The 144,179-nt window shown below is 40.5% G+C and overlaps 7 protein-coding genes across 9 annotated transcripts; 3 read left to right on the top strand and 4 right to left on the bottom strand.

The window, feature by feature from the left end:
• Nucleotides 1-11,360: 11,360 nt before the first annotated feature.
• On the bottom strand, nucleotides 11,361-20,086 carry stxbp6l (syntaxin binding protein 6 (amisyn), like). Of its 2 annotated transcripts, none has more exons than XM_072656830.1 (7): nucleotides 19,996-20,086; nucleotides 18,654-18,827; nucleotides 17,712-17,842; nucleotides 17,357-17,624; nucleotides 16,748-16,855; nucleotides 14,318-14,576; nucleotides 11,361-13,189 (listed from the first exon to the last, which is right to left on the bottom strand). In XM_072656830.1, the coding sequence occupies exons 2-7, from the start codon at nucleotides 18,808-18,810 to the stop codon at nucleotides 13,180-13,182; spliced, it is 933 nt and encodes a 310-aa protein (XP_072512931.1). In that variant the 5' UTR covers nucleotides 18,811-18,827; nucleotides 19,996-20,086; the 3' UTR covers nucleotides 11,361-13,179. The 2 variants fall into 2 exon arrangements, with proteins under 2 accessions (XP_072512931.1, XP_072512939.1); XM_072656838.1 differs by having other exon boundaries at nucleotides 14,318-14,411.
• Nucleotides 20,087-20,301: 215 nt separating this feature from the next.
• Nucleotides 20,302-36,477, bottom strand: ddhd1b (DDHD domain containing 1b). The gene is made up of 14 exons (XM_072688142.1): nucleotides 35,995-36,477; nucleotides 32,674-33,148; nucleotides 32,358-32,534; nucleotides 32,093-32,221; nucleotides 31,359-31,506; nucleotides 30,086-30,195; nucleotides 29,868-29,974; nucleotides 27,817-28,073; nucleotides 27,486-27,561; nucleotides 26,594-26,743; nucleotides 26,324-26,388; nucleotides 25,906-26,084; nucleotides 25,390-25,641; nucleotides 20,302-24,623 (listed from the first exon to the last, which is right to left on the bottom strand). The coding sequence occupies exons 1-14, from the start codon at nucleotides 36,163-36,165 to the stop codon at nucleotides 24,442-24,444; spliced, it is 2,478 nt and encodes an 825-aa protein (XP_072544243.1). The 5' UTR covers nucleotides 36,166-36,477; the 3' UTR covers nucleotides 20,302-24,441.
• On the top strand, nucleotides 36,229-42,904 carry cgrrf1 (cell growth regulator with ring finger domain 1). 2 transcript variants are annotated; one of them, XM_072688162.1, is made up of 6 exons: nucleotides 36,229-36,780; nucleotides 38,112-38,248; nucleotides 38,927-39,104; nucleotides 39,693-39,840; nucleotides 39,983-40,090; nucleotides 40,419-40,561. In XM_072688162.1, the coding sequence occupies exons 1-6, from the start codon at nucleotides 36,677-36,679 to the stop codon at nucleotides 40,461-40,463; spliced, it is 720 nt and encodes a 239-aa protein (XP_072544263.1). In that variant the 5' UTR covers nucleotides 36,229-36,676; the 3' UTR covers nucleotides 40,464-40,561. The 2 variants fall into 2 exon arrangements, with proteins under 2 accessions (XP_072544263.1, XP_072544253.1); XM_072688152.1 differs by having other exon boundaries at nucleotides 36,511-36,780; nucleotides 40,393-42,904.
• Nucleotides 42,905-43,508: 604 nt separating this feature from the next.
• On the bottom strand, nucleotides 43,509-50,597 carry psmc6 (proteasome 26S subunit, ATPase 6). Its single transcript, XM_072688216.1, has 14 exons — nucleotides 50,445-50,597; nucleotides 49,710-49,789; nucleotides 49,163-49,202; nucleotides 49,023-49,075; nucleotides 48,014-48,081; nucleotides 47,114-47,228; nucleotides 46,948-47,035; nucleotides 46,230-46,291; nucleotides 46,011-46,134; nucleotides 45,709-45,770; nucleotides 45,182-45,302; nucleotides 44,478-44,558; nucleotides 44,322-44,393; nucleotides 43,509-43,695 (listed from the first exon to the last, which is right to left on the bottom strand). Exons 1-14 carry the CDS (start codon nucleotides 50,527-50,529, stop codon nucleotides 43,577-43,579), a joined length of 1,170 nt encoding a protein of 389 aa, XP_072544317.1. The 5' UTR covers nucleotides 50,530-50,597; the 3' UTR covers nucleotides 43,509-43,576.
• A 21,888-nt stretch (nucleotides 50,598-72,485) lies between these two features.
• Nucleotides 72,486-77,831, bottom strand: ptger2b (prostaglandin E receptor 2b (subtype EP2)). Its single transcript, XM_072656819.1, has 2 exons — nucleotides 76,939-77,831; nucleotides 72,486-74,931 (listed from the first exon to the last, which is right to left on the bottom strand). The coding sequence occupies exons 1-2, from the start codon at nucleotides 77,713-77,715 to the stop codon at nucleotides 74,692-74,694; spliced, it is 1,017 nt and encodes a 338-aa protein (XP_072512920.1). The 5' UTR covers nucleotides 77,716-77,831; the 3' UTR covers nucleotides 72,486-74,691.
• Nucleotides 77,832-80,051: 2,220 nt separating this feature from the next.
• Nucleotides 80,052-100,201, top strand: nid2b (nidogen 2b (osteonidogen)). Its single transcript, XM_072656804.1, has 18 exons — nucleotides 80,052-80,246; nucleotides 81,228-81,521; nucleotides 82,652-82,875; nucleotides 83,609-83,970; nucleotides 84,333-84,578; nucleotides 85,072-85,281; nucleotides 87,215-87,442; nucleotides 88,278-88,424; nucleotides 88,540-88,668; nucleotides 90,391-90,513; nucleotides 90,924-91,169; nucleotides 94,623-94,847; nucleotides 95,196-95,362; nucleotides 95,619-95,748; nucleotides 97,618-97,789; nucleotides 98,673-98,830; nucleotides 99,157-99,280; nucleotides 100,093-100,201. The coding sequence occupies exons 1-18, from the start codon at nucleotides 80,052-80,054 to the stop codon at nucleotides 100,199-100,201; spliced, it is 3,489 nt and encodes a 1,162-aa protein (XP_072512905.1).
• Nucleotides 100,202-114,330: 14,129 nt separating this feature from the next.
• Nucleotides 114,331-121,040, top strand: zfp36l1b (zinc finger protein 36, C3H type-like 1b). Its single transcript, XM_072688130.1, has 2 exons — nucleotides 114,331-114,491; nucleotides 117,061-121,040. The coding sequence occupies exons 1-2, from the start codon at nucleotides 114,441-114,443 to the stop codon at nucleotides 118,036-118,038; spliced, it is 1,029 nt and encodes a 342-aa protein (XP_072544231.1). The 5' UTR covers nucleotides 114,331-114,440; the 3' UTR covers nucleotides 118,039-121,040.
• The last annotated feature ends 23,139 nt before the right edge of the window (nucleotides 121,041-144,179 follow it).

Here is a 144,179-nt window from a genome sequence, read left to right as displayed (position 1 = left end):
CATGATTGTTTCCCAGAAATTTCCAGAAGAAGCATTCCAAAATGTGGGGTTATGCAAGAAATCAGTCAATAAAGTCGTACATTTGTTCATTTAGTGGCAAAAGTTTATTTTCTTAGCCTGCTCAAAAATGATAGCAAATAAAGTCTTATGGCTGTAACATGAATAAACCTAATAAAAATGAAATTAAATGTCAAGACACAGTTTTTACATGTAATCAATCTGTCAGAATGTCAAAAACAGAGAAGAGAAAAATTGGCTTTGGGAAAACAGAAGAGTTTCTGTAAGAGCTAATGTTAAGTAGACACTGGAGGTTATGTGGACAGTGTAGTGAGCACACCACACTGCGCTTCTTGAGCTAAACTGAAGCAGATAAATCTGGAGTATTTGCTGTTTCTGCACTAGCTTGTGCAGATCTGCGCAGTATCATTTTCAAACAGTGATCAAAGCTTTGCCTCTGCTTACATGACACAAGTCACCGCAACGGGTACATGCAGTGTGTGTACACTCTTTTTGTCCCTTCCCTGATGGTAATTCCACACAATACAGAGTACATGTTGATCAGTTTCTGTAAGTCACGACTTGGTGAACAGAGAGGGAGAGAGAGATGGTGTCAGTGTGAAAGCTGCAGGATTAGAACATCCTCTAATGATTTAAGGGGTAATCGGGATTAGGCCCCTAATGCCATTGTCTCATGTGTGACTGCGTGTGGAGAATGAGCCTCAGCCCTGAGCTTCAGTCCAGGTTAGGGTTGCCACCCGTCCCATAAAATACTGAATCATCTTTTATTTGGCACTTACATGTTGCATCCTGTATTGAACCAATTTTGATTGATTGAATGATTACAAGACAAATTGTAAAATGGGCATAGCTTATTTTAGTACACTATAGTGGTTTGATTGATTGTTTAGGTTGATCATTTATGTTGAGTTTTTAAAGTCGAATGAATGGTCATTTATTTAATATGCAGTAGTATAAGCCTATATAAATATTATATATGGCCATTTAAAGAACAAATCATACTAATGGAATAATAGTTAATAAATACATACATTAGTTAAGAGAAAACATTTATTCTTTTATATATATATATATATATATATATACATTTCTTAGATAAAAAATGTTTGTAGTCGGGCCCGTGGTGGTCATGGCCCAGAGGAGCCATGGTGGGCGTCCCTTATTTTCATTTCTGATAGGTGCCAACCCTAGTCCAGGTCAACACAAAACACACCCTTACATTCGCTCAGAGGAAAGAGGCAGTGGTGTTTGCTGGATCAGGCGACAGGGAAGATTAATGCAGCAGCACACAGGTGATCTATCAGCAAATACACACACATGCTTATCTACACACACACATGTGGCCCACCCTCTTCAGCCTGATGGATGGTCCCTGGTTCCCAAACGTTCAGTTTGAACGATCCAACCGTCATCTACATTCACAGAAGCACCCAGTGTGAACATCAATGCAGAAGGAACATGCTGTTTTCTGTAGACCACAAGCTTCTGGAAAAAGTGCCTGCAGCTGATTAACCCATTTAACCTCAAGAGGAAATCCATCAAATCCATACAATCCATACAAATGGATAAGATGTAAACAAGGTCATAGAATAGGATCGAAATAGAGCCGTTGGGTGTGAAACTACCCAGTCAGAATTGTTTACAGTAGTGGTGAATGGAGTTTACAGTCTCTGAAAGCTCCCTCACTCAAAGGTAGTACACCAAATGGTTTTGAATAGACAATCTGATGCCAGAGACACTGTTACCATAGTGTTGAGAAGGTTTTGGGTTGAAAACAAGTTTTTAATATCACGCATCATTAAAATGCGAAGTTGGATGGTACATGTGTTTTGTTTCTTGCTTCATGATCTTGTGGTATTATTGGTTTATTTGCATCTGTAAATGATATGTTGATTTTAACAGACATTGCCCCTGCTCCTCACACCCAAAATGGTGATATTTCCATGATTGTTTTCCAGAGATTACCAAAAGAAGCATTCCAAAATGTGGGGTTATATGAGAAATCAAGTTATCATATAATATATGTGTACATCACCTGTCAACCAGTAGAGTTCTATCGGGCAATAGAAATCTTATGTTGCAACAAGCAAGAGTACCTTCTAAAGCCTGCTCAGAAATGATAGCAAATAAAGTCTTAAGGCTGTAACATGAATAAATGTGAAATGTCCAGACACAGTTTTTACATGTAAACAGTCTGTCAGAATGTCCTCAGTCGGTGACGTCAGTTCAGATACCTTCATTCTGCAAAATGAGAGGAGGCTGCGTCCCAATAACTGAAGGAAACCTCTTCACTGTCTGCTCTCCTTGTTGAAGACTTATTGAGTTTAAATAAAATTCCAACATCAGTGAGGTTTTGCGTTTTTTCTGCAGAGGAGGGGAGATTGAATGGCAGAAATGGTGGAAACACTTGGGGTCCTATGGAAAGAGGTTAAAGCCCCATCTCTCCGTGCCCCCTCAACTCCCTGTCCTTGTTTCCATACTGCGATGGTCATGCGGTGTGACACATGCCACCATGTCCCGCTGACACAAGACTTTACAGGCTGCGGTGTGACAGTGACAGGACGTCCCTCCATGCCCCGGAACATCAGCCCTGACGGCTCACAATACAGATCTGCTGACAGCATAATGTGTCCACTGCAGTTACCCATCATGCAACAGGCAGGGGAGTCCATCAGCAGTGGGATTTCAGTAAGTGTGTAAAGACGCGTACGGTTAAATATGATTGGAAGACAAAAGGGGTTTTTTTTGGAACTTTTTTGGAAAGCTTTTGATATCCACTGGATGTGTTTGGAGACTAAATATGCTGCGCAGCAGCAGGCAAAGCGTGCTGGTTTTTTGTCAGTGTGAGGCGACTACCTGGAAAAGCGCAGAGATTTGAATTTGGAAGGGTCTAAAATTATCAGAGGTAACTCAGGCTGTCATTTTCTCAAAGGATGACGAAGAAAACCACAGACATTGTTGATCCAGACAGGAATGAACTCACAGAGCCCCTGTGAAAAAGAGAATCATCCCAGTGTGAAATGAATCCCATCTGAATATGACATTAAAACATACAAGTCTTCATCATTCCCCATTTTTCTGCACCCAGTGTTTATTAGCAACGTTAGCCTAGAATCTGGCGTTAAAAGCTAATGAAGCATATACCAAAAAGCAAACGTCTAGTCGACTGCATCTGTGGTCAGACCTCAAATATGTACATTTGATTCTTCACTGACCTGTACCTTCATTTGGTGCTGCAGCTGTGCTCATACGCACATCTGGACATGAGTCTGTACAGTTGTGAGCTGACCTTATGTGGAGGACAGTGAGGAGAGATCCTGCCCTTCACTCACTCCCCTTAAAACACTCTGCTCTAGTTTCATATCCCTCCCTCCACTCAGCACATTATGTGTGTGTGTGTGTGTGTGTGTGTGTGTGTGTGTGTGTGTGTCTGAAACAGAGTGCTTTACTCTGGTTTAGCTTTTTAATCATCTCAGGTTGGGCAATGTAGGATGGATTATGGGATTTGGTGTCTCTTGTGCCGCTGTCTGCAGGTGAAGTAGGCCAGCGCTTAGAGAGACACAGCACAGACCCCACAACCACCTCAGCCTTGTGTGAACTCTCTTACCCACAATCCACTGCCGCACAGGGTACAGTAGTTAAGAGGAACACTGTACACACACACGTACACACACACACACACACACACACACACACAATAATCTCTCCTTTTATCTCTCTTCTGTACACAATGCTTTATTACAGACAGCCTCAATCCAGGGCAGATTATTTTTACAGTGGGATTAAATTCAGCTGTGCCAGGAGGACATTCATATCTATTTCACATTATTCTCATTCTCAGCTCTCTCTCTCGCTCTCTCTCTCTCTCTCTCTCTCTCTCTCTCTGCGTATGTGTATGTCTGTGTCTGCTTAGAAAAAGTCCTAACTCTTTAGTAAAACCACAAATTCACATTCATATCATGTGTGTTATACATACAGGACATATTACCTTTATTATTATTATTGTTATTATTACACACATGTAATACATATGGGACATGGCACCTGGTTCTAATTTTGGGCATTTTAAGTAATAATGAATGTCCTAGCTTTATTCTTTACAAATAAATAACACTTCCTTCATTTCATCTGACAAAAGATGTTTTGAAAGAATGATGTTTAGTTTAGTTATATTACCATTTCACTGAAAATCAAATTTTCTTATACTTCAATATGTAAAAAAAGACAAATGTTTTAATGGGGTGTCCTTATTTTTCACATGACTCTATATAATGTGGAGCTTATATTATTATAACATAGGTACTTACACATACATGAAAAATGAGAATGCTTGGCACAAACCAAACACTGCGTTCCAACATAGGAAACTCATCCCTCTTAGGGCAGCTTGCCATAACTGATGGACCCAGGAGTTCTGTACTGTACCAGCAAATGGAGACTGTCAGAGGTTCTGTCTGTAAACTGAAGCTTAACTATTGGATCATGCAGCAAGACAGTGACCCTAAACACACACCTGTGTCTACAAAGTACATACATTGAAGCCACACCTCGATGTGGACGGTCACATGAACATTGCATTTGTGTCCCAATACTCACACTAACACACCAAAACGTGTATGTAATAGTGCATCAGCATGCATTTCACAACTTGTCATTTGTGTAGAAATGTCTGCTGTTATATAGCAGTCAAAACGGAAATGCTGAGAAGAGCCAAATTGCACTACAGCTGGTAATACAGGCACTGTATAAATACACTTAGTGGCTCCTCCTCATGCTTTCTAGGGAAGTTCTCCTTTGGAGTCTCGGTTCCTTTAGTGGTTCTTCCTTGTGTTTGTAGGATGGTTACTGTTGTGTTACCAAAATAAATCTCTAAAAGAAAATATTTTCTGCCAGGGATTGGTCAGGGGACACCTTAGCATCCTTTACTTACTTCTGTTCTACTGTTCTGGAAGTATCAATAAAACTGCTTTTAAAAAGGTGCTGCAAAAACATTGTATTATTATTATGATGATGATGATGATGATTAATTATTACCATGCCTGGCTGGGTGGAAGAGTGAATTATCCATGGATCTGTGTAATCTGTCTTTGTGCTAAATCCCACTTTCTGGAATAGAAACTGTACCAGAGAACACACCTGATGTCAGTCTGATTGAATAAGTCTTTAATTAGGGTGATAATATATATATATATATATATATATATATATATATATATATATATATATATATATATATATATATATATATATATTTTAAAAAAAAAGAGGGCACTGAGGACACACAGTCGTCTGCAGTGCTAAGGATGTTTTAGTCGGGGGGATTTAAGTGGGCCTAAGTTGTAGAACTGCTGCAATGTGTGAAAACACTGAAGAAAACACTTCTTCAAATCTTTTATTTTAACTCATGTGTCTAAGAAGTAAAATTCTTAAAGTAAAACAAATTCTTATTTCTCTTTTACATTTTTTCATGTAACATTTTTAAAAGATTTTTCAACCAGTTGTGGTGCAGAGAATGTGGGACTTAAACACATGTTTATAGCTGTAGAAAGCTTTAGGTTACTCCTCAGCATTTTCCTCTGTGTCCTTTCCTACATCACGCCTAAACTCTGAGACAAGCGTAAAGAGGTCAGTCCTACATGAAACAAATTACTCATCGCAACCAAGAGGACACATCACACAACACAGACTTACAGCTGCCAATCAAATACAGCAACACGGTCCAACACAGCAGCTCTTCAGTTAGCAGATATGATCTGACCTGGCTAATGTGAACAGGACTCACCAGTAGTCACACAGCTGACCCTTTCTCTGATAATGGCAGAAAGGGGCAGGCCTGACATCAACAACTCAACACTGGTCACTTCATTAAAACCACCTCCTTGGTTTCACACTCATTGTCCACTTTATCAGCTCCTGATATAGGAGCACTTTGAAGTTCTATGATTACAAACTGTAGTCCTTCTGTTTCTCTGCAGACTGTATTAGCCTCCTTTCATGCTGTTCTCCAATGGTCAGGACCCCTCAGTAAAAACTCCAGCAGCACACACACTAACACACCACCACCATGTCAGTTGCATCCACTGTCCTTAAAGGCTGTTCGGAAGACCGATAAAGCTGCTGGAGAAGAGATGTGCTCAAGGCTCAAAAAGAAAAAAAAAGGTCCAACCCATCTACTGTCACCCTCCGTAATCAACTAGATGACCTCTAGATGTTGTTGGAGTATGGCTACACTGCTAGGGCTGAGGAATGATGTCCTGGGACTGAAGAACAGCTAAAGGAGTTGAATGAGGAAGAGTGAGTTGCCTCCTTTCAGCTCTTCCAGGAGGTCATGTCTAATGGTACTGCAGGGTTTCAGGCTGTGATGGAGGCACACCCCAGCTTGGACCCTTCCAAAGCCTTTCTAGTATTTGACACGTCCAAGGTGACTGGTCTAAGGACGACTAGGGTTCAGGACTATGTTCAAGCCATGCTTGCTCTTAGAATGGCTCTGTTACTTTTTCCTGGGCACACCTGTGGAGTGGTGGTCTGACAGGGAGGACAGAATGCATACTGTTGTCCCATTTAGCCTCTTTGTACCTTCATCTCTCTTCTGTTGTTTTACATCACAGCATGATGCGTACACAGGGCAGATGGACACTGAATTAAAAACAACATTGAGATGATGCTCACTGCTAGTCAGCAGGGGCTGAGGGTTCAACACTCGCTCTGATGTCTGCTGTCTGTGAGGAGGTTGGTGAGTTCTCTGTGTAGAATTGACCCTAGGTGTGAGTGAAGGGGTGAATGTGGTACTCTGGACTGACATCTTGTCTAGTGTTTCCAGGTAGGTTCTGGACCCACAGCAACTGTAACTGGGATGAAACCAATAAGAAGAGATAGACGAGTGGATGGATGTTTCAAACCAACTGTATTTACAGTATTTATTGTCAGTTTGTGTTGGAGTTATGGTTTGACTGTTCACACTCAGAAATAATAATAAAAAAAGAAACATGAAACATTTTCTGAAAACACACATCATCAGAAAGCAGTAGATTGCCCTCCTGAATCACTGCAGAAAGCCCAAAAATAACCTGCAGTTTCCATCTGGGTTTATGATGATGGTGTGTTGTTATGAGGGCTGTTGTAGAACTCTTAACAGTGATATTTCTGCATCTCCACAGTTCTTTTGTCATATTACAGGCCTTTAACCCCTTATGGCCTGTCCATGACCTCATCTCTCTCTCTCTCTGTCACACACTCTCTCTCACACACACACACACACACACACACACACACACACACACACACACACACACACACACACACACACACAAAACACATTTAACTGTGGCTTCATAAATCAACATCTGCAGGGTTAGGGAAATGATCTTGAAAGGAGCTTAATACAGATGGGTCGTTATTTACCTAAGCTGTCCTTTGCCTGACAAACAAATGCACACACACATGCAGATATACACACACACAAACACACACACACACACACACACAGACCCTGAAGTGCTCACCCAGGGAAACAATTTTAGAACCAGACCAGACAGTGTCAGAAGCTGGACATGTAGCATCAGTGATTGGCCTGAGTGACAGAGAGAGAGCGGGATGGAGGAGAGCGAGCGAGCGAGAGAGCGAGCGAGAGAGGTGTGTGACCCAGACAGTGGTCTCAGGGGGGCTCAAGGATGAGGTGACCAGAGGTTTGATTAAGGCAAAATGAGTGCCATATGGGTGTGTGTGTGTGTGTGTGTGTGTGTGTGTGTGTGTGTGTGTGTGTGTGTGTGTGTGTGTGTGTGTGTGTGTGTGTGTGTGTGAGAGAGAGAGAGAGAGAGAGAGAGAGAGAGAGAGAGAGAGAGAGAGAGAGAGAGAGAGAGAGAGAGAGATACTTTTAAACTACTGGAAATTAATGATATTAGAGCTTCATACTGGATTTTAATGATATTAGAGCTTCATTCTGGATATTAATGATATTAGAGCTTCATTCTGGATATTAATGTTATTAGAGCTTCATTCTGGATATTAATGTTATTAAAGCTTCATTTGTTATTTGTTATCTTAGGGATAGTGTTTATTCTAAACTGTCACTTTAAGGTAACAGATGAATCCTAAAAACCTGAAACACCTCCAGCTAAATTCAGCGCAGCCTCTGTCAACCTGTCAGGATTAAACCATCTCTGTGGAGGACCATCACCGAGCTACAGTGATGGGGACCTGAATGGGCCAACATACACACACACACACACACACACACACACACACACACACACACACATTCACACACACACACTCCTGTCCCACTTCTCTGGTTTCCAAGCATCTGGCCTTAATCCCCCACTCCCCCGCTCTCCTGTATTTGCTCCTGCAATACAAATTGGATTTTTTCACTCATATTCGTATCAGAACATAATGTTGGTCTGAAACAGAGAGAGAGAGAGAGAGAGAGAGAGAGATCCTTCTGTGTTGACCCATGATGGAACCATTCTATACAGTCATTGCCAAAAAACATTTAATGTATATATTCTTTTGCTCAGAAGATAAAAGCATATGGTAACTATCTAGCTGCATTGGCTTTGTCAGACCAACCAACGAGCTCAAACTATGATGTTATATTTTTCACAGTAAGAATCTTAGACTTCTCATATTTAAATAGATGTTTGGTTAAATGTTTATATAAACTTTTATGGTAAAAGCAAGGACACGCAGTGACGCTGATGAGAAGCACCAAAATATGTTGAGTACTAACATCAGCTTGTGGAGAATCTTCACCCTGAGTTACAAGCCAGGTCAATGAGGTGCTTCTCATATATAATAAAAAGAAAAAAGAAAAAAAAAAGACCTAGCAGTACCATGATGGCCCACTAAGGGGCAGTCCACAGATTGAAAACCACTGTGTTACACATACACCAATCAGCCATAACATTATTACCACTTGTCTTATGTTGAGTAGGTCCCCCTTGTGCCACCACAGTAGAGCTGACCATTCTAGACCTGAAGGTGTCCTGTAGTATCTGGCTCCAAGACATTAACAACAGATGCTTTACGTCCTGTAAGTTGTGAGGTGGGACCTTCATAGATCACTTCAAAGCCTGAAGTGCCCATGATCCAGTCTGCAGTTCACCGGTTGTTCTTTCTTCAAGCACTTTTGGTCGGTACTGAACACAACACAAACACAAAAAACACAAAACCTGTCTGATGTATTGGAGATGTTCTGACCCAGTCGTCTAGCCATCAGTTTGGTCTTTGATAAAGTGGTGCAGATTCTTTTGCTTGTCCATTTGTCCTGCTTTTAACAACATATCACCTTTAGGAACTGACTGTTCACTTGCAGCCTTTATATATCCACCTCTTATTAGATGTCAGTGGTACTAATGTTATGGCTGATCAGCAGATACCCTTAAATAAAAAATATTTGTTTAAGGTTTCTTCAATAAAAGCAATAGTTCATCATATAACCATGACAATAAAAAAATCTGGTTATTTGCCTGGTTAAAGGGTTCTTCTGATTAGTGAAAAAACCTTCTGTATAGCCATATTAATAAATGGTTCTATATACGCTCTTGAAAAATGATTCCTTCTCAGAGGTCAGGAAGGGGTCAGCAGGATGATGTTAAACCTGAAGGATTTACACTCTTTAATCGCTGCCGAAACTCTGCCCATCTGGCGGTCAGAGGGCATCTCTGCTGTCAATAATACTGTCCACAGAGCTTAGGAGCAATACTAAATCACGCTGATCGATTACTGGAAAGCCTTTCTGCTTCATAGATCATACAATAATCATCTATCAGATTACGCTGCATGCAGTAATTAATCCCCACTTGGTCACTGCAGAGAGGGTGTGAGGGTCAGCTGCTGCAGCACCTGATTAAGACCTTTTCCCAATAAACCGCTGCCTAGTAGATCTGGGATTTAATTAAGGCGTTATAGTCACTGCATCAGGTAGGTACCTACAATGCCATGAAAAAGTATTTGCCCCTTCTTGATGATCCTTCATTCTCCTGTTGAAGCAGTTACTAATAACCCAAGACATCCAGTGACTGGTGCTCAGTCATTCACGTCACTGTAATGCCGCAGCATCTCAGGACTTTGACTAGGCCACATGAAAACCCTTCTGCTGTTTGAGGCTAACTTGCGCTTGTGCTTCAAATTGATATCTTGCTAAAAATCCTGATTGTGCTTGAGCTTCAAATCAGAAACAGATGACCAGACATTCCCTGCAGGATTCTCTGGTAGAGAGCAGACTTCATTGTTCCATTAAACAGCCGTTAAAGTCACTCAAGCCCTGAAGCCTCTATATACAATCACATAACCAGCCCTGTGCTTGGCAGTTGGTATGATGATATTATTGAGGAATGCTATGTTAGCCTATCTTAACAGCTCACTTCCATCTAATCAGTTTACAAGACATTATTCCAACAGCTTTAAGGAGTCCATCAAGGTGTTTTTGGTGTATTTGAGATGAGGCTTAATGTCTGTCCTGGTTAGCAGTGGTCACAATCCTATCCTCATCCTGTGAATACTATTTCTGCCCAGTTTATTTCTAATGCTCTCACATGGCTACTTTGGATTGGTTGGTTGAAACAGCTCTTGTTTAAATTCATAACAGTTTAGTCAGATGAACAGAAGAATATTCAAGTTTTACAGGCAGAGACAATGGCTTGGAGAGACAGGATAGAGTAAAGTGTAAGAAAATAAAGATGCTACAAATAGTTCTTTGATGCCACAGAATAACCACTTTTGGTTGCATAAAGAAGCATTTTGTCCTTTAAATTGATAAAGAACCTTTACGTCAAGGTACGCATACACATCTCTATGAAAAACATGGTTCCTTATGGAACCACGGATGGTTCTACTGTGGAATCACTCAAAGAAGCAATTGCAGCACATTCATTTTTAAGAGTGTACAGTAAGGAAGCGATTCTTTGGAGATCTCTCACTCTCTCTTAGTCCCTATCTACCAGGATTCATTCTCAGGTTGTTTTCGCCTAATTTACCATGTACAGTATGTGGTAGAGCCTCATTACACTGTTCACTCAACTATATCATGTTACTGCGCTTATTATTTTGTACCATGAATAAATTCACACATAGCTAGGCTCGCATCAGGCTCCCGTTCAGCAGTGGTGAGTACTTACTGATGGTGGTCTGAAAAGGGACAGACAACAGCATATTAAGTAGGGGGTCCTAATGTTTTGCCTCAGTGGATGTAAATGGGTGGAACAGACTCCCAACCCTGGTGGCCGCAGTGTGGCAGCGCAGTGGGAGCCCTGGGTACTGAAATGTTACCTTGCATGTTTTAGTCCTGACAAATTCACAAACACAGCCTTTAAAAGAAAAGATGTCACACATAGGTTTCTCTTTACATTTACTTACGTACAGAGGAGTGTTAACAGTCAGACAGGTGTGTTTACCTGAGACACGGACAAAGACAACAACCATTACAGCACAATTCAGTTATTACAGTTACACACAAAACAACAACACAGTACTTCCGCTTCTTAACACACACTCTGAGTCTTTTACACCTGACGACATTCATTAGTGTTTGGAGCGTTAATAGATGACCCCGGACCAGTTTAAAGTACATATAGTTATTAATGCCTAAGGCACACGCATCATCAAAAATCATTTGGCACATACATACTGATAAAGACTAAGTCAGAATACGAACAGCTTGATCTGGTATATACGCTGCCTGCCAAAAGTTTGCGGACATTGACTTTTTAGGTTTATTTAAAAGGAATTCAATATCCCAGTATATATTTTTGACTAAACACAATTAAAGTATGCTAAGCTGCTAAGTAAGGCATGTGGTATTATTTAGCCTTGCTTTATATGGTAATTTATTGGAGGAAATGTTAAAAAAATATATGTTGAAAATCTAGGCGTCCACAAACGTTTGATGAACTTTCAATAGACTTTTAATACAGGTCAGCTCTAGAACACAGTCCAGCACACATTATAAAGTGATATTAGTTGGTAACTGGTGTTCACTAGGGCTCCAAATCAGCAGCACCTGTAGCTGAACACAATCTAAAGTCACTGGTTTCAAAGTGAAACATCTACTAATTAATTTTTTGTTAATTTTTGCCCTCTACATTTTTTTTTTCCTGTTTTTGTTTGTTCTTAGTGGATTCATAATTTAAAGGAGGTTATCTTTAGTTGTTTTTTCTTTTGTATTTTAACAATCTGCTTTTTTCATATTCTTGTAAATACAAAAAGGTGCTCTATAAATAAAATCCATTAACATTATTATTATTATTATTATTATTGCTATTACTAAACTCATTAACCCTCTTCTACCTCTCCTCAATGCTGGAACTGGAACCCAGCGGCCTGTTGAATCATGCTACATAGCGAAATAAACTAAAACTATACAAACATACTTTCATTTTTTTTTTTTTTTAAGTGCAAATTCAGCATTCAGCAATGCCTGTTGTCCTGATAAAATAAAAGAAACTGACACTAATCAAAATAAAAAGCCCAAACAGGTCATCCTCAGGAGGAAAAGCCAGCAGCAGCCTCCAGCCACCATTCAAACTGTATCTGAACATAGCAGTTATGCAGCAAATATTACACAAGTCAGACTAAAATCATGTCCAGTGACATCCTTGGGATCCTTCCATTCTTTAAAAGCAGATTACACAGAGCTAGCTTCTTTAAACCCAAGCCAAAACAATTCAAACACTTAAGGCTAAACTAACCTTTATTAGTCAGACAAAGTATTGGGACACCTGCTCATTCATTGCTTCTTCTGCAATCAAGGGTATGAGAAAGTCATTTTTCCTGCTGTGACTGGAGTCTCCTCCTCCCTTACAGGCTAAACTAACCTTCCCTTGCAAAGCAATGCTGACCCCTAGTGCCAGAAAGGCCAACACACAGTGACACCATCCAGGGTTGATATTCCCAAAAGCCTCTTAAGCACAAATGGTGGAACAAGCATCACACAAAACACTCTCTCTAGCAGTTAAGATGATCCTAATACCACAAAGCTTTTGGGATACTGGACCCAGAGAACTGAAGAGACATTCAGAGACACAAGCAGTACATGAGTCCAGTCCAGTCCTGTCGAGGGCAGTGTGTTAGATAGATCCCAGAGGAGAGGGTGGAGCCTCAAAAATGGCATACAGGTCAAAGAAAAGGAGATTAGAAGTGTGCTGGACAGGGCATCTGATCCATTTAAGGCAAACTAGGGGCAGAGAAGAAGACACAGAATGCAACACAAAGTCGAACAATATAATTCAGCCAAACGTTCAGACATGCCTACTCAAAAAGATTCCATATTAATTTTAAGATTATTCTTTATAGCCATTGTACATCAGTATAAAAGCATTTAGGCTAAATGAGTGGGGCTAAACTGCTGAAGGCTGAACAGCTAGGGGTAAAATGCAGTAAGACGAGTGAGTGGTGGTAAACTGCTGTAGGATGAGTAGGTGGGGCTAAACTGCTGTAGGCTAAATAAGTGGGGCTAAACTGCTGTAGGCTGAAAGAGTGGGGGTAAACTCATGCAGTCTGAATGGGTGGAACTAAACTGCTCTAGGCTGAATGGGTGTGGCGAAACTACTTTGGGCAAACTGGATTGGGCTAAACTGCCTTAGACATACTGGGTGGGGTTAAACTGTCATAGGGTTGACTAGGTGGGGCTACACTCATGTAGTCTGAATGGGTGGAGCTAAACTGCTCTAGGCTGAATGGGTGTGGCTAAACTACTGCAGGTTAACTGGATGGGGCTAAACTGCTTTAGACATACTGGGCAGGGTTAAACTGTCCTGGGGTTGACTAGGTGGAGCTAAATTTATGTAGTCTGAATGGGTGGAGCTAAACTGCTCTAGGCTGAATGGGTGTGGCTAAACTTCTGCAGGTTAACTGGATGTGACTAAACTGCTTTAGACAAATTGGGGTTAAATTGTCAGCGTTAAATATGTGGGGCTAAACTTATGTAGTCTGAATGGGTGGAGCTAAACAGTTGCAGAGCTTGCTGTAAAGCTAAATTGCTGAATATTTATCACATACATAAAGCGTTGCACAAACACGCTGAATTCAAAACAAGGTGTTTTTACAGATTAGATTCTATATGGACTTTATATGTTAACAGTGTTTACATACGTTCTTATTTAAAAGAACCTGTTTAACATCATATACATTATTGATTTGGAATTAAATCAAATATAAAAAAATCAACTAAATTTATATTGGTGGAAAAAGCAAATTTGCAAGCGTACACCCAGGCGGGCGGGACAATTTTTTGAGATTGTAGTCAACAATAATAAATATTTAGCAAATTTCTATTTCTACTGTGTTGTATTTATACACTTACCTTCTTGGTTTTGCAACTTGTTTGGCAATCCTGAAGTCTCCACGGTCTGTCAGCACCTGACTGGCCCTTCGAACTACGCTACCCACACTCCTTTCTGGTGGAGGAGAGGAGAAAGGCCTGGACATTTTAGTAGTGGGGGCCTTAGCGGTGGAGGCTTTAGCGGTGGAGGCTTTAACAGTGGAGGCTTTAGCGGTGGAGGCTTTAGCGGTGGAGGCTTTAGCAGCGGGAGCTTTACCAGTGGAGGCTTTAGCAGTGGGGGCTGAAATGACAGAAAGATTCAAACTATCAGTCACTTTAGAATTATTTATAATTAAGTGATCAGTAAGAGGTAGCACAAGCTTGGGGTTTCTAATAAAATGCCCACTTATATAATTTCATTCACTGGTCACTTTATTAGAACCCCCGCCTTTATAGTTCTACTCACTGTCCCCACACTACTGATAGCTCACTGTATATCGCCATTCACTGTTCATTCAGGAGATTAATTAATGTTGCGGAGGTGCGTGTAAGACTTGTCACTGTGTTTTTCTTCAGCCTGGCACCTCTCCCATCCATTACACTTCAAGAGGCCGGCGTGAAGCCCCGTGCCAGTTAACACCCCCACCCCCCACCCCAACACACACACTCACGACTGGCTTTGTGTCCTCGCTCACCCTCCAGAACAAAGTATCCTCTGAACTGTGGTAATGGAGCCTTTCTCCATCAGAGCGCTGTCAGAGAGATCTAAACAGCCAGCCACCGCCGAGGAACAGCTCTTCGCTCACATAGACTTCGTCACCCCCCTCACCCCAATCCTTACTTTATGTGGAACCAATCACTTCCACATAAAGCACGGTACTCCTGGGGACCCACTGCTCTGAACAGCTATTCTCTCAACTCAACACACCTGATTTTACCACTCGCCTAAAGCAAAAGGTTCATTCACACTTCATAAAAAGAAGAAGAACTGCAAGCGGCAATATGCAGGGCCCAAACACAAATAAGCCCTGTAAGGTCTGTTTCAGAACTTTCCACACTGTCCACCATAGGGGCTGCGGTCAGAAACCAGACAGTGATGAAGCTGTTCTGTTCAGTGCTTTCTACAGTCTCTCTATAGAACATAGTGAGGAGAGGGAGGCGGGGTGAGCTTTCCTCTTTCTCCGCAGGCAGTAGAGATACTGCTGTGCTTTCTTGTCAATGAAGCTGAAATAGAAGGACCAGATGAGTTTTTTCTGCAATGGATCTGTTGTAGACATTAAGAACACCAAGTTCCTTGGTGTTCTTAATGTCTACAACAGATCCATTGACGTCACCGGGGAGTGGTCACCACATACTCTCCTGAAGTCAATTGTCATCTGTTTATTTTTTTTAAGGTTGCTGTTCATTGTTCCTTGTTCCTGCTAATAAGACAAACCATGGTCTTGTAATAAAAAAAACAACGATTTAAACTGTACTTTGCACCACATGAGTGGTGAGTCAGCAGAGTGAACAATGGTGGACTAAGCACACAGCCCTGGGGGGCACCATTGCCCAGCGTGAGGGTGCTGGAACCCTGACTTAGGTCTCCCAGTCCGCAAATCCAGGATCCATTTACAAAGACATACGTTCAGGCCCAGTAGGGTCAGTTTTCAGATTCTATGTTGTCAGATGACACTGTTGAAGGATCAACTGAAGTCTATGAACAGCATTCTGATGTAAGTGTCTATATTGTCCAGATGGGAGTGGGCAAGAAGGAGCGTAGTGAATATAGCATAGTCAGATGAACAGTTTTGATTATATCAAACTGCAGAGGGTCCAGTGAAGAGGGCTGCTGAATCATCCTGCCTTATGATATGCCTCTTAAAGCAGTTCATAGTAAGTGTAAGTGCAACAGGATAATGGTCACTAAGGCAGGACACTATAAACTTCTTAGGCACAGAGAGGATGTTGGTGGTCTTGATACATGTTCGGATGACTGTGCTTATCAGAGAGATGTTAAAGATGTCAGTGAGAACATCTGTCAGCTGGTCAGCACATTCTTATTACTAGACAAGTATCTTGTCCAGTCCGGTGGCCTTTTGTGGGTTGAGTCCTCTGCACAACAGCAGATCAGCACATCAGCTGTGGTCAGGCAGAGTACCTGGTTGTTGGGACCGGAAGCCAGTCTCACAGTACTAAAATTAAAGTCAGGCTTTGCCTACTGACTTAAATAATGAGGGGTTGGTCCAGATTTGAATTAGCGTTTTATGTTGGTATTAATGTGCAAAGTTATTTAAAACCATTAAGCTAAACACTAAGGCACGTGCCTAAAAACTGTAGGGAAATCAATGTGACATGTGGCCTACAGTGCCTTAGTGCTTTTTTTCCTAATCCAGTTCTCAGAGCTTGTTCAGAGCTTCTTGGCTCAGGTGTGCTCGGATTAGGGAAACTAAAATAAAACAATAAACAAGCAAAGCAAATGCTCTGGCTTACCTCTTAGGCCAGCGATTTGAAGCTGGCTTTGACTTGCAATCATTGTGTTCTTCATTCGGTTCAGGAAAATCTTACAGCGGTAGATGACCATGTTTACAGAACAGGCATCTATAACAGTAAACAAACAAACAAGGCTAGTAGAGAACAATTAGGCAAGTGGTTTTATGGTAACTGTAAAGTTTACATTATACAAATAAACAAATACGTGTGTGTTAGCTTAACAATTTCCAGGGCTCTCCTGAAGGAAGGCCAGTACTGCCAGTTCCCATCCAACACCAAAAATTAAGTTTTGTTTGTTTGTTTGTTCTTTTTAGCAGAGATTCTATCTAGAATTGAGACTCAACAAACCATATTGTATGCTTAAATGGCTCCTAAATGACTCTCCACATGGTAAAATGACTTTTGTTATATAAAAGACAATCTACAGTAAATAGATCTTTGCAGAGATTGATTGTAAAAACGGTTCTACATACCACCACAAAAGGGTGTGAAATAAGCCATTTTCAGTAGTATTGAAAATCGCTTTTTCTAAAAATAGCAAAAATCTGATGCCTGAAGTGTGCCTATTTTTTGTCAAACTGTCTATAAGAAGTTTTATGAAGACCGTACCTCCCATTAGTTTGGACTGGCAGTTGACGAACTCTGTTGGTCGTGGAGCTGGAACCTTTTTCCGTTCCACTGGTCCTGGAACAGCTGGCTGGTCCCCTGAGGTTGCAGGGCCTTTCTGATCCCCAGCAGCCCCGAGCCCAAGCCTTCCCTCCCAGTAGTTCTGGCAGGCATGGTAGAGAATCTGCACAAACATGCACTTCTCTGCAGCCGAGCCAGCTACCCACTGGTCATAGTTGTGGTCAAACCCCAGATCAAACTCTGGAGTGTCCTGAAAACAATCACAATGATTAGTCAAATCAAGAATGGAACACATGCAGTAATAAAGAAATAAAGTTAGGAGTGTGGCTAGAGAAACCTTGTTGGGGTTAATGCCGTCTACCCGACGGAGCTGCGACACAGACCACTGGGAACGCTTGGCAAAGCGTGGAGAGCCAGGATACTGCTTCACCTTTGTGATGAAGACTTGAGCAGGTCGCTTATTTGTAACTGCAGGGTTTAGAAGAATTTAGAAGAATATCAGAAAGTCCTGCAGGAACGTAAATCTTTGTGAAGAAACAATGATGGTGTCCACCAGGTATTAGAAAGTTCTATAGGTAAGAGTCTACACAGAACCACAGCATCCCTGCAGGAGTCTAACATGTTCTGCAGGATTCTCCAAAATCACACCAGCCATAAATATACCTTGCATCATGTGGATTTTCTTGAATAAGACTCCTGCAGAAACAGTGTAAAGGATGTTTCTGTAGGGAAATAGAATTTTCACTGTTCTGTTCTCTTCCAGGAATCTAAGTCCTACAGGTCTTCACTAGACCCTCCAAGAATGTGGTATTGGCCTAGAAAGTTTCGAAGAATCTCCCACCAGAATCTCCACATTATAAGGGTTTACATCCAGAGTGATTTTTAAAGGAATGTTTAAATCCTGCTGGAATCCTGCAGATGTATCTGGGTTCTGCAATTTCTTCATCAGGGTGAAATTTTGGATTATGACTGAATGTCTTTGACAGTTGCCCAGCAGAATTCTGGATTCCGGCAGAATTGTCCTGGGTTCAAAGCTGGGTTTCCTGAAAACATAAAGCTAAAAGGCATAAAAATGATTCCTTAAGTGGTGGAGGGAGCGTCACCTCTAATCGCTAATCGACTTTCCCTTCTCACATCCACCAGTTTCTCTACCATTGATCAATTTGCCTCCGCTTGTTAGAAAAATCTGGCTACAAATCATGTAATCTGTGCATGGCTGCAGTTTGGGGCGAGGGGGAAAACGAGGTAGAATTTTACTACAAGAGGAGCAGTGGCTTACCTGACAAGCAGAGGAAGGTAACATAGTCTCTCTTCCTTCCAGCTGTAAGGAAGGGCAGCCTCCTCTTCTTCCTCTTGTTCACCTCGATTGCTACCAGTAACTTCTCGTCTTGCGGGGCAAAGATTTCCCTGCTGATGGCGGACTGGATGTTCATCATCAGTGTGCCAAGGGCCTCTGCAAAAGCACATTTCGTGATAGTTTTAATATACATGACACCTGAGAGAACACCTTAGATCTCAGAAAAAATTTTAAGCCAAAAATTAAGATATTGTGCATGTGGCACAATAGAACTTAACACAAACTGCCTTGAACATTGAAAACATGTAGCAGTATATATTTTATTACATGATTCAAATGAAGGGCTGTGGTTCTTACAAATCGCAAGTGGTACAAATAGATGTATGCTTTTAAATAAGATATTTTGTTAGTCTAAGTCCTGGTTCTAGAGATCTACCGCACTACAGAATTTGGCTACAATACTAATCTAACACACCTGATCCAGGTAATAACTCTAAACAATTGCATGTTATCCTCATGACAATTTTGTAGAGTGTCTTACAGGGCCCACTTTTATTTTCAATGCTATTACTGTATTATCACATTATTAAAGGCCATGGACAAAATGCAAGCGTTCATTTCCTTGTGCGAGGTTTACTTTTTGAGCCCAAACTAAGTTTTGCCTTTTTAAATATAACATAATACACAGCAATAACACACTGCTGGTCACATTTTACTATGCAGAAAGAGGGCAAAACAATAGCTCAGACACAGAAACACTAAGCAAAATCAAAACAAAAAAATTAAATCTGAAACACCCATTTCAAGGAATTAAAATACTTTAAATACTTTTTAAGTACTTACCAATAAGTATTTATTGTACATTTTTGAAAAGTAGTTCTATTTTTGGGTCCCCTAATGGTCATTTTTTTTAGGATTTAGGGCTTTAGGTTTAAGAGCGTGCAAAAACAATATCAGCAGAACAATGAGGGAGAGAGAGAGCAGCTGTGAAATGGACAGACCAACCATTGTGTCCACATCCGTCATGCAAGCCAAATTAACATTATCCACAGTCTAATAAAAATGACCAGATAACAAAAGACAAAGTTATTAATCAACACTTTGTCTATTAATGCACAGCAGTATTGAGCTTCTCCTTCACTGGGGTATTCCGGCAAGAAGTAAAACTGGGTAAAAAAAAAAAATCAGAACAAGGTGAAGTTAGAAAATTCTGATTAGAATTCCAGTCTCCAAACTGACCCACAGTTAGCAGGACTCTCATGTTAGTGTATTAGAGTCACTTATTCACACATAGACAGCCCCACACACGCAAAAAATCTTTTACCTGGCAGCTCTTTCTGATCTCCTGCTTCTTCCTAGAGCTGCAGCTTTCTTAAAGCTTCTCACAGGAGCCCCCTCCCACCCCCCAGCTACCCCTGTGTCGTGTGATTGGGTGAGTGCACAGTAGGCAGCTGTAATCACGTGCTGAATGTGTGTGACGTCACCAGTGTTCAGAGATCTGCATTCAAATGAAACAAATCAACAAAATGTTTTGGGTTCATTGATCTTTTATTGTTGTAGACAATTTACAGACTGCTACAAAAGTCCAGGAATGAATTTATGGTTAAACAGGAACAAATGAGGCACACCCTCCGGGAGATCAGAGCAACTTTATTGTAAAACAAAGTTTACAGCAGCACAGCATCACACATTTAATCAGATGGACACATAAACAGGGGCTAATGAAGAGCCAACAGTGGGATGCAGCAGAGGGGTTTCACAACTGCCCTCTTAAAGGGACAGTAGACAACCATTGGTTGAGGGTATAAATGCCTTCTTTTTAGGGCAGCAGATTCCCTGTAGTTTGGTACTACAAATGCCCTTGCAGTTGTGTTTATAACTCGGACGTAATTCCCTCTGGTTGAGAAAGTAAATGCCCTCCAGTTGTGATAGTAAGTGCCATCTAGTGGGGCAGTAAATGTCCTATATTTGGGGCATTTAAATGTTCTCTGGTTGGAACAGCAAATTCACATCCGCACAGAGCAGTGAATACCCTCATGTTGGGGTGGTAAATGCCCTCTGGTGGAAGCAGTAAATGGCATCCGTTTTGGAATATAAATGGACCTTTGTTTGGGGCCATAAATTCCCTCCAGTTGGGGCTGTAATTTCTCCTGGTGTGGCAGTAAATGCCCTCTGATTGGTGCTGCCAGTGCTTCTGCTTGGCACTGTAAATGATCTCTGGCTGAGGCAATAAATGCCATCCAGTTGGGGCTGTAAATGCCCTCTAGTTGAGCCAGCACATGCCATCAGATGGGGTCTGTAAATTCCTAAAGCCGAGGACGAGGCTGCACATGCCCTCTGGTTGGCACAGTAAACTCCTTCTATTTGGCGCAGTAATTACCTTCTGGTTGGCACTGCAATGCCCTGCCAACAGGGCAGAAAATACCCTTTCAATGGGGCAGTAAATGACCTCCAAATGTGGCAGTAAAATGCCCTCTGGTTAAGCCAGTACATGACGCTGGTTAGGTCTGTAAATTCCAAAAGCTGTAGATGGGGCTGTAAGTGCCTTCATATTGGCACAGTAAATGCCATGTATTTGGCACAGTAAATATCCTCTCACTGGCACTGTAATTTCCTTATAATAGGACAGAAGAGCAGTAGATGCCCTTTGGCTGGAGCAATAAATACCCTCCAGTTTGTACAGTAAAATGAAGCGTGCTTGTGGGAAGTAAATGCCCTCTGGTTGGCACAGTAATATCCTGCAGGCAGAAAATACCCTTGGGTTGGTGCAGTAAACATCCTCAGTTTAGGGCAGTAAATTCCCTCCACTTAGAGCTAAAATGCCCTCTGGTTTGGTGCTGTAAATGCCCTTCTGCTTGGCTTAGTAAACATTCTTTAAATTGGTAAATAAATGCCCTTGGGTTGGGGCAATACATGTCCTCTGCTGCTCCCCCTGCCTGCTCGGATGGATGGTGGCACTGGCCACACTGTTGGCACATCCACGGCCGGTAATGTCTGAAAGGACTGAAAGTGAGGGGAGCTTATCTCTTCTGAGTGTAAAGGCATAGGGGTGATTTTCAAGGATTATTATCTATAAGGAGAAAAAAATTATAATCAGAACACACAACCACAAAAGCTCAGAATTGGCTGGATTTAGTGTCAGCAAACACGAGAGAGTCTTTTTAGCAGAGATTCATCCAGTGCTAAAAAAAAAAAGCTCCAGTCATTTAAATCCTAGTTATACTTAAACACATTTAAACACAAGGTGTATATGATAATAATAATAATAATAATAATAATAATAATAATAATCAACTTTGATGAACATTTCTGGGTTTTTTTATTATTATTATTATTATTATTATTATTGATAATAATATTGAAAAACAATCTTAAAATGGATCAAAACACACCGACATGTCAAGCCCAGAAACATCAGATAGTCTGAACATGTGTTAAGGGTGGGTGATATGGCAAAACTCTAACAGTGCTGTACTTGACATTAATAAAACAATTCTCAAATATGTTACTAAGCAAAACAGGAGGGCTCCATTAAAAAAAGGCTGGAGCAGAAAGAGTATATTTAATTAAATATATTTTAAAATAAATAAACTGAATAAATTAGTAAACATTACTTGTTACTATGCAGTTTATGCTGTTACTTTACACTGTTGTTTTACAGGCCTTTTATAATAATAATAAAAAAAAAAATAATAATAATAATAATAATAATAATAAATCTGCCCTTTTAGGATCCATGTTGTTGTTCTACAAGTACTGACCATGCCCATTATATATTCAGAAAAGCAAACTGTGACAAAATATATGATAATGATGATAACAAACTGTCATATTTCCCACCCATAATGTTGTACAATTGTGTAAATATGAATATTGCCAGTACAGGCTATATTATCAATGGCATCTGTGCTTCAGCACTTTGGGGATTCCAGGCATGGTTAAAGAGAGTATCACTCTAGTTACATAAACTGAAATCTCAAAATTTGGCAAATTTTAAATTAATTTTGAATTCCAAATGGTAAACTCTGACTAAGCTTTAGCCACTTCTACATATTTGACTGAGCAATGTAAACATGGAAAGGACCAGATCCAGCCTTTACAGATCAAGGTCCATTTTCTACTATTTCTCCATATTAATGTAGTAAACATGAACTGTGAATATCAAATAACATGTTTTGGCAGACAGTGTGTTTCATAATGCTGTAACAGTGAAAGGGAGGGGGGGCAAGAAGAGTAAACAAGGCATGATCGAGTGACCACCACTAAGGGGCTGCAATCAGAGGTGCATTTCCACTGTAAAATCGTCTAGTGCTTCTTAAAGAACAGTCAGGACCATTGGCCAGAGACCGGACTTCAGAGTGACAGAGGCAATTCAAAGTGTTCACCAATGGACAAGGCAAAGGGAAGTGGACAGTGTCTCTCTCTGCACAGTGAACTGGGTCTATTTATCTATACAACCACTGTAAGTGCATGTTTATTGTGTGTACACATGTGTATGTGTGTATGGTGCATGGGTGTGTACATACACTGCCTGTCAAAAGTCTGGAGACAACAAAGCTTTCCAAACCTTTTGTGCTCTCTTTCTCAGTTCAAAATAATGTACCATTAACCTTTCCTATCATCTTTCCTACTGTATGAGGGGTTCAACCACATTTACTCCTCTCTCTCCTATACTATGTAGTGGGATATTTACCATTTGTATGATGTTAACCATTTAATTTTTTCTACTGTTTAGTGAGTAATAATTACCAAATTAACCATATATTTTCTAATGTATAGGGAGTGTCCATTCAGGGAGTGTTTTAACTGATTAAACTATGTCAGAGTAGTGTGCGAGTTGCCTGTCCATGTTGGTGTCTGTTAAATGGATCAGCATGTGGATGTGGAGCTTTCTGTATGTCACCACGCTTTTATCGCTGTATAACAGAGGCTACTACTGCCTTTATTGTTCGATGCACTGAGACAGTTTTGGAACTATTTGGAACTAAGTGATAAAACTATATCAATTTGGAAACTACGGGTATTGATCCGTTTCATCAGAAGAACAACAAAAGGTCCATGAAATATATTCCTATGCAAGTTTTGGCCTAAGGGCTGGCCTGAACAGCATTTTTTAAGGCTGTAAACACTTGTTAGTAGTCCTGAATGAGTACCTGAATACTCATTCTCCGAAACCACTCCTAAAACAATAATATTTACAGTTCAGAATGAACTAAAAATTGAAATGTACCCAACAACAGTGTTTAGCATTGAGGGAGCAAATTATGGTAGAGGGGTCCACACCGCTGATTTTTGAGCATTTAATAATTTACAGAGCTCCAAACTGGTGATTTCATATTATCTAATAATTTAAAAAGCTCCCAAATGGACGATTTCTTGAATTTAATGAATTTATAATGTATTGGCTATAATATGATTAATTATATATATATTTTTACATCAATACACTTTATACATTTCCATTTATTAACAATGTGTTCCATGTAAATCCATTGTTGCTAAAATGCACTGTTGTTTAGGCAAAACAAACAAACAAACAAAAACCTTCTGTACACTAAATACAGAGCATTTATAGAGAGTATTTAAATGATTCAGGCCAGCCCTAGTTGACTAGTCTAAAGGGGTCATTTGTGACTCAAAATTAATGACAAGCAATGAATTTGCAGCTTTGTTAGATAACACCAAAGGCCCTTTTATCCTCTTTGTTGTGAGGTCAGTATACCTCTGACAAGCAGTGTGCATGCACATGTGTATGTGTGTGTAGTGTGTGTTACGAATCCGGGTTATCCTCTGTGCTCTCGCTGGGGGTGTTGGGCCCGTACATAAACGTGAGCAGGAACAGGGCAACATCATGGGAACACCAGTAAGCTGTGTGTGACGTCACTGCTGACCAGTAGCGGCTCTCCACCAGCCCCTCCCTCAGTTCAAAGTCAATACGCCTGTCCAGCTCAACTGAAACGGCAAACACAGGACACACTTTCTAATGATGTTCTAATCATTTGCAGCTGATGTTGGTGTTTTAAGTAGCAATACTTGTGGGGGTGTCCTAACTTTTGCCTACCAAGAATTTGTATGATATTTTTAAGACATTTCTTCAGCTGTATGTCTCTCAGTACTGTTCAAATGAAATCACACACACACCCACACCCACACACACACACCCCCCCCCACACACACACACACACACACACACACACACACACACACACACACACACAAAGCAGCTGTATGGTATCAAAATAAGGCCAAAAGTTTTAAAAGGCATCTAATTCAAGGTGACTGATACACTACAGTACTATGTCCCAAACACTGACTAGACCTCTCTCCAGTGAGTCTTGCATCTGTCTGTAAGCTTTAGTAGAGTTAAATCTACTACATCTACTACAATCTAGTACATTTGTTCTTTCATTTTTAAGCATTCCCATGTTTGTGCATTCCTGGGTTTGTGAATGAAAGCACTGACTTAAACAAAACTAAACAGAGGATGCTGTGGGGTGTTGACCTACTAACACCAAACAAGCTGGCTATCATGGACTGTTGTTGGCAGCTTGCAGTAGCTCTGTCCCTCACATTCCAGAGATTACTGTAATATTCATGGTTCAAAATGGAAGTTAAACAAATGTTTGATTTCTTGGTTACAGAGTCAGGTTTTTTGGCCTTATTATGAAGCCCTACAGCTGCAGCTTTATAGCTTCATACAGTGAAGAGTGGAACTCACAGGTGGAGTTGTCCATAATAGTGGAGGTTGACTGAGACATGCTCCCAGCATCTCCTTCTCGTTTGTCCTCTGCCTTCTCCTCCATCTTTTCCTCTGCTTCAGCAGCCCCGCCCTCCTCTGGAATGGCCTCTGTCTCAATTATCCCGCCCTCTGAGTCTGACGGCTCCTCCTCAGCTCCGCCCACCTGCCCGCTCGAACGGGAAAAGCGGGAGAAAAGGATTCCGCCGATGCCCTTACCAATACTTGCAGCTCCTAGGAACACACACACACACACACACACACACACACACACACACACACACACACAGGGTTCATTCCTCCATTTATAAGTGCTATTTGAAGTACAGTTGTGATTCTTGTGGTGCACCTGACTCTGAGTCAAGACAATTAGTCAGTCTCTGGGTGAGAGTGAGTCCGAGTCAAGTTGTGAGTCTCTGAGTAAGAAGGAGTCAGAGTCGAGTTGTGAATCTCTGGGTTAGAGTAAGCCAGAGTTGACTTGTGGTCATCTCTGATTACCCATGATGCTGGCCTTTCCTAGGCTGGTGATGGACTCTCCGTAGTGTCTGCGGTATTGCGGGGGCGACGTGCAGGGGCTTGGGAGACTCTCACTGTCCGACACTGACGCACTCTCCTTCAATGGGTTCAGCAGTGTGGGCCGGATCTGATCATATGGGGTTGGACTGCTGGTATTGTACCTTGAGTGTACACACACACACACACACGCGCACACACACACACACACACGCACACACACGCACACACACGCACACACACGCACACACACACACGCACACACACGCACACACACGCACACACACGCACACACACAATTTAGTGGTGTGAAGTAACCCTTAAAAGTTCCCACCTTTTACTTTTCCACATTTTGTGACTCTGTTTGCTCTCAAAAAACATGAGAAACTAATAGAACACTTACCAGTGTATCTGAACTGGTGAAATGTTACTGTAGTGCTTAAGGACAAGGGGCTCCAGTCTGTAAGCCTGCAGAAAAACAGAAAAAAAAAATATGAAATGTAGCACAAATAATGGAAGCCTATACCCCACCAGTCAGCACTTTAGCTTTGAGACTAATGTAGCTAACAAGTAACAGAAGCTTATACCAACTTGGTTTATGGAAAACTATCACTTTAAAATCATGAAATTTCATCAGAGTCTATTCAGTCCTAGACTTTTTGGTCCAGCTCACCACAGGATCAGTAGGGTGGAAGATGTTGAAGAGCCGCTGGCAGATGGACCGAGGAAGGATATGGTCCTGGGTTCCATTGGCACCGGGTCGGATGCCTCGCAAGGCCAAGAACACAGCCAGAGGTGAACCCATGCAGAAGAAGTTCTCCACCTAGAGGCACAACTCAAACATGACATACAGAAAAAACACAACAACTTCACAAATAATATATAGAGGGTTTATTACGATCAGCCATAACAATAATACCACCTTCTTGTGTCTACTCTTTGTCCATTATATGAGCTCCACTTACCATATATGAACACTCTGTAGTTCTGTAATTACAAACTGTAGTCCATCTGTTTCTCTGCATACTCTATTAGCCTCCCTTCATTCTGTTCTTCAATGTCAGGACCACCACAGAACAGTTAATATTTAGATGGTGGGTCATTCTCAGCATTGCAGTTACACTGAAATGGTGGTGGTGTGTGTCAGTATGTGGTGTGCTGGAGTGGAGTATGACGGACACAAACTATGCAGTACCAGATGAGCTTCTGTCTCTGACATTACATCTACAAGGTGGACCAACTAGGCAGGAGTAGACAGTGAGTGGATACAGTGTTTAAAAACTCCAGCAGCACTGCTGTGTCTGATCCACTCGTGATCCAGCGCAACACACACTAACACGCCGGATGTCAGCCTCCACCCAAATACTACCTGTTCTGCAGTGGTCCTGTGGGGTCCTAAGCATTGAAGAACATGGTAAAAGAAGGCTAACTGAGTATGCAGAGAAACAACTGGACAACGGTCTGTAATTAACGGTCTAATAATTAAAAATGGACAATGAGTATAGAAACAAAGAGGTGGGGTCCTGACCATCTAAAATCAGAAGAAAAAGCTATGGCCATCATACCTTAAATTTCAAGGGTGGGGATGTTCTTGAGGATGAGGTCTTTAGGCCTTGAAACTGATCTTCCAAATCCCTCAATCTGACAATTAAAAACAGCAGAATGTGTCATATAAGGAGCCACACCCACCTGGCTCTTTGATCTTACACTCCACCTAGAATTATATTGAAGACCATGACCAACCAAGTTAGAACACAATAGGGAGTGTGCTCTCATGAATAAGATCACACCGGTGATGGGTGTCTGTTACAGTCACAATATTCCGTTTGTAATATTCTGATGCTTCTGTCTGCTTCTGTTGTCTTGTGTGTATTTTCGTGTTTTGCGAATGTGTACCTCATGCGTGTGCGGTGAAGCTCTTCCAACAGCTGTTGCTCCTCGCATCCCCGGCGCCGCTGCTCCGTTTCCATGGCGTCGGGGGTTTCCTGATGATGAAAGCGGACGGGGTCCCACCCAGTCATGATGTCGAAAGTGATGACGCAGCCCAGGGAGTGGGACACGATGGACACTTTCCCCTTCTCCTCAAACTCAGGGTTCCGCGAGCAAAACAGTGTATAGAGCCGGTTCAGCTCTTTGGTCAGCCCACGAGTGATCTGTAGAAACACAGCGTGGGACTGTGTGAGGGTGTGTAAGACAGCATCAGCACAAAGAGGGGGAAATCTCTAGGCTCATCACAATTAGATTTCGATTCAGGGTGACAAGATTAGGTTTTACAATCCTGGGTCTTGATTTATTTCTACAGCCTTGATTAGGATTTACTCCTACATTTCACATTAAAGGAGCAGTTTGTTGAAAAATCAAATGAGCATGATCAATCATTGACTCCAAAACGCAGTCAAAACGCAAGACATGTTTGATATCTGGTGTGTCGGGAGCTGCTAGGCTGTTGTTGCTTACGGAAACTGGTCTTACGCGGTCACCAATTTCATCTCAGTAAACTGAAGATTTACTGAGAGAAAAAAGCTGTAAATCTCAAAGCATTCTTTTTTTTTTTTACTAAACAGCCCATAGACCTTACATAGGTACACATTAAAGCTAAAACTTGACATACATCATCATCCATATTACGTCCTACTTTCTAACTAACGGAAGTCACATCGAGCTCTAAACCACACCAAACACATGAAGATCTGGATGCATTTTGAGAGATGGGCTGATGGAGATGAGATTTGATGACAGCCTAAGCCTAAGTGTTCCGATGAATAGGTAACACTATAATAATATGCATTATGCATAATCATTCTGCTTTCCTTCCAGAAAATGCACTTTTCTAGCCGTTACTATTGTTTTTAAATGTGTTTAAACATGAATTTTATAATATTATAACTTTATAATAATTATATATATTCAAATTTTATAATATTATAATATGTCCTGAAAGAAATATATAAAAAATATATATGCTTTTAACTTAAAAGTAAGTTGTATGAGCTCTGGTCAATGAGCCCTACAGGCCACTAACAGCAAACAGTAGTTTTAAATGTGTTCAAAAGAACATAAGTTGATTAAATAACTATTAAAACATGAAATGATAATATATGTACTATATACTAAATATTGTCAACATTTCCCCTTTTTTCTCCTGATTTGGTACTGCCAATTAACCCACCCTTTCGTAACTGCCCCTTACACTAGCAATGCTCCCAACACTAGAAGGATAAGGACTTAACACGTCTTCTCTGATTTATGTGAAGTGATTCATCACCACCTCTTTTCAAACTTGAAGCAAGGCGACAGCTTCCCAGCTTGGACGTCTTGGATGGTGGAATACGTTTTGTTCAGTGATCAATCACGTTCACTTGATTTTTCACCGATGTGTTCCTTTAACAGGTACTGTCAGCTGAATTTAAAAAGTAGCCTAAACTCTGTGAAAGAATACCATTAGAGAACACTAGTTTCCTGCAGCACCCAGATAGTCGCCTGTAGCACTATAAAAGTTATTGTAATCTGGGGCATTTTGACAGGTGCGTGTAATCCAGGATAGGGTTTTGAGCTTGACTGCTGCTATGGAAAACCTTTTCTCAACACTGGATATGCCACTAACAAGGATAAGAAACGGCACATAAGCAAATCCGTGTCGAGACACAGGGAAGGGGATCAGGGGTAAGTATAGCTTGCAAATCCTGTTGACAGAAAGGTGCTGACAGAAGCATAAAATCACCCATAGGGCTGAAGCACACCCATTCCTAACTTTGCATGCACAACACAGCTGACCCCCATTTCCTCAGAAATTAATGTGACACATCCAAGAGCTGCAATACCAACATAAACATGTCCAAGCTATGTCCAACGCAGCCAATTGTGAAAGTACATTTAGGCAGTATAGCTAAAAGACAGAGACAAAACCATACGTAAAAGGTAATGGAGAAACCATGAGTGTGTCTGACCTCGTCCCGGTACAGCGGGCTGGTGTAGTACATGATGTCCATGGCGCTGCTGTTCAGCATGTCCCTCAGCCCGCGCACTTTATCTGGCGTGATGGAGTCCACAGTGTCTGCAGCAGCAAAAACACACAACTCAACACACATCTAACCCAGCACACATACTCTAGTGCAATTAAACTGCTTGTACATTTTGTGATTGGGGTGAGGTGGGTTGTGCACACCTCCATCCAGACTGAGTTTAGATCTCCACTCCACAGGCAGGAACTCCACATGCTCTGTAGTTCTGTCTGAGAAATGCTTCTCCTCCATCTTTCTCGCAGCATCACGCATCCTACACACACACACACACACACACACACACACACACACACACACAGAGTTGTGTGTACAAAGTTTGCTATTGTTTGTGGAGCATTGTGTAATGTATGTGTAATTATGTACATTGATAGTCACCTTCTTGTGAATGGCAATAGAGTTACAGAAACAGTATAATTATCATTATTATTATTATACACATAGTATTATTATTATTATTATTATTATTATAACAACGAGTTCATTACCAGCAGCTATTTGACTGGGGGGAGTTGACAGAAAGGCTACAGTTACTCACATAACCACTCTGTACTAATGTGGTGAGCAGAAAAGCAGCTCAGAATGCACAACATGTTCAATCTCGAAAAGCAGAAAACTGTCAGTTGCCACTTCTGTCAGCCAAGAACAGAAAGCTGAGGTTGCAGTGGGTACACACTTAACACAACTGGACAGTTAGAGACTTGAAAAACGCAGGTCTGAAGAAACTGAATTTCTGCTGAGGTAGTTTGTAGGGTCAACATTTAGCACCAACAGCATGAATCCATGAACCCAACCTGCCTTGTGTCAACAGTCCAGGCTTGTGGAGGTGGTGTAATGGTGTTGGTAATGTTTTCTTGGCACACCTTGGGCCCATTAATAGCAACCAATCATTATTTGAATGCCACAGCCTGTTTGAGTATTGTTGCTGTTGCTGTCCATCCCTTCACAGTCATCTTACAATGGCTACTTCGGGCATGATGGTACACTATGTCGCACAGCAAAAAGCGCCTCAATCTGGTTTTATGAACGGCAATGGGTTCAATGTTTTTTCAGTGGTCTTTCCCAGTCATAGTACATTAATCCAATCTAACACCTTTTGGATGTGGTAGAACAGGAGATTCCCAGCATGAAAATGCTTCTGAAAAATCTGCAGCAATTACATGACGCAAACATGTCAACATGGACCTGAATCTCCAAAAATGTTTACAACACCTTATGGAATCCATGCTATAGAGAGCAAAAGGAGTCCCTACACAGTATTAGTGTGATGTTCCTAATGAAGTGTGTAAGTACGAGCATATAAATATTTTATATATAAAAAAAGGAATATGAACCCTGACCAAGAAGAAGTGGATAAGAAAGTGGATGGATGGTTGGAATGATGGGTGGTTTTCAGCTGCATTTCAGCTGCAAGCTTACATGCTGGTGTTCCTGATGATCCGGCCTTGATCCATCTTCTGACCAATCCCGTGCACCACAAACACAATGTGTGTGGCTGCAGGGGGTGTGTCCTCGGGGGCCGCCTCCTCAACATAACCTCGATGTAGACGGGTCCCACTGCTGGAGGCTACACACACACACACAGACACACATACACAAACACACATTGATCTCTCTTTAGCCATTAGAATTATACAGACGGTTTCTGTTACATGCCTTTAATAACACCCTGTATTAAACCTCGTTTCCATAAGTTAACACAGTTCTCTGAGGTCTTACCGAAATGTCTGTGACATGCTTTGGTCAAAACACTTTAAGGATCCAGCACCAAAAGAATCCTTCCCACCCTGTTTAACCAGCCCTGTTCTGTTCAGAATGGCCGGCCTGAGAGCCTACTCCTTTAAATGCTACTGAGCCACTGCTGGTCTCACCCCTCCCTCAGTCCCACTCACACTCTCTTCATGAATGTGCACAAGCACTGAAAAAGTTTAAGAGTTTATTTTATATTATGTCAAATTTAAGGCTGGTAATGTTACGGTGTGGTGACGGTACACGGTACACGCTGCCTGCTTACAGGTAAATGTCAATGAGATCTGTTTTGACTGGCTGTTTTGACCTGCATTCAGAAAGCAGTCTAGGCTTAAACACTCCTTATAACCAAACTAAACTGACATCATTTGAGAACATCTGAAACACTGTAAAAATGCACCAACCTTTGGAGAAGCCGAGTTTCTGAGTGACGGTGCGGGCGATTTTGGAGGTGGTGGCATCGCTGTACAGGTAAACCTCATCCACACTGTGCCAGTCCACATGACTGCGGCTCAACTTCAGACTGTGGATAGCTGAGAGGGAGAAAATAGGCAAGGGTGAAAGACAAGAACAGTTTATTTGTTAATAAGTCCAGGCAGGACTGTGGTGTGTGAAAGGCAGGATGTCCCGCCCCTCCCACGATGACCCTGACCCAGGGCTCCCGCTCACCGTCTTTGCTGTCCACCGCCTGGGTCACTGCCTCAGTTTCAAATGTGTCCTTCATCTGGTGACCACGGAAACGAGACAGGTGTTCCAGTTCTATCAGGTCACTGTCCTCCTCCTCCAGCGGCAGCCACGTTCCGTCAGTGAACCACTGACCGCGCATCACTGGGATACGCTCCTGCTCTGTGACACGAAAGGGTCGAAAGTGAGAGTGCCCGTGTGAACAGGCGTTTTTTAATGACCATAATATGAATGTTATTGTAAACTGGAACACAAAGTGTGCTGATGTGTAATAAAGTCGTTCTTTTAACAAAACACTTACGGTTCCAGTAGACTGGGTAACATTCCTTCTCTTTGACATCCACCTCGTACAGCCCACCTCGGACACACACCGCCTCCACACTGATGCTTATTGAGTCCACGTCTATCTCCTCAGCCGGACCTGCCACTTCTTTGCTGACCGAAGCCTCCATCTGCCCCTTCTGACCCTCAGCTCCTTCAGATTCACCCCCTAAACTGCCCAGCTCATCCCACTCATCCTGCTCGCTGCCTTTACCTGGGTTGAGCTCACACAGTTTGCGGTAGGCAAGCTCAATCTGCAGAGAGTCGTGCCCCACAAACGGCTTCCAGGTGCGTTTGTCCTCCTTATAGAACCAGCGCACCTCCTCTGGCCCCAGCTCCGTCACCACCTCCCCCCGGTGCCGGGAGCTACCAGCCCGGCTGCGTCTTGTGCCATAGCCCACGACGTCCAGGTAATCTGAGCCTGGTTCTGAGCCTTGGTAACCTGGGTCACTGTCCTGGGGTGTAAAATATTATAGTACATCATCAAAAAATATTTAAACAATATATATTTTACCCTAATGAGACATTCAGCATCAACACAAAAGAGACTGTAACACACCCCAGTTTATATCACAATATCCACATTTAGAGTGTTATGAATATTCAACCCTAATGAGAGATAGTAACTCACCTCAGTTTATATCACAATACCTACATTTAGAGTGTTATTAATATTCAACCCTAATGAGAGACTGTAACTCACACCTCAGTTTATATCACAATACCTACATTTAGAGTGTTATTAATATTCAACCCTAATGAAAGACTGTAACACACCTCAATTTATATCACAATACTTACATTTAGAGTGTTATTAATATTCAACCCTAATGAGAGACTGTAACTCACACCTCAGTCTATATCACAATACCGACATTTAGAGTGTTATTAATATTCAACCCTAATGAGAGATAGTAACTCACCTCAGTTTATATCACAATACCTACATTTAGAGTGTTATTAATATTCAACCCTAATGAGAGACTGTAACACACACCTCAGTTTATATCACAATACCTACATTTAGAGTGTTATTAATATTCAACCCTAATGAGAGATAGTAACTCACACTTCAGTTTATATCACAATACCTACATTTAGAGTGTTATTAATATTCAACCCTAATGAGAGACTGTAACACACACCTCAGTTAATATCACAATACCTACATTTAGAGTGTTATTAATATTCAACCCTAATGAGAGACTGTAACTCACACCTCAGTTAATATCACAGTACCTACATTTAGAGTGTTATTAATATTCAACCCTAATGAAAGACTGTAACACACCTCAATTTATATCACAATACTTACATTTAGAGTGTTATTAATATTCAACCCTAATGAGAGACTGTAACTCACACCTCAGTCTATATCACAATACCAACATTTAGAGTGTTATTAATATTCAACCCTAATGAGAGATAGTAACTCACCTCAGTTAATATCACAATATCTACATTTAGTGTTATTAATATTCAACCCTAATGAGAGACTGTAACTCCACCTCAGTTTATATCACAATACCTATATTTAGAGTGTTATTAATATTCAACCCTAATGAGAGACTGTAACACACACCCCAGTTTATATCACAATATCTACATTTAGAATGTTATTAATATTCAACCCTAATGAGAGACTGTAACTCACACCTCAGTTTCTATCACAATACCGACATTTAGAGTGTTATTAATATTAACCCTAATGAGAGACTGTAACTCACACCTCAGTTTATATCAAAATACCGACATTTAGAGTCTTATTAATATTAAACCCTAATGAGAGACTGTAACTCACACCTCATTTTATATCACAATACCTGCATTTAGAGTGTTATTCATATTCAACCCTAATGAGAGACTGTAACTCACACCTCAGTTTATATCAAAATACCGACATTTAGAGTCTTATTAATATTAAACCCTAATGAGAGACTGTAACTCACACCTCATTTTATATCACAATACCTACATTTAGAGTGTTATTAATATTCAACCATAATGAGAGACTGTAACACACACCTCAGTTTATATCACAATACCTACATTTAGAGTGTTATTAATATTCAACCCTAATGAAAGACTGTAACACACATCTCAGTTTATATCACAATACCTACATTTAGAGTGTTATTAATATTAAACCCTAATGAGAGACTGTAACTCACACCTCAGTTTATATCACAATACCTACATTTAGAGTCTTATTAATATTCAACCCTAATGAGAGACTGTAACACACCTCAGTTTATATCACAATATCTACATTTAGAGTGTTATTAATATTAACCCTAATGAGAGATAGTAACTCACACCTCAGTTTGTATCACAATACCTACATTTAGAGTGTTATTAATATTCAACCCTAATGAAAGACTGTAACACACACCTCAGTTTATATCACAATACCTACATTTAGAGTGTCATTTGTAAAATATGGATGCAGAATATGGGCCTATAATTTATAAGATCAGTCTACAGTAGTTAAGCATTTTATTTTAATTTATAAATTATGTTATAATATGATGATAATAGTATTTGCTGCAAAACTGTAGTTTATATTCTTTTTTTATGTAATTAATTATTTATTATTTGCATTCCAACAGTACAGTGACATCGCATCCCATCCTTGGGTTTCAAAATTTTCTCAAATTCTCTGCATTTTTAACTAATTAAGATGTAAACTAAAGTCATTCAGAGGCGGTTCGGTGTGAAACGCTGCTCTAGAGAAACTCTAGAGTCAGAATTGTTCACAGTGCTGGCGAATAGTTTAATAGCTCTAAAGCTCTCTCACAGAACGTTATTACACCAATCAGTCAGTCAATCAATCAATCAATCAATAAAAAAAACACAGACTCAGGGCTGAGATACCGGTCAAGGGTTTTGGCCTTATACATAGTCCTCAAAAGAAAAGGTTACTGTTCAGGTTTTGTCATTATCTTACCATATTCAATATTACAGACAAAATTCAGAAGATGCTTGACGGGTCACTGATGGTTTTCGATAGTAAATAAAATAGCTATCTTTAAGGCTCCTGATTCCTCCAATTTCCACCATAAAGAATTTGGGTTTTTTTCCTGCAGCGAACCATATTTTCACACAAAACCCAACTCTGAATGTGTTCATCTTAAACACTGAATTATGCAGAGCAAATTCCAAAAATAATGCCCAAATAGTGTTAGCAAACTATTTCCTCCCCGGTGTTGTTCTGGCACTGGGAACTGTGCCACTACACTTGGTATCGTGACAACCCTAATCGTGATGCTGGGACCGAAGGTACTGGGTTGCCCAGTCTTACCTGGTAGCCCGTGTTGGAGCTCTGGAAATCTGGATTGGAGCCCTGGTAGTCCTGGTATGACTCCCCCATGAGGCCCAGCAGCAGTCCGTCCTGAAGCCCCACATGGTTCCCCCACCCTGCCCTGCCCTCCTCAGCCTCCTCCTGCACACACGGCTCCTTAAACCCACTCATCCCTGCCTGTGTGTGTGTGTGTGTTCCAGGTTAAAGCAGCAGTGGTGATGTAGGTGTGTTGGTGAATGTCAGCGTGGATCCTCTTCACCCACCCAGTCCGAGCTGCATCTGCTCCATCCGCACCAACACCACCGCCAACAGCCCACCCAGCACTGCGGCACACCAGCACTAAACACGCGCTTTTATGAGCTAGCTACCTGCTCATGTTCCGCATCCTACATGTGAGCTGCAGTCCGCCATGCTACTGAAGACCCTTCCCCACCGGAGCCTTCCTCGAGCTTCCTCATCAGCAGCAGCTTTACGGCTGAATCGCGTTTTTAGGGCTTTCTGAAGTCTGACCGCGCGGGCCGCCGTAGCTGCGGTAAGCGGAAGTGTGAGTGTTGGGACGGGTTTGTTGTGACAGCACCGAGTTTATCATTTTTTATTTTTATTCTGCTTTAAAAACTCTGTAAACTTTCACAATTTTAACCTCCACATCCATCTCCGACTGAAGAGTGTGTTCAGCGCGGGCATGGCCGCTGAGTTTCTGGTGAAACTGTATGAATATTCTCCCGTTTTCTACATCAGTGTGATTTCAGTCTGCTTCATCATCACTGCAGCGGCGGTGCTGGGCTGGTAAGACTAGTATTATTATTATTATTATTATTATTATTATTATTATTATATAATAAATAAAGTGAAACACCACAGTGCTGGGCTGGTAAGACTAGTATTATTATTATTATTATTATTATATAATAAATAAAGTGAAACACTACAGTGCTGGGCTGGTAAGACTAGTATTATTATCATTATTATCATTATATAATAAATAAACAATAAATAAAGTGAAACACTACAGTGCTGGGCTGGTAAGACTAGTATTATTATCATTATTATCATTATATAATAAATAAACAATAAATAAAGTGAAACACCACAGTGCTGGACTGGTAAGACTAGTATTATTATTATTATTATTATTATATAAATAAAGTGAAACACTACAGTGCTGGGCTGGTAAGACTAGTATTATTATTATTATTATTATTATTATATAATAAATAAAGTGAAACACCACAGTGCTGGGCTGGTAAGACTATTATTATTATTATTATTATTATTATTATTATATAATAAATAAACAATAAATAAAGTGAAACACCACAGTGCTGGACTGGTAAGACTATTATTAATTATAATATAATAATTAGTAAAGGTAATGAAACCACAGTGCTGGGCGGGTGAGACTCTTGTTATGTAAATAATAATAACAAACTCTACAGAACTGGACGAGTAAGACTTATTAATTATGATATAATAAATAGTAAAAAAAAAAAAAAAAAAAAGGAAAAGTACAGTGCTGGGCTTGTAAGACATATATGTATAAAAAATAATAATAAAGTAAAACACTACAGTACTGGACTGGTAGGATTATTATTATATAATAAATAATTATAATGAAATAAAGTGCAGGGTTGTTAAGACTATTATTATTATTATTATTATACAAAAAAATAAAACACTGCAGTACTGGACGGGTATGTCTGTTATTTAATAAAAAATAAATAATAATGAAATAAAATAAACACTACAGTGCAGGGTGTTTAAGACCATTATTATTATTATTATTATTATTATTATTATTATTATACAACTAAAAAATAAAAAATAAAACACTACAGTACTGGACGGGTATGTCTGTTATATAATAAAAAGTAAATCATAATAAAGTAAAACACTACAGAACAGGGTTAGTAAGACTATTATTATTATTATTATTATTTTATAAATAACAATAAATAAATACAACACTACAGTGCAAGATTGTTGAGATTGTTATTATGTAAATAAGAAATAATAAGTAAGTAAATAATTTTTTTTTTAAAAAGCTACAGCACTGCAATAGCGGTTTCCTGTGTACAAACTGAACTAAGGTGTTGTGGCTCCATGTGCTCCATCTCCAGGTTCGGCTTTGATGTACCGGTGATCCTGCGTAGCTCTGATGAAGCTGAGTCGTTCTCCCCCGTCCCAGAGAAGAGGATGGGTCAGGTCACCAACCCCTTCTCTCTGGAGATGGGCACAGCAGCGGGTACAGTAGTGGGTAAGACAACATGAGTGTATCAATAAACATGTTATTTTTTTAATCACAACCCCTAGTGCTTTCAGATAAACTGAACAGTGATCAATCAGATAATATGTACAGGTCTCAGACTACAGAGGCCTAAAACAAATTGCTGGGTCTTGGGAAGACATGTTCAAATGTTTGTGGACACCCCTTCTAATGAATGCATTCAGCTACTTTAAGTTGCACAGCTTGTCTACTCCCTTTAGTGTAGAATAGTACAATAGAATAGGACTCTCGGGAGCAGATAACAGGCCTAGAGGTGGCATTGAGCTGTGAAGGAGTGGAACTGTGTTCTCTGGAATGATGGTGCTCCATCCAATACTTTGTGAATGAGGTGGGGTGGTGATCATCCAGCATCTGGACCTCACTAATGCTCTTGTCACTGAATGCAATGAAATCCTCCCTGGACAGTGGAGACAGTTACTCCAACAAAAGCAGGATAAACTCTTAATGTCCTTGATTACGGAAGAAACAGTGGATGAGCAAGTGTCCCAATACTTTTGTCTATATTGTATGTAGTACAGTAATCAATGATGTCGCCCACAGTCCTGGTTACAACACTTGAACTGCCATGCACTGTATTGCAGCCCACTCTGTAAAACATAAAGTTTGACCATAAGAGGGTTCAGATGTCTTGTGTGTTGTGTGTTTCAGACGGGGTGAGTCTGCGGCCGTACTGTCTGGAGGAGTGTGTACTGAGCTGTTATTGGGGCTGTGGAGTTAATGCTCTTCAGGCTGCACTGCAGAAACACCAACACGGCACCATTCTCTCCACACCACAGTTGTTCCAGCAGGCCCTGCAGCTTCACTACCTCCACTGCCAGACCTTCCAGTATCCACTCAGTCTTTAAGAACCTGTGTCATGGAAAAATTAACTTTTATTTTAACACAAATACAAGTCAATCCTGCAGTCCATACAGCTCATTCAGCCTGCCGCAGAAAGACAGTTTTGAAAACCAATACAAATACTTAATTATTATCGGTGGGTATTATTAGAGTGGGTGTGTTTATATTTTGCACACAAACTATGGGACTGTAAATCTTTTAACATGGTGGTGTAACCATACTCCTTGCTTTTACTACCACTGTTGCAAAAAAATAACTACTGCCCAAACACACACATACACAGAAACAGCTTACTCAGTGCCGTGTCTCATAGATTGCAGAAATGTAACTCACACTACACATTCCTATCATCTTTTCACACATTGTATTCACTCAAAGTTGTAAGTTAAAACTGTAAGGTAGTTTAAGATCTGTCCAGAAGAGTGAGCTGCTGCTGCGCACTTACTTCTCAACCCCAAACTCTAGTTGCTCTTGCTTTAAGACACGTAATGGCCTCGGTTTATGCTAGACTGTAAATGAACATTAACCAGTAAACGAAGAACCCAATGCAGTTGTAGCTTAACTCTTACCCCAGGTTACAGAAGGAGGAGCGAGAGGAGCGTTTCACAGAGCTGCCATCAGATTTTGGAGTGACGGATTTCGGGTCGCTCCCACGGGATCGATACCCATTAGTGGCTGTTCTGACCCTGGCTAACTCTGAGCACAGAAACACCTACAAAATCGTGAGTACACCCATACATACACTTAGAGTATATATTTATATATTAGTGTGTGTGTGTACAACATTCATTCTGAATATTAATGTTCTTAAAACAATCAGTTGATAATAGATACATTCCATTTCTCTCTTCTCTGGTTTTGCAGGTTGCTAGTGTAACAGTGCTCCACGTCCCTGATGATAAATACAGGCTGTCTGCGAGGGTTCTGTTTCAGTATCTGCTCACTGCTCAGGGGAACATGTACGATTTAAAGGTGCCCTGCTTTAATCAGTTTAATCACACATGACCTGCAGCCCCTTGTGTCCCTACAGATTTCCCATAAGACTGTAACCAATGATCTACTGTTAAAGTGATAGTATAGTGAAGTATTTCACTATATGTAGTCAGTTGCACATGTTTAGCTATACGACTCGAAAAATTTCTACTACTAGGTAGCTGGTCTTGAACAATCGACTACATTCGGGCTAAGGTGAAGAGTTTGTGGATCAACTATTTCTTTAATTCAGTGCAATCTAGTAAATATGGCTGAACTTAGTCTGCTGTTTTCCTCTATAGCCTCTTTTCATGTCTGCGGATAGCAGCGAGCAGCCTGGATCCTCCGCCTCAGACATCCCACCCCAGTCTAATGGACCAGAGGAGGAGGGAGGGGAGCCAGAGGAGGAGGAAGATGATGGGCCAGGTGCTGCAGGCAGGGACTGTGTTGTGTGTCAGAACGCACCCGTTAACAGAGTGCTGTTACCATGCAGGCACGCGTGCGTGTGCGATGGATGTGTGGCACATTTTCAGCACTGCCCAATGTGCCGAGCTTTTGTTGTAGAGTCTTTCGCTCTGGCCAGTCAAACATTAGCCGAGGGTCTCGCGGAGGACTGAATTATGTCACATGATCTCATGAACAGAGGTAAAGTAATAGGGGGATACGTCTTCTTCAGCCGCATCCATATCTGCTGCACCTGATCCGTATAACAAACGCTGCCTCGTACTGTATTGAAAAATCTAGAAAATACAGTGGGTCAGACTTATGAAGCACACTAGCAGATTTACTGTCCGAGGAACATGTACAGTCAGTCAGAAACGAGAATTACCGGTATGTGACCATTTCTGTGAAATCTTGCACTACCGCTCCATCCCCTCATTTGCCTGTTCCACCAGCGGTTCATTACACCATCCGTCACACACTCCGCTGATTAACCCTCATATTTAAAGGCTTGGATTGAGCATCATGGTGAGCATCGCAGCTGCAGTTGAAAAGAACTTGAAGGATTTCAAAGCATTAATACAGAATTCACTATCTAGTACTTCACACCACTGGCTTCCAGCGGCTTCCAGCAGATCAACCAATCAGATTAAATGAAGATATAGACTGAGGAGAGATTGTTCTGCTGCTCTGTCAGGACTGAAAAGAAGAATTGAAGTCTGAAGCTCAGCGTAAACATGCAGTTTAATGTGAAATACTGGGATTCTCTGTATATCTGGATGCTTTTACTTTCACTTTTTATCTTCGTGTCAAAATATCAATCCACTGATGTTGTTTGTTTAGAATTTTATGTTGTTAGTTAGTTGCTGTATTTTACCAAACAGTGTTTCTGCTTCTTTCATTAGAAACTGTGATTCTGATTTTGAGACTTTCGGCCCATTTTGACACTTCAGTGTTGAGTGTTGGTTGTTAATATGCATAGCATTATTAATATGTTCATTTCGAAGAGTTATTGAGATAAAAATCCAACGTGGCAGAGCACCAGTTTAGTAGAGTTCAATAAATCCGGCCTTTAAACTTAACACACAAGAGAAGTCAATAGAAAGTTAGTGTGAATTATTAAAAGAATACTTAAGTGTTTTCCAACTTACCATGCACCATGTAGTCATTTATGATGGACAACAATTTCCTGCTACTTAGAATAGAATAGCAGAATACCCATTAACCTGTAACACACTTCTAATAGAAATGAGCAGCCGCTCTGACGTTAAAAAAAAAAAAAAAAAAAAATTCTAATCAGTACAGCGTTTCACTACAATTACACAGTCTGAATTTGAGAATTAACAGTAAAAGTAATGTTAACATTCCAATATTTAAGGGTAAGACTGGTGTTTATTGACTAGATTCAGATAGTCAAATTTTTTAATTGTATAACCTAGCATTTCTAGCAGGTGCAAACTGTATTTAGTGCTGCTTTAAGGAGCTATTAACACAATTATAACTCATTTATATAGAAACATATGTAAATTATTTTTTGACACTTTGAACTATAAAAGTCGGACGTAAATTTAGCTGAATATAAAGTAGCTTCTATTCAGTCAAAATAGCTCCAATTGCAACGTGGGTTGTAAACAACGTAACTTTGCCAGGTTTACTGTGTTCAGTGTGTTTTTGTGTTTAGTGATGACTTTGTACTCATCACTGGTGACCTCAAAGCATCTAACATGCCTGAAATACAGTTATGATGGGCAATGATTTCTCTGTACTTAAAAGGAAGAGCAGAGCACCTGCCCATTGACCTCTGTAATGAGTGTGTTATGAGTTGATGAGTTTTCTGTGATTGTTCGTAAATACAGGGAATTATTGTCCACTATAATTGAATTTGAAAACGGGTTGCTCTGAAATGTTGGATGTTGAAATGATGGTGTGTGGTTCTCAGCATTTTGATTTAGAATCAGCAAATGAACAGGTTATAAAGCCCTTGAGTATTATTTCAAAGGAGATGAATTTGCCCTTTAACATGGTTGAAGAGCACTTTGTAGCACCCTGAGAGGTCAGCAGTGCTACAAGACTTTCAGACTGAAAAATATGAAGACAACATAGATTTGTTTTTTGTTTTGTATTTATTGTTTTAATTTTTAGCAAGAAGAATATGTATGGCTTGTTTTGTGTATTACTACGATTTTCTTGCTGAGACGAAACGCGGCAAGTCAGAAATGAATTTAGAGTCATCAGTGTTTAAATCCAAGGCCACTGGGAAGGCATCAAACTAGTACCTTTCACAGAAACAAGCAAATGAAACTTGGTTCTGTCTACTGTACAAGATTGTAAATTCCCCATTCCATTAAACAATACAAATGGATCAAATTAAAACTTGTGACCCGAGTTCTGAACTTTTCATTAGCATACTTCATTTATAAGAAGGCTAAGCCTCTGCTAAACAGCCCATATTCTACATTTTCCTTTCTAATTTCCCGCCCGAGACATACAAACATAATTAATTTTTCCAATCGCCGGCCTGTATGCAGCTGAATCACTTCTCATAAATTCCGTTTCAAAGGGAAAGGCTAAACTGACGTAGGCCGAATAGGGGGATATGTAAAGAGTTGGTATTTGGGCCAACAAAGATAATGACTTCAAAACAAGTAAAAGTTTTCACGGGATGGATCACCAGTAATTAAACGCTACTGCATTGAACACTTACTCAGTATGAAACTTTAATGATGTATAACAAGGCAGGAAGGTACAATGCTTATTTATAATAGTGATATAAATTGTTCTAAGTAGTAGTATCATTTTGTAGGCCTATGTACTCTGACAACAGTTGATGTATTGGACTACACGCGCTTCCCTTCAGCTGAGCTTGCCAGATGGTAACGCTAATCAAGACAGTAATAATCAGAGAAGCTGCTGGTCAACAGTTCGCCCAAAAAAAAAAAAAAAAAAAAAAAAAAAAAAAAAAAAAAAAAAATCTGCAACTAAGAGTGACAAAAAGTACTGTATGGTCTCCATAACATCCACCTGATGTAATCTCACATCAGTATTTTATACAGGCTTATAGTCCAGTTTGGATTCCAGCTTCTTCGAATCTGCCACTTTCCGCACAGCCTTCATAAAATCCTCCTGAGTTACGTAGTCATGGTCAGCACGAATGGCAAACATACCTGTAGACAAACAGAACACACACACACATCAAACTCTGAACCCAATTACATTACATTGTTTACAGACAATTGCAGAAATTCAAAATTCAGATTATAGGTTGGCTTCTAAACATACACCAGCAGATTTACCATGATCTTAAGAGAAAAATAGTACCTTTCCCTCATTTGCACACATTCTTCACCACACACAAAATCAAGACCATATGGACAAACCAGATGGTAAAAATATACCAGCGAAAAGTTAAAATGGCTTTTAATGAAATAAATGTAATATGGTGTACATTTGTGAAAGTTTATGTAACACTTTTCTGGTGCTATTTTAACAACATATGAAATTTAGCTTCACTGGTGGTTTTGGACAGACAGAGGGGGGAGGGGGAAAAAGTTTTTTATATATATATATATATATATATATATATATATATATATATATATATATATATATATATATATATATATATATATATATATATGGCTATCCTCAACTTTGTAAAGAAATCTGAGTGCTGCAGAAATTTTGGAATTCCCCCATTATGTTGGCTTGTGGCAAATTGAATAACACAATATCTTTAAAACTTCACAGCTTGTGTTGATGTTTTAGTGTGGTGTGTTTGACAGTTCCATACCAGCCTCAGTGCAGACGTTTCGCAAGTCAGCTCCGTTGAAACCGTCTGAGAGCTTGACGATGGCTTCATAATCTGAGGCAACAGCAGATGAGATCAGTTAGTAGGGGGTGGGTTGAGGCAGAGCTAAAAGAGAAGCCTCTTTTAGCTAAGACTCACCTATGTCTCCATGCTTAGTGATGGGTCCAGAGTGGATCTTTAGGATGTCTAAACGAGCCTGTTCATTGGGCAGCTCGATGTCTGTCAAATGGAGACAAAAAAACAACAACATTTAAACATTTACATTTACGGCATTTAGCAGACGCTCTTATCCAGAACGACTTACAAAGTGCTTAGCTATTTACCCAAGAAAAGCCTTAGCTAGTTAGAATAGACTAATAATTCAAAGATACCTCTAAGCTTAGACATTGCTAAACACAATACAATAAGGCGACCATAGAACTATTCGTCCAAGTACTCTCTGAAGAGGTGGGTCTTCAGTTTGCGTTTGAAGACAGCGAGCGACTCGGCCGTTCGGACACCCAGGGGAAGCTCGTTCCACCACTTTGGTGCCAGGACTCGGCTGGCGGACAGTACGGGCTGGTGGACAGACACTTTGATAATGTAGCTCCAGATTTTGCTTAACTGTCTGCATAAGGTCCATCAATACATGTTTAATAAACAAACTTTTTTTTTTTTTAACTAATTTTAAAGTGTCTTAAGTGTTTTGGATGTGTTTACAGAGATGAAATTCGTGACTGATCAGCTGGCTAATGTGAGCTGGGAGGTGAAACAGTATGGAAAGGTATATCTGTAGAGGCGGCGTATATCTGTAGTTCTGTCTTAGAAGAAGGAGAAGAAAAGTTAGGATTAAAGAGACTTACGGATCTTCCTGTCCAGTCTGCCGGGCCTCAGCAGGGCTGGGTCAAGTGTGTCAGGGCGATTGGTGGCCATGATCATTTTCACTCTATGCAGGGTGTCAAAGCCATCCATCTGGTTCAGCAGCTTAATAAAACAGAAAACAACTCATTTGCAAATAAAATGGGTGACAAGCATGCATGCCCATACAGGTGCACCTTTATATGAGCATTTTCAGAGGGGAAAGACAGACAAATGTAATCCAGTGTGCGTGGAGAATACTGGAATGCCATATCGGTTTCATATAATGGAAAAATTACTTTTCTGATTTTGGCAGTCAATCAGAGCATAGCACATTTATGTAAACAGAAACTATAACAGTATAACAAACAGTCTGTTTAATTCTTCAGGGTGAAAGAGAGGGCGGCGTAAAAATTAATTATGACCCTACAACTGTTTATGGGGTTGGCCCTCAGAGCTGTAATTACACTAATCTGAAGGAACCTTGTTTAAGACATGAATTAAGACATAAAGACAACTGAATACAGCATACCTCCATAAGTGTCCTCTGGATCTCTCTATCTGCCGAAGTTCCCTCAGAAAAGCGGCGACCACCTTAACAAAACAAAAAATAAGCTAAAATGTCAATTTCTCAGACTCTGGTAGAGCTGGGTGATATACCTTCAATACTGCTGTGCCTGTATTGGAATCACACTGTGATACTGATTTACAGCTTTAGTAACACTGAAACATAAGGAGCTTTCTATTCATGATAATTTTATAATGGCATTTTAAGGCAAAATATCTATACATATATACATTGGGGAATGATTAGTAGATGAAATGTTACATTACCAATGGCGTCAATCTCATCCATAAAAATAATGCAAGGCTGGTGGTCCCGAGCGTAGTTGAACATTTCTCTGATCAGCCTGGCACTCTCACCAATGTACTTATCAACAATAGAGCTGGACACCACCTGCAGAAACATAATCACTCATTGATCTTCCAGCTGAACAGAATAGTTTCCTAAAAGAACCCAACAGGAAACGTGAGGAAATCATGCTCAGCTACCTTTAGGAAATTGCAGTCCAGTTGACTGGCCACAGCTCGGGCTAAAAGGGTCTTTCCAGTGCCTGTTCAATAACAGAGACTCATTATACACCAATTCAGTCACCTAAAATGGTTTATCATTATGCTGTGTTGTTTTATGTTTATTATCAGTAAGCCAATAAAAAAATAAGTACACTTAAATCTCATTTTATCAACAAGACAAAATCTGTAATATTAATACAGATTTCAAAGATTTGATGTTTAAAATAATCGAAATAACATTTTGTAATAAAGTAACATCACTATTGTATTTTATTTGTATTTTATTGGACTGATTTGATCACAGACAAACAGAGCATCCACAGTATGACTGGCACAGGCTGGAGAAGCCTAATTAGTCACCAATTTTCTACTGGAAGTTTGTGTTCCACCTTAATATTACAACTATGAACCCTAAGCTCCAAATAGTTTTAGATGTATTAAACATTAACAGAATCTAGATATCTTCATGAATTTGGCCCATTTGCTCCAAAATAAAAAAAAAACAAAACAAAAAAAAACCTACTAAACCACCGTTTTGGAATTTGTCCAACAGGCTATACAAAAAACTGTCAACTCAGATGACTGGTTAGAAATTGTTAGATTGGAGTGTCATTGAGGTCAAAATACAAGAATTCTGCTGATATTATCTGCACTATTAATATGAAACAATTATATTTGATTAGCATAAGAAAGGCACCTGGAGGCCCATAGAGCAGACAGCCTTTAGGGGGGATGATGCCCACACGCTGGAAGAGTTCAGGGTTGGTCAGCGGTAGTTCGATCACCTGAAAGACAAACACAAAGTCACTCACTCCTTCAGATCTTCACAGCAACTCAGCTTTACACACGGCAAACAAACCCACCTCTCTGAGCTCACGGATCTGCTCAGACAGCCCACCAATCTCTGAATATGACACGCTGCCTGGATCTTCATGGGACATGTTGTACACCAGTGGGTCGACCTCACGTGGCAAATATCTGGAAACGAGTGGAACAAAATAAGTCAATGGAGCGCCTCCTAAATATCAATCCATCCATTGGTCAACATTGGCTGGAGACTCCAAACATATCTGTGCTCACTGTGGCCAAAAATGTTATCAGGCTACAGAACTTCCAAAAGGCATCAGGTTTGTTTTTGACGCTCTTTGGAAAATTTTGGTAAGGATACAGAAATGGTGTTCTTCTGATGAGTCATCCAAGAAGGTATTGTACAGTGAAATTGGACGGTTTTGATTTGACTTTCTAGTGATCCGACAAGCAGTTCTCTCTGAACGTTTTCTAGACCTCTACTTGACCTCCACTGTTCCTGTCAACTTCTATTTCTTAATTACATTACAAACTGAGGAAAAACAGCTACCTGAAAACACTTTGCTATCTGTAGAATGCCCAAACATTTGCATGCCACTGTATTTAGGGCAAATAACAGAGGTGACCTCTCCTCAAATAGCTGCAAAGATAAAGATCACTTAAAATTGATTCTTAGATTCTTTTACTGATTTTTACACATTTTCATGGCTGCTTCACTATACCTCAGTGATCCGATTATGAGGTATGCTCCCTCAAGATCCTTCAGATTAGTCGTGAGGAACATGCTGACTTATCTGTTTCATCTGGTTTTTAATTCATCAGATTTTACAGTTTGTATTGCTCTGCTTTACTGCTACTAGATTTACTACTACTACACTGGTGTTTAGATTTTTGTGTTGCCAAATCACTTTAAAGGAGCGCTTTAAAGGAGTGTTTAAGCCATGTGACCTGCTCACCTCATGATGGTGAGTGTGGTCATGTCCAGAGCCACTCTGGTTCCAGGCTTCAGCTTAGTTTTGTCCAGCTGCAAAGAAAAAAAGAGGGGAATGAATTCATTCATTTTTTTGGAACAAATAAAATATGTACAAAAATAATGGCACATAAGCTTTCATTTTTATTTCATGAGTTACAACCAGTAAATAAATAGAAATTGTGTCTAAAATGTGCACAACAAAATATTATTTATATACGCTTCATGTACAGATTTGTTTCCACTTTTGTTCGTTTTGTTTACTTTGTTTTACAACTCCGTCAGACATAGTTTAACCTCTTAAACTTCACAGAATCCCTGATGTTTTTTCCCCCTATTTCTTTCCAAAAATTAATCTCTTTTTTTATACGAAACATCCAAAGGAAAAAAGCTTTTAGGAATTCTTATTTGTTATTTTATGACCTTACGATCTAAATTACACACAGTTATACTACAGAAGTACAGGAGACTTTGTCATTCGCATCACATGTGGTACATGGGGTGGAACGAAAACATGGGGTGATCTAAAGGTTCCAGTAACACCCAAAGAGCAATATTGAATACATAAAATAATAAAAAGGGTAGACATAAATAAGAAAAGTAGAGAAATTAAAAACGATAGCAGCAATATGACCACAATATAAATCATAAACCATTTTTTGTGCTACACTGAAGCATTTTATAACAAAGCAATTCATATTTGGCAGTAATGCCATACATCTACTGTATAAACTCCTGAAGATGCAAACTGAGTTGGAGATTACAGAAAATTACTCTGGAGTATAAGAGGTCAAAGCTATACCTTTTCGCACAAAGGTCTCAGGACATGTACCTAATCCATATAGCACCAGCGATGTTCTCTGGCAACTAAGAAATTTTAATCTCACAGCTGATATAACATTTATGCCAGGTAGAATCTGTACTAAGATTTTACCAGTAAACGTCAACATGTGCGCATTGAGATGACGACTCGAAGCGAAAAAAATGACGCTTACCTGTCTACGGCAGCCAACCACATAGCGAGGGCCATTGGTAGCCTTCACAATAACTGCAAAGACAAATAAAATCTAATGAGCAGTTTGAAAATAACAATCTACAGAACTAGTCAATATCCTGAAGAAGCTAAAACACTTACACTTTTCCTCAGTTAGCTGTTTTAGCACCTCACCAACAATCTACAATGAACAAAACACACAGGCCATTAAATATTCTCAGTATATGTTATGCAGTCAGCACATTTTAGAGGATACATCCTTTATCTGAAACGTAGCCACTATTTATTAACAATTCACTCCCTCTAATGGGTTAAATACTACAAGTATTGTAGTGTTGATGAAAACACTTTGAATACTGTAAATATGAGTTCTGTAAATGCTACCTATACTCAGAAATCGTAGCTAAACATAATGTACATTAGAAAAAAACAATATAAATTCATGTAAATAATGTGATTGTAAATTCCTGTACACACTGTAAAGGTCATATAGCTAATCAACAAAAGTCCTCCAAGTGCTGTAAATAAGATTCCTAGTTAAATAAAAATAATATATACAGTAAAGAAATATGTTGAAAATATATAGTGCATACCTTAGGTGGTTTAAATCCGATAAATAATCAGCATTGTGAAAATACTGTAAATGATCACGTTCATGTAAATAACGTTAGCTCATCCGTCCTCCTACCTGACCAACACTCTGCAGAGCCTTCAGGTCATTCTCAGACTTCTCATACTGCTTGGTGAGCTCTTTCAGCTGCTCCCTCACTGTAAAACAATGTTTACGATACAAATTGTTTCAATAATTAGACATTTACACTGAGGGGGAAAAAATATATATCCTACAGAGAGTCACTACACTGCCAGTGTAGCCGGTAGCTAGCTTAGCTATTAGCTTGCAACCTAGCGCTAACTTAGCCTGCTAGACCAAGTGAACCTACGAACCTGAGGATGTAGCTAGCTTGACAAACCTAGCTAAATTAATCTACCTAGTAATATTCATATTCATATTTTGAATATTTCGAGAATTTTATCATAAACTTGAGCTGCTGAGAAGATACTTTAGGGACTGTTTGTTAGTTAAACGTTGTAAACTAGCAATCAGGGTTTTTTTTTTCCCCACCCGTATTCCGACAGGTCCCACCCCTCGCGTCCTGGGATTGGTGAGCGGCTTGTGATGTTGACCTACCAACCAATCCTAACGCAGGACGTATGTTCTCACTAGCCAATCCCGAACACGACGAGTACGGGACTGGCCAGAATACGGGTGTTCTGATAGGCTAAAGCTAAGGCTAACGCTAGCGCTACATACTCCTGCATGACAAAGCGACTTGAGCGTGGCTGCCAATTCAAACGATACGAGGTCCAAACGACAGATTTAAAGATTAAGCTACGAAACAAATACATCCGATTTATTACTTACACTCCTTCAAACGTCCATCGATCTCTTTATGCTCAAGTAATTTCTTTCTGTAGTCCTGTAGTCCTTTCTCCCTGCTGTCAGCCATGATCTCCCTGCTTTACTACAACCGCCGCCGCTGCCGCCGCTGCTCTATTAGTGAAGTTTCGTTCACGACCGAATCGGTTCATTGAGTCGGCTCCTTCACGTTAACGCTGAGAACCGACTCGCATATATGAGGTGCATTTCGAGAGAAATTGGCATGTACTGTGTTCATTGTGGTGTTATGTAATATGCCGTTGTGCAGCACTGTGTCCTCCAGTTTGACAGAATTCACTCTTTTGTATAATGATTTGGTTCATTAGTGGTCTTTCTCTATTATACCCAGCATGCACTGCGCCTTCCCATGATAGAGAAATCCACTGAAGTCGGATGTTTTAAATGTCAGTGGTTTTATGTGTAGGCAATTTATTAAACCAAGGCAATTTATTAAATCATCTGAAGGCTTTAATGTTTCCTATGACAAATCATAGGTTTATTTATCACTATTTACACTTTACTATACAGCCTGTACATATGTACTTCTGGACACTATTGACACTTTACTTAAATAAAATATATGAACATGTTTATTCATTCAGTACTGTCATTTATCTGCTCTGTATTCACTATTGTCATTTATTTCCTCTTGCACGTTTTTAATTCTTAATTCTTAATATTTATATTAATTATATAATTTTTTTTATTTACTTATTTTTATTATTTATCTTTATTATTCTTAATTATTGAGTTGTATTACTGTGCTGTATTGTGTAATTGCTTTTGGCTGCTAAATTTCTATGGGGATCAATAAAGTATCTATCTATCTATCTATCTATCTATCTATCTATCTATCTATCTATCTCTCTATCTGTCTGTCTGTCTGCTGTCTATCTATTTATCCATCCACTCACTCACCCACCCACCCACTCACTCATCCATCCATCTATCCATCTATCTATGTAGTATGGTTAAATGGCTCTTCTCTATCATGGTGAAACGAATGTTCTTAAATGGTTCTTTAGGTTCTTTAAATAACCATTTAAAATGGTTTTCTATAGTACCAAAATGTTCTGCTATTATTACAAGTAAAAAAAATTTTGGGGGGTAAAGTATATATATTTTATAGAAATATATAGAATATATAGTATATAGAAAAAACCCACTCTTATAGATATCATCAGAAGGTGTTTTTTTTTTTTTCTAGTCAATAAAGCAGCACATCTTTATCCAGAGGTCCTGCTGCACCACAGCACATGCTGGTTTATGTTGGTCAGGTTAACCAGCATGTCAGCATTCAGAACATGGCATGCTGGATTTTGCTGATTTTCTTTCTAGCATTGTTTAATATTAGCTTGCATGTGGGCAGTGCTAAATCTATACTAATGATAATGCTATTTTCTAATTAGATAAAACCGATTAGTTCTAACTGAAGTGGTTTGCCTGGTTTGAGTGTTTACACTAGTAAGTGGCTTGGACCTATCCAGATACTTAAGATGCATGAAGTTACCAGGTAAAGATGGAAAATTAATCAGCATTAAAGTGCAAGTCCAAAACATTGCCAATATAATGTATAGTTTTATTTTTTGCATGAGAATATTATGAAAACAAAACCAATGAGCATCATTGGTTTTGTTTCCATTTAGGTCTCCCACCAACGTCCCATTTCACTCAGATGAGATGAGAAATCACTGCTTTTATAAATATAATGTATAAGTATTGAGGTTTCACCATTTAGACTGAATTTATTTGAAAAGTTATTATTTGGAACAAAATGCTTTATTTTATTTTATTATTATTTTTTTTAAATTTATTTATTTATTTGCAGTTGTAAGAAGCTGCTGGGTGATGGTCTTCTTCTGCTAGAGGGGAACTGAACAGACTCCGTTGCGTCTCAGCTGTGCAGGTTAAGGTACGACTGAACTGGAAGAGACAAACGTAAAAGAGATTAGAGGCTTTTTTCTAATCTCCCTAAAACACCACCTCTAAACTCAACCACTACTTCACTACAATTCCCACAATTCCCTGGGACATACCTTCTAGTTTCTGCAGCTTTCTCCTTTCTTCCACGTTTTCCTGGAGCTTCTCCATCAGCTCCAAGAACTCCAGGAGGGTTTCCCTCGGCCAGATCATGCGCTGAACTTCCTGCTCATCAATGCCCTGCATTTTTTCAGTCACAAACGCATCCCAGTTTACTTCCTCTCTCGCACTCAGAGCTACAGAAAGAGGAAACGGGAACAAATTAGAACCTCAAACCAATACAGAGCAAGTCTGAGTAGCATGTAGGAGATAACAAGGTGCCTCAAACACTTGTTAAGATTAAAGGCTGTTAACGTGAGGCATACAGACCAACTGTGGGGTCATCTGTGGAAAAGTATGGCATGGGCTGACCACTCACCTGTTCAGTTCCCCTTGCTTCTGCTTTATCTGTTGGACCTCTTTGGTGAGCTCCTTCCTCGTGTGTTCAAAGCTGCTCACTGTGGACAAACAGCACATTGTGGAGCGTTATTTTTCATCAAATGTAAAAAACTACTGGAACTCCTCTGCTGCTGCTCTGTGGTCTATGCACTTCAGTACTTCAGTGTTTTCAGCAGTTTACAGTGTTTCCTAGCACTACTTACCCACATCAGCCATCAACACCATCTTCACCATGAACCCAGCCAATACCACCCAGAGGACGATGAAGATGTTCACTGCAGTGCTGTGCAGGTCTGGAACCCTCCAGGTGTCTTTTAGAAGGTCGTGCCAGTTGTCTCCAGTGAACAGGATAAACAGGGTGCAGACGGAATTGCTGAGGTCTCTGTATCAAAAGTGAGGAGTGTTAGTTATCAGCAGACCTGTCAGACTATGTTGTAGCAAAAGCCTCAGAATTAAAGAAAGACTCTAGAATAGACTGAGGCAGAGAGAGAGGGGGGGGGGGTAGATGTTCATGTATTAGAAACGTCCACTGTTTATTTCTAGGCTTGTTTTCGGTGTTCTTTTGAGTTATTTTCAGTTATAGATATAGATGTTTTTCATTTTGTGTTCCTGGACTGGTGGGTGTAGAATGTCATTTTCACTAAACAATAACAAGGATAAAATCAGTGTGATCTATATTTCTGCAAGCTCTGTCTGTGTTTTCATGGGCTGAACTTTTACTTCCAGCATTATTTAATGAAGAAATCAGACATTTACATTTCTGTTTTATTTTTGTATGTGAGGTTACATAAGACATTTGTAGCTTGTATTTCCATCTCTGAAATAAAATGCTTTTGTCTTGCGACACCAGTGTGGAATAATATTAAGCTCTGCAGAATGAGCTAAAATAGGCTGAAGAGTCAGTGAACTCTGACAGGTGACAGCAGAGGGCGCTAAAATAATCATTTATTTGCTAAGCACACAACCTACTGAATCAAGGCAGGAAAAAGGTCATGGCAAGTAGAAGACGAGACAAGAGAAAGGTGGGTGGGCAAAGTTCAAAGAAAACAAAATGCAAACTTACAAGATACTGGAGCCACAAAATGTGAAAATCTTACAAAACTGTTTGACTGCAGTGCCACTACCAGCAGCATTAACGCAGTCCCTCATGAAGATGAGGCACACACAGAGGATAAGGTGGTGCTGGTAAGTAGCCAGGTAGAATCATGTAGGCCTTTTTCTCACTATAATTAGCTTCTATCAACTGGCCTACCGCCTGATGAAACTTCACATATCTCTTGGTTTTCTAAAATGAATGAAGACATGAGGCACAATAATAATAATCCTTTTGTAAAATGATACAGGTATTTGAGATATTCAGGTAAATTCATATGAGAAGAAAAGTGTCATTAAAAGTGCATTAAAAAATATGAACCTGTTATGAATCTACATGGAGTTCATGGAGTGTATGAAATGCTGCTATAGGCAATATCTGACATTTTCATTTTTTATGTTATCAAAAGCCAGAGGGGTATAAAGCCCCCAGCATTGAGTTGCGGAGAAGTGGAACTGTGTTCTCTGTCAGATAATGGTGATTGATGGGGAAAAGACACACTCAGTATGCAAATAGCTGGTGCCAGGAGCCAGTGGGACAGTTTGTATTGCACACACAAACCCACTGTATATTATTGAAGCAGCATGGCTGACTTAGTTACTGCACTTGTTGAGAAACATTAATATGGGAGAAATGAGTAAGCCCAACATGAGTGCAGTTTATTTATTCATTTGTTTGTGTGTCGTTTGTGAGCTTGCATGGGCCAATTACTGTCCATTTACTAATGGCTACGGAATAAAATTAATTATTATAAATTAATTCAGCTCAAAGATCTGTAAAATGATCACAAATGTTCTCATAAATCAAAACAGTAGTGTGATGTGTAACATTCAGTTACATGTACAACAGTTTTATGTACAACAGACATCATTTATTTGGGTTAAAACAACTTTTGGGATACTGTATACTTTCAAGGCATTCCAAGTGGCTTTAAGTGAATTACAGTAGAAGTTGTCTTTAATACAAAGTCTATTTCATCATAAGTATTTAAGAAATATATTCATTTAATTAAACTAATGTTCAAAAGTATACTTCATAGCAATACATTTATAAATATACTATATTATAGTGTTTTCTTAAAGTGTGATCAAAATTTACTTGCAAGCTTTTGATGAAAGCATAATATTAATGTATCAATATGTACATATGTTTGCTAGTATTTACAACACATAGGTCTCAGCATATTTTTTATAAATACAATTAAGTGCATTTTTCTTGCAGGCGCCCTCACTGATTCACTGTTGTTCAGGCTCACTGAAATCACACCTAAAGCTGTGTCCATTCAGAGTATGCTATTTCAACCACAGGGAGGCAGCAGATCCAGAAAAGACTCAGCCCTGGTCGAATACGGCACTGCAGTGTTCAGTGTGTTCTCTTTTGGTTAAACCTTGTGATCAAACACCTGATGACTCAGCGTGTGTGTGTGTGCATGTGTGTGTTTAAATTATGTTCATAACATCTCCAATGAACTGTACAAGAAGGCAGGGGCTCATACAAAGGTTCTTTAAAACATGAGAGTGTGACTGATTAATTATTTAAACTGATTTGGTAGTGAGGGAAAATATCACACCCTGCACCTCTAAAGAGATCAGACGGGTTATTATGAAATGGATAGACTTTCCATTACAAGGTTTTTCTGCATGATGGTGTTTCAGCTGATGTAAGTCGTGTTTAATAATAAGATTACAGATGTGGTGTTTATGTTTGTGTGTGTGTGTGTGTGTGTGTGTGTGTGTGTGTGTGTGTGTGTGTGTGTGTGTGTGTAATTGATAACCTCAGAAAGGACAGGCTGACAGAACAAGGAAAAATACAGCTCAACAATTAAATATCTCTGGAGATCAATCCTGCAATGGTGTTTGAGGAATTTCGACCCATTTCTCCTTACAAAACGTCTTCAGCTTAATGATGCTACTGTGCTTCCTTACACAGACGGGTGTCTGTGTAAGGAAGCACAGTAGCATCATTAAGCTGAGTGTCCTTACACAACATTTCTGTTGGGTTAAGACTGTTGGACTTTTACCTGTCCATTCCAAAATAACACTTCTTCTTCTTGAACTATTGATTTGTAGGCCTGCATGTGTATTTAGGGTCGCTGTATGACCGCCAGCGACAAACTATTATGCTACCACACCCATGCTTAGCAGTTGGGATGATATTCTTATGTTGGAATGCAGTGTTTCATTGGTTTTTGCCGAACATAATGCTTCTCAGTTAAGCCAAAAAGTTATATTTTGAGACTTTGATTTAATAGTGGAGTCCCAACTTTATGTTTTTTGAACATGGGAGGGCTGCTTAACTGACACCTGATTGCTGCCCCCTGACCTGATTCAGTTAGCTTCATGTATGAACTTCCCCTTTAACACTCCCACCAGTGGGTATTCTGTTTTTACTTCTTTTGTCTTTCTTTGTTCCTGTTTCACACCGTAAACTCTGTGGAATCCTGCTGTTCAAGTCATCACTTACAGCAGGCTCTCTGTCTGCTGAGCAAACAGCTCAGTACACAGTTACATGCTGTATTGCTGCCAAACTCTGCCCTTGTTGTGTTTGAGAAGAGAACTGTGAGTGTACAGCTCTTTAAAATTTGCATTGCCCTTCATATCATTGTTGTTACACCAAAGGACCTGTTAAAAACCATGTCATTCACAGGACCCAGAGACATGCTGAGGGGAAATGTATGCTGGACTACACTAAACTACACTACACTAAATGGAACTAAGCATAACTAAACTGTACCCAACTTAACTTCACAAGAATTGACTGAACTAAACTATACTAAACAGAACTGAATTAAACTGAACAGAAATAACTGAACTAAATTGAACCCAATAAACTTGTCTTATTGTGTGAATTGAACAGAACAGAACTGAAATTGACTAGTTTGAACTGAACTGAACTAAACTAACTGCAACTCAACTGGATTGGACTTGACTCAACTAACTGAACTAGTTAAAATGAACTAAACAAACTGAACGAAACTGAACCGAACTTTTGTAAATGTTATTAAACTGCCAGCAATGCCTGTCTATAGCTGTCTATGGCTGTCTATAGCTGTTTGACATTCATATAAAAATCACATTTGCATGACTCACATTCAAATGAAGCAGAGTTTAAGAAAGAGGAAACATTTCAAATGTTCTACAAGTCAATCACTTCTTCTAGAGGAGAGAAAATTTCCAGACTTTCCACCCTGGATATCTCTTCCTGTGTGATCCAGTCTGACCTGTTCTCTTTAATTCTACTGTAATTCATGCACTTATTGGATTTCAAGCTAAATTTGCTGGTGATGATGAATGCATTGTATAACAGAATGACTAATTGACTGCAGAGATTTATTGCACTCTTGTGTCTTGTGTTGAGGCTGGTCAAGGCTTTTAGAAAAGCACTGAAGAGATTTTCTTTATTACTAACCGCACTCATCCTCAGCTGCATCATATCCCCAGAGAGGACCATCAGACCTGCCTTCTTTTTTATGCCTGGAAATTATTGTCCTGCTCATGTATTTCTAATGAAGGGTCCAGAGTCACAAACACTAAGTGTCATTAGCTGGAAAAGACAGGGATGTGTGGGGTGTGTGTGTGTGTGTGTATGTGTGTGGGGGGGAGGGAGTTAATGTAATATGCATTAATGTGATATGCATTTTGGGGTTTAGTTAATGCTTTAACTATAAAGCTTAATAAAGTATTATTATATGTTCTACTGAATATTTATTTATATCATCTGTTTTTCTCAAAGCTGTTATTGTCTCAAACATGAAACATCTCTCACATGTTTATATTCAATAAAAAGGTATTGATTCATTTTCATTGTTCATTAAACATGTAATTGAACAAAAATGCACATTACATTGAAGCACTTTCATATTGTGTCTTTATGGTCTTTGTCTCTTTTTTTTTTTTTATAAATTTTTTTAATCAGATTTAAAAGCCTTGTGCCTCTCAAGAAAAAAATATTACCTGTTTCTCCAGTGCCACTGCACAATCATCACAGGCCTGTTACACCAGTGACACTGTGCACAATCAACACAGGCCTGTTACTTTAGTGACACTGTGAATAATCAATACAGGCCTGTTACACCAGTGACACTGTGCACACTCAACACAGGCCTGTGACACTGTGCACACTCAACACAGGCCTGTGACACTGTGCACAATCAACACAGGCCTGTTACACCAGTGACACTGTGCACACTCAACACAGGCCTGTGACACTGTGCACAATCAACACAGGCCTGTTACTCCAGTGACACTGTGCATAAACAACACTGTACAAACTGACCTGTTCTTCTCAATTCTACTGTAATTCATGGTTATTGGATTTCAGGCTGCTTACTGGTGATGATGAATGCATTGTATAACAGAATGACTACTTGACTGCAGACATTTATTGGACTTCACCAAAACTGTGCTGTATTCTCCTGTGTCTTGTGTTGAGGCTGTTTCTTAGAAAAGTACTGAAGGGATTTTTTCCCCTTTATTACCAACCGCACTCATCCTCAGCTGCATCATATCCCCAGAGATGACATCGGATCTGCCTTTTTTTATGCCTGTAAATTATTGTCCTGCTCATGTTTTTCTAATGAAGGGTCCAGAGTCACAAACACTAAGTGTCATTATCTCAAAAAGAAAAAAAAACAAAACACTAACACTACACAGGACCAACACAGAATAGTCACACCAGTTACACTGTGTAGCACTGGTACAGAACTGTTACACCAGTGACACTGCGCACAATCAACATATAATTTTATAATGATGCTTGAGTATTTCACAAACTTCATCATACTAGACTGAACACTGAAAAATGACTACAGCATGTAACCACATGAACAGGGCATAGACTTACATTTAGGGCATTTAGCAGACGCTCTTATCCAGAGCAACTTACAAAAGTTACAATTATAAGAATAAAAGACAATTACAAGACTAAAACACATTAACTGTCAGAAAACTGTCCTGCAGCTATGGTACTCGCTATTCACCACATGTGGACAAACAGCTTTTTAAAGTGCTTTTAATCAAAATATTCAGGATTACACACAGCTGCTTTATCATCACTACATCTTTACACACAGCCGCTTTATCATCACTACATCTTTACACACAGCCGCTTTATCATCACTACATCTTTACACACAGCTGCTTTATCATCACTACATCTTTACACACAGCCGCTTTATCATCACTACATCTTTACACACAGCCGCTTTATCATCACTACATCTTTAGAGATAGCTGTTTCATCAATAAAACTTTACACACAGCTGCTTTATCATCACTAAAACTTTACACACAGCTGCATTATCATCAAAAAACATTTACACACAGCTGCTTTATCATCACTAAAACTTTACACACAGCTGCTTTATCATCACTAAACCTTTACACACAGCTGCTTTATTGTCACTAAACCTTTACACACAGCTGCTTTATTGTCACTAAACCTTTACACATAGCTGCTTTATCATTAAACCTTTACACACAGCTGCATTATCATCAATAAACATTTACACACAGCTGCTTTATCATCACTAAACCTTCACACAGCTTCTTTATCATCTCTAAACCTTTACACATAGCTGCTTTATCATCACTAAACCTTTACACACAGTCACTTTATCATCACTAAACCTTTACACACAGCTGCTTTATCATCACTAAACCTTTACACACAGCTGCTTTATCATCACTAAACCTTCACACAGCTGCTTTATCATCTCTGAACCTTTACACACAGCTGCTTTATCATCTCTGAACCTTTACACACAGCTGCTTTATCATCACTAAAACTTTACACAGCTGCTTTATCATCACTAAACCTTCACACAGCTGCTTTATCATCTCTGAACCTTTAGACACAGCTGCTTTATCGTCACTAAACCTTTACACACATCTGTTTATTACTAAAAGATTAATTAATGTTACATTAATAAAAGCAGAAGAAAAACAGCATACCTTTTGAAGCTGTCAGCAGTACTTAATTAGTTTCTTCATCTCTGAGATGCATTTCTTAAATCAATAATCCCATTCTCAGTGTTCTCAGTGCAATTCCTGCTACAGCATAAGATGCATTTCTCCCAACTGAATCATCTGTATAAAAGACCTTTTAACATTTAACTACATTCATCAATCAACACAAAGTCATTCAATCAATACAGCAGTGTGACCAAATGAAGAGGATTACTTGATTATTGTGAAAATACTAATGTAATAGAAATGGACTTACTAAATATGGTTGCTGGCCAAAACACACACAAATATAAAGACAAATCGTCTTGCAATAGTAATGAAACCAAAAAGATTTTTTTGTGGAGAGAAAATCAGCTGTATAAATCTCTCTTTCAGTCCACAACACTCTATCAACCTCACACTTGATGTCCTGCCTTCTAAGAGAGAGAGGGATAACCCCTACTTGTATGCCCCAGACACTCTCTGCAGTCCTCAGCTGTGTATAACCAGCGTTTGTAGCCATAAGTAACAACATCCGATTCTGGAGCTGGAGATCATACACCTTCCACCTTAATGCTGAGCTAATGAGTAAATTTTAGATGCTGTTTAAAACAATCACTACAAGTTTACATTTTAGATTTTTGTTTTTATTTTTAAACCTTTTGAATGGCTTGATTTTAATGTAGAGTCTTTTTTAACATGACAGACAAGACAAAGAGAAGCAGACAGACACATAGGGCTCTATTTTAGCAATCTTTAGGCGAGCCATCAACCATGCTCCACGCAGCTTGATTTAGGGCGTGCAAGTGTGTCTTTGCTATTGTAGCGAAAGTATGCCTTGCATGACAACAGGCATAATGCATGTACTAAGTCTCTTAATCATGGGTGTTTTTGGGCATAACGTGCAATGAACCAATCAGCGTGTCACTTGCCATTCTCTTTATAAGCCAGGTGCAGTCTGACCAGGTGCTGGCAGACTGCTATTTTAATGGCACATCGTGCACGGTCTGGGAAGGTTTGTTGAAGCAGTGGAGCGTCTCACCTCTAGAATAATGTTATTTTATTTTGTATTCTGTTTATTGTTCATGTAAAAGTTTGCATAGCTGCCAACTGGCACGCGCTATGGGTTGACACCTCACTGCCAAGATAGCAATGAACGCCTGACTGTTGATGTCTGCCTAGGTTGTTTTCAGTTAGTGGCGCCCCTGGATTTTTCCCTTAGCAAGAAAGCAATACGCTAGAAAGTTACCTGAACACACAAGCACCGTTGCTATTTTAATCATGCTGGCGGATGGCGTGAATAGACCGCTGGCGAGGTGTAAGATAGCAATGAGCATCACGACGCACGTAGATCTATCTACAATAAACCACAATAGCTTACCTCCTCATTCAGTCTGCATCATCTAGCTTTAAACATACTTAAACATGAAATATAGCCTATTATGCAAATACTCTATTAATATTTGTTTATTTATTAGTATATATACTCTACAATATTAGGCCCTACATCTGCTGCTGTTGTCAACTGTTGTTGACTTAACACTACAACATCACTGAGTAATCTCCTTGAGCAATCTCGGGCATCTGACCCTACATTGTGTAAAAATTCTTAAAATAAAACAACCCTGAGTGGATTTTTTGAGGTAAAGTGGAGTGCAAGGCAATAACAAGGCCTTAAATATGTCATTTGGTTCAGTTTTAGCCATGTTGTACCTTTTGGTTTAATGCCGCATAGCTGGATTAAGTTATTTTCCCACAGAGGTCACTCGGTTGGACTTTTCCCAGTGAGGAGATTACAGGTTGCTCAATGGAGCAGGAAGTCAGGTTCAACAGACATGTGTGGTAATGCTAAATGAAGCCTGAACACACTAAACTAGCCCCTATAGAGTTCTTTTCAAATGGACAGGTTTGAATCTGCATTTCAAGTTGGTAGAAAGTCATGCAGACAGATAGACAGCAAAATAGACAGGAGGACAGAAAGACAGACATTCAGTCTACAATAGTTTAGCTCCTCATTCAGTCTACAATAGTTTAGCTCCTCATTCAGTCTACAGTAGTTTATCTTCTCATTCAGTCTACAGCAGGTTATCTTCTCATTCAGTCTACAGTAGTTTAGCTCCTCATTCAGTCTACAGTAGTTTAGCTCCTCATTCAGTCTACAGCAGTCTATCTCCTCATTCAGTCTACAGTAGCTTAGCTCCTCATTCAGTCTACAGTAGTTTAGCTCCTCATTCAGTCTACAGCAGTCTATCTCCTCATTCAGTCTACAGTAGCTTAGCTCCTCATTCAGTCTACAGTAGTTTAGCTCCTCCTTCAGACCACAATAGCTTACCTCCTCATTCAGTCTGCATCATCTACTAAATACTGACAACATTTAACATAATAAATTTTTATATCATTAACAATATTTTATAGAAGGCTGTTTTCATTCTGACATTAAAGATTTGAAAAAAAAAAACATTATATTGACCATGATTCCATTTATAAAAGCAATAACAAATCGAAGGAGGTGGTTACTTTTTATAGTAACTGTAGAATAAGGCACAATGCAGGGCAGCCAATCAGAACAAAGATAGTTTACATATAGCAGTAATAAAGGCAGTGTATTTAGTTCTAAGGAGTAAAGAAAGGTGGGTGTAAAAATGAATTACGACTGTTTGGTTCATATCCCACACAAATGTTTTAAATGGAGCTTGTGTGTGTGTGTGTGTGTATGTGTGTGTGGGAGGGGGTGTAAATACGAGAAAAATGTTAGCTATGAGCTATTTAAAGAAAAATAGTAGATTAAATAGAAGGAACAGCTGCTTTTGTTTGTTACAGAACGAATAACTTGGGAGATATTTGGTGAGTAACCAGCAGGAGGTCAGTAAGAGTGGACTGGTTTACTACTGTAAGCTCGGGGTCAGCTTACTACTGTAAGTGACGAAATGTGACGTTGTGTTGATGTCAAGGAAGGCTGGCCATGGCGATTCAACCAGTGACGTGTGTGTGTGAATCATGGGGAAACGTCGCCTAAGACGCCCGACAGGGCTGTGTTAATTTGGCTCCATTTCCAATCAGCCCCTCTTCACTCACAGTAAGCAGTTTATACAGCCTCTGCTCTACAGGCCTGCCTGCACTGTGTGTGTGTGACCTTTCTGTCATTAATTATCCCCCAGCAGTCTGGGAACAGCAGCACAGACAGAGAGGGGAACCAGCTGGGCTTCATACACACACAAACACAAAGAGCCTGCACTCTCTCTAAACCTCTCTGAGATAAAGTTGCCCACTCTAATAACACTCATGCACTCATGCACTATAGTCCCCAGCGGCTCATGCAGGTGGCTCTCAGCCAGTACTGGTTAAAGTGATAGTCCAGCCAAAAATCAGACCCCCCAGCTACTGGCTACGCAGCAGGGAGGTGCACATACACACACACACACACACACACACACCGTCAGCATGTACCTGAAGGGTGTAAAATGTAGTCATTTAACTAACAGCAAAGTCTCGCCCAGGGAGAAGTTATGGGTTAGGTGTCTTGCTCAAGAGCACTTCAGTCATGTCCTGACAGGTTAGAGGATCCAGTAACAAGACCACTGCTCTAACCTTAATAAAAGTGAATTACACTCCCAAACTGTAGGGGGAGCCCAAACAGAATTAATCAGAATCAGAATTAAGAATGCGATACAATTTGAACGATTTCTATTCTGAACGTCCAACTGAATTGACAACTTTTACCTCTTACTGCAAGAAAAATAAAAACCTCTAAATGGACTGAATGTTCATATACGTGATTCTGACAGTGGCTTGATTAAAACCCAATGAGCTGACTACCTAGTTCTGTATGTAAAATATGTAATACAACACAGTCACAAAAAAGTCAAAAGAGAATTTCATGAACAATCTTCTGCATGTCCCAACCCTCTCTGTGTAGTATAAATATTATCACTGTTAGGTACCTGATGCTATAAACATAAACAGCCCAATAAGACAATGATGACGTAACAAAGCTGTAGCCTTGTTTTAGATACTAACACAAAAGCAAACAGGAAACCAGTAGCATGTAGATATACTCTGTACCATCAGAGACAGACATCAGGCTTTATTTATAAACCCTCTCATCACTCTCTGCTCTTTTTGTGAAAAAAACAAACAAAAAAAACTTAAATATATCCACTCAACCACATATGCCAACACCATGTATGTTTAAAAAGCATCCAGTTAGGCATGGAGTAAAACTTGAGTAAAGCCGGCTTGCTGGCTCTGCATGGTGTTTGAGCTCTCAGCTGTTTGAACAATCAGCACTAACAGTCACCAGCCTGCTGAATACAAACAGCACCACTCAGCACTTTCTCTCTTTTTCTCTTTCTCACTCACACTCTCTATCTCGCTATCTATCTATCTATCTATCTATCTACAGCTCTCTATCTATCTACAGCTCTATCTATCTATCTATCTATCTATCTATCTATCTATCTATCTATCTACAGCTCTCTATCTATCTATATATCTATCTATCTATCTATCTATCTACAGCTCTCTATCTATCTATCTATCTATCTATCTATCTATCTATCTATTCATTGAGAACAACCATAAAAACCTCATAGTTCTAGTGGATGCAGTATGTGAACCCTTGAATTAATTATCTCAAAAAAGCTTATTGGAGTCAGGTGTTAGGATACCTGGAGTCTTCTTAGGAAATTTAGTTTGGAGGTGTGGACTAGAGCTACTTTAACTGATATAAAACACTTCAACTTTTTGAGTTTGCTCTGCACCAGGAGGATATGCGTATGTGAGCCATTTCTCTCCAAAAAGAGCTTTCAGAGGATCTACGATCAAAAATTGTTGAATTATATAAAACTGGAAAGGGTTACAAAGTGCTTTTAAGGGCTTTAGAAATTCACCAGTCTACAGAGAGGCAAACAATCTACAAGTGGAATTAATTTGGGACTGTAGCTACTCTGCCAAGAAGTGGGCACCCAGTCAAAATGACCCCAAGAGCACAGTGGAGACGCATCAGTGAGATAAAAAAACAACCTCGTGACAGTGAAAGATTTGAAGGCATCATTGGTACAGGCTAACATCTGTGTTCATGAGTCTACAGTCTGCAGTAAAATATCTGGATGTCTATGGCAGGACACCACGAAGGAAGCTGCTGTTTACTTAAAAGAACATTGCTGCATGCCTGAAGTTTGCGAAAGAGCACACTGACACTCCACAATGGCAAAATGTTTTGTGAACAGATGAAACTAAAATTTAACTATTTGGAAAGAGCATGCAGCGTTACATCTGTCAGTCGTTTATAGCTTGCTAAAACCCCAGTCATGTGGCATCTGTGATGTCCTGGGCCAAATTCATTCTAATCCTGGGGTGGTCATAATATTCTGATATGATTGTGGCAGTGGGAGAAGGCTGGTAGCATCGCGGAAACTGCTAACTTTGTGGGAATATTATTATTCTAAAGCCAACGTGGTGAAGGTGTACAGGAGAAGGGCTCTCTCACACATTGAGTGCCAGAGTGGAATGACAACTTTGCTGGATCAGAGCAATCGTTTCGTCATGTGGACCAATTACCTTCTACAATGAACACCTTCTGTCACCTAATACAGTCTGTGGCACTACATCTTGCTTGTGCAATTTCTAGTGATGTTTCAGATAAGCGTGGGGGTAAATGGGATGTGTTGGAGCAGGTCACGCAGTAATGCAGTGCCTTACTCTTGGAGGATTCCGGGAACTCTGAATGAGGGAAAGGTGGTTTTGAGAGCACAGTTCAGACAAGATGTGTAGGGCAGGACTCAACTTGCCTGCATAACTTCATACTTATATCACACAGTCTTTTTAGTCAATTCTAATGAAAGAACTGAAACTATAAAATATTAGAGCTAGTTTTATTGATTTTAAGTCTTCAAGGTAGAAAATATCGTATTTATGAGATCAGCACACAGAAGCTGTCGTATTTACTAGTGGGGAAAACACTCTGATGAAGATCATATTCAAAGCATTAGAACACGGCTGCTTAAATAATATAACATCTGTCTCACATTTATTCCCAGTTACTGAGCTTGTGTTTTTGCGGCCGTGTTCTGACACAAGAAAAGACAAACAAACCTCGAGGAACACATCAACAAATCCTTTCCTACAAACATCGGTAGGAGCCTCACTCACACAGACATCAGTTTCAAGCCCCACTGACACGAATGCTCCATGCAAATGCCTTAAAACCTCTTTACCCAAAACACACTGCCATCTAAATGCCTCTAAAGATCTTTATCCAACCCAAGCTGCCACCAAAAATACCTCAAAACAGCTCTACCAACACAAACTGCCACTCAAATGCCTTTTTTCACCTCTATCAACACAAACTGGCATCCAAATGCACCTACATTTCTCTACCCAACTCATGTTGCCACCTAAATACCTCTAAACATTACTACCCTGCTCACACTGCCACCCAAATGCCCCTAAAGTCCAGAGCACCCTGACCGGACAAATATGAGCAAACACGAACCGAACAAACACAAATGTTGGGATGGACTCCCACGGCTGTTTGTGTTTGTTCGTGTTTGTCTGGAAATGTTTGGTCAAAATTAACATGCCGGATTTGTGTTTGCTCGTGTTTGACGATGTTCCAGCAGTTGGTCATGACTTCCAACAGAGTTTTCCCACATGCTGCCGCACTTCCACTGAAACTCAGCTCATGCTTTTCTGATTTAGCTGTGTCTTAGGTCTGTGTCGTATTAAACACTGAATGTGGAACCATGAAAGATCTAAGCGAGGGCTAGTTTGGAAGAGGAACGCGGTCATTTAAAGGCCACAAATATGGAAACTAATTTCAATTTTAAAGGAAAGCAGTGAAACCTTAAAGAGTGGAAAGGACATGACTAATATTAAAGTTAAGGAGAATGTGACCCAGTAAAGGATAAAGTCATATTAAAAGCAGAACCCTGAGGGAGATGAGCTCGTGATTTGAGGTTTGAAGGAGCTGGGGACGCAGACCTTGTGGCAAAAATTCCATCAGAGCAAAAATATTTCGGGAAACTGTCCAAATCAGTGAGTTTCAGGACCTAACGAACTAAGCTGGTTTTCCCATGCAGCTGCAGAGAGATGCACAAACAGTAACGGCTGTGTTTGCTGTGTTCGCAAACACTCAGCTCTTCAAAATTCACCAGTTAAGCTGTTTACCGAATTTGTGTTTCCTTTTAGAATTGTTATTGCGGAAGAGAATTTGCCGAACGACATGTTTGCCTTCGGTTGACTTTTTATAGCAACAAGCAAGAGAAAGCAAAGAGAGTGTGTTGTCTAAAAGAGCACAATGTGATTGTGCAGTTAAGCAGCAGGACATTTAATGAACGCTTTGGGAAAGTTTATATCATGTTTATATCATGAGTGTATATATTATATAGAGTTCAGAGCCCAAACCCCGTACATCACCGGATTGTCAGTTGTGTATCTTTTCTATGGCCGTTTCCCACTGCACTTCAGATCCACTTAGTATTAGTGTTTATAGCAGGCTTTAAATAACAAGCACTTCATCTATTAATGTCTCATAATACATTAACATTATTTGTAGCTATTTAACGTGCAATGGATCAACGTGCAATCCAGAAGTGGAACAACTTTGCTGTGGTGTTCATGAGAAAACCAGTAGCTTTATCATTGCATACCATGCATGCAATGAGCTGCAGTAGGCCTGTGTTGACTGGAATAATGAGTACAACTCTAAAGTATTTCTGCGAATCATAACTTTTGTAGAAACACAACTAAAGCAGCAGCTCGCGCTTCCTATTTGCCTTTTCAATTCTACCTTACATGGCGCAGCTGTTACATTTTGGTGCCTGAAGCCGAAGCCGAAGTCACACTAGACATCTGCAGTTCGCGTCACATTGCAAAATGGGCGTGATCATGGCTGGACCATAAGCCTGAAAAAAAAAAAAACTCCATTCTGGTGCAGTTAGCATGCTAACCTTGCCAACAATACACAGTGACAACACAAATCCGATGATGATCAGACACCCTCAGTTGTCGTGTAGAAAGTGTAGACATGCCCTGGTGGGCAGCAGTGGGGTGATTATTGGGTGGAGCTGCACTTAACTTAACACTAACTAGCTGATTTAGAAATTGGCAGGCTGGCTAACGCATCCTCCGTTAACAGTAAAATGACAGTAAATGGGTAAAGACAATAATACAGTGGCTGGCTGAGTTTGTCTGCAGTTATTGAGAAAGGAAGGGTCATGTGTAGACATTGCTAACATTAGCATTTTCTTCATTTTAGGTCTATAGAACCACTTATTCAGAGGCCAACAGTGCTATTAGTCATAGCGAAAATGATTAGCTCTGGAAGTTGCAGATGTGAAAATGAGCATTGTGGTGATGACTAAAATGTTCATGACTGAAAGGGAAATGAGGAGAAAGTCCCGCTGATCTACTGCAGTAGAAAAAGATAAAGAGTTAGCATCTGAAAGCACTCAGGAGAGAACAAATGTTACTGAAGTATATGAAGCGGAGGAAATGGAAGTAGTTACTACACACCATTGTGTATGTGTGTGTGTGTTAACAGTGTGAGAAGTGCTGACGTCAGACACAGTCACACACTAGTTGCCTTGAAATATCAGCATTGCAACACACACATACGCAAACACAGCTGCTTCTGTCCCATCTGTCTCACACACTAAGAACACAATCCACAGGGACCAGCACGGAGAGGAACCGCACTCTACAGCTAAACCCAACGGCACACTGTTTGTTGTTTTAGTACACTTCACAACGTTGATATGCTAAGTTAAACTTCGTTACTGTTCAGCTACAGATCCAAAATCAATCACCTCAATAAAATAGCTAGTTGCTACGTTTTTCTGTTGTTGTTTTTTTGGTGAACTGACAAACTACATTTATACCCAATGGAGATCATCTCTAGATGTAGTTTATTTACTGCTTATAGATGTTTATTCTCTGACAATAACAGCCAAACTTCATTCATCATGATAATTCTCATTATAATGGCATGTTACATAGAACCGCTGGTGAAATAAACAACTGTGCTGTTCCCCAAAGGCACTGATATTATCTGACAGTTTCCCATTTTACAAGGTAACCATTTTACAGTTTAGTCATTTTACATTTTTATGTCAAATCTTTTTCTTTTCATATAATCATTTTAGTCGTAACTTGTTACAGTTTTACCATCTTTTGGTTTTACTGTTTTAATTTTATTTTTCTTAAAATTCTACCATTTTACACTTTTGCCTTTTTACAGCTTTACCATCTTCCAGTCTAACACTTTTACAATTTTGCCTTTTTACAGCTTTACCATCTTCCAGTCTAACCATTTTACACTTTGCCTTTTTACAACTTTACCATCTTCCAGTCTAACCATTTTACAGTTTTGTCTTTTTACAACTTTACCATCTTCCAGTCTAACCATTTTACAGTTTTGTCTTTTTACAACTTTACCATCTTCCAGTCTAACCATTTTACACTTTTGCCTTTTTACAGCTTTACCATCTTCCAGTCTAACCATTTTATGCTTTTGCCTTTTTTTAAGTTTTGCCTTTTTACAACTTTACCATCTTCCAGTCTAACACTTTTACAGTTTTGTCTTTTTACAACTTTACCATCTTCCAGTCTAACCATTTTACACTTTTGAACTTTTATAATTTTCCAATTTTCCAGTTTTACCATTTTACATCAGCCTTTGTGCTGTGATGATTCTGGGCCGCCCCCATGGTGCCACAGTGACGGGGATGTTGGAGACTCTAATAAGCAGACTGATTGAGTTGTGTTTTTTGGACCCATTGTGGCTGACCACCGTCTCTCTGTCTACACATGAAGAGCCGTCCTGAGCAGTGGCCTCAAGGGGTGCAGTGGCTGGTGAGACAGAATAGAGATGTCCTACTCTTCTGCCTTATAAGGAGCTTTTGACTTTCCTCAAATGCCCAATTCAAGTTAAGAAGATAAAATAAACAGATAAAGAGGGGCTGCACCAGTCAGCCCCACAAAACACTCCTGTTTGAACAAAAAGACTTATTCACATGTGAACCAAATCAAACAGTTAAAATAACTTCTGTTTGACAGTCATGCTGGTGTCTGTTTGTTGTGGTTTGTGGCTCGTTTTCTAATGAAAAATATTGGAGAATATTTTCAAACAAAACCTTTTGTTGAACAGCCCTGATCAGACACAGTGTACTACTCCAGAAGTCCAAACGCGCCTGTGGCACTCTGCTGGAATTTATTCATATAAACGTTGACTCTTAAGTTCATCCCGCTTAAGTGCGAGAAGATTGAAGGAACATTTTTGCAGGATCGCTGCTCCTTGTAAACTGTGAGTGTTTTTGTGGATGCCAAGCTAAATGGGCAAAGTACATGTGGTCTCTAATTCAACCAAGATGTTATAAATGCGGTACATTAGCACTGGGAGAGGACCAGCTGGAGCAGTTCATCATTTAGCAAAAAACTAACAAAGGCATCTTCCTGTACCATGAAAGGTCAAGGAGAAACTTCTCTTCTTAATCCTCATAGTGCAATAAATATGCATGTGCATATTTAATAGATGATACTATGTCCAACAAATGTCTAGAATTCAGAGACTCCACACTAGGTGGTTTATAATTAATGCTAAAAATGGCAGTGAGATGCAGTAATCAGGTGGATGCTGCTTTGTAAATTGTAGCTAAGCCAATACTTTCCTGTCTGTCTTCTACGATTTATGGAAAAGGGATGTCTTCCCATCAGAATATAAAGTATTTATTGTTGCTCTAGTGTGAGGAGTGCTGCTCTCTGTTGCTCTGGTCGCTTGCGCACTTTTGTGATGACGTTGTACAGAAACCCGTCTATTGAAGTGAAGAAATAATAATTTTTCCACCTATCTAACAATTATACCACAGAATTGCCTGCAGCGTCTGCAAGTTACAACATCAGTAAACCCATGAGAATGTCATGTGATAACAGCATGGCTAGGATAGTAGTGTGAGCAATTGGATGCGAATGAACAGATATGGGTGTGGATGGTAATAAATGGATCTGGGAGATACGGATGGGTACGGATCGTATAAATGACTATGAGTATGGATGGGTCGAGGTACAGATGAGTAGACATGGGTAGGGGTATGATTGGTTATAAAGATGGATGGGTATGAATGGATGGAATGGGTATAAATGGATCCGGATGGAAGCTTTGGGTATAGATGGGATGAAAGGATACATTTATGGATAATATGGGTATGGGTATGAATGAGTAGAAGCATGGACAGTACTGTTTGTATGTGTATGGATGGGTATGGCTAAGTATAAGTACAGGGATGAATGGGAATGGGTGGTATGAATGGTTACGGATGTCTGGTGGTGCGGATAGGTATGGATGGGATCCTGGTGATGGGTAGGGTATAGATAGGTATGGGTATGTATTGGTGCGGACAAATATGGATGGGTATGGTTATGAAGGGGTAGGGTATGGATGAACGGCTGGCACTGACGGGATAGTTGGTTAGGGATAGTATGGATTGGTATGAATATGGATGTCATGTATTGGTATGATTATGGATAGGTATAGATGATATGGATAAGTGTGGATGATGATGGGCATTGGTGGATATGGATATATGGGGCATATATTCATATGGTAAGAATGGGTAGGAATAAAGTGAACTTAAATTAAATGAAATCTCAACCTTCAGTAGCATCTCTTTGTGCTGTTTAAAACAAATGTTATCTGTACAGCATCAACGCCTTTAACAGAGTACTTCACTGACATTATATAATGCTTAGGACGGAGAGACAAATAGTTTCCACTCCATCAGCTGGAGTGCATGCTAATGCTTCACTGACATTAACAGTGCTTAAGAAGCAAAGGTGCAGGAATAGTTTCCACCTTAACACAGATTTGACCAACTACAGGTTATAACAGTGCACTGAACTGAGGTGATTCTTATATATTTTACACAAAGACTATTCTGATGTAGAAACTGTATTGACTGTATAGACAGCTTAATGAGACAACAGTGCTGTGCAAAAACACTGATAACTGAATGAAATTCAGTTCCAAAGCTAATAAGAGATCCCAATCTGGCAGCTTGTGCAGAATGTAGAATGAAACTGGATTAGAAAGAAAGATCTGATTGTTCATTTATTAGAGGATTGCTGAACATGAACAATCAGTCATTACTGTGCTCTTTTATGATGTTTGGTTTAATATTAACCACATGCTATACTGACAACTGCTTACAGCTGGAATCAAAATGATTCATTATTTGTATTATCTGTATATGAAGAGGTGTTCAGTTTGTCCATGGTGTGTGACAGTTGTGGTTAACCTTGTCTCTGAAGCTCTAAGGAGTTAACTAAATGGAACCATGTAGACAGTAAAGCATTTCTGAGTGAATAGAAATGTCATCTTAAAAAGACAAAGCCATCGTTCATTCAGAAACATAAACTTTACATTCATCAGTGCAATTTTGAAAGGATTTGCCAGTCCTCATTACATGTTGCTAATGTGTAAACAAATCACATTCAACTCAGAACAATCTTGGAATGCAGTTCATTCAAATTTAATCAGAAGACAGTCAATCCGACTGTAATAAATAAAGACTAAATACAAAATGCTTTAGATTTGTACAAATATATATAAAAAAAACATACTATATATAGCTGTTATTTTGTCCATCTGCAACAAAAAGCAACATGTTTGGACGGTCAGTCAGGATTCCCAGTCCCTATAGGGCACCACAACAAAAACAAACATACTTACAGGTGGCTAACGCTCGCTGATGTGCTTTGAGCACACTGAAGATTCAAGGTAAACAATCAAGAGGGTGTTTTATTTCTAAATTCTGATCAAAACTCTGGAAGCTTTAATGGAATATGGCTTTACTTGTGTTGCTTTATGGTTAGATATTGTATCTATCTAAGATATTGTTAGATACCAGTTGCACAGTATATTCAGCAGTACTGAGAGTACAGTTATGTATAGACGTATGCTGGCAGTCATGCCATGCAAGTGTGCGAGGTGAGAAAAAGAGACAAGGAGAGGTTATAGTTAGAGTGCAGTGTGGAAAATGAGGGGCAGGCAGACGTAATTTACCGGTCAGTGATATGAGGAGGTCATACACATAACAGCCTGACAAAACTCAGAAAAGCAGTTGTGGTGTGTTTTGTAATGCAAGTCATACGTTTTTCCAGTGTTTAGCGCTCTGTGCCACTCACACCTGCAAGCTGTTTTCCACCCAGAAGTGCTGTGAAGCCCTTTGTTTACAAATAAATGAATTCGGTAATATATTGTGTGTGTGTATATATATATATATATATATATATATATATATATATATATATATATTATATATTAAATTAGCTGGATTAGTTTCACCTGGGTTGTGTCTGAGAGTAGTGTGATTTTATTTCTATTTCTATATGAATTTGTTTTTTAGTCTGTCAGTAATAATTTGAGTAAATTTACTCCAGTATGAATTTGCAGTATCATTAAATTTTACAGGCCAGTATAAAGTTTTTGGTAGTCTGAAAGTTATTATTGTGGTGTGATTATTCCAGAATGAATCTGCAGTGTGTGTGTGGTTTGTACAGACAGGTATGAATCTTCAATGCATAAGAGTAATGTGTAATGACCCTTCATTAACATTAAGCTTTAATGATGGGTTTTGCAACTGCATGTAATAGTTAAACCTAATTTTGACAGATATGGTGAATATATACATAGTGAGCATAGTGGTTTTGGCCAGAGCAAAATAGGCTTTTGTCTTTCTTAAAAGATTAAGAGAACCACTATTGGGATAGTGGAATATGATGTTTCTGATCAGACAGAGAACCAACGCTTCTAAATTGCATATGTGGGTCTATTGTGTTATCCACTGTACTATCTGTGAGTTATCTGAGAGTTGTTTATGATATAATATGGTAAAAGAACAGAATGTCTTTTCCCTAATAGCTAATTGAATGTCTATTCCAATAGCAAACCGATAATTTAAAATCCAAGGCCAATCAGAACCCAGCAAATTATACCAACTCCTATGCAAAAAAAACTAATCCAGCTCTAATGTTGCTCTTAATCACAACAAAATATCCCCAGTGTCCACAACTGTAAACATCTAAAATGGAAAACCTGAAGGTGGTCTTTGTAGGTGGTCCTTTAGACAGTCCTGCAGGTGGTCCTCTAGAATGTCCTGAGAAGGTCCTGAAAGTAGTCCTGCAAGTGGTTCTGTAGGTGGTCTTTTAGGTGTTTTTGCAGATGGTCAGATAGACAGACCTCAAGATGGTCCTGAAGGAGGTCTTATAGACAACCTTGTAGATGTGAACTGTCCTGCTGAATGGCTTGTAGACAGTCCTTAGATAGGCGTGCAGGTGGACTTGTGAAGAGTGTTGTAGGTGGTTTTGCAGACGGTGTTGTAGAAAGTTCTGTAGATGGTCCTACTGACAGTCCCATAGAGGATTCTGCAGGTAGACTGGTAGACGGTCCTGCAGAGGGTCCTGTAGACAGTTATGCAGACAGACTTTTAGACAGTCTTGTAGATGGTACTCTGGAGGGTCCTGTAGCTGTCTGATAGACAGTCTTGTACACAGTACTGCAGACAGTCCTGTAGACAATCCTGCAGGGGGTCTTTTGGACAATCCTGTAGACAATCTTGCAAGTGGTCTCGTAGGCAGTCCTTTAGATGATGCTGCATACAGTCTCGCAGATGATCCTGCAAAAGCTCTAGCAGGCGATCTTTCAGAAGGTCCCACTGACAGTCTTGCAGATGCCTCATGGTGCTTTATAGCAGGCAGGTCCTATTCCACAGTGGTTGAGCTTTCATTTCTGCAGCTCTATAGGTGGGCTAGACGGCCAGAAATCTGACTGTGAGTGTGTGTTCGGGACCTTTTCATGGGTGGGCTGGGACCTGGAGACTTTACACACCATTTCCCAGAGCAGGCGGGGTACCGGTGGGCTGAGGATAATAAAGACCCAGGGATCAATGATGGGGTTCATGGACAGCAACAGCAGAGCTTTGAGGTCCATCGCGCGGTCATTTGAGTTCATATACACACGGATCTGTGGGGAGAAAGAGAGAGGGAGAGATAATGGTAGCACTCAGACATGAAGATGCAGATTGATTATACTTGATTATAATTGATGCAGTCTTATAGAAGCAAATAACAAGATCGGCATGATCAGTCAAAACCAGAGCATCCAGCACTCAGCTCATTCAAATCCAAAGCTTTTAGAGAACGCCAGTGGTGAATGCATCAGTGCAATGTTACACCACTAACAAACACTCAAAACCGGACCCCAACCTACTGTGGGCTGCTGTGGACAGTGCCGTTAGGATGTAAGTATGGAGATTAAACAGAGACCTTAATTTACACCAAGTTGAAACACTAAGAAAGTGATCAGATATATTAGCCAGTAATTCAGCTCTCTAAGGTGAAACTCTGTACACTGTACACCTCACCCTACACTGTACCGGGCCCTATAAAATACACCCAGTTAAGGCAGATGATATTTCACCACTTTTAAGTGAAACTTGGAGTTCTTTGACGTCTTTATGATTTGATATCAATATTCATCACACTGCACCCATACGGTGCCGTATAAGCACACTCAAACAGCCAATAATTCAGGAGTATTTTTAGATGTGAAACAGCAGTAACTGTGGATGTAAAGCGGGCACTGTGCTGAAAGTGTTCAAACAAGCCGTAATTCACGAGGCATAAAGATACGCATCATATCACACCTCTTAATACGTGCTCAGTCTAGACAATAATTCAGCGCTCTACAGCGAAGCCCGGACAGGACGCCGACATGAACATACACATCCCACCACGGTGATGTCACACAGCGACGTGTTCAAATGAAACAGTCATTCAGCCTCTCTAAAGTGAAACTCAAATTGAGCAACTGTCAGTTTGCTGTGTCCTACAGTTCTTATCCGTAACAGCAATACATGGATGATAGTTAAATGATAGGCCTGAAAAAAGATTAGCAATGTTAGCCTAGCATCTCCAAAAGTAAATGAAAGAAACACGGGGATCAGGGATCTGTCATGCTCACATGCTTTTCAGGGAGTCATCTGAGATTCCGCTATAGTGTAAACACTTATGCTATGAAATAGTCATCTCTGTAGGTGGCTACAGTGGAGGTTCTAGACCATTTCACCTTGGGGGGCCAGTGTAGGGCCAGTGGTTATGTTGTATGAGGGGCTGATTGCTTTCTAGCCTATGGTGCTGGAAAATTAGCCTAACAGAGGGATTTCGCTATGAGGTTTGCATGTAATTGGTAGTTGAATCCGCAGAGAGCAGGAGTTGATTAGAACAGACCAGATAAGATCAGATAAGGACATGAGTGGCTGAAGTACAACAGAAAGTGATCAGGAGAGCAGGTGAAAAAGACTCGTTACAATTTGTGAAACTGATTTTGGCGCTCTAAAGAACCTGAAGAACCATGTAAGCAGACAAAGAACAATTTAAGAGAACTGCTAAGAAGCATTTGAGATGTTAAACCACTAGAAAAGGCTTAAAACCTAACTGTGCTAAAGATTTCTTAAAGTGGAACCCTGAAAAGTTAATTTTGGTTGTGTAGAACCATTGTTAAGGAACCATCTACAAGAGGTTCTCCTTGTGTGGGAGGAACAATTTAAGCAGGTAAAAAAAACATCTAAGCAATCAAATGGTGCTTTGGGTTGTCATATGTCTATGCAGAACCAGTGGTCTTACTTAAGTACCCTTGAAGAACCCAGAAAAGTAATTTTTTAGTTCTGTATAGGACCATTGTTAAGGAACCATCTACAAGAGGTTCTCCTTGTGTATGCAGACCTACCTAACTACAGGTAAAGAACTCTTTAAGAATCCCTAAGGTCCTTTGCGTTTGTTGTGGTTCTATGCAGAACCAGTGGCTTTGCTGAAGAACCTTTTATGTTACCTAAAGAGCCTTCAAATTTAAAGCAGTATTGTGCAGTGGGGACAGTGAGGACATTCCCCTTGACAGACAGGGTCATTAAAGGGCTAAGGTGGACAGAGAGTGTTGAGGAGAGCAGGGGATAAAGTGAGAATGGACCCTCACCACCAGAGGAAGAGAGCAGATGACGAAGGCGATGGTCATGAAGCCCAGCAGCACCAGGTGCTCCACCTCCTCGGTGATGGACAGAGACCGCTGCCCCCTGGCCCTCCTGAAGGAGCTCCGGTTAGCCTTGCTTCGGCGGTGCATGAGCAGCAGGTGGTAGCTGACCGAGGCGTAGCACAGCACTGTGAACGCGATCATGGCCAGCAGGCACGAGGCGTACACGCTCTTATAGGCTATGTGACCCGGCTCATCCGTGCTTAGATCGATGAAGCACCACGTGCCCGGACAGTACTGCACGTACCTGCCGAAACCCACGTCCAGCAAGGGCGCAGAGCAGAAGAGCGCGCAAAGCAGGTAGACCACGGGCAGGAGCACGTAGCCGCAGCGCACGCTCACGCGCCTGTCGTACAGGAACGGGTGGCCGATGGCGAGCCAGCGCTCCACGGCCATGCCCAGCAGCAGGGCCAGCGTGACCAGGCTGAAGAAGGTCATGGAGAAGCCGAAGTGCGCGCACACCGCGCGCGTGTCGCTCAGACCCAGTAGGGAGCGGTTCTGGGAGTACGCCGTGATGACCAGCGGGCTGACCGAGAAGGTGCCGAGCAGGTCCGTGATGACCAGCGCGGTCACCAGCACCTGGAAGAGCGTGGCGCTCTTCTTCCTGCGCTGAATTTCCAGCAACACCAGCGCGACTATGTTCCCCAGCACGCCCGCCGAGAACATGACCGCCGAGGTGGTGGGGGAGCCGGGCAGCACCGTGGTGAGGTTGCCGCAATTCATCGTCCACAGGGCTCGCGCTCTGAACAATCTTCGGACAGCTCTTCCTCCGCGGGAAGAAATGAGGCATCACTGCTGCGTGCGAGGCTCCATACTGCCGGACGGCGCGCGCTGGAGTTTCTCCGTCACTCAGCCAACCCGAAGTAGCAGGAGTGGAGTGAGTGGGTGGGGGCGGGGCCTCGGCTCAGGCGGGGCAAGGGCGGGGCCTGTGTTTGGAAGTGTATGGGGGCGTGGCCTGTGTTTGAGAGGGCATGTCTGTGTTTTGTAGGGCGGGGCTAACTGCTCTGGAGTTTCTGGGTGGGTCACTAGTTTCAGTTGAAGTTCTGGTCTAATATCACTAATGCTATTAAATACTATAACATATTATTATAACATTGTTAGTTTCTTGATTAAAAATGACATATTTGCAAGTCAGTTATTCCTAGTCTTGTTTTTGTTTTGTTTGAGAAATAATAAAGTAATAAAGATAATTATAGGAACTGAATTCAATCATTTTATATGACTCTTTCTTAACCTAAGGAAAAAAAAATCAGCTTAGCTCTGGACCAGCATAGCCTCCCCCCTCCTTTTACTGCGCCCCTGCCAGGGTAGCACCTGTAACACCTCCACTATAGTGTTACAGGGATTCTTAATGACTCCATGGGACCTCTACTAAAGAACCCTTAAAGAACCCCTTTAAAAGTGCAGAACCATGACAACTCATAGACCTGTTTCAATGCTCAAAAGGTTGTTTCCTTATGATCAAAATCAATGGTTCTTCAAAGAACCTTCAAAGAACCTTTTGAAAAACAAGTTCTGTATAACATCAAAAATATAACATCCATTAGGGTGAGTTAAAGTTAAAGAATTCTGTTTTAATACTATGTAGAACCCTATTTGTATTTGTTTAGATAGAATAGACACCTTTAAAGTGGGTTCTTCGATGGTCATTTATTAAAGGCAATGGTTTTCAAACTATGACAACTCAAAGAACCTCTTGAAGGCCTAAATGGATGTTTGTTTTTCCAATTGAATGTTATCCGATTATAAGGTTCAACTATTGTTACAAGTCAGTTAACTACTTCTCAGTGCTATATAGAACCATTGTTGTTCACATTGTACTAAAATGGCATTTTGACTTTTAACAGAAGTGGAACCCTTTTTGGTGCAATGTATGACCTTTGTTGAGCAGGATATCTAAAGAACCATCTACACCAGTTGTTCTCCAGCATAGAAAAGTACCATTGAGCCAGACAAGTAACAGTTTAAACATCCATGATTGTATATAGACCCAGCCAGCATGCTCATGTGGGGATCACATGGGTGGAACAGGGAACAGCTAGGATGGGTTCCAGATGGGCACAGGCTCTGAATCGGTTTGTACTACTTTGTTACTGGGACCCAGTAAAGATTCCTAAATGGGCCCCATCGTCACAGCCCACGTTAATCTCACATGGGTTCCATCTAGGCCCCATATGCAATGTATATCCCAGATTGGGCCCATGCTCAACTCCTCCTGGTCCCATCAACGATCCTGGTGGGCATCTATATGTCATTGAACCCGAAGACAGAACTTTCTGGTTCTCAAATGGGCTACCCATACCGGTCAAACATGGATGTCTTAGCTGGGGAATGATTGGTTTTGCCAAAGAACATTGAAAGAACCCGTCCTTACTCGCTCCCATTCAGTTCAGTTCAGTCTATTTCAACTTGTCCAATACAGGGTTATACTATTAAACCAATACAGGGTTGTACTGGTTTAATAGTAATAATAGTTTTGACTGAGTGTTTTCGTACAGTATTCGGAAACACTATGTGACTATGAAAAAAACAATAATGCAAAGGCTGTAGAAAAGGTAAAGAGACAGCATAGACAGTAAGTTTCTGTATGTTTGAATGTGTGAAGTTTTTGTAAATGGCTCTATGAAGGAGCCACAACTTCTTGTTTGTGCAAATAAAAAAAAACTAAAGGAACCCTTTCATTGTTTTACAGAAGTGTACAAGCCTTTTTCTTTGGACTCTGGTATGCACACGTTTTTTTTATGAAGGGTGACAGAGTTCAGTTATGGAGGCTATTCCCAGTGTGATCCAGAGGAAATGCACGCATTAGGCTTTTGGTGCTGTTCCAAATGAATTTAATGAATTTAGGTTTAAGTTATGTCTGTCTGTTCCAGGCTGAAGTCTAAAGTAGCAGTCGCTCCGCATTCTGCGCTATCCAAACACTCCCTCAGAAATTTTGGTATTTTTATGGCCTGTGGTCAGGCCATCCTCTCAATCTAAATTAGCACTTTGTCTCTCTCTCATCTCATGAGCTCCATTGACAGTGCAGGCAGTTTCACAAAGAGCTACAGACTCACACAATGAAGACCTGCAGAGTCTTAGCTTTTGTTTTTATGAATTTCTATGCGATAACTGCCGATCCGAATGACAAATTCTTCCCTTTCGGAACATCTGAAGGAGACACAGCTCTACAGAGGGGTGACGATGAAGTGTCTGAGCCGCTGAAGCTCAGGAAGCCTCTGCAGTTCTACGACACACAGTTCAACGTTGTTTATGTAAGTGATCGTCGGTTGTATGGTAGGGTTTGTTATATTGTGTAATTAGACAAAGCTTGAAGCGAATAGTGCATAAACTAGTTTAGTATTTTCCCTGATGTCTTTAGCTGTGCTTTGTAGTTATATTAGTACTGTTAGCTGAGGTTCTCTGGGGAGTTTATTGTTTGTACTCTGTAGCAGGTTCATTTCCTGCCACACTATATGTAGGTGGTAACCTGGCACTTTTATTTAACTGTACAGACAGGTCTGTTTCTGCACTACTCCTCCTCAATTTCCTACTGCTATCTTATTTTCTGCTCATTTAAATACTAGCAGATTCACTATTCTGGGGAGAGTGAGAGTGGTGGAAAACAAATCTAACCTGTCCCAGAATAGTCAATCACAGGCTAACCAACCATATGTAAGCCAATTACTGGCTAACCAACCATAAGCTGACAAACAATTCATAGGGTAATCAATCAATCACAAGCTAAGTAATCACATGCAAACTTAACACACACTAACTAATCCCATGCTAACTAATTGCCTAAAGCGAACTAATCACAAGCTAATTGATCACAGGCTAATGACTCATAAGGAAACTAACCACAGGTAGATTAATCACAGCTAAACTAACCACAAGGAACAAATCCCATGCTCACTAGTCACATGCTAAGTAATCACCGGTTAACTACTCGCAAGGAAATGAACCACATGTAAATGAATCACATGTGAACTCATCACAAGCTAATTAAGAACATGCTAACTAATCACAGACCACCCAACAGCCGTCTGGTACATGTGGAATTTGTGGAGTTGGTTTTCTGTATCAACAATTTTGTTAACCATTTTTTATTTTGTTCAAAAAGTACTACATTTTAGGAATATTTGCATTTTGTGACGACAGCTCACAGCAAGCATAGCACTGCTCAATCTGACCATTCCAGACATTTGGATTAGACTGGGTTAGGTTAAGGTTAAACTGTCTCCCTCATTCTTCAGGTGGGCACCAACGGACTTCTGTCCTCTCAGCCTCCTCCTAAAGAAGATCAATATTTGAGCAGCGGTTTCCCTCTGAGCTTCCCGGCTATTGCGCCGTTTCTGGTGGATGTTGACACCAATGTGGGAAGAGGAGCTGTGTACTACCGCTCGGACAACTCCTTCAGCTCGCTGACTCGGGCAGCTCAGGCCATTCAGCTGGCCTTCCCTGAGACTCAGTTTAGGCCCACTCACTTGGTCATCACCACATGGGATCATGTAGCCTGTTTTAAGAAAGATGCCCTGAAAGGGTACTGGGTAAGAGAAATCATTTAAATGCCATATGACAGGATTGTCCTAGGACATCTGAGAAAATGGTTACACTAACGTTAGAATCCTGTAGGATTGTCCAGTTCTGAAACAACACCTAGTTAATCAGATCGGGCCTTCGTTAAAGTAAATCAGGTGAGCTGCTGGTGGAACTGTTCCAAAATCCATACAAATCCATACAGTGTCTGGAGAATTAGCGACCAAACCACGTGTTCCTCAAACTGTGTTTTACATATGTGCTAACTGTGTCCTTCTAAGCAACATACCACTCTCTTTACTGACCAACCGCACATTCTGACCACTTACTTCATATTTATTTGGGATTATTCTTATAATGTATAAGGCTGGTTTTCCAGACAGGGCTCAAGCATTATGCCTAATCTTGTGGACAAAACTTTTGTTTCCAAGGAAAATCTTTATAAAAATTCTTGTGTAATCCAGGACTAGGCTTAACATTTTTATGATGCTTTTCTGTAGCTGCTTTTAGTCATTGTTTGTTTACGGGGGTTACTACCTCACATCATCAACAAAGACAATAGTGAGCCTATTGCAGAAGCAAGCCAAGTCATGACACTACCTCCACCATGCTTGACTGATGAGCTTGCATGTTTGGACCATGAGCAGATCCTTTAATGTCGTTTGAACTGGGGTGCCAAAATGTTTACACACAGCTGTACACACTCAGTGGCACCTGCAAATGAACAAAGCATTTTTAAAAACATTTAAAAACATTTAAAAATTTTAAATTTAAAAATGTATATATAATTTTTTAAATTTTAAACATGTGACGCTGTCCATGTTAATGTCTTGAGACAGAAAGATCAGATATGCCCATTTCCACTGAAGCTTGTGTTCAGATGACTCACAGATTCTACTTTTCGCTGATATCACTCATAACTGAACTCAAAGAAAATGAATGTGAATTAGAAAGCAATGCAAAATAGAAGCAATTTCGTCAGCGTTATCTGATGTCTGCATATTGTTCAGTAGTACTGACGTTTTTTCTGGTAACTACTGTTTATTTGGCTAAATTGGGTCATTGAGTCATTTCTGTGCTTGTGAAGCATCTCTTCAGTCTTATCTCTTATATCTTTTCTGTTGTCCTCCTCTGCGTGTAGGTAAGCAGCTTTCAAGCGGTTTTGGCAGGAAATAAGACTGACACCTTCGCGATGTTCCTGTACGCTGATGATGGCATGTTGTTTTCTGAGAACAGTAGTGATGTCACAGGTTCAGTGGCTGGGCTTAAGGTTCGGGCCGGCTTCAGCAGGGGGGACACATCCGTCACAGATGAACTCTACCACAGCCTGTACAGCTCTGAGGAAGGTGCCAGCAAGCTCTTTCAGTGAGTGTAAAAAAATAAATAAAACCACCAAACATGTCTTGATTTGGAAGAGGGAACTAGGGAAACTTGTTTTTTACAACTTACCCCACAGGTGGGGTTAACTGTAACAGACCGAGGAGTGAGCTGTAACGGTCACTAAACTGTCCTGTACTGTTTGAAGCATATGAGATTTATAACATTAACACACCAATATATCTGCATACAAATAATAATGTGATCATTAGGAGTTATGCTGCTGTTTCGAACACTGACACAGTTATCATACATCACAAAGTAGAACAGCAAATATCAGCCCCATTAAACTCCACTAGACTGGACTTCCATCACATCTAAAGCACCTTTCTGAGCAGCCTGTGCCCCAAACATCAGCTGTTGTGAATGCATATGGTGGGTCTTGCATTGTTTAATTTGGGAGTCATAGTTAAAATACACTTGAGTTAAACTAACCCCACTGTGTGGAGGCTGTACTTTAGCCAGGCTAGTTCTTACTGAGTTGTTGATGAAAAAAAAAAAAAAAAAGAGCAGTGACTTCTGTGACTTCTACACTCAGTGAACCAACCCAGCCCGGTATTCAAATGCACTTGCCATGAAACAGGCAAATTTGCTGTGTAAATGTGGTGTTGCTATGGGAACTGGAACCTGTTCAGCTACATGAACTCTCCATGTTACAGTGAACCCAACAGGAGGTTCTAATATTCTGAACTGAGTCTGATACATTGTTTATGACTCGCAGAGAGGGCAACTCGGGCACTCCTGGCTTGTGGATTTTCCATATCGGAAGCAGCCGCTACCACTTCCAGAAGGTGATAGGTGCTGCTGGTCTGCTGGTTGAGGGCACTGAGAAACCCATCACCACGACAACAACTCAAGGCCTTAATATCCCTGAAGATCGCAGTACCGTCACGACTGCAGGCCTTGGAGACAAAGTCAAAACTGTTCCAGCGTCCCTGGCAAACATCACTGTATCACCCAGCCTGTGCGGCTCTATCCTGCAGGACTGCTCCCCGGACGGCTACTGCACTGACTACCCCGGTGGACCATGCTGCCTCTGCCGCTCGGGTTACTACGGCAATGGCAAACAGTGTTTAGCTATGGGTGAGTTTAGAGAAGGTCATGATAACTGTTTGCCCCTTAAAGACTTTCTGTTACTAGATTTAGCTTCATTAAGAACTCATGACTGTGATGTGTGTTTTTTACATAACCTGCACTCCCTTTTACCCACTCCTTCTTGTAGTTGAATTGCTTATTGAGAAACTTTCTATGTTACCCTGCTATGTTTTTATGATACCTCTTGAAAATAAAGGTACTACAGAGGCATTTTTGAGCAATGCAATAGAACAACCACATTTGGTTCCCTAAAGGTCCTATATAAATTGAGCTTATCTGTGTCCGCAGTTCTTTCATTCAGCCTAACTGAGTGTGTGTCTGTGTGTATGTGCACTCTATGGTTGTTGCAGGTGTGTCTCAGCGTCTAAACGGTAAACTGAGTGGCCGTGTGTCTGTCGAAGCTGCTGACGTTCAGATAGACGAGGCAGATGTGCATGGCTACGCTGTGCCAGGCGAAGGCCGAGTTTACGTCTCCATCAGCCCTGTCGCTCCTCAGGCTGGGTGGGCTCTCATGGCTGTCAGCCCACTAGTCTCCATATTCGGCTGGCTGTTCGCCCTCACACTGCAAAACCATCAGAATGGCTTCAGTATTACTGGTAAGATATAGTGAAGCCCCCCGCCTTTGCTCCAGTCGTAGCTGATCAGCCAAGACGTGTGCTTGGTGCTTCATGTAGTTTTACACTGGAGCTACGGTGCTCTACGTCAAGTCTACGATCTCTAGTAGACTTGCTCATGTGCTGATACCCAACTAACACTGGGGTTATGAGGCTACTGTAGCTAACAAACAATGCAAGCACATACACCACCAATTAGCATCAGTTCATGTTTTATAGTTTCTGATGTTACGTATATTATTAACGTGGACTAAATAGATAACAGTATCAAAAATCACAACACAACACATGGCCAGATGCTAATTTATAAGATAAATGTTTCCATTATTTGTTAGCTACAGTGGCCTTGGAACTCCAGTCCTAATTGGTGGAATGCAAGCTTCCATGACTTGTTAGCTACGTTAGTCTCATAACTTCAGTGCTAATCAGTGTTGTATAAACATTCATTACTTTTTAGCTTTTCATTGTGTCTCAGGTGCTGAGTTTTCACACAGGGCAGAAATGACCTTCTATCCGGGAAAGCAGCGCTTACACATCATTCAGCATGCTCGGGGTATGGACTCTCTCAACCACCTGAAAATAGAGATTCAGATCAGCGGAAACTTACCCAGCATTCCCAGCGGAGCTAAAGTTCAGTTACAGCCGTTTAGGGAGACACTGCATTACAATCAGTCAGGTGACTCAGGTAAGTCTGAAAAGACTGAAAGAATATAACCTTAGAAACACTGTTTAGAAACACTGTTTAGGGGGGGTCTATATTAAAAGTCTATAGTATAGACTTGGCATTCAATTTTATTGTGAAAAGTGAATCTAAAAATGCACCTAAAATAATCTGTACAAATATAGGCTTCTAAAAGGCATTTAAATGCAGTGAAAGACACATTTCTTTAGTATATTACGCAATAATGTTTGCCATTTTTTCCAGAAGTAAAAGTTTGAGGACCCTGCATGGTCATTACTTAGTAACTCCCCGTTTGGCTTGAATCACATCTTATAAATGCTTTTTGTAGCAGCTTCAAGAGTCTTTTCAATGTTATTTTGGACCTTTTGTCTCCCATTTGTCCCTGCAAAAAGCTATGAGAATCTTCAGCTGGCTGCTCTGCTCTTTCAAGCTCTATCCACAGGTTTTTGATGACCCTTTTTCTCCAAAAATACCTTTGCCTCTTTTAAATACCTCTTTTAATCCAATCCATTTAATATTAGGTAATATTACATTTTGAAATTCATCAGTCCACAGTGCAAAATGACTCAGGTGTGCTTACATGTCCCTTTAAAAACCTTTGATCCAGAATATTGCGGTAAGAACACAGGAAAGGTTTTTTTCTGATGACTCTTTCATGAAAGTCATATTTGTACTAGTGACTCTGCACAGAACAACAGTACACAGTCTGAATAGAGTTACTGAGCTGATCTTCTACTCACTTAACTATTCACAGTAATAGAAATGTCAGGCCTTTGTATATACAATGTATGTGTGTATAGTATACTGTATGTATACAGTACAGAGCTATATACACAACTGTATTGTCACTGCACACACATATATAGCATATATATAGTAGAACCTTTTTTGGAGCTTTATAGAACCATTTTTAGCAGCTGTTTACACAAGAATTTCCATCATAGAGAATTAAACAATTAAATAGTGGAGCATGTCATGGTTACACACATAACCACTGTCTTTTTATATATATGTATATAAAACTGTGTTTATATATACACACACACAGATAAACCAAAATATGAGCCTAATATGCCATTGTTTCTCCACATTCCACTAAATTAACTCCCTTTACAAGATGTTCCGGCAAGTTCTTTAAGTACTGTAAATTCTGAAGGGAAGCTTCACAGAACATCCAACATCCTTGTGCCGCAGTAGACTCGTTTCATAGTGGCTCTTATGTTGGTTCAGTCCAGATGGCATTGATGAGCCTAGGGAGCTCCACCCCAAGCCTTTAAGCCAGTTGTCTAGCCATAACAGTCTGGTCCTCGTCAAAGTGGCTCAGGTCTTCACGCTGCCCATTTCTTCCACATCCAACATGGTGACTAAAAACGGACTGTTCTGTTACTGCCTGACAGATATCCCAGACCTTCAAGCACCGCTGTTACAACAAAATCAATATTGTTCACTATGGGAGAAATCACAAAGTGAATGTTAGCGTTTTTCTATTGCTTAAAGATAGTGTTATGCAGTTCTGCCTGCTAAGTTATACAGTGCAGTGCAACATGCCAAGCCTGGAGGAGCAATGATAGAGGTGTTGTTCTCCCTATTACAGTGGAGTCAGTGGAGCATCCCAATGATTTAAAGGCTGATATTTTAAGCTAACAATGCTACATAATGTTGCTTTAATCTGAGAGTGCACATAACGCTTTGACCAGTTGGTGCATATCTATAATATAAATGGACCTGTAGTATCTGGCACCGTGATAACACAGATATATTTCAATTGCACATGTACATTTATATTGTATATTATATACTACCTCTGGTTAGTAGGACCGAGGCTGTCCTTGTCTTTGCTGCATTTCTAAAATACTCATTTTTCTTCAGGCAGGTGTGTGTATGTGTTTGTGCTTGTACACTTGTATGGAAATTGTGTTTAATTAATTTCTTTCAGTAATAAAGTCATCCAGTCTGCATCAGTACATAGTGGTGTCAGAGAACGGAGGCTCTGAGACGTTCTCCTACCTCCTGCATCAGAACATCAGTATACAGACGTGTAAGAATGGCCCACTCATCATACCTGACTTCCAGCAGCTGAGTGTGGAGCATGCAATGGTGATGTACAGCAGGGAAGGAAGCATTCTCAAATACTCCATTATCAACACCGTGGGACCTGTAGGAGGTAAACCATTAAACACAAAATGAAAAAATCACATTTCTGCACAGTTTGAATTGGTAATTGGTGCTGTTTACTTAAGATACACATTCACCCTCAGAAGCCGGTGATAATAAAATCATGCTGTAATTCTGTATGATTCATTTCTAACTATGACTTAGTTTCCCTGGAAGAGGTGGAGAAACTGGAGTGGAAAGTGCAGATTGTTGCAAAGTTTGCAAAGAAAAGTTTTCATTTTAGTTGAGTTTATTTCTGATGTAAATTTAGATTTTGATCTTATTTTGCCTGTTAAGGATAAAAACAAGCAGGGAAAAGTCAGAACTCAAATGTGTTATTGCATTAGAACCTGCATGCATAGACTTAAATAGACTTACACATTTAAGCTACATAATGATCTGCGTAACTGGACAGCAGAGTGCGGAGTGATACCACACACTGTGCTGAGGCAAAAATTGTTTGGGTTATTTCACCTCTATTTCAACCCTGTTTGGTATATAATTGTGTTTATAGACAGTATGAAGTCATATTGTGTTCTAAACCACATTGGTTTAGCTGCTTCCCACAAAATGAATGACGCTCTGGATACGTTTTGGGAAGACTGAGAGGTATTCTTGGGTGTGTGATTAGCAAATCAAATTAGCATCTATCATGGTAAGCTAAAGAAGCACACGTCAGATACCAAACATGTCTTGGCTGATCGACTGCGTCATGTTCTCTTTATCTCTCTTTTTCCTTTTAATAGAGTATGTGTCGTATATACACAATGAAGCACTTTCAGGTGGAACTCTATGCTGTGTTTAAGATGATGGAAGTTACCTTAACTGAAACCGTGTGTGACTAGGTGAGCTGCCAGATCTGGTGGAGTTGAATCCGTGTCGGGCAGGGAAACATTACTGTGATCCCATGGCGCTGTGTCTGCCAGGAGAGGGGCTGCAGTACCACTGCCAGTGTGCCATGGGCTTCAGGGGGGACGGAAGGAACTGCTATGGTTAGGCACTCTCGTTTTGAAATTTTACACACAATTTCAGTGCAATATTGCTTTGGTGTTGCACTAGATGAATTCTGTTTCTCTTGTGTGTATGTGTCTGTGTGTGTGTGATCAGATGTGGATGAGTGTACTGAGGGCCTGAGTTCCTGTGGTCCTCATTCAGAGTGTGTGAACATGCCCGGCAGCCACCATTGCCTGTGTGAAACAGGTTACGAGTTTGACTTTGACTGGAAAGCGTGTGTGGGTGAGTCTACAGCAGATAAATGACAGTACATGCTGTTTTCTATTGGGGCTGATGTGGTAAATTGGCCAATTTGCCTGAATTTGGCTTATTCTTATTCCAATTCACCAACATATTATGTTTTTCTGTTTTCAATTCCACATAAAATGGTGGAGCAGCTACACTCTGGCACCTCAGGTACAAGCTTCCATGTACTGTACCAAGCTTTTTAGTCTTGTGGCTAATCAGTTCTATTATGTGGAATATATGCATTACATCTTAGCGTCATTTGTCTTGCAGCAGCAGTATGAACTGGTAGGGTATAAACACCCTTTGCCAATTGATTAGCTACATTAGAGCTTCAGTGCTAATTTGTGGGGTATAACCTTCATATGCATATGACTAGCCTTAGTCTCATAGGTCCAGTGTAAAACTAAAGAAGCACCAAGCATGGGCTTCTTTGGCCGACAGGCTACATTTGGTGTGGCTGGTACTGGTGTGTTTTTACGTTTTTGGGATGCTCTGTTCTCTGCTGTGTGAGTGAGCGTGACTCTCGCAGGGCGTCTTGCACACCCATCCCCAAAGATAAATGTTTAATGTCAAAACAAAATCAAAACTCAAACCCCACCCTCCTGTCAGCGCGTATCCTCAGGCTGTCCTCAGCTCCTTTATCCCACACGCAGCGTCACTGTGGAGATAACCCGCTAATTTCTGCTGCTGTCAGTGAGATATTACACTGCACATTAAAGGACTCATATCCTGCGTGTGTGCATTTTATTTCCCCCTGAGCTCCACTGATAGCGCTTGTGTGGGTGTATGAACCAAAAACACTCCCAATTCATTTTTACTTCAAGTTTACTTTGTCCCTCACAATAAGACAGACAGAACTGGTCTATGTAAGTGAGCCCTGTTCTGTTGTATACGTGACCCTATGCTTACCTTATCTACAAAGTGTAGATAATTCAGTTCAAGCTGTGTTGAATATGTGTTCTTGCATAAATGTCTATGGTTCTACCACAGGCTCAGCGGTTAGAGCTCCTTGTGGGTTCGATACCGGGGCTCTGCAAGCTGCCACTGTTGGGCCCTTGAGCAAGGCCTTAACATTTCCCATGGGGAATGCCTGCCCACCGCTCCGGGCACGTGCTCACTGTCCGCTGTGTGTGTGTGTTTCACTGGTGTGTATGTGGGTGTTCACTGCACGGATGGGTTAAAGGTCGGAAGCCATATTCACTACTGGTAAATAAGGTTGTCTTGTCTTAATGGGAGAGCTGATTTAGCTGTATCTACCCAGATAACACTGAGAGTCTACTGGACAAGTGTATACTTAAAGTATCTATAGAGTGTATTAGGCACAGTGCTGTTGTTAAGTATTTATCAATGTCTCTGTCTCTGCTAGGGTCCACTGTCCAAAAATTTCCACACGAGTGTCTCTGAGGTCACAGATTGACCACCGATAAAAGTCTAGAGCATTGCTAGGGGGCAAACTGTGCATCAGCAGATGAGCTACAATGTCTAACTGTACAACAGCAAGGTGGAGCTGCAGGGATGGGGTTTCTAATAAAGTGGTCATATTAGCACAGTGATCAGTGAGAAAACAACTGGACAGTTTTCTGTTTAACGTAACCCTTGTTTTTTTGCCTTTAGATCTTAGTAATGACTAAGATTGGTACTGTAATGCTACTGAGTTTAAACGCAGGCCTCATTCTGCACAAATATAATGCCATATTCTGTGTTGTGTGATGGCAGATATTGACGAGTGTGTGCTGAAGCTGTGTCACCCGCTGGCCTCCTGCTCCAACACGCTCGGCTCCTTCCACTGCCGCTGCTGGCCCGGCTATGAGGGGGACGGCTTCCTGTGCCAACCTCAGAGTAAAGATTAGCCCTTAATCAAACAGACAGCTTTTCCTGTTGTGGTGATGCACTGCTGACAACATACTGCTCTCAACTACTGCTTCTTTGTGTTTTCTCTTATCTTTATTGTTTTGGATGGGTTCATTTGGGTTAAAGTGCTTTTTTAAGTACTTTTAAAGTGATAGCTAGGCAAATAATTAGATTTGCATACTTCTATGCACAGAAAAGTTGGTGGAGCAGAAAATTTGAATCAGAAACTGCTAAACAAGAAGCTAGGTCTCTAGCCTCTAGTTCACTAGTGTGTGCATGTGTGTGTGTTCACTGCCACAGATGGGTAAAATGCATTATATTGCTTGGACTTACTTGAAATTAAAGTCCAGACTCATGGTCAGTGTGTTTGAGCAGTGGTCACTCTGTTTATTCCCCAGAGCAGATGGAGCTGGTCTTATCAGTGTGTGAACGCCACAGAGACAGCTTGTTAAAGGGCCTGCGGGGCTGGGGCGGCGACGCCATGCTGCAGGATTACATCCCCCAGTGCGACGAGAAGGGCCAGTTCAAACCGCTGCAGTGTCTGGGCTCTACTGGACACTGTTGGTGCGTGGACAGCAAGGGGCAGGAGAGAGTGGGAACACGGACTCTGCCGGGCACGCTGCATGCTAACTGTGACCAACCAGGTACAGCAGTGCACTGGCTGATGTTTACCAACAGTTTTACATTGAGATACATTACATTATCCCTCACTGGCCACTTTATTAGAAACCATGCCTTGTACTGAGACTGCGGTTGGCCAGATATTATTGTGGTGGTGGTCTGTTCTCAGCTCAGCAGCAACACTGACTTGGTGGCATTCAAAGTAGTGTGATTATTGCTGGAGTTGTTATACACATCACCCAAATACATCCTGCCAAGAGTGGCCCTGTGCTGTTTCAAACCACAATGGTCAGTGCTAGGTCTTATTATCCTCTGCTGCTAATGTAAAGTGCTAGACAAATTTTCTAACATCCTGTTGCTGTTTAATCATCCTTCACACTCTCAGGGCTGTAGAGAATGCACTAGGGCACATATGGGACTAAGCACGGGGCACTTAGCATGTGGTGTGGGACTGCTATATTTGGGATAATTATTCCCACATGAGCATTGCTGTAATTAGCCATTCCAGAACCATTTAGAAGAGCCAATGCACTTCACTAACAGACTTCATGGCGTTCAAAACAACTGGCCACTTTATTAGAAATTATAGTGTAAATTATTTATCTAAATTTTTGTAACTGAGTGTCTTGCTATCCCTTTCTGCTGTTACACTGAGAATTTCCCCACTGCGGGACTAATAAAGGACTATCTTATCTTATATTATCTTATCTTAACCTTTTACTTCATGTTATTGCATTTACTGCCCATTTGTTTTGAGGCCCCTACCTTGTGCTTCCCTTTTCTGGCCACTTTATTAGAAACACCTACCACGTTATTGCACTTACTGCCCATTTGATTAGAAACACCAGATTTGTACTTTTATCCACTGGCCACCTGCCTCTCTCTTGTTCTTCCACTCACTGGCCACTTTATTAGAAACACCTACCATGTCATTGCAGTAACTGCCCATTTGTTTTAAGGCCCCTACCTTGTGCTTCCCTTTTCTGGCCACTTTATTAGAAACACCTACCACGTTATTGCACTCACTGCCCATTTGATTAGAAACACCAGCTTTGTACTTCTGTCCACTGGTCACCTGCCTCTCTCTTGTTCTTCCACTCACTGGCCACTTTATTAGAAACACCTACCATATTATTGCACTTACTGCTCATTTCATTTGAATCCCCTACCTTGTGCTTCCCGTTCCTGTCCACTTTATTAGAAACACCTACCACGTTATTGCACTCACTGCCCATTTGATTAGAAACACCAGCTTTGTACTTCTATCCACTGGCCACCTGCCTCTCTCTTGTTCTTCCACTCACTGGCCACTTTATTAGAAACACCTGCTTTGTGCTTCCACAGTTGAATAAACAGTTGACGCACATGAAGGAATATTTTCGGTTACTATTTTTATCGTTTTGTTGTTTCAAGATCTCAACCCAGTTATGCCAATCTCTCATGAAAACAAATTGTAAAATGTAGAAAATGGTGCTGTTATCTTGGGAAAACAACAGTTTGAGAAACATCTGTAATCTGTGAATGTGTAGGGTTTTAGAGCCTCTGTACACAGGGAGTGATAATAATCAGCGGCAGTCTTTGAGCTGACTAAGGCGAGTTGTTTGTTTGTGTGAACCTGAGTGAGAACCGTGTGACCTGGTCTGGATGAAGTGTTGAAGGGTGTTAGCTCACAGCCCGCTGAAGCACCTGCAGTATTTACACGTCATTAAATTGAAATGAGCCGACAAGGAAAGCTGAAACACCGGGCAGTATTTCAAGTACATGCACACACACGTCATTACCTTAGCAACATTTTATGATTCCTTCTTTGGTGAACTTGGCATCAACAATAGCAGTACAACATGTACAAAAGACAGCCCCACTGCCTGATAGAACAGCTATGAATAGTCAGATCAATCAAATCACATCAGGAGTTTATTTGTCACAGACACTGTCATACACTGTACAACTAGCAGGGAAATGCTTTGATAACTGTACAGTCATATCAAACAAATAAATATAGGAAATAAAGGATGTACCCATATAAATGATAATGATATAGTAACAAAAAATTATAATAATGATGAAGTAAAAAGTCAAGTAAAAAAACACATTTAGAGATAAAACAAATATATATAGAGAGAAAGTCATACCTTTATGTATGTACACAATATAGAAAATATATATTTATCTGATATATAATATGATAAGTATTAGGAACCCAAATATTAACCATTTAGTTGTTATAGGACATTATTTTAACATTCACATTTATTAATCCTGTCATTTAATAAGTATTGTCCTCATTATCATTTATTATAGTATGATACATATTATACTATAATAGTATTATACTATATTATAGTATAAAAGAATGTACTATACAATGTATATAATAACATGTCATATATATATATATATATATATATATATATATATATATATATTAGTATATATTTTACATGTTATTATATTTATTTATCTATTTGTTAGTTAATGCTCATATATGATCAGTGAAGCTGATAAAATGATCCAAAATCCAAACCAGGCACGGTCATAATACTCCAATATGAATTTCCTTGTTTTCTTGTTAATTTTCACCTTTTTCTGTCTAATTTACAGTCTGATCAGTGGCAATGAATTAAGGAGCTGTGAAAAGTGAAATGATTCACAGATAGAGGTTGATTATAAGCCAGTTGTCTTTGTTAGAGCACTATATATATATATTTGACTGTGTAATATGGAATTCTCCGCAGTATAGAGGTTGAATATCTAATGCAAACAGTATTTTTCACTTTATCACAGAATATGTTTTTCACACAAAAACAATATTAGCTCTAGAGTGAACTCTGACAGTGAGACATGGCTTTGGCTCAGTAGAAATCGGCTCGGGGATTATTAATCACCCAAAATAAGCAAGAGCTGCTTTATCAGAGAGAAGAAATCTTTAAAAATGTAGATGACTTCCTTATGAACCAGGAAATCTAGAAATAGAATACTGTTCACTCTTGGCCCAAAAGCCCCCCCCAATTACCACAATGTCTGTACACTTCTCATACATCTACTCTCTACTACTCTGATAAGGCTGTTCTGCATTATAGTCAATGTTCAGCATACAGTGTTTGAAGGGTTGACCTAATGGGGGAACTTTATTGAAAACACATACACATGGACTTCCACTCACTGGCCACTTTATTAGAAACACCTAACTTGTGCTTCCATTTACTGGCCACTTTATTGGAAACACCTAACCTGTGCTTCTACTCACTGGCCACTATATTAGAAATACATATGTCATGTGCTTCCACACACTGGCCACTTTATTAGAAACACATACACCTTGTACTATCTCTCACTTGCCATTTTATTGGAAACCCTCTATCGCACCAGGGGGCTGAGTGAGTATGTTAAATATGAAGATCATGATGTATGAGCTGATAGAGATCAGTGCTGTGGGACTGCTCAGTTATTTCTGTTGTTGGCTTTTGTATTTTCAGCCCCTCTGGTCCCGCGGGCGGAGACGTTGTGCGAACGATGGAGGACCACTTTATTGAGTCACTATGGTGGCCAGCCAGACCCTCAGGACTACATGCCCCAGTGTGACGCACGTGGACATTTCCTGTCCGTGCAGTGCTACGGCAACAGCAGCTACTGCTGGTGTGTGGACTCCCAGGGCCGGGAGGTGATGGGAACGCGCTCATACGATGCAGTAAAACCTGCCTGTATGTGTGTATGTGTGTATGTGTGTGTGTGTGTGTGTGTGTGTGAGAGAGAGAGAGAGAGAGAGAGAGAGAGAGAGAGAGAGAGAGAGAGGGAGAAGCTGGAAATACTGATTCAACATTAAGGTGAAAACCCTGTAAACTGTAAAAACCCCAGACTGTATGAATGAATTTAAGAATGCTAAATATGTGGATGTGTTTTCTTAGTCTGGCTAGTAGTTTGAGTAGCTGCAGAACTGTCAATCAGTGATTCAGTGAATTATACCTTTAACCTGTAGATGACCTCTTTAATTTGTAGCGTTTAAATCACTATCACTGCTGGCTTACCCCCCTCTATCTGCTGATGTGAAGGTATCTCTTCTGTCCCGCCGGCTGTCCAGTCATCGGTATATCCTGTAGTGAGCTCTTCACCCTCAGGACCAGCACTTCTTTTCGCCCACGGATCGGAAATCCGAGTAATTCCTTTGGATGATTCCCATCCAGTCCAGGAAAAGTCTTCTGTGCTGCTGTCTGCAAAAGTAAGCTGGGCATCTTACAGCAATAGTTTATTAAAAATCAAATCAAATAGCACAGCTGCTTAGTTTTACACTGGAGCTACAAGGCTAGTGTAGCAAACATGTAATGAAAGCAAATACTCCACTAAATTGCTTTTCACGTGTACTACCTGTGTGAGGCCATAATCAATCCAGAGGAGAGAAAGGCTGCTGCACAGCTTCTAAGAAATGGATCTCCAGATTCAGTAGCAGGCACTAATGCGTGTGTTTGCTCCTGCAGGACTCCGTTGTGGTTGGGATTAGCTACGACTGCCAGGAAAACACTCTGTACTGGAGCGACATGGCCAGACGCTCCATTAGCAGGGCCAGTTTAGTGTTTGGTGCAGAGCCAGTCATCATCATACACACAGGTAACACACTGTTAACTGGGCTCAACACACCGGTTATAACCAAATATCCTTCTGTTCTTGTGTTAAAGTGAATATTTAAAATTTTTAAAAACACAAAATAATGTGTACAAGCTTTAAAACATACTGTAAATGAGCCCAACGATGAATTATTTCTGTGATATAACATGAACCAATCCATCCATTGTAGCCCCACCCGTTCAGCCTACATCAGTTTAAACTCACCCATTCACCCTAGAGCAGTTTAGATCCACCCATTCAGCCTACAGCAGTTTAAACTCACCCATTCACCCTAGAGCAGTTTAGACCCACCCATTCAGCCTACAGCCGTTTAACCCCACCCATTCACCCTACAGCAGTTTAGACCCACCCATTCAGCCTACAGCAGTTTAAACTCATCCATTCACCCTAGAGCAGTTTAGACCCACTCATTCAGCCTACAGCAGTTTAGACCCACCCATTCAGCCTACAGCAGTATAGACCAACCCATTCAGCCTACAGCAGTGTAGCCCCACTCATTCATCCTGCAGCAGTGTAGTCTTACCCATTCAGCCTGCAGCAGTGTAGTCCTACCCATTCATTCAGCCTACAGCAGTTTAGACCCACCCATTCATCCTGCAGCAGTGTAGTCTTACCCATTCAGCCTGCAGCAGTGTAGTCCTACCCATTCATTCAGCCTACAGCAGTTTAGACCCACCTATTCAGCCTACAACAGTATAGACCCACCCATTCAGCCTACAGCACTGTAGTCCTACCCATTCAGCCTGCAGCAGTGTAGTCCTACCCATTCAGCCTACAACAGTATAGACCCACCTATTCAGCCTACAACGGTTTAGACCCACCCATTCAGCCTACAGCACTGTAGTCCTACCCATTCAGCCTGCAGCAGTGTAGTCCTACCCATTCAGCCTACAGCAGTTTAGACCCACCTATTCAGCCTACAACAGTATAGACCCACCCATTCAGCCTACAGCACTGTAGTCCTACCCATTCAGCCTGCAGCAGTGTAGTCCTACCCATTCAGCCTACAGCAGTTTAGACCCACCTATTCAGCCTACAACGGTTTAGACCCACCCATTCAGCCTACAGCACTGTAGTCCTACCCATTCAGCCTGCAGCAGTGTAGTCCTATCCATTCAGCCTACAGCAGTTTAGACCCATCTATTCAGCCTATAACAGTTTATCCCTTAATATTTAGTCTACAGTGGTTTAGACCCACCCATTCAGCCTGCAGCAGTGAAGTCCTATGCATTAAGCCTACAGCAGTGTAGCCCTACCCATTCAGCAATATTATCAATGCCACTGGCAGCAACACAACCACAAATCATGATGCTTCACAGTTGGCAAGGTGTTCTTTTCATGCAGTCCTTTTAAAAAAAACAAAACACACCATTGCTGATAGTGGCCAAAGAGCTTAATTTTTACTTCATCAGTCTATAGCATACTTCTAATTTGAGGTTTATGATAAGGTTTTCTTCCTATGACTCTTCCATGAAGAGTATATTTGTGCAAGCAGCGCTGCACAATGGAATGGTGCACCACTTCAACAGCTAAGCCTTCCTGCATGTTGTTGCAGTCAGCTTTTTCAGAACTCATCTTGCCCTCCACAGTTCTCCTAAACTACCTAAACTAACAGAATTTCCTTCCTGCCTTTTGGGAAATAATAACATGTGCTTTCAGATCTTCAGACAGTTAGAGGAAAAGTTTTTGAAGAGTGATAGTATGAGGATCGAAGAGTTTAAGAATTTTCAACCAAGGTCTGAGACCTTGTCCAAAATGTCTTACTCTTTACAACGCTGGATGTGTTTGACATTTGCGAGTCATACTAATGTTTTTGATCTCCTGTACTTATTCCTGTATTAATTCACTTAGATGTGGTCACTCCGGAGGGTGTCGCAGTGGACGCTGTTCACAGACTGTTGTTCTGGGTGGACAGTGGAAGTGACCAGATCGAGGTGGCTGACCTAGATGGCCAGAACAGGAGAGTTCTGTTTGACACTGACCTGGTCAATCCCAGGGCCATCGCAGTGGACACCACCAGCAGGTCAGAGACATAACACTCAAGTGTGTTGAGGTCTTTTCAGTAAAGTGACAATGAACTGTGTGTTCAGAAGACAGAGGGATGAGGGTCTGTCTGGAATGAAGCAAAAGTGAAATAGGTCTGAACATGACCCTCTTAAAGTCTAGACTGAGTCTGCTTTTAGCATACATGTTTTCTAACCCAAAAGACAAGCAGCATGTCTTGTCAGTTAACCATTAAAAAAGCCTTTAAATTGAACTTCTTGTCAATAGTTTTATTTGTTGCATCATTTAATATTTTACAAGCTCAGTTTTACCAGTTTATCACTATTTTATTGTAATTTTTTATTGATCTGTAGTAGTACTGTATTCTAGTTTTTAGACTGGTAAATAGTTTTAAAATGTGTTTTAACATAATGTATTGATTTTCTTGGTTTGCTATTAATTTGTTTATTTTATATTTATTGTGTTTTGTATTTGCACTCCTTATTTTAAAGAATCATAACATTATTATTATTATTAATATTATTATTATTATAGAGTTGCATATGGTGTATCTGAGAAGGACAGTATCAGTGGGGGTGGTGTGAAGGTGCAGGATGATAGTATTATTACTTGGCCTTGCCCCACTGGTGCATGCTGATGTCATAAAAAAGTCAAAATATTAAAGCTGGAGAGAGACACTACTTTTGTTAGAGGATCTTTTAAATGTTCTGATCTGATTAAGCATGATTAATATGATCAGGGACACCTAAGAGGTAAAAACAGCATTTCAGATTTTATAATATGCCTTTAGGAAAGCTCAGTGTCCCCAAATCTGTGACACACTGTGTGTGTGTGTGTGTGTGTCAGTCAGGGAAGTTAATGTAATGTAATATGATTGTTTCTTTATTGTTCCTGTCCTTTAGTACTCTATTCTGGACGGATTGGGATCGCGATGCCCCCAGAATCGAGACTTCCTCACTGGACGGCCTCCGCAGAACACTGCTGGTTGGCAATGGACTTAAACTGCCCAATGCTTTGACCCTTGACCCTGTAACGCACCATTTGTGCTGGGCAGATGCAGGTGAGAATTTCACTTCACTGCCAAGCTAGCAAACGGTTTACATTGTTCAAGAGTCTTGTATTGCAAATTTCGAATAAACATTGTATTTTATTATGCTGTATATTATATTGCTTGTTGCCGTTTTGTGAAAGAAGTAAGACGATGTGTTGCAGTGACTACATTCACATTCTCGGCCTCGTAGCTTAGTTTCCCATTTTTCCTCCGATCTGATCTTTCTGCCTTAGAGGTTTCGTTGTTTTGGGTGAGCGATCCGTATCTGTCTAGTGTGAAATAACTGTAGCACTGTAGATGCATCAGGACTGTGTTTCTGCTGTCCAAACACACAGGCACTAAGAAAGTGGAGTGTGTGGCTGCAGATGGAACAGAGAGGCAAGAGATAAACAGTGGACTCAGCTACCCATTCAGTCTGACCATTTATAACAAACACATCTACTGCACTGACTGGGAGAGGTGAGTGATCGAGTCATGCTGTTGCCCTATAAATATGTCCGTACTTATAACTGGAAATGATAGGCTAATGTTACCAAGCTCATCTCTATAAACACACACAAAAAATCTTTATTTTCATACATAAACAACAAACCTTGTAGTATGTAGTAAAGCAGTATGGGTAGATCCTGTTTACCCCCTTCACACCCCAAGGCTTATTACTAAGGTGTGTTACTCAGTAACTACAGGGACTTCTGTACAAACTTGTGGGGCTAATTTTGGGTAATAGAAGTTATAAGACTTCTAGACTGTTTAAGGGGTTAAAAATAGGTGTAAACTGAAATGAGTAATCAGGCATAATCAAAACAGATTCTTCGCCATTTAGCATTTTATTTCTGTGTTTCTAGTCTAAAGTAAGTCAGAATCACGTTCTAAAACACATTCATTTGTCATTGAGGTGTTTTGCTTGACTACGTTGTGTTGATTCACACAAATCCACAAATTCTGTCACCCAACCTGAAAGAATAATAACATAATTATTGATCTAATTTAATAATCATTTAATAATTTGTGAATAGTGTGTGTATTACTTTTGCTGCTAAATATTACAGATTTCTTGCTTGAATATTGTTATATTTACAACAAGAAAACTGTTACATTTAGCAGTTAAATTAATACAAACACTAAATGCAAATGATAAAATGTTCGTTTTTATCATTATTATTATTTATTATTTAATAACACAAACTACAAATTTATAACTATTTTTGTAAATAATTCTTTTGGATGTTTTCGGAGAATGCCTGTGCTGAACTATCGCAATCTTCTTCCAGAGATGGAATAGTGGTAATAAACAAAGCTACCGGAGAACACACAGACTTTCTTCCTGTGCCAAGGTACGATCTATATGGAATTACACTCATCCCATCACAGTGCCTGTAGGTGAGTGTAAATGCACACTGCACAGACAGTTCATGCTCTATATCATAAAACATGATTTCACTGATTTCAATCCACCTAAAACCAATATGCTGACGTGGATGTATCATCCTGCTTTTTCTTTTTAGGCCCTGTGGAAGACGTTCTTAGTGGTGCTTTCTTTCTTTGTAAAAACATCATGAAAAATTAATAAAGCTAAAACATTTCAAGAATTAAAAACAAATGTGCAAAAATCATTTTATCTAGTTATCATCTGGGGGTTCCCTGCAAGACCCTCACAGCATGTGCAAACTGTTTTCTACAGCAGGTGGCGCCACTAACCCAGAGATAATCAATTTCACACTGCTCACAAGTCCTAAACCATCTAATAAAAGTATTGTTTCTGCCAGTAAACTTAATCTTCCAAATATAATGTAGTAGCAGCTCACAAAAGTACTGAAGTACCGATTAACTTCTAGTATTCACTGCTGTGGAACTTTATAGCCCATCAGGAACTGAACTGGAGCTGAGCGAATGGACCTAGTGGAGTCTGACGTCTACCACACCAGTTTAAACATACTGAAAATGGCCCTGACTTTCCTGTTTAAACGTGACATTACGGTGTACAATTCTGAGCTATTTTACAGTAGCCTAACCTGTTGGGTATTTCAGTGTAATTTAGTTGGGCTGTCTGGTGTTCTGCCGTTTCCAATACAGGTCATAATACAATACAGATAATAATGTAAGGAAAGCAGCATAAAACAGCATGCTCTCAACTGAATAGAAAGTGCGAGGCTGGTGGAATGCTGCACAGTTCTTCACTTCCTGTAAAAGCGAGCTCTAATATCCCTGAACAAACAGGCTGGGTTTACCCTCAGGACACAGCGACCGCCAAAAAAACACCAGCTTTCAGAGAGAAGTGTCCGGACCGCCCAGCTAGACTAGGCTGCAGGCTTCAGACAGTCTTTACTCGACATTGTGGTCACGTTCTGGTTACAGGGGTGGTGTCTGTTTAAACCCTGGCCTCGTCACTCAGCCCACATATTCCTTCAGAGAACCAGAGAAGGCCCCTGAGGGCCACATGGCTGACTCCTGTGTTATTGGTTCTGGTGGTTGTGTCTGTAGTTGGCTGTACTCAGATTTGTGGTTTGGAGCTGAGCTTCAGATGAGCACATCTGATGCGTATCTAATCTTTTCTTTGAAATCTAGACAGGGAAAAAGAGAATAAGCAGCGTGATATTTTTAATTCCACAGTTGGATACTGTCCTGACTCAGCCGTTTCGGCAAAGGGCCTGCTGATAGCTCACCTCAGCTCTGATCTGATGTGGTAAAAGTTGGACTCTTATTATAAATGAGAAAATGATGAAGTGGCTGAAACAGCTGGACACGGGTCCAGCTGGAACCTTAGGACATTTCTTCTGTAAACTCTAAGGGGCCCCGCTTACACCCGGCATCAATGCACGTCCTGGGTGATCTGACCGTAAGTGAACAGCCAAGTATCGATGTGAACGGGCTCCATTGCGGTTTTATAAGCCTGTTTACAGCTCAGGTATTTTGCCCCAGATTGAAAGAGATTATTCATAGACAGACGGCTTGTGGAAAAACTAAAAAAGCTCTGTTCATTGGCTGGTTTTCATTACAGCGACAGCCCACAGAAGCTGCGTGCCATAGCAAAGTCATTAACACTGTAACAAAAACACTTTTTTAAATGATTTTGTTATTGTGTGTGGTTAGCAATCTGAGGAGAGTTTAGCTGGCTAGCTTTAAGGCTTTAAGGCCCCGCTCTTTTAGTTGTTGTCGTTGGTGTTGTTGTTGTTGTTAAGTCTTACCTGTAAAACAAATAAGCTGGTGATTTAGCTTCAGTTTAGTAGCCACATGAGCTAGTCAAGTTTGTTTCTCAGAGGAAGCAGCCGTTGGGGTGAAAGTACAGTAATAGGCAGTCGGCTAGTTTTAGCTCGTTTCCTACCCTGGCCTTTGCCTCATCATGGGTCAAGTTTGCGCTCCCCTTGCTCGTGGAAAAGCCACAGTCATAAGACCTGATTAGCAACCTGCATTGTGGTGTTGTGCTGCTCTCCAGTATCAACAACACCATATTCTCCTAACGTAGTAGGCTGGGTGTGTATATGTGTACATATGAGGTCGTAAACATAGCGAGTTTGGGGGTTTTGGAATTGATCAGTTTTTGGTTGCATGAGCTTTTCTTTTAGAAGAGGATACAAGTGTTGTATGTGGGGTTTGTAGTATGTCACTGCCATGAACCAAACTCGTAATATATAGAACTATCTCAAGTTAGTTGAGTCTTAAGTTTATGGGTGTGAGTCTGAGACATGTCTCGAGTCTCTGGGGTGTGAGTCATTATTAAACATACCATAATAAGTGTTGGTGTTAGGCATTGCGAACATCAGTGGTAACTGGACTAATAGCACAGAAGACAGAAACTTAAAAAAAAAAAAAAATCTGGGCATGTAAAGAAAAAACTGACAGAAAGTGTTTTATTTATTTATTTATTCATTTATTCATTTATTTATTTATTTATTTATTTATTTATTTTTAATCTGCATATTCAGTTTTTGTAAGGCAAATATAAACTTGTACTGTACTGGATATTCTTTTATTCCATGGCATATGGAAAGACTGTGCAAGCTCCAATCTACGTGGCAATAGCAGCGAGTTTATGAGTTGGTTATGAATAGTGTGAAAAAAGCTAGAGTAACTAAGGACACAAACCGGTCAAAGGGAGTTAGAGCAGGTAAAGTGTGTAGGGTTCTGGTCGACCCCGAGGTTCCCGGGTCATTTCTGCAGCAGCTCTGTAAATGTGTAATCCCTTCTAATCAATATGGATTCTCACCTGAACCCAACTCCTAACCTAACCTTACCCTGAAACGCTGAAATGCTCTCCTACTCCATACCGATCTCAGATGACCACAGTGAAATGATGTCAACAAGGCTTCGCTGTTATGGCAACCCGGCCAGGCGAGCAGCGCGGCTGTGCATCAGATAAATATGGAACGGGTTGGTTCTGTCCGAAAGGTCTGCAGATGTGGAGGGAGATTTGTTGCTGAGATAACTAACAGGACTCCCTCGTCCAAGAGCAGAATATGCCATGGACTGCAGGACTGATCCTTTTTGGAAAATGGACAACAATCAGCAGGTTTTCCACACAAAAATGTAGTGACTAGTTTCCCCGTCATGGAAACCCCTGGAAAATGAGAACATTTTTACACAAACCCTGGAAATATTAATGAGGTCCTGGAAAACGTAAAAGCTGAGCTGTAGTGTTTGGCATTTGGACTGTCTGGCATCATTGATGGTGTCATTGAGTCATTTACTGCTATGTCCTGACTGAAACCATTACTGATAGTGAAACTATCATGGTTCTTTCCCCTGCAAGGCTGCCAGATTTGCATTCTGTTTGATGTACTTGGGCACATACACCTTATGACTGTATATTGATTCTGGTGTTGAATAGCTGCAGGGCAGATAGATGAGTACAGTGATAAAGTGCAGAATAGCACAATGACAGAACTCAGTAGCCAAAATGCCAGCCAATTAGCATGCCTTGTCAGAACGCCAGCCAATCAGCAGTCAGAAGTAAGCGGGCCAGCCAGTCAGCACTCATCCCAACTGCCAGCCAATCAACACTCTCAACTGTCAGAATGAAAGCCATGATATATATTTACCAGATATATGCTGGTAAATGTTCAGTGAGGTTTTGATGTAGCGCATTCTTCAAATTTTCTAAAGTTAAGAAAATATGAACACATTTTTACCCTTTAGCCGAAATTAGTGATTTAGCTTCAGTTTGGTAGCCACATGAGCTAGTCAAGTTTTTCACAGAGGAGGCAGCCGTTGGGGTGAAAATACAGTAAAAGGCTTTTGCTGTCGAGTTTGCACTCCCCTTCTCGAACACTCGCACACGAGAAGCCACAGTCAGAAGACCTGATTAGCAACCTGCATTCCCAAAACTAGCAGCTTTAGAGGTGCTGTGCTGCTCTCCAGGATCTCCAAATCGATCACAGATGATCACAGTGAAATGATGTCAACAAGGCTTCGCTGTCATGTAAAAGTCATGTAAAATTTTTCAATAAGCACCTACTTAGGCGTTTTAGAGCCTTTTAGAGGCCAGGCTCCTCATAAATGGTCTCTAAGAAAACCTTGACCTCCAAAATGGCTGTGTTACAGGAGACGAAAAAAAACTCTCTTAACTTTCGACGGAAGTCAGTGTAGAATGTAGAAAGATTCCAACGCATGATGGTTTATTTCTCTTGACCTGTTAAAGATTTTTGCCACTATGTAAAGAACAACTCACAGATTCAGGTTATGTGAAGTAATTAAGCGTAGTCCTCCCTGTCAAAGTTAAATGAAAAACTAAAAGTAGCAGACATGAGAGTTGTGACATGTTACCATAGCAGCATCACTTCACACTTCCTATTTGCACAGAAGAGTGCAATAATATTTCAAGCTCATAACTAGATCTTGATCTCATAGCTGACATTTAATCCCAGAATAGGGAAGAATCTGGAGGTATATTTGTGTCTCCCGGGGAAATTCTATGTGGTATTTACGAGAAGAGCGCTAGGCTGTAAAAGCAGAGTTCTCCTGAATTCTCCTGAATTCTGTGGCTTCGGAAAAACAGGCCGCATTCCTGATGCTGTCAGCTGGAGAGTGAGTGCATTCTTCTTGCAGAAACCCAACAATCACCAGCCTGCACTTCACAGAACAACAGCTGGGTTGCCATGGACTTGCCCTGCTCCTCTATTGTGGTGAAGGGTATGGTGGTAATTACAGCTACACTGTGATTACACACATACTTCCCTCAGATGATTCAGCCCAGATCTGCTGGTGTAAATATGACCACACTGTGAGCACACAGCTCCCTTAAAACCAGTGTTCGACAACAATACGGCGCTAAAGTTAGAGCGGGGAGAAAATCAGACCCCAGAGCAGTCCAGCCTGTGGAGCAGACTTACTGTTCATTTTTACTTAATACTACCTTTTTTTATTTCAGTTCAGTTTTATATTGGTTAATCATTATTTTTCCAAATAGTTCCATATTTACGTGTAGTTTTCTTTAGGTTAAGAGCTCTCTTGTCCACAAAAAACAGTATGACTGGGTCTTTCTGTTGTTGTTTTTTTATTACTGAGGATTTTACCTTTCCCCCTGACAACCTTCCTGACTGTCATAGCAGTACATTACCAACTACAGAATGCATTGCCATGGTGATAGCATTATAATGAGGACACTCCTGCCCATGTGCGGTGCAGTGGTCACTGATTTATTGCAAGTGACTGTGTTGGGTATACTGTTGTATCTGACTGCACTCTATACTCTATACTGTGGAGTTGATAGTTATTGACAGTGGAGTTGACGCTATTGACAGTGCTTCTGAGTTCAAATCAGTTCAGTGAAGTACAATCATCCAGTGTTGCCCTGTCCGCTGTAGGACTGGACAGATCCTGGGAAAGCTCTGCTTCCAGCAGCTTAGCTAAAGTACTTCTGGGACATGTAGTCCCTATGCAGCAGTCATCAATGTATGCACCCCTGCATGACCTTTAGTGAAATACTATTATTTCCAAGCTGTAGTGTGGGGTGTTGCGTCACCCTGGGCTCCACAGCCTGAGGAATACCCTGTCCTTTCCTGATGGTCTAGATTTTAGTGCAGTAATCAGTCCAGATTTGATTACATAAGGACTAATAAAGTAGACATGTTTCAATTAATCTTACAGGAACAACGGAATTACCTATAAGATTCTGAATGACTTGAATCAAAGTAAATTCAAAATATTCATAGTAAAGCATCCGTAGTATACAACAGTACTACAACAGTAAATATAGTGTAGTAGTGAAATGACTATATTACTAGTGTAACCATAGTGTAGTAGTAAACTACAGTACCGTGATATGCCCGTAAAGCACAGTAAATTGGGGGTGAACATTGAAAAATAAATAAATGCATAGATAAAAATAGCAAAAATAATAATAATACATAGTATAGTAGTGCCCTAACCATAATAGTACCATAGTACTCACAGTATAGGAATATAGTACTCATAATACAACATATTATAGGAACAAGGACTGTTTATTTTATTAACCCATTGGTTACTATACTTCATGAGTACAGTAGCCAGAGTACCGTAGTATAGCAGTATATTAACCACAGTGACCAAAGTATAGAAGTGTAGTAACCATAAAATCTATGTATGTGCTAGAAGTGGAACAATCCACAAATAGTATGATCTTAAAATTCGGTCACAGAAGATGCCTGGTGTGAACAGCTAGGCATTTCAGCAATCATTTGTGATTGGATCACCTGAGACACATGTTAATGCCAGGTGTGAACAGGGCCTGATCTGGAACATCTACAAAAGTGCTTAAACCTCATGATTTCCTAATGGGAATTGGCACTGTGAGTATATTGTGATCTTAACACATCAGGAAAATACAATATACCATTACTGACCATTAAAGAACATTAGGAAAACCAGCAGGAACTAGCAGAGCTCTTTAATTGTTTCTATGATGTTTATCAGCAGGGACCACTTAACCCTGGGAAAACCACTGTAACACACAACCCTCCATGCTGTACTGCTTTAATAATCAGAGGAAAGTGCTGTACATCATCACGGGTCATAGAACTGATTCACCCACTCCAAACATTCCCACAGTGCTGTACTGTATAAAAGCTGGGGTCCTGACCTTGTTTAAGCACTGTGCTGGGCTGCTGTTTACTGTCACTCTCAAGGAAATGCAGAAATCCCTCTCTAAACACAGGCACAAATACACACACACACACACACACACACACACACCTGTGGCATAGGCATACATAAGCCATTTAGGTAGATTCAGCATTGGCTATCGGCCTATAACCTGCAACCATGCAATCATCATCCTCCCAGTACAACCTTCTGCCCTGAGGTGATACCAATGATTTAAGAGTTTTGTGGTTACAATATGAAGTGGTGTGTGCTGTTCCCTCCTCTTTATTGGATCAACAAGCCTTCCCTTATTCTCGTTGGTAATTAAGAAAAGATTATTGTCCTGGCACCATGCCACCAGATCTTCTCTTCCATACACGGTCTCATCACCTCCAGCGATCAGTCCAATGACTGTAGTATCATCAGCAAATGTAATGATACTGGGGTTGGTCTGGGAGGCAGGACAGCCAGGAAAAAGTTACAACACCCCCACATTTATTATTACTTATTATTAGTGTCTAAAGTTAGAATCAGTTGCAGCCAATCAGCTGTAGAACATGGTTAGAGAGGATTTTGGAGGAGCCTGTCTTCTTTAATCCTCAGACATTTAGTTTGGTTTGCTCTTGACTGGTAAAGTGAGTGTTATTACCATAGTGAGATTCAAAGAGCTCTCTGAGGCCTTTAGAAAGAAGGTTCTGTTTGGTTTATCTAGTCTACCACCATGAACAGCTTCAGTTCTTGTTGTGAAGCTGGTCATACTGGTTGATTCTGGTCACGTTGGTCAAGTTTGACTATTTTGGTCAAGCTGGTTGACCACTTTGATCAAACCATTAGATTATTTTGTGCTAGTGAAGCTGATCAGCCACTTCACTTTGGCCAAGCTAGTCAAGCTGATTAGCCACTTCACTTTGGTCAAGTTGGTCAAGCTGATTAACCACTTCACTTTGGTTAAGCTGGTCAAGCTAGTCAACCTTTGTGGTCAAGTTGATCATGCTGATAGTAGATCAAAGAATGTTTCAGTTTAATGGTTTAACTGGTCTATCACCATGACCAGCTTAATTTGAGTTGGTTGTGAAGCTAGTCAAGATGGTTGACCAAGGTTGGTAATGCTGTTGCAAGATCAAACAAAAAATATACATAGGCCGCTCAAAAACTACGATGGCCTACCAGCCTAACAATAATAATAATTATTATAATTATTATTACTATTATTATTATTAGTAGTAGTAGAAGGAGTGGTTGTAGTATTTCCCTGGTTGACTGAGTCACTATAAGTAGGACCAAACCAACCCCTGGCTACGTGCCTGATACACATACGCATACACACACATACACAGACAGAGACATTAATTGAAGCATGCACAGACAAGCACACACGTACACATACCATGCACACACACACCGATGCTGTGCTCCGATTGCAGTGTTGAGTAATGATTCATTCCCAGGAGAGAAGCACCCACACACCACATTATACACACAACACTTCCTTTCCAAAGCCCCCTTTCATTTTCTCTCTCTCTCTCTCTCTCTCTCTCTCTCTCTCTCTCTTTCTCTCTCTATCTCTCTAGTTCTCTCTCTCACACACACACACTACATAGAACAAATCCAAAAACATTTTTGATATTCCTTCTCATTACAGATATGTTGAGGAAACAGGGAAATATGGTTTCTTTTAATATGTACTACAGTAATATATAAACAACTTCTGGTGTATACTATCTATGAAAACCGATGCGGGTACGCATAAATACAGTAGACAGTCAGAAGAGTTCTGTGCTGTGGTAACAGTAGCCAATATCTCCTATAGGCTAGTAGCTTAAAATCACCTGCGCTGGACAATAATATGTTTTTAGTCGGAAAGCTAGAGTACACTTAAATAAGTCAATCTGTGTGTACTCTGCCAGTGGTACATAACGACTCCAGCCGGCCTGCCCAATTTCATGACTTAAGCATTCGACTTGTCTGATAGACTGTAAGTGGTAACAAGACATCAAACAGAGAAGCTGTAGTCAATCATGATCACTAACAGGAATTTAAGAGACCTTCATTACCTTGAAGTAATAATCTGTATATAGCTGTATGTATTTTTGACCCTGTACATGCAGCCTGACCCTGTGTGATTTTAGAAAGCCATGAACATGTATATCAAATTCTTGTACAGTTATGTGTACAATATGTGTTACAATGGCAGGACTTTATAAGAGCTGTACATAAACAAGAATTAACTGAAGCAATGTTGTAAAGAAAAGTGGGCCAAAATTCCTCCAGAACAATGTGAGAGAATGAAAACGTCATTCAGAAACCTATTACTTGAAATTCTCGCTGCTGAAGGTGGTTCTACAAGCTATTGAGTCATTTCATTTTTCACATTTTCCATTTGGCTTGATTTTTGTTAAATAAATAGTGACACACTGGAATCTGTTGTGGTGTTGTTCAGCTGTAGGTGTTTACGTATTCTGTCTTTCTCCAGCTCTTCTCTTGGTCATTTCTGTTCATGATTATTTTGTCATCTTAACTTTGAGTCGCATTACATAATAATATTAACTTGATTTATTTGTTTTTTTCAGTTAACCAACATTTGTAGCAGCTATCAAATTAGTGTGTGAACTACTTCAGTCCCACTTTCAACAGCTAAGCAACAAGGCTGTGAGAAACGACCTTTCCTCTGCTTTCCTCAGTCCAGTGTCTTTAGAGCCATAGTATCTGTTTATCTGTCTCTTTATCTATCATTTAATCTGTCCTACTTTTTCTTTATGTCTGTCTTGTCTTGCAGTCAGTCAGTCTATCTCCATATCTGCCTGTCTATCAAACTGTGTTTCTGTCATTCCCCCTAATCTAAGTGTAACAATCTGTCTGTCTCTCTCTGTGTCTGTCTGTATTAGTCTGTGTGTTTATCTGTCTCCATTTTCTGTAGATCTCTCTCTCTCTCTCCTTCTCTCTCACTATCTGTGTTTTTAGCAGTCTTATCAGTCGGTCTGTCTTTCAGTCTGTCCAGTTATCTATATGTCTCTCTTTATCTATCTGGCCAGCAGTCTTATGGTCTATTGGATGGATGTCTATACAAACAAGCAGACAGAAATATAGTCAGAAAAGTAGATAAATAGATATACATAAAGACAGCCAGACAGGCAGATAGATAGATATACAAACAGCCAGACAGATAGACAGAGACAGATATACAAACAAGCAGACAGATATATAGTCAGATAAGTAGATAAATGGATATACAAACAGACATATAGATGGATATTCAACCAGGCATAAAGACAGACAGACAGATAGACATTTGGATAGACAGATAATCAAACAGGCAGACAGATAGATAGTCAGATAAATAGATAAATACACAAACAGACAGAAAGTTGGGCAAATATATAGATATGCTAACATGCAGATAGATAGACGGACAGTCAGATATATAGACATGCAAACTGGAAGACAGAAAGAAGACAGATAGAAAGGCAAGCAGATATACAAACAGGCAGAATGATAGACATAGACAGATATACAAACAGGCAGGCAGATAAAAAGACATGTAGACAGGAAGAAAGATGGATACATTTACAGACAGACAGATAGAGGGGTAGATAGATAGATATATGAACAGACAAATAGACACACAGACATATAAACATGCAGAAAGACAGGCAGGTAGATAGAAATACAAACAGGCAGACAGATAGACAGACAGATAGGCAGGCAGATGGATAGCTATACAAACAAGCAGACAGATAGACAGGCAGATAGATATACAAACAGGCAGACAGATAGACAGACAGACATACAGGCAGATGAGTAGTAATACAAACAAGCAGACAGATAGACAGGCAGATAGATGGACAGGCAGATCAAAAGTTATACAGATAGACAGATACACAGACAGATGGATAAATATACAGTCAGACAGATAGAAGGGTAGATAGATAGAAATATCTATAGGTGGTTGGTGTGGCGCAACAGATAAAACCACTACCTGCCTCTGAGCTACCATACCATGTTGGACCGATTCCCGGTCTGGGTGGCTATGCTGCGCTACATCAATAAGAGTCCTTGGGCAAGACTCTAACACTCCATTGGCCCACCTCTGTAATATGAGTAACCTTGTAAGTCGCTCTGGTGAAGAGCGTCAGCTAAATGTCATTAATGTAAATGTAAATATAAACAGGCAGATAAATAAACAGGCAGATAGACAGATATACAGGCAGATAGATGGACAGGCAGATAGACAGGCAGATACAGATACAGAGATGCAGAAAAGCAGACAGACAGACAAATGGACAAGTGGATAGATTTAGGTGCTAGACTAGCGGATGAACAGGTATCATTGTACAAGCAGAATAAATTGCTCATATTTACACACACTGTGCAACAACACGAGTGCACAAACAAGACGAAGTGCAGAAGGCATTATAAACTCAAACAGCATTTTTATTACTAGGTAAACAAAGTATGATTGTGAAATTTGTTTGAATGGCAGGCACACACAGTGCAGCTCCCATGACTCAGACATGACTCTCTAAACACATACTGGACCCAGCGCTCCACTATAAAGATAAGAACTCACCACTGGGGAAAACCAACCCAGTATGGGAAAGGAGAGCAGCTAACAGCAACAACAGCTTCAGGAGGCATAAGGCATCAACTCACTTATTAGTACCTACCTTGTGCATTTACTCACTGGACAATTTAATAGAAGCACTGACCTTAGTGCTTCCACTAGTTCTGAACACATTGTCCACCTAATACACATTACAGTATGATTGATTAATACAACTGATTTGAATTTTAGATCTGAAAAGTCTGATCTGTGACCCCCCAGCAGGACTGTAAAGAGCCCAGACCTTTCGGTCACCCACCCACAAAACAAATACATGTGAATTTGATTTGGCCGTGCATTCTGGATCAGCTCTGGAGTCTGCTGGCATTATCTCCTTCAGTTCGACCTTTGGTTCTACAAGTTCAGCCACAAGCAATGCATGTTACTTCACAGGGAGGGAAACAGCATAACTTATAATATCTATCAGTCTGTGGCTGGCTTTACATGCTAGAACTTCCATACTGAGGAAAATGTGAATCAGTGCAGTCTGTCGAAATATTAAGCATTACAGGTTAGTTAGTAGTTAGTTTACTACAGGACACTACACCAGTATTATAGATTACTATAGTTTACTACAGGACACTACACCAGTATTTTAGATTACTATAGTTTACTACAGGACACTATACCAGTATTATAGATTACTATAGTTTACTACAGGGCACCTCACCAGTATTATAGATTACTATAGTTTACTACAGGGCATTACACCAGTATTAGGGATTACTTTAGTTATGGCAGGACACTACACCAGTATTATAGGTTAATACAGCTTACTACAGGACATTACACAAGTATTACAGATTACTTTAGTTTACTACAGGACACTACACAAGTATTACAGATTACTATATCTTACTACAAGACATTACACCAGTATTATAGATTACTGTAGTTCACTACAGGTCACTTCACCAGTATTATAGATTACCATAGTTCACTACAGGACACTACACAAGTATTATAGATTACTGTAGTTCACTACAGGACACTACACAAGTATTACAGATTTCTTTAGTTCACTACAGGACACTACACCAGTATTATAGATTACTATAGTTTATTGCAGGACACTACACGAGTATTATATATTACCATAGTTTACTACAGGACACTACACCAGTATTAGAGAATACTAAAATATACTACTGGGCACTACACCAGTATTATAGATTACTATAGTTTATTGCAGGACACTACACGAGTATTATATATTACCATAGTTTACTACAGGACACTACACCAGTATTAGAGAATACTAAAATATACTACTGGGCACTACACCAGTATTATAGATTAATGTACTGTAGTATAGACAGTACAATAGCTTTAGGTTTACATAAACCTTGTATTTCATGAATTCACAGAGCTTTAGAGATGGACAAGGCTGAAAACATGCCCAGTCAACAGAAAATACTTTTTTTCTGAGAGACTCAATGAAAAGCCATTCAGAGAAATGAGCGGAAACAATTTTCCTTAGTCACTGCTGGGGAACACAGCAGTAGGCAACTAGGAACTATTGCAGGCAAGGATAGTGTGTCCACACCCTGAACACAGCGAGCGGAAATATGCTGACCTCCTAACCCCGTCCCCCAAACCCAGACATGCAAGCTCCAAAACAGCTTACATCATACACGCCTAACCAGATAATTTCTCACAGGACAGGATCAAAGCTCCAGGAAGAATTAATTACCCAGTCTGTAACTAATTAATATAATTAAAGAGCAAATGATCCAGAGGTATTGAACCAGACACTTTTTACCAACTGTTATGCATTCTTTTTAACCGCACACTAAATAAAGAAACCATGAACTAACATACTAACATACCTCCATAGCACTGACCAGCGGCACAGGATGTGCTTGAAAGTCTAATAGTAATAACATAATAAAATTAATTCTTATACAATTAACAACCACCATAAAGTAAAGTCCATCATTAATATCCAGAATGAAGCTCTAATAATATTAATATCTAGAATGAAGCTCTAATAACATTAATATCCAGAATGAAGCTCTAATATCATTAATATCCAGAATGAAGTTCTAATAACATTAATATCCAGAATGAAGCTCTAATATCATTAATATCTAGAATGAAGCTCTAATACCATTAATATCCAGAATGAAGCTCTAATAACATTAATATCTAGAATGAAGCTCTAATACCATTAATATCCAGAATGAAGCTCTAATAACATTAATATCCAGAATGAAGTTCTAATATCATTCATATCCAGAATGAAGCTCTAATAACATTAATATCCAGAATGAAGTTCTAATATCATTCATATCTAGAATGAAGCTCTAATAACATTAATATCCAGAATGAAGTTCTAATATCATTCATATCCAGAATGAAGTTCTAATAACATTAATATCCAGAATGAAGTTCTAATATCATTCATATCCAGAATGAAGTTCTAATAACATTAATATCCAGAATGAAGTTCTAATATCATTCATATCCAGAATGAAGTTCTAATAACATTAATATCCAGAATGAAGTTCTAATATCATTCATATCCAGAATGAAGTTCTAATAACATTAATATCCAGAATGAAGTTCTAATAACATTCATATCCAGAATGAAGTTCTAATAACATTCATATCCAGAATGAAGTTCTAATAACATTCATATCCAGAATGAAGCTTTGCATTGTGTTCTTAGGGGGCTGCTTTGCTCTGAGAGCGCTGACTCATTACAGTAGTGTCTGCCCTTCAAAGTTCTTCACTACATGGTCAGGAAAAACCCAGCAGACCGGAGCAGTGATTGGTGACACAGCAGCGGGGCGGCGCAGTTTTCTCACACGGGGCGGGACTTGTCGTCTGTGATCGACACTTAAACAGCCCCGCTGCCGTGAGAGAAAAGTGCGGTATAAAGAGTCAGGAGTAGACAGGCTGGGCAGAGGGGGCAGCCGGAGTGTAACACCAAGCTAAGCTCAGACTCCACCAGCAAGAATGAGCGCAGCTGTGTCCAGCCACCTCTTCGACTGCGAGGTGCAGAATCAGGTACTGAACTTTGAAACTACACCTGCTGTGTAGTGTGTGTGTGTGTGTGTGTGTGTGTCTACGGGGGAGTGTACTGGCTGAATGCTTGGGCTTCACTAATATGTGCTGCTTCACTGACTTACACGGTTTCACCTGATCGCTGATCAATAATCAGCGAATACTGATCGATGTAAAGTCTCTGAGTCATTCTGAGTCTCGGATAGGATGTGTTTCCACTGAGGCTCACTGAGCTTTAGCGTCTCACTGCCGAGCCTCCTACTCAGTGTTAAAGTTAAAGTCTGATCATTACGCCTCAGGACAACTTATTGCAATGTGTTCACCTGAAGTTTACCTACGAGTAGTAAGTATTTATGAACTGCCTGTCACAACAACCTGCTTGTTTCTATTAAATATTTGGACACTGGAGGAGAAATGACTTATTTATTCTCGTTTTGTTCATGTATGTATCTATATTATCCATGTACTTCATTTTAGCATTAATGCAAGTGTTATAACGTGTTATAAAGGCATTGCCACGTTGGTCTGTGGCCACTGAAATCATCAGTAGAATTACTATGCTTTAACCCAGGTCCCTTAGAAGGCAGCCTTCAAATAAAGTCTTGCCAAATTCAGAGTGTGACTTTTACATAAGAGTTGCTCCCTGCTTTTCAGACCTTGCCTCACCGTGGCGATTATGGTGTAGAATTAGGTGCTTGATGAAGAAATGGATTACGCAGACACCTGAAAGAAAAGAAGGAAAGCATGTGGCTTATGCATTTGTTGAAGCTAACTGGGTTACAGTCTGTTTCTACACTGTCAGATTAGACCCATCGGCTCTGTTGTTAAGTTAATAACCTGCTATTGACCCCGTTTACATCAGGGTCCATAGGGCATGTTACAGAGTGCACTGGGAAGGTTTGCAGTGCAATAGTAAATTGTAGTATAGTATAGTGTAGTATGGGATTGTGTAATGTAGATTAATACAGTATTGAATAGTGTTGTATAATAGAAGAGGGTGATGAACTATGAAATACATACACTAATGTTAGTGTATACAGACAATGGAGTGTAGTAGAGAATAGTGTAACATACTATACTGTATATAATATAGTATTGTATAGTACAATATAGAAGAGTGTAGTAGAACATAATATTATGTAGCGTAGTACAGTGTAATATAGTATAGTGGAGTACATTAGAGTATATCGTCACTGTCACTCTAAAAATGTCTCAAAAATGGCAACTTTACAGGAGAAAGAAAAAGCATTCTTATCTCATAGTGGAAGTCAATGTAAAAGACTTTATTCATTATTATTCTAAGTCATTTTGGGGATTTTCAGTTTGGTCTAATTGGTCGATTCATCATAAAAGACAACTACCAGATGCAAATTATGTCAAAAAGTGGAATAACTAAGGGGTTTTATTCAGGCAGCGATGCTATTATAGTATAGTACAGTGTATAGTACAGTGAGTCTAGTGTCGGACAGCATAGTGTATAATACTATAGTGTTGCATAGTCTAGTATAGTGCAGTACAATGTAGTGTAGTCTCAGCACTGCGGCACTTTCTGTCATCTCATCTCCATCCGGTGACCAGTGCTGTGTAGAGGGAATTAGTAGCTTATGGCTGAAATACTGGGTTGCACACTCTACTTATGTAATAGCTCAGCTCACTCTTCCCACAGTTCACACCTGGCTCAGAGCCTGGGAGCAGGTGATGATGCACCTTCCACCTCTCTGAAATGGCTTTATGGTGGAGGAGGGAAGGTGGAGGTTGAAGTTTAAGGACATATGCATTATATTGCAGGACACAATTACAGTAATTATTAGATATCACAGTCACGATAAGGCTTTTCTGATACCATGTCAAAATCTTATATAGCAATACTGATCCATACCCACACCCATATCCTCCATACCCATTCATACCCATCCATAGTTTGTCTATTAGAGATCACTGAAGAACTGCACACAGTTTGTGACAAGCGAGAGATAATGTAGGTTTATGCAGCTAGCAGTATGCTGATCTGATTGTCTACCTTTGGGGGTACGGTAGAGAACTCTTTAAGGTTTCTCTAAGGATTAAGAATTAAGTGGTTAGATTCTCCAGTCCTATTAAAGAGAGTGTAGCTCTAACCTAGTTGATCCCTGTTAGGGAGGGAAGAATGACGAAGGAAGTCGGAGGTTAAGGGCAGACTCTTCTGATTCTGACGTCTTAGACTGAAACTGCTTATTGCTACGCCCTGTTTTACCACTTGTTCCCTTTTACCGCCTACCACAGTGCTACAGCATTTCCAGTTCTGTTCAGAGTTCTTGCTTTAGCACCAGGGGAGTACTGAAACTCACTCCATTAACATACTGATGCTCCAGTTTAGTCAGCGATGCCATTCTCCTCAGTTCAGTTTTAGTTACCATTAACATTTAGCTCCAATTTCCTTTTCTGGGTTTAGTTCTGGCTCCTTCTGTTGTGTTGGTTCAGCTCCTGTACTGCTTTACTAATGCTCACACCTCTCCCTTTAAGGAACTGCAGTGTAGTGGATTTCGACTTGAATGGTGTGTAACCTCCCTTCTTTCTTTGCTCCTTTTTTTAGTACAATAAAGTCTTGAGCTTCAGTGGCAGGTCAAGGAACGACTCTCTGTCTTGCTCCAGTGCCAGCATGCTCTTCTCCACCTCCGTCGGCCCCCTGCTGGACAGGAAGGTGGGTGGAGGCTCTGCAGCAGGACTCTACCAGCGCCGTCATTCTGTTTCCACACCCATCTCCAAATTCAGTGCCAGTCAACTTTCCTGCAGCCTCCAGACGGACCCACTGGCCCTCGTGTTTGGTGGAAACAACAAGGAGAATCGTTTTCGTGAGCGCTCCTATTCTGAAAACGGGGAGCAGCTGAGGCTGAGCTGCATCGGAGCTGGCCAGATCAACTCCAGCCGCTACAAGACTGAGCTTTGCCGGCCATTCGAAGAGAATGGCTCGTGTAAATATGGAGACAAGTGCCAGTTCGCTCACGGGCTGCACGAGCTGCGTAGCCTGAGCCGCCACCCTAAGTACAAGACGGAGCTCTGCCGCACTTTTCACACCATAGGCTTCTGCCCGTACGGGCCACGCTGCCACTTTGTGCACAATGCAGAAGAACAGCGTGGGCCTCTGCCTCCGCTCTCCAGCTTCAATAAAGCGGAGCGTCCACGGCTCCAGCACAGCTGCAGCTTTGCCGGCTTTCCCAGCTCAGCTGGATTTCCCCACAGTCCCACCTCCTGCACACCCCCGCCCATACCCTCCAGCGAAGACCTGACCGAGTGGCCCACAAACCCCTTCACCTTATCCAGCCAGGACATTGGTGGCCTTTTTGGGCCGAGCTTGGCCAGCCCTTTGGCCCTGGAGCTGCCCCCACCGTCCTCGCCCACCATTCCCTCATTCTTCAGGCCCTCTGAGTCCCCTCCAAGTCCAGTGGACTCTCTGTCAGACCAGGAGGGCTACCAGAGCAGCCTGGGTAGCCTCAGCGGCTCAGAGTCTCCAGTGCTGGATGCCACCCGCAGACTCCCCATCTTTAGTAGGCTGTCAATTACTGATGATTAGAGAGAGGTAGCTGTAAAGAGAAATACTGGCTGTGTCTCAAATGGCTTCACACACATTATGTAGTACACTCTTTGTCACTGACAGCCAAATAGTGCACAATCGATCTACCTAAGAGCCCACTAGTGCACTACGTGTGAACTAGAGAGCCTTTATAATGAACTATATGTCTACTATAGCGTCTATACAATTGCACTACCTTAGCATTATGGAACCTGTAGTTCCATAGCCCAATAGAAGCCCAGTACTCCACCATATATCCACTAAAGAGCCTGCATAGAGCTCTACATATATAGGAAGACATTTGAGATTCAGCCAGAGAGAGTGATTACCACCCTCCATTGATTCCCTCTACTCCCAGTTGAGTTGTTTACAGCAGGGAAGTGGATGGCGGTGCAGTGTTTTTCATAGCCACAGATTCAAAATGTTCTACATTCCCTGAGTAGCACTGACTTCAACCTCACACACCCAACAGGATAGTGCAAAATGCGGTCGGTACATGCTTAAAAAATGCTTTTTTTTATGTTGTCCCAAAAGCAAAAATTCAAATAAAAAATGTTTAATTCATCAGCACTTTAAACAACATTTGAGCTAAAAGGGCTTGAATCTGTGCTTTGAACAGTAGTTTGGTAAATGATTCTCTGAATTTCAGAAGGCTAGATGTCCCTTAATGTTTGATGAGAAGTTCCAAGAACTTTCAAGGAACTTGTTTCTAATTCAGCCCCAGTGTTGTAGCAGAGCTGTCCAACAGCGCTGCAAGTTCACAGCAGAGCCTTGGGAGCGGTCAGTTTCCCCACAGTAGTGACCTCAGCCTTGTTGCCGTTTAACGGCGACTGGCCAAACCGTGAAGTGCCTAATTTTGTGCTACTGTTTATAGACAATTTGTGGGAAGGTAAATATTTTGTTGTCGTTCTTGAGATTTCGGTGAATGTGTAATGGTGCTACGCCCACTATCATCATGGTGACAGTTCTGAGAGCATGTGATGCCGTCCGCAGTTCTTTAGTTACGACTATGATTAATCCCCACTTTCTCTCATAATCAGTTCAGTTAAAATGCTCATTAATTCCACCTCATTTTACTTGCATATTATTGTTAATGTGTTATTGCTACATTTATGTTGGTATTTGTTTATATTTGTCTGAAGGTGTTGCTCATCACTGCTTATTTAACTTATCAAAATGTATTTATTGCTGATTGTAAACGTTATTTTTTGTTTTCTATTTATCTGGATAATGAAAACAATATATTTTCTTTATATTAAATTATGATCTTCTGTATTAATCATTAAGATTGTGAAGACCTTTTTTCCGCTGTTATATATTATACTGCAATGCCGTTTTTTGTAACTGCAAAAAGGATGCGTTTCAAATTCTTATTTAATTTGTTAAAAAAGGTTAAAAATATTACATTTTATTTATTGTTGTCCTCCCTGATGTTGGCCTGCACTTTCACGTTGTTTTTTCTGCTCAAATCTCTTTAATGTGACCAGACCGAGGGGTCATGTAGAATGTAGCCTGCGTAAAGGACCTGTTCCTCTAATTCTGTAGAACTGCAGGGTTTAGGGCCCCTCTGAGCCGCGAAGTGCATTTTTCATTCATATTCACAAGAACAAAATCACTCAATTCAAAATGAGCTAATCTAATGAATTAGATTAAACTAGACCCCCATGCAAAGTTGTTATGGCCAACATCTGATAGCGCTTTCCTAACACTCATGCTACTGTTGCAGAGCTGCACATTTCCTTACTGCTGTCGCTGGTGAGAGACTATTCTTTTGTTCACCACTCTGATTTAGCTGGTATTGTTAGGAGGAGAGATCCTTGTGGTTATAGATTTCATGAAAAATCATTCCCATATATATAATTTATATTAAATGATCAAATTACATATGTAATTCCTTTCCCAGCTATCCAAAGTCTGCCAAGACATGTTTGGTATCTGATGTTTAATAGGTTCTTGGCTAACTTTGTCAACAAACATTGGACTTTGACTGCCACCAATCTTTGTACACATGCCCAAAATCTTCATTTATTTACTTCAAAAACACGCATGGACAGGCCTTACTGACACATTTAAACTGAAACTGGAGATACATTATCATTATCTTCTAACATACTACTACTGTTTTAAACAGAACCGCACATATTTGCATTTATAAACTAAAGTAAGTCATACTGTGTCCTAAAGCACACAGATTCTCCAAACAAAGAAAAGATCTGGATGCGTTTTGAGACACCGGTTGACGTTTTTGGGGGTGTGCTTTTGAAGGTCAGACTGGTGACAGTCTTAAGTCCAGTGTTTGTTATCAGCATTAGCATAGCATCTCCTGTTGTAAACTAAAGAAGCACATGTCAGATACCAAACATATTATGATTGATAGACTGCATCTGGATCCGTTATAAATCATGCTTATTTGATTTCTCGCCAAACTGCCCCTTTAACCATATGTGAAGCACTGCCCTAAACAACACAGTGGTCTGCCAATATCTCAGGAAACAACAGATGGATTGTTTTATTATCTTATGCTTTTTGAGTATTTTGTACACTTGGATGTACAAATGAATTTTGCACTTAAATATCTCAGCTCACAAAATATAAAGTGACTGTTCTGTTTAAAGCATTAAGAAAATGTTCAAGAATATCACCACTGTAACGTATTAAAAGAAATACATGTGTGAATAGATGAAGGTAACCACCTTAGACAGTAATCCTCAGTCAAGTGTGTCTAAAACAGATGTCTAATTAGGCAAATACAGTATAACACAACTGTGTGTTTATTCAGGGGCCTTAATTCCATGAATGTCTCTTACTCTCTTGGTTTATTTCCACATTTCGGACTACCGGAAAATTCCAAGTGCCACAGGGATTGGTGTGAAGTCTCGTCTCAGCAGGACTGTAGTAGATAACTGAATGTGTTCTAACAGCAGCTCACTACAGCATCCCATATCTTTGCTTCTTTTGTAAAGATTGCAGTTTCATGCCAATAAATATATATATTTCCCAAATGAATGGCCTTTTTTCCTGTGCGGATATGACCTCAGCCCAGCATGTGTCCATCCAGAAATAGTTTTATGACTTTTCTAAGAAAGGACTGTTTGTGATGAATTTTGCCTCCAGCTGCTTCAGGCTTCGGCTGAGGTCCCCAGGTCTAAAAGCACACTGCTTTGCTTGTAACTTAAAGGGGCCATATCATAGCCATTATTTCCCCCCATTTTTGACATAAGAAGTGTGTAAACACTGTTAAAGTCTATTTTGCATTCATTGTTTTTGTGATGTCACAAAATAAATAAAAAATATACATAGCCTATAGCAGTTTGGCCCCACCCATTCAACCTACAGCAGTTTAGCCCCACTCATTCAGCCTACAGAAGTTTAGCCCTACATATTCAGCCTACAGCAGTGTAGCCTCACTCATTCAGCCTACAGCAGTATAGCCCCACCCATTAAACCTACAGCAGTGTAGCCCCACTCATTCAGCCTACAGCAGTGTAGCCCCACCCATTAAACCTACAGCAGTGTAGCCCCACTCATTCAGCCTACAGCAGTGTAGCCCCACTCATTCAGCCTACAGCAGTGTAGCCCCACTCATTTAGCCTACAGCAGTGTAGCCCCACCCATTAAACCTACAGCAGTGTAGCCCCACTCATTCAGCCTACAGCAGTGTAGCCCCACTCATTCAGCCTACAGCAGTGTAGCCCCACTCATTCAGCCTACAGCAGTGTAGCCCCACTCATTCAGCCTACAGCAGTTTAGACCAACCCCTTAAGCCTACAGCAGTGTAGCCCCATTCATTCAGCCTACAGCAGTGTAGCCCCATTCATTCAGCCTACAGCAGTGTAGCCCCACTCATTCAGCCTACAGCAGTGTAGCCCCAATAATTCAGCCTACAGCAGTGTAGCCCCACTCATTCAGCCTACAACAATGTAGCCCCAATAATTCAGCCTACAGCAGTGTAGCCCCACTCATTCAGCCTACAACAATGTAGCCCCAATAATTCAGCCTACAGCAGTGTAGCCCCACTCATTCAGCCTACAACAATGTAGCCCCAATAATTCAGCCTACAGCAGTTTAGACCCACCCATTAAGCCTACAGCAGTGTAGCCCCACTCATTCAGCCTACAGCAGTTTAGACCCACTCATTCAGCCTACAGCAGTGTAGCCCCACCCATTAAACCTACAGCAGTGTAGCCCCACTCATTCAGCCTACAGCAGTGTAGCCCCACTCATTCAGCCTACAGCAGTTTAGACCAACCCCTTAAGCCTACAGCAGTGTAGCCCCATTCATTCAGCCTACAGCAGTGTAGCCCCATTCATTCAGCCTACAGCAGTGTAGCCCCACTCATTCAGCCTACAGCAGTGTAGCCCCAATAATTCAGCCTACAGCAGTGTAGCCCCACTCATTCAGCCTACAACAATGTAGCCCCAATAATTCAGCCTACAGCAGTTTAGACCCACCCATTAAGCCTACAGCAGTGTAGCCCCACTCATTCAGCCTACAGCAGTTTAGACCCACCCATTAAGCCTACAGCAGTGTAGCCCCACTCATTCAGCCTACAGCAGTTTAGACCCAATAATTCAGCCTACAGCAGTGTAGACCCACCCATTAAGCCTACAGCAGTGTAGCCCCACTCATTCAGCCTACAGAAGTTTGGCCCACATATTCAGCCTACAGCAGTGTAGCCCCACTCATTCAGCCTACAGCAGTGTAGCCCCACTCATTCAGCCTACAGCAGTGTAGCCCCAATAATTCAGCCTACAGCAGTGTAGCCCCACTCATTCAGCCTACAACAATGTAGCCCCAATAATTCAGCCTACAGCAGTTTAGACCCACCCATTAAGCCTACAGCAGTGTAGCCCCACTCATTCAGCCTACAGCAGTGTAGCCCCACTCATTCAGCCTACAGCAGTTTAGACCCAATAATTCAGCCTACAGCAGTGTAGCCCCACTCATTCAGCCTACAGAAGTTTGGCCCACATATTCAGCCTACAGCAGTGTAGCCCCAATAATTCAGCCTACAGCAGTTTAGACCCACCCATTAAGCCTACAGCAGTGTAGCCCCACTCATTCAGCCTACAGCAGTGTAGCCCCACCCATTAAACCTACAGCAGTGTAGCCCCACTCATTCAGCCTACAGCAGTGTAGCCCCACTCATTCAGCCTACAGCAGTGTAGCCCCACTCATTCAGCCTACAGCAGTGTAGCCCCACCCATTAAACCAACAGCAGTGTAGCCCCACTCATTCAGCCTACAGCAGTGTAGCCCCACTCATTCAGTCTACAACAGTGTAGCCCCAATAATTCAGCCTACAGCAGTTTAGACCCACCCATTAAGCCTACAGCAGTGTAGCCCCACTCATTCAGCCTACAGCAGTTTAGACCCACCCATTAAGCCTACAGCAGTGTAGCCCCACTCATTCAGCCTACAGCAGTGTAGCCCCAATCATTGAGCCTACAGCAGTGTAGCCCCACTCATTCAGCCTACAGCAGTTTAGACCCACCCCTTAAGCCTACAGCAGTGTAGCCCTATTCATTCAGCTTACAGCAGTGTAGCCCCACTCATTCAGCCTACAGCAGTTTAGACCCAATAATTCAGCCTACAGCAGTGTAGACCCACCCATTAAGCCTACAGCAGTGTAGCCCCACTCATTCAGCCTACAGCAGTGTAGCCCCACTCATTCAGCCTACAGCAGTTTAGACCCACCCATTAAGCCTACAGCAGTGTAGCCCCACTCATTCAGCCTACAGCAGTGTAGCCCCACTCATTCAGCCTACAGCAGTTTAGACCCACCCATTAAGCCTACAGCAGTGTAGCCCCACTCATTCAGCCTACAGCAGTGTAGCACCACTCATTCAGCCTACAGCAGTTTAGACCCACCCATTAAGCCTACAGCAGTGTAGCACCACTCATTCAGCCTACAGCAGTTTAGACCCACCCCTTAAGCCTACAGCAGTGTAGCCCTATTCATTCAGCCTACAGCAGTGTAGCCCCACTCATTCAGCCTACAGCAGTGTAGACCCACCCCATAAGCCTACAGCAGTTTAGCCCCACCCAGTCCCACCCGCCACACAAGACAGCCAATCAAAATAAAGCTCATTTACATATGAAAATTGGTTTCATACTTTCTGGTCCACAAAACAGCACCAGAACAACTGCTCTCCAGAGTTTCTTTGGCCTAAGGATTACAACCCCCTTCTACAGGATTTGATCTAACTGCAGCTGTGCAATATGAGCAAGAAGGGGGTGGGGGCGTGAGGGGGAAACCAGCTGGGTTTAAACTGTTTTCCAGGAAAGCAGCTCAAGGACAGGAAATCAAGCCCCTGCGCTGCTGTCCGGCCTCGGGCAGGTTGAGTTCGGGCCCGATTTCTGTTTCACGCCAACGATCTTCACTTCCTCCCTCACACTGCAGGAATCAAAATCAGCCTGTTCCCTCCAAGCAGCATTTCTGTTCTTGCACAGCCAAAAATAAAAACTAAGCAAGTGAAATCTTAAATCTAGGCTTAGAATCTAACATTTTTCATTTTCAGACTGTGAGACTATTCTAGGATTATTTAACTTATTTCTAGTATGTTTTACATTTTAAGTCTTTTTTCCACTATTGACTATTTTACCTGCATTCCTCAGCACCTCTTTCTTTAACAGAGGTGGCAGCTCAGAAGCCAAGTCAGATGAGAAGATTTGGCCAGATTTTGACCAACATTTTGGGGACCCCTAGTAAAGACTTAGCCCTAATCTATCCCTAAGTTTATGTAGTGTGCGTTGAGCCCTGGACTACTCACCTTCTTCCATCGTTTCAAGGTCCAGTTCTGACGTTTGTGAGTCCATTGTGGGTGACGGTGGACCTGGGTCAGCATGGACACCATTATTAAACATTTCTGTGACTTGTGCCACAGTGACCCTTCTGTCAGTTCGGCACAGGCAGGAAACCTTTTGATGCTCTCGCGCCGTTTGTAAGTACTCACCACTGTTAAGCAGGAGCCTCCTGTAACAGTGATGTCCAAACCATTTATCAGGTTTAGGGAGATTTCCTTTTAGGAGAATTCCCTTGGACCAAATCCATTTTTTCAAACGAACACACTACACGTTAACTGACTGACCGACTGATTGACATTGCTGTGAATGTTTTTAAGTGGCGCTAGCTCAATTATATGTGTTACAATCAGACTGACCAGTCAGAGCTCCGTTGTCATTGCTGCAGTTCAAACTAGCAAGCACCAAGATAACAGCAGAACAGCTTATCTTACTTTAGGACAGCACAAAAGCTTTTAGAAAGAGAGAGGAAACTAACGTCTTCACATGAAAAGTCATGCGTCATGTGACTCTCCCTATGTTAAAAACGGCCTTTTTTGTCCAAAGAAATCATGCTTGGTGTGGTTGGCCTTTAGTCTCTGTTCTTCACAGGCAGCGTTTGACTGTGCTGCTGAATACACAGAAACTTCCAGAGAGCAGCCGTCACATGACTGCTCCAGAAAGAGTTCAGTCACTCGGAGAGGGGAGCGATTATCTCCACTACTTGCTCACAATCAGCTCCGCACCACAACACAGAACGTCCTCACCAGTTTCCACACGGGAGGAAAACCTGCTTTAATTACTGTAACTCTGTATTGTGTAATAAAGCTGATTAGAAATCACATCCATCAAACCTCAATTCATTATCCAGGCCATTTCAGTCCATGTTTATAGAGAACTGTGAGTCACATACTGTCAGAAACCACATAAAAAAAGTCTGTTACTGACATCCCTGAACACCTCCACACAATATCAGGCTAAAGCCGGCCTCGTGTTTGAATTTTCAGTTCCACCTTAAATATAGCAGCTTCAGCACTTAAAGTGGAATGGAAAATCTGAGAAAGAAGTCTGCTGAGGCCAATGTGTTCTGATTAAAGCATGCAGCTAAAACAAGGCTAAATTGGTGGAGTAGCTAGGCTTTTATTACTTGTTACTAGTTATATTAGCCTCATAGCTACAGAGGTGGGGTATACATGCCCATCATCTGTTAGCTACAATAGCTTTGTGGCTCCAGTGCTAATTGGTGGGGTATACATGCCCATCATCTGTTAGCCACAATAGCTTTGTGGCTCCAGTGCTAATTGGTAGGGTATACGTGTCCATCATCTGTTAGCAACATTAGCCTTGTGGCTCCAGTGCTAATTGGTGGGGTATACGTGTCCATCACCTGTTAGATACAATAGCTTTGTGGCTCCAGTGCTAATTGGTGGAGTATACGCGTCCATCACCTGTTAGCCACAATAGCTTTGTGGTTCCAGTGCTAATTGGTGGAGTATACGCGTCCATCACCTGTTAGCCACAATAGCTTTGTGGCTCCAGTGCTAATTGGTGGAGTATACGCATCCATCACCTGTTAGCCACAATAGCCTTGTGGTTCCAGTGCTAATTGGTGGGGTATACGCATCCATCACCTGTTAGATACAATAGCTTTGTGGTTCCAGTGCTAATTGGTGGGGTATACGCGTCCATCACCTGTTAGCTACATTAGCCTTGTGGCTCCAGTGCTAATTGGTGGGGTATACGTGTCCATCATCTGTTAGCAACATTAGCCTTGTGGCTCCAGTGCTAATTGGTGGAGTATACGCATCCATCACCTGTTAGCTAGATTAGCCTTGTGGCTCCAGTGCTAATTGGTGGGGTATACGCTTTCATTACTTGTTAGCTACATTAGCCTTGCAGCTCCAGTCTAAAACTAAGGAAGCACCAGTTGTGTCTTGGCTAAGGGACTATATTTAACGTCAGGTAATAAAACTGGGGGATATTGAGATTTTTCTCTGAACTTTCACTTTAAGGACAGCCATGCTGTTGAGCAATGCTCACTCTGTAGACTTTGTAATCCCTTTATCAGCTCTGCTCTCTAAACCTCCCTCTCTCTCCACAGTGTGCAGAGGGCAGTGTGTAAACAGTGTGACCTCACCACATCTGAGAATTGCTGCTGGACGCTTCTGAGCAAAAGACTAGAGATTTAACCGTTTGCTGGATTTGGCCATTTCCCCCCTCAGCCTAGCCATCAGCTGAAACTATGAGGCTATAAAGCCAAAGTTGCTAACAGAATCTAGAAATCAGCAGTCACTCAAATCTCTTCTGTAAATACACACTTCTCTCCACCTGCTTCAAACATCAGTTCAGGGCTTCTTTAAGGTGGTGCAGCCTTGTGGATGTGCTTAAGGGCGGGGGTTGATGCCCTACTGTAAATATCAGAATATACAAAAGAAACATTTAATTTCAAATAGATTAAATGAAAATTAATATTTTAGCTAGGTAGTAGTAGAAGTATTAAGGTAGTAGTAGTTTGGTCTGTGTGGCCTTAATGTGATCTCTCTCTCTCCCTCTCTCTTCCTCTCACTGTGTTAAAGTGTCGAGTGCCCTCACTGACTGGCCCATATACCCCACCACCCACCCAGAAGAAATGGACACACAGACACACAGCTGAAACACACGTTAGCTCTGACGTGCAACAGGTTACTGGATCATAGGGGTAGAGAGAAGGCGAGCAGGACAAAGACATGAAAAAGAAATAGCGAGAGAAAAGAGAGAGACAGCGCAAGAGAGAGAAGAAGAAGTCCAGCTCGGGGGTTTATGATCTGTCGGAAGCGACACTTAAGTTATGAAGTTTTGCTAAATTGAAGTCATGTTTAGAGTTTTTCTGTGGTGAAGTCACTGACAGACAGCCTGGAGGTTTTCATTATGTAACTTTTGGAGTTTCTTCAGTCTGAAACTGTGGAGGAACTTCTTGAGGTGCTTTGAGGAACCTTCAAAAAAAGTTTTTAGAGGAAAAAGGTTCCTTGAGGTGTTCTCAAACACCTTAAGAGGTTCGTTCACAGTTTTAAATGGTGGAACCCCTAAAAGTTCCTCAAGGAACTTCTACTTTTCACAGTAAATGCAGCAGAAGCTATCATAGAGCACAGCCATCTTTCTGTAGTAGATGTAGTAAAGTGTTGCATACATTTTGTTAGAACATCAATGGGTGTAAAATGACAGTAACTACATAGATCAACACATTTAACCCATTAAGCAGCCTGTGATCCACCGGTGGCCCAAAAGTGTTATTACACACTTTTTATTACACCAAAGAATAGCCCCAGCAGTTTGTACAGACGTCCCTGTAGTCACTGAGTAATACACCTTCATGTGTAATAAGCCTTGGAGTGTTAAGGGGTTAGTATAGTTTCCCACAGAATAAATAACAGTAGTGTTATGGAAAGTTTGTGTGTGTGTGTGTGTGTGTGTGTGTGTGTGTGTGTCCGAGTGAGAGCAAAACAAGCAGAAAAAAGGAGGAACCACTCAAAATAACACCATTGTTCATTTAACCAGCCAAACTTCCCTCTAAGGCACCATGAGAACAGGAGTCATGGGAACAGTTGCCATGGTGACTTCTGTCCAGACTAGGCCAGTGGTATTACAGCCAGGTCTCCATACCCGTCATATGAGCCTTCTGTCAATCAGTAGCCGGGAGAATGGCTGAGCTAATGTTCTTCAGACTTCACCTTTAACCGGCTGGGCCTGATTGGCAGCCTTTCTGCTGATTAATCACCTCACCTGCTCACAGCCTTAACCCTCACATTCCCACTGTCTGTCACCTACACACACAGCTCACTTCACACACGTATTTAAACATAACTTAACGTAACAGAACATAACTGATTACATCATTTAGTAAAACAATTTAGTAGAAACAGTTGTAGCACAGGTGTTCACACTGCAACTTAATCAGCACGTTCCATACAGATCCACTGCATGTTTCATTAAAACCATGACAGACTGGCAAGGATGAATGGATGGATAGACCAACAGACACATTGAAAGATAGGCAGATTCGCAGGCAGACAGATATAGATTGACAGTGACAGACAGTTGGACATAGATAGATAGATAGATAGAGAGAGAGCTGTAGAAAGATAGATAGATAGATAGATAGATCGATAGATAGATAGATAGATAGATAGATAGATAGATAGATAGAGAGCTGTAGAAAGATAGAGAGATAGAGAGCTGTAGAAAGATAGATAGATAGATAGATAGATAGGTAGATAGATAGAGAGCTGTAGATAGATAGATAGATAGATAGATAGATAGATAGAGAGAGAGAGAGAGAGAGCTGTAGAAAGATAGATAGATAGATAGATAGATAGATAGATAGATAGATAGAGAGCTGTAGATAGATAGATAGAGAGAGAGAGAGAGAGCTGTAGAAAGATAGATAGATAGATAGATAGATAGATAGATAGATAGATAGATAGCTGTAGATAGATAGATAGATAGATAGATAGATAGAGAGAGAGAGAGAGAGCTGTAGAAAGATAGATAGATAGATAGATAGATAGATAGATAGATAGATAGATAGAGAGCTGTAGAAAGATAGATAGATAGATAGATAGATAGATAGATAGAGAGCTGTAGATAGATAGATAGATAGATAGAGAGAGAGAGAGAGAGAGCTGTAGAAAGATTGATAGATAGATAGATAGATAGATAGATAGAGAGCTGTAGAAAGATAGATAGATAGATAGATAGATAGATAGATAGATAGATAGATAGAGAGCTGTAGAAAGATAGATAGATAGATAGATAGATAGATAGAGAGCTGTAGATAGATAGATAGATAGATAGATAGATAGATAGATAGATAGATAGAGCGAGAGCTGTAGATAGATAGATAGATAGATAGATAGATAGATAGAGAGCTGTAGATAGATAGATAGATAGATAGATAGATAGATAGATAGAGAGCTGTAGATAGATAGATAGATAGATAGATAGATAGATAGGTAGATAGATAGAGAGCTGTAGATAGATAGATAGATAGATAGATAGATAGATAGATAGAGCGAGAGCTATAGATAGATAGATAGATAGATAGATAGAGAGCTGTAGATAGATAGATAGATAGATAGATAGATAGATAGATAGATAGATAGATAGATAGAGAGCTGTAGATAGATAGATAGATAGAGAGCTGTAGAAAGATAGATAGATAGATAGATAGATAGATAGATAGAGAGCTGTAGATAGATAGATAGATAGATAGAGAGCTGTAGAAAGATAGATAGATAGATAGATAGATAGATAGATAGATAGAGAGCTGTAGATAGATAGATAGATAGATAGATAGATAGAGAGCTGTAGATAGATAGATAGATAGATAGATAGATAGATAGACAGAGACAGACATAGATAGACATAGATTGTCTGTTTGAGGTTTCAGTTCAGAATGAAAGTGGACATCAGGACTGTCCAGCTGAGCCTGCTATTTATTTGACTCACTTGTTTGCATAAGACAGCCTGCATCTGTCCAACACTTTCTGAGTAATCATTACGGCCTGTGTGAGCTGAATGACGTCATACTGAGGGTAGTAACAGATCTCAGATTCTGTCGATGTAACAAGGAGAACTTATACTTATTATATGTGGATCAGAAGTGTTCAATCATCTTTTTGCTCCAGTTTTACTGACAAGCTGAAAAAAGGGAAAAGTGTGTTGATCATTTTCTAGTCCTTCAAATGTTGTCACAGGATGCTGTTGGCTGGCTGTTTCTGGTTGGTGAACTATTCCCAGTCCAGCAGTGACATTGAGGTGTTTAAACACCTGTGTCTGATCCACTTGTACCAGCGCAACACACACTACTAACACACCACCACCATGTCAGTGTCACTGCAGTGCTGAGAATGACTGTCATGCTCTTATAACAGACTGTTTTAACCCTGAAAAGCTTAGCGTTTTGCTTTAGGAAAGCTGCAAATGAAGAGGTCTGGTAGACCCAAATTCATCAATTCAAGACAGCATCAAAAGACCAGTTTCTGAGAGTCGACAGCTTGTGTGAGGGGTGAAGTGAAGAGACATATTTCTGCAACGTATTTAGTGAGTAACAAAAGGAAATGAATGTGTGCGCTTTCTTTAAACACATGGTGCTTAAAGGAGCAGGGCAGCCACGCAGGAAAGTGTTTGTCAATGAACACAGATTGCAAGAGTTTTAGGGACACACTGTTTGCTGTGGGATGACAAATCAATGGATGGATTTAAAGAACAAGTAGAGTTTAAGCTGATTGGAGAGTCTCATTCTACACAGAACATTCAAATCCCACTGGTGGTAGTGGGCTTTCTAGGGGCCAGCTACTGCAAGTGAGAGCATACTTTAAAAGGGTTAAAAGGATTATCATTTGCAGTGCATGTGTGGTTTATTCCTCGCACTTTACAATACATCTATTAGCAGCCACCATGACCATGACTTTTTAATGCCTTTAACTCAGAAACTCAAAGCTTGCAGTCAAAGACCACTGTCCCACCTTTGGAGTTCTCTTAACTGACTAACTAAGTCAGTGCTTGTCTTGAGCCTGGTCCTTTCTGACCCCTCCTGAGGTCACTGATGATCAGCTCCTCCAGTGTTTGTATCAGCAGTGGGGGTCAGCTGCCTGCCTCTAAGCACATTTATTTACTTTAGCTGCTCTGTTTTCCATGACGTCATTTCTGCATGCTCCTGCTCTGAGAGTGCAACCCTCTCCCTGACCATTATAATGTCCACTCAATCTGCTGACAAGCAAACCCATAAATACTGGACAGACTCCAAAGAGAGACTAATGCTGATTGATTATCTCTTTATTTAAGAATTAAGACCTTTTCTGTCACTATGCTTTTAAGACTATTTTATGTAAATGAGATCTGTTCTGATTGGCTGCTCAGTATTGTCCTTAATGCAAAAAAGAAATTCTGGACTTAAACACTCCTTATAACTCACATGTAAATGGGTGGGCTAAACTACTGTAGGGTGAGTAGATAAGTGGGCGGGGCTACATTGCCAATCGACAGGCGTGTTTACCCTTCAGTAGAAACATAAATAGAGGACTCGTACCATTACTGAAGTAATATCATACGACGAGTATCGATTTATTTTACAGGTATAGAGGTTCTGTGTTTTGTCTATGCCTATTTAGATCAAATTGTGGGAATATGGGGATCAAGCAATACAGGAAAGACATGGCTAATAATTCATCAATAGAAGGAAGGCATGGCTGATAATCCACTAACAGACAAAAAGACATGGCTAACCATCCAACAATAGGACAATGGCATGGCTGTAAATACACCAGTAGGATGACTGCATGTCCAAAACTTTTGAAGAAAGCCTGGCAAAAATATCCACCAAGGGAAGACATGTCCATACCTAAGCATCCACCAATATGATATCAAAGAGTTAAAACCAAGTGGAAATCTCACCAATAGGAGAAGAACATGACTAAAAACCCACGTAAACCCCCAAAAAACAATGGCCTAAATTAATATCCAGCAATAGGTGACCACTATCCATAAATATCCGCGAATATGAGAATGGTCATGTTTTGTAGTTAGACAGTCCATACTGAGTTAGAATACTCCATACTCAGTACTGATACAGAATTTAAAGATTTTATTGGTCTTATCTTGTACAGTGTAATTTCCAGTAAATGTGAATGTGCTCAGGTAGTGCACAGGGTATTAACAGACCGGCTCTGAGAACACACTCACACACACTGTGACCAGCTTTGAGAACACACTAACTCTCTGACTGCCTCCTGAACTCTGTTTGAAGTCTTACGTAATAGCGGTAATTAGCTCCCTGCAGCTTAAACCCCAACAATAATCAAACCACACTACAAAATTACAGTGTTAGCTGTTACAGCCCAGAGCCTGGAGAAACGTCTCCGCCTCTGACCAGTCCCTGGAGCCTGCAGCTAATGGTAACACTCCCAGAGGTATAAATGATCTATCCAGGCACTGTCTCACAAACGTGTTGGACAACAGTGTTATTAATATTCAACCCTAATGAGAGACTGTAACACACCTCAGTTTATATCACAATATCTACATTTAGAGTGTTATTAATATTCAACATTAATGAGAGACTGTAACACACACCTCAGTTTATATCACAATACATACATTTAGAGTGTTATTAATATTCAACCCTAATGAGAGACTGTAACTCACCTCAGTTTATATCACAATACCTACATTTAGAGTGTTATTAATATTCAATTTATACATTTATAAATGCTGGAATTCTCCTTTTACATGTCTTAAGACAATGTCCCTACATTGTTATTGCCAATAAATAAAGTAGTAGCAATCTGAATTTAATCCCAGCCTCCTTCTGATAGCTAATGAGTAAGAGTGCTGAAGGTCCACATGCTGCACAGAGCAGCCTAGTCTCCAAGGGGGAAACAGTGACGTCTTTATCTGTGGTACTATAATAGAAAATCCTAGACTGAGCACAGCAGGATGGAGCTGTTTGCTAATTTGGGGCTTTAATAATCTCCTTGGTACTTATCTAAAGACCATCACTCCTCTCACTGTTTCCAGAATGGATGAAGTGTTGTATTTTTCCAGCAGGATCTGGTCCAACCTCATACAGGCTGGCATTTGGCCACTGAGCTCAGACTGGACGCTTCATCCGAAATGATCAGATTGAGAAGCGCTTCATTTCCTTCACAGAGACGCTCACTGCCTTTTGCAAAGTCTAAACATGGGAAGCGGTGTTGTGTAATTGCTGTTACATAAGTGAACTAAACTGATGGAAACGATGGAGCCACTGACAGCCAGCAGCACTGGTTGATTGAAGGTGGATAGGGGGCAACTCAGAGAGAACAGACTGAACCTAAAAGCACCTTCTGACCATGCTCGCAACAGTGGCCACTCGTGTCTGAATCAGTCAGAGGAAGAACACTTCAATGCTCTTTCATGCGTTTAGTTTTTGGAGTGTGTAAGAATGTCTGGCCGCTGTGTCCTCATATGAACCTACATGAGCTTCTGTCTACTTCTACTTGTACCCCTAATCCTCCTCCTATACCTCTACACCTACTTCTGTTATGATTTTTTTCTATTTGTATTTCTACTTGTAGGCTACCTTTACTTCTATCCACAACTTCTAACCTTGCTTCAACTTCTACATCTGCTTCTGCTAATCATAACTGGAGCTTTTACTCCTACTACTTCACTTCTACTCTACACTTCTACTTTACACTTCTACTCTACCATTTTCATCATAAAACTACATTATTATACTCATGATTCACAGATTAGAAATATGTTTGTTTCTAATCTGTGATGATTCACAGATTAGAAATATGTTTGATGGCATTTGTATTTAAGAGATAGGCAGACATCCTTGTTCAGAATCTTGCATAGAAGGCTGTACTTTTGTACTTTTAGTGCTGTTCCTACTTTCACTACCTTAAACGTACCTTGTTTGGTTTGTTGAGGGTTAGTAGTGGGTTTCACAATTCGATGTTACTGTCTTACATGGAACAGTCGAAATTTGAGTCAATTCATGGTTTTGTCAATAGCAGTTAGCAATTAGATGTTTCCTAAAAATGACAGTAAAAAAAGGTGTGGTTTGAGACAGGCTTTTAGGGGGAAACAACTAAATGGATGATTCTTGGGCATTAACAAGATGCATAGGGCATACATCTATTCCTCTCTACTCCTAGTGTTGTTCCACTAGTTTTTCTACTTGAAATCTTTTACATTGTTTAACTTCGGTTACTTCTAGTATTTTGTCTACAATATTAATACATTTTACAATAATAATAAGAATAATAATACATTTTTAAATTTGCCCCATCTTCTACTCATCCATGCATACACCCCCATATCACTAGCAATGCCCTTAACACTAGAAGGATGAATACTAGCAAATGTCTTTTCTGACATATGTGAAGCCAACCACTGCCTCTTTTTGAACTGATGCAACAGCACTAGGTAGCCAGCACACTCGGAGGGAAGCGCAGCTCCCCAGCTCCGATATGTTGACCAACTGGGTGGACCAAGTGCCATCAACCCACCCGTTAGAGCGTAAGGCTAATTGTGCTCTCTCTGACTTCGGCTGCTGATGGCAAGCAGCACAATCCTCACATTCTACACCTACTTTTACTTCTAGTCTTAACCTGCTACTTCTACTCCTACTCTTCCTTCTAACGCATTTCAGTCCCCACCTCCACTCTGACTGCTGGTTATATAAATCCTGATTATTGTGAATTAAAGCTAATCTGACCCCAGTTGTGTAAATAAGACTGAATTACCACTTTATCATCAGGGCCCGAAAACAAGGGAACTTGCACAACACACACTTTAATAAGACTCAGCACAAGCACAGTTGCATGAGGCAGTACAGTTTGAGTGGGTCTATTTTAACAGTCAGTCTCTGCTATTTAGAATATCAGCTTTGTGCTCAGCTGTAGTCTGTATTTCCAGACAGCAAGTCCACATCAGAGACGAGGCGAGATTAGATTTCCTCCAGTGAGTCATGCTCTGATTTGTTCTCAGTGGTGCACTCTAAAACACACTCACTGTACTGAACTACATGACAAAACTGTACACGGTCTAGGTCCAGACATCACGTCACAGCTGGGAACATCAAGAATCTGCCAGAATAAAATTCCTGCATGTCTTCAGAGAAACCCAGAGGAAATAATACAGAGATCATGTACAGCTGTTATTTCATCAGCACTGAAACTTCACAATCACAATTAATTAAATAGCTAATATTAGAGCTAGAGCTTGCCTAGCAGAGGGAACATCCTGAGCTGAAATGCATAAAATGTTTATTCCCAGCTAAAATGCTTGTTTTGTGGACCAGGATGCTTGTTTTGTGGACCTTTTTCATGCAATTGTACTAGAAATTCAGTTATAACTACAAGTGGACAAAATTGGTAGTTCTAGACTACTAGACAGATTCTGAGCTCTAACCGACTGACGTAAGATATACTAGTCAACAAACAATCAGAGATACTTAAACAAAGAAAAAGAGACAAGTACTTTGCATCCTCACTGATCTAGTCTGAGTCTGGGACCATTCCTTAAATCTAAACTGCACTCTGACTCTGCAATTTCTGTATCTGATACACAGAGCTCAATTCAGACTCTTCCATTTCTGTATCTGATACACAGAGCTCCACTCAGACTCCTTAGTTTCTGCATCTGATAAGCAGAGCTCCACTCAGACTCCTCGGTTTCTGTATCTGAGTACCAGAGCTCCACTCAGACTTCTTAGTTTCTGTTTCTGATAAGCATAGCTCCCCTCAGACTTGTGGTAATGTGCCATTAACATAACTCCAATCATACTTCTTCTTTTCTGTATCTGATTAAAAATAACTCCACCCAGGCTCCTGATAAACAGAGCTCTGCTCAAACTCCTCCATCTCAGTGTCTGATAAACAGAGCTCTGCTTAAACTCCTCCATCTCAGTGTCTGATAAACAGAGCTCTGCTTAAACTCCTCCATCTCAGTGTCTGATAAACAGAGCTCTGCTCAAACTTCATCATCTCAGTATCTGATAAACAGAGCTCTGCTTAAACTCCTCCATCTCAGTGTCTGATAAACAGAGCTCTGCTCAAACTCCTCCATCTCAGTATCTGATAAACAGAGCTCTGCTTAAACTCCTCCATCTCAGTGTCTGATAAACAGAGCTCTGCTTAAACTTCATAATCTCTTGATTTTGTAAACAGAAATCCACTCAGGCTCCTCCATCTCTGTATCTCAGAACAGAGCTTCACCCAGACTGCTCTGCCTCTGATAAAGATAGCTGCACTCAGACTCAGCCATAGCTGCATCTGATAATTCAGATATCTGTGTAACACAGATTTCTACACTACACCAGTATTACAGTAGTAAATTATGGTAATATGTAATGCTAATGTGTAAAAGGTCTGAAATTACTGTATGTCTCTAATAGGAGGGTCTTTTATTTATTTATTTATTTATTTATTTATTTTAGAAAGATTGCTCCCTAGATGTAACTGTATTGAGCCAGGTTATAAAAAGGTTTTTTTTAAAAAAAAAAAACTATTTCCAACAGTTCCTTAGCAAGCAGCTAACAGGCTAATAAGTTAAAAGGCTAGTAGCTAACATTTAGCAGTCACTGTAAAACTGCAACATATAGAGCCGATATAAAGGTTACAAATGTGTATCATTTGGCCTAAGGTATATATACATACAGTGCCCTTCACATCATCCCTTGATTTGCCCCTCTGCTCCACGGTTTACAAGTTCAAATCAAACCCATCAGATGTGAGGAAAGTACACATTCCAGATTTTAATTGAAGGGTATTAAATGAATACCTCTAAGGCATTCATTTTGGTTTCACCATGTTGAAGTTACAACACGTTTTTACACAGTCCCCCTCATTTTACGGCACCATGATGTTTGGGAGACATGAGAGATGTGCTCCATACCTTCATTCGTGCAGGTGTAAGATATCTAGGCTTGCTTCTTAGCTGCCTAGCACCTTTGGAGTCTGACATGAGGACAAGAGCTGCGCCAAAGCAAGCCAAATAAACTATTATGAGGCTACAAAACAAGAATGGAACTGCAAGACGAACGCACTGGAGAGCTCAGTAATTGCAAAAGGACTGATAGGCCAAGGAGAACCTCCTCTGCTGATGGCAGAAGAGTTCTCATTAATCTTCAGAGAAATCCCCAAACACATGCAGATCTTCATTTGTTTGACAAAGACAGATCACTGTGGTTTAGAATATCACAGTATTCTTATGTTAGTCTCTAAACACAAAAATAACCTTCTCCCCAGAGCTGAACGGTGGAACAACTAAAGACACTTTACCTAGGTACAGTATGTGGTGTCACCCTGCGCACTGCAGTTCAGTTTAAAAGCAGAACAGCACTACAAACAGCGCACATTATGTGGCTCATTATGTAGTTGCAGTTTTAGCTAACTGTGTAAATAAGGTTTGTCCATGCTTCCCTACCACAATAACTTGTTTATGCAGCTGTGATACAGTTCTGAGGAGATTAAAAAGTCATGATTTATGTTTGGTTCTTGTAGGATAATGAACACATTCAATTCGGGCCTAAGCCAAAAAAGTATGCAGTTTGTGTTCATGTGTTCATGATGTAACTGGAGCCACAAAGCTCAAACCCTGCACAGCTTAACTGAGTGGATGTGTTTGTTCAATCAGAGTAACACCGCAGGGGGGGTTAAATCTAGCATGAGTGTGTGTGTAAAGTGTAAGGTGATTACAGAGGGAATTCCCAACCTTTACCCACAGGGCACAACACGGTTTAAGGAACAAAAACCAAAACCTTTTTTTTTTTTTTTTCAATAAACAAGAACCGAACTTAAGAACTTAAGAAAGGATTGCCCATATGCTTTATCAATTCCCTTTACTGCACCGAACTGGAAGGATTGAAGGTCTGGACAACACAGTGAATCACACAGCTTCAGTGAGATTATCACAACCTGTATTCATTCAGGTGTGAATTCAGTTTCAGAACATCATACTACAATATCACAGTGAGTGAAACCCACATAGCTTCATTATACCCTTCAGAACACATGAATCAGAACCATATACAGACCGCATTGGCCTCCTATTTAACTATCTGCAGGACTGCGCATTCTTTCTTTCTTTCTGACTCAGGCGGTGCATTTCCAGCTAGTTTCTCTAACTTCTCATCTCACACCGAGTTGCATCTAGCATACCATGTAGCATAACCATGGAAACTTAGAAATTGGTGTAGTGTAAAAATGCAAATGGATGTAGAGTAGTCAGGAAGAAGGGTGTAGTGTAGTTATGGAAATGAGTGTAGTGTTAACATGGTATGGGTGTTAATGTACAAATGGGAATGGGTGAAGTGTAGCCAGGAGAATTGGAGTGGTACAGCCATAGAAAGGTAGCCATGTAAATGGGTGTAGTGTCAATATGTAAATGGGGGTAGTGTAGAAATTTCATTTTTGAAGTGTAGCCATTAAAATTGGCCCATTGTAACAATGCAATGTGGTGGTGTTTAGCCATGGAAACAGGGGAGTACTCTCTCTCTCTATTACATGCAACATTACCAGGCAACAAAAGCACTTGGAAAAAAAGGACCAGCTCTGATGTATCAACTGGCACATTGAAGTGATGTGGGGAGAGAGAGCAAGGCCAATTGTGCTCTCTCAGGTTCCAGCTGCTGACAGCAGATGGCATAATCCAGTATTCAAACTAGAGATCCTCAGGTCATTTCATCACTGTTTCTGTTAACTTCATCATTGGTGGTTCTGTCAAGTGAGGACATAAAGGTAAGTTATAAAAACAGAGAGACACTGTGAAAACGTTGAAGCTCAGACATTAGTGAGGACTGATAAACCTTGCATGTGTTCTTCTGAACTACTGTGATTGAAGTGATTGTCCAAGAAATTAACCAGTTAAAGCAGTTTCAGGATTGTTTTTTTAAATGAATGATCTCTGTCCCTGTCTCTCTCTCTCTCTCTCTCTCTCTCTCTCTCTCTCTCTCTCTCTTTCTCTCTCTCTCAAGCTCTCTACACAGACACAGCTAATCCTTGGTCGCACCTGTTCTTCTGTGGCCCGCAGCGGCAGCAGACTTTTAGATCTGCAGCATGCTGGTGATAAAGGTTAATGAGTGTCTGAGTGAGTGTGTGAATGTGTGCTCAAACACACGTCCACTATGTACAGAACACAGGCTGTGTATCCTCACACCCCAGACCTGATTGCAGTCTCTAACATCATTGACAAATAAACATGATAAACATCAGGACATAAACACACCGCTAGCTTCAAACAGTCTTAATTTAAGTAGAATCAAATCCTGCTACAGCAACATATACCAAAAGAGCTTTTGCTTCTCCTGCAAAGACACTTTTTCTGAGACATGAGGTTTTGTTCTAACAGAGATGTTTACTACAACACAGTAATCTCATCTCATTACTTTTTGATTATGTTAGGGATGCTTCTGATCTAACTGGTTCATCAGGTTTCATAAACTCATCTAAAAGCTATAGCCTTTATTAAGCCCCTCGTAGGAGTGTTAATGGATGTTTATAGACATATATCTCCTGTTCTAGTGTATAAGAGTGTTTAATCAGATTCTTTATAGACCAATATATCATATTCTAGTGTATAGGAGCATTTATTGAGGTCATGTGTGCACTACTAGCTCCTATTCTAGTGTATAGGAGTGTTTATTGAGGTCATTTGTGGACCAATATCTCCTATTCGAGTGTATAGTAGCATTTATTGGGGTCATTTATGAACAAATATCTCCTCTCCTAGAGTATAGGAATGTGCATTAAGGCCTTTTTATACTAATATCTTAAATTATAACATATATGAGTGTTTATTGAGGTCGTGTATGCACTACTAGCTTCTATTCTAGTGTATAGTAGCATTTATTGGGGTCATTTATGAACTAATATCTCCTTTTCTAGTGTATAGGAGTGTTTGTTTAGGTTTATGAACAAATATCTCAAAATCTAGTGTATAGGAGTGTTTGTTTAGGTTTATGAACAAATATCTCAAAATCTAGTGTATAGGAGTGTTTATTTGGGTCATTTATGAACTAATATATCCTTTCCTAGAGTATAGGAATGTGCATTAAGGCCTTTTTATACTAATATCTTAAATTATAACATATATGAGTGTTTATTGAGGTCGTGTATGCACTACTAGCTTCTATTCTAGTGTATAGTAGCATTTATTGGGGTCATTTATGAACTAATATCTCCTTTCCTAGTGTATAGGAGTGTTTGTTTAGGTTTATGAACAAATATCTCAACATCTAGTGTATAGGAGTGTTTATTTGGGTCATTTATGAACTAATATATCCTTTCCTAGTGTATAGGAGTGTTTGTTTGGGTTTATGAACAAATATCTCAAAATCTAGTGTATAGGAGTGTTTATTGGGGTCATTTATAGACTAATATATCCTATTGTAGTGTATAGCAGCATTTACTGGGGTCATTTATGAACGAATATCTACTCTTCTAGTGTATAGGAGTGTTTATTGAGGTTATTTATGAACAATTATCCCATATTCTAGTGTATAGGAATGTGTATTATGGTATTTACATACTAATATCTCATATTTTAATGGATAGGAATGTTTATCGGGGTCATGTATGAACTAATATCTTCTAGTCTAGTGTATGGGAATGTTTATTCTGATTCTTTTAGACGAATATCATTCTAGTGAGTTGGATTGTTTATTGAGGTCAGTTTTGAACTGATATCCCATATTCTAGTGTACAGTAGTGTTTACCAAAGTTGTTGAACTAATATTTACTGTTCTAGTGTATAGCAGTGTTTATTGAGGTTGTTTATGGATTAATATCTCATTTTAGTGTATTAGTGTGTTTATTCCAGTGCTTTATGGATTATATGTCATATTTTAGTGCATAGGAGTGTATATTTATGCAGCATGTATTAATATGTAAATAAACATTTGCCACTCTCAGCAGTCCAGGACTTTCTCATCTGCTTAGTAGCCACCCAGAACACAAATAGAAAGCAGAACAGGCCAAAGCAGAAGAAGCGAAAGAGGAAGAGGACCACATTAGGGTAAGAATCTGGTCCACCAAACTAACAGGGTTTTCAGAAAGACATCGCTGAAGAATGTTTGCGCAACTGCAACAGGAGAAACATGCCGTCTTACAGTAACCCTGGAGCATTGAGTAATGGCTGCTGATAAAAATGACTCACATCCTTAGCACCTCCACTCACACTATACTGACCCAGAAAAAAAATCAGTCCTGACACACAAGAGCTGGGAATAAATTCAGAAGTCTGTGTTTTCATCATCTTGTCTCTGATTCACTGTTAAATGCACAGAGTGACAGAAAAGTCAGACGAGATGATGGCATTTCTCTGCACTGAAACGCTTTACAGTAACTGGTGTGAGAGAGAGAGATAGCACATTGAGCATTCTTAGAAACAACAGTGCAGTTCTGCAGTTCCTGCTGTTCTGCAGCCTTCCCTGGACAGCAGAGACAGTTACAAAAGCAGGATAAACTCTTTTTCATACTCTTGATTTCAGAAGAAGCAATGAATGAAGGTGTCCTAATATTTTTGTCCATATAGTGAATATGCTATAAATGTTTGAGGTGTGGTAGTATTACATATAGTAGTATTACTCTGTATTACTATCCTGTTCAATGGTATAGGAGTGTTTATTGAGGTCATTTATAGACTAATATCACTTATTGTAGTGGATAGGAGTGTTTATTGGGGTTATTTATGAAGTAATATCTCCCATTCAACTGAATAGGAGTGTTTATTTGGGTCATTTATGAACACATATCTCAGATTCTAGTGTATAGGAGTGTTTATTGGGGTCATTTATAGACTAATACATCCTACTGTAGTGTATAGTAGCATTTACTGGGGTCATTTATGAACTGATATCTCCTATTGTAGTGTAAATGAGTGTATACTCATGTTTTTATAACTTACCTACTTTTATGTCCTCTTAGTGAACACTCACTTGACAGAACCACCAATGCTGAAGTTAACAGAAACAGTGATGAAATGGCCCGAGGATCTCTAGTTTGAATACCAGATTATGCCATCTGCTTTCAGCAGCCAGAGCCTGAGAGAGCACAATTGGCCTTGCTCTTTCCAGGTAGGTAGACGGCTCTCTCTCTCCCCACATCACTTCAATGTGCCAGTTGATGTATCAGAGCTGGTCCCTTTCTAATAACATTAATATCCAGAATGAAGTTCTAATAACATTCATATCCAGAATGAAGTTCTAATAACATTAATATCCAGAATGAAGTTCTACTGACTGTTTAGTGAACACACTGGGGCATTTTATTTTGTGCACAGATCGTTATGCATGGTGACAAGTAAAGTGGTCAGTTAACGGGGTTTTCCACAAATGAATTACTCCAGTCCTGGACACTACACGTACACACACCCCGGGTGCTTGTTTAGTCTCTTGTCATTTCAAGACTTGACTACTGTAACTCTCATCTGGCTGGTCTCTCTTTGCGCACCATCAGGCCCTTGTAACTTGTAACTCTGCTGTGTTCTCTTCACAGGCTTCCTGTAGCTGCTGCCCACATCAGATTCAAAACCCTGACACTGGCCTACAAAGCCAAGAATGGACCAGCCCCTCCGTAGTTGGGATCCATGGAATACAAGCGTCCAGGCTTTTTTCTGTCCTGGTACCGAAGTGGTGAAACACGGAAATAGTTTTGTTGTACCCCTCCTTAGTTTACTTGCTACTTATATCCCGCTCAGCTCCTATTGCTCCCTGCTCCTCCCAGTCCCAGGTTTGTTGTTTTTGCCATCTTGTTTGCCATGTTCTGTTTAGTTCCTCATTCTGGCCCTTAGTTGCTGCACTTGTTTTTTTTCATAGCACCTTGTTCTGTGTTCTGCTGAGTTTAATAAATGATGCTTTGTTCCATCTCTGGGAGTGTTCATCCCTTCTTGTCTGGCCGTACACGCCATGACATATTCTATGAAAAACAAGGGTTCTTTACTAATGACACTGGTTCTAAATAGAAGCTGTTAGTTCTGTAAGAACATTTAAAAATGGTTCTGTATAACCCCCAAAATACGGTTCCACTATTATTATGTCAAATAACCTTTTCTAATAGTACATTGGACCCTATTTTACCCCTAAATTAACAAATACAAGTCAATTCAATAAAAAAAAAACATTGAGTTTCTTTCTATTTATAAGAAACTCACAATGAGTTTCACAAAGCAGCTTTACAGAGATCCATGTCCATGCCTCTTTTGAGCAAGCCTGGGGCTACAGTGGCAAAAAAAAAAAAGAAATCCCTCAGATCGAGAGGAAGAAACCTTGAGAGAAACCAGGGGAACCCATCCTCCTTTGGTTAATAAAAGTGTGCACGCTAAGCAAAACAGAGCTTTTTTGGCACAATTTAGAACCAAACCAATCAACAAAAGGTGTAGAACCCTTTAATCAGGCAAAGAATCATTTGAGCATCCAAATGCTTATTTGAGATGTCATGAGTCTATATAGAACCGTTTGCTAAAGAACATTTGAAGTCATTTATTTGTGAATTAAGTCTACCCTCAGTTTGAATTACAGAAGTGTGAACAGTGTTGAACAGTGTGACACTCTGTATTTGTTACACCTCTAATAGCTATGTGACCTTTTGACCTCAATAGATATGTTTCCATTGTTAAAAGTAACAACTTTGGGTGGGCAGAGTCTAAAGCAGGAGTGAACTAACAGGAAATGAGAAGACATCACTGTCCATCACTGGAAGTGCTGTTCAGTTGATGATTAAGAGATTATTCATTTAAATTTTAATATCTGTGCTTTTATTTTCTAGCCCATATCCTACATTTATCTAGAACCAAGACCCTTTGGCAGGATGTGGTAGTATTACATATAGTAG

The sequence above is a fragment of the Salminus brasiliensis genome, chromosome 1 (genome assembly GCF_030463535.1).
Source record: "Salminus brasiliensis chromosome 1, fSalBra1.hap2, whole genome shotgun sequence".
NCBI classification, from domain to species: Eukaryota; Metazoa; Chordata; class Actinopteri; order Characiformes; family Bryconidae; genus Salminus; species Salminus brasiliensis.
Note: the sequence above shows the minus strand (reverse complement) of the source record. Positions and strands in the feature narration are given on the sequence as shown.

Excerpts from the sequence above, each read along its gene's own strand:
- cgrrf1 (XM_072688152.1), top strand. The coding sequence starts at position 36,677 with ATGGCCGCTGAGTTTCTGGTGAAACTGTATGAATATTCTCCCGTTTTC. Across the intron at positions 39,841-39,982 it reads ACAGAAACACCTACAAAATC|GTTGCTAGTGTAACAGTGCT; the intron begins GTGAGTACACCC and ends CTGGTTTTGCAG. Across the intron at positions 40,091-40,392 it reads GGAACATGTACGATTTAAAG|CCTCTTTTCATGTCTGCGGA; the intron begins GTGCCCTGCTTT and ends TTTCCTCTATAG.
- ddhd1b (XM_072688142.1), bottom strand. The coding sequence starts at position 36,165 with ATGAGTGGGTTTAAGGAGCCGTGTGTGCAGGAGGAGGCTGAGGAGGGC. Across the intron at positions 28,074-29,867 it reads GCCCGCTGTACCGGGACGAG|ATCACTCGTGGGCTGACCAA; the intron begins GTCAGACACACT and ends GTGTTTCTACAG. Across the intron at positions 25,642-25,905 it reads AGGAAAGGCCAGCATCATGG|GAGCTGCAAGTATTGGTAAG; the intron begins GTAATCAGAGAT and ends GTGTGTTCCTAG.
- nid2b (XM_072656804.1), top strand. The coding sequence starts at position 80,052 with ATGAAGACCTGCAGAGTCTTAGCTTTTGTTTTTATGAATTTCTATGCG. Across the intron at positions 95,749-97,617 it reads AGTCATCATCATACACACAG|ATGTGGTCACTCCGGAGGGT; the intron begins GTAACACACTGT and ends TAATTCACTTAG. Across the intron at positions 97,790-98,672 it reads GCAGTGGACACCACCAGCAG|TACTCTATTCTGGACGGATT; the intron begins GTCAGAGACATA and ends CCTGTCCTTTAG.
- ptger2b (XM_072656819.1), bottom strand. The coding sequence starts at position 77,715 with ATGAATTGCGGCAACCTCACCACGGTGCTGCCCGGCTCCCCCACCACC. Across the intron at positions 74,932-76,938 it reads TCTGCTCTCTTCCTCTGGTG|ATCCGTGTGTATATGAACTC; the intron begins GTGAGGGTCCAT and ends TTCTCCCCACAG.
- stxbp6l (XM_072656830.1), bottom strand. The coding sequence starts at position 18,810 with ATGATGAACATCCAGTCCGCCATCAGCAGGGAAATCTTTGCCCCGCAA. Across the intron at positions 17,843-18,653 it reads TACCTTCCTCTGCTTGTCAG|TTACAAATAAGCGACCTGCT; the intron begins GTAAGCCACTGC and ends TAAACCCTGCAG. Across the intron at positions 14,577-16,747 it reads TCAAATCGCTGGCCTAAGAG|CCCCCACTGCTAAAGCCTCC; the intron begins GTAAGCCAGAGC and ends CTGTCATTTCAG.
- psmc6 (XM_072688216.1), bottom strand. The coding sequence starts at position 50,529 with ATGGCTGACAGCAGGGAGAAAGGACTACAGGACTACAGAAAGAAATTA. Across the intron at positions 47,229-48,013 it reads ACCACACTCACCATCATGAG|ATATTTGCCACGTGAGGTCG; the intron begins GTGAGCAGGTCA and ends ACTCGTTTCCAG. Across the intron at positions 46,135-46,229 it reads TGGACTGCAATTTCCTAAAG|GTGGTGTCCAGCTCTATTGT; the intron begins GTAGCTGAGCAT and ends ATGTTTCTGCAG.
- zfp36l1b (XM_072688130.1), top strand. The coding sequence starts at position 114,441 with ATGAGCGCAGCTGTGTCCAGCCACCTCTTCGACTGCGAGGTGCAGAAT. Across the intron at positions 114,492-117,060 it reads ACTGCGAGGTGCAGAATCAG|TACAATAAAGTCTTGAGCTT; the intron begins GTACTGAACTTT and ends TCCTTTTTTTAG.